This window comes from Phocoena sinus, chromosome 4 (assembly GCF_008692025.1).
Source record: "Phocoena sinus isolate mPhoSin1 chromosome 4, mPhoSin1.pri, whole genome shotgun sequence".
In the NCBI taxonomy this organism is placed as follows: domain Eukaryota; kingdom Metazoa; phylum Chordata; class Mammalia; order Artiodactyla; family Phocoenidae; genus Phocoena; species Phocoena sinus.
The window spans coordinates 76,005,263-76,127,158 of record NC_045766.1 but is presented as its reverse complement, the minus strand read 5'-3'; the positions used below and the strand labels follow the sequence as shown (position 1 = coordinate 76,127,158).

The 121,896-nt window shown below is 49.6% G+C and overlaps 1 protein-coding gene across 1 annotated transcript; it reads left to right on the top strand.

Moving 5' to 3' along the window:
* The first annotated feature begins 24,439 nt into the window (after nt 1–24,439).
* On the top strand, nt 24,440–117,209 carry PDIA5 (protein disulfide isomerase family A member 5). The gene is made up of 17 exons (XM_032631033.1): nt 24,440–24,609; nt 46,258–46,384; nt 49,277–49,364; nt 58,774–58,857; nt 59,112–59,157; nt 63,071–63,163; nt 66,110–66,170; nt 70,998–71,065; nt 77,604–77,695; nt 77,789–77,860; nt 84,175–84,311; nt 100,913–100,983; nt 101,520–101,680; nt 105,776–105,906; nt 110,207–110,277; nt 116,373–116,507; nt 116,980–117,209. Exons 1-17 carry the CDS (start codon nt 24,562–24,564, stop codon nt 117,058–117,060), a joined length of 1,566 nt encoding a protein of 521 aa, XP_032486924.1. The 5' UTR covers nt 24,440–24,561; the 3' UTR covers nt 117,061–117,209.
* Nucleotides 117,210–121,896: the final 4,687 nt, after the last annotated feature.

Sequence of the window (121,896 nt, the reverse complement as noted above, 5' to 3'; positions counted from 1 at the left end):
GCTCATGGGCCCAGCCGCTCCATGGCATTCGGGATCCCTGCGTCCCCTGCATCGGCAGGCGGACTCTCAACCACTGCGCCACCAGGGAAGCCCAATCTTATAGTCTTTTACTTTAGGTACCTCTTGTATCTTTAATTTTTTATTAGCCTTTTGCAACAAATCTTTCAATGAAGGTATTTTGGAATTTTGAAGCCTTTTGGAGCCTTCTGTATACAAATTAAAACATGTATCCCATTCTGTTAGTTTGATTTGCAGGCCCTTGCTTTAAAATGTACTTCTTAAATGATCTTACCTACTTGGAACCTTCCTCATAGTAGTCACTGTAGTTCTAGGTTGTAATTCCCATGAGGGCTGGCAACAATTTGGTAGGACCCTTGGCCACAAATGAAGGTCAACCCACATTTCTGTCAGCCATATCTAGCTGCAAATGGGGTGCAGCCCGCATTTCTTTTTTTAAAAAAATATTTATTTGGTCGTGCTGGGTCTTAGTTGCAGCAGGCGGGCTCCTTGGCTGTGGTGTGTAAACTCTTAGTGGTGGCATGCATGTGAGATCTAGTTCCTTGACCAGGGATCGAACCCAGGCCCCCTGCATTGGGAGTGTGGAGTCTTATCCACTGCGCTACCAGGAAAGTCCCCACAGCCCACATTTCTGCCAGCCATATTTTGGGGACCCCAACCTGACGATTATCAAGCCAAGTTCTCAGGACACAAAATTCTAGGTTGTCTTTAGTAAGATTTTAGCCATTTTCTGTAGTTATTTATAGCTTCCAGGACTGCAGCTCTTAGACATAAAATAAGCAGGTGTGCTGAAAGGTGGCTCACTTAGCTCTTTGGATTTAAAGATTCCATTTCTTAAAAATTATTTATTTATTTATTTAAGCTAAGCCTTTGCATCTCTTGAGCCAAACTAATACCTAAGAGGGGTGTGCTGAGGGGTTGGGGATTATGCTGTGTTTTACAGTGTACTTCTTGCATGGACATTTTCTTGAGATTGGCAGGTGACTTAGCGTCAATCTAACCTGTTCCGTGACCACTTATCCTAACACAGGAGTCTTTGGGCAAGGTGGCAATTGCTCTAACAGCTCTTAAATGCTTGACCTGTGCCCATGAATTTTTGCAGCTTCTTTGACTTCTGAGATTCCCATTAGCAATTAGCCTTTATCTACATAAAACCACAAACAAACATGTGCACCTTAATATATTGGCAGTAACCGAGAGATGTTACTACATCCTAGTCAAGAAAAGGACCTGTGGGTACCACTACCAATTCCCCCCCTTGGAACCTTGGACTGGGGAAAGGACTGAACCAGCGGATTTCAACAAATGGGAACTGCAGACTAGGAGCGCCGCATAAATGGGGAACTGTGCACTGTCATTAACAGTTCTTATGTGGATCTTGGGGCAGAATTAAGCTCTGGGGTTTCTACTCAAAAACCTGGGAACTGTGGTCCGAAATAAATGGTAGGGTCTGAGCTCCAGGTAGAACTGTCTACCAGCTCAAGCTGACCTGCTCTACAAAGGAAAACTAGTTAGTTAGATCAGGAGCTCAGTGCAAAGACAGTGGAGCTCAGAACCGAGAGGAACTTACCCCTGGCTCTCAGAAATGTCAGGGACCTCAAAAAGAGGTTTGAGGGTATCACACCTGTGTTTCTCAGTATCTCTGAACACCGTCAGATGTTCACTTTGCTGCCACCAAATTTTTGCTGAAAAACAAAATTCAACGGAGTAAAATTTAAAAATCTAATTGTCTTTATTCAGTGATTCATGAATCAGGCAGCAGCCCATCTAGCAACAAAAAGGAGCTCCAAAGAGCTACAGAAAAGGAAAAGCATTTAAAGGCAGAGAGGGGATGGGACAAGGAAGTCACAAAGAAAAAAAAAAAGAATTATTTCAGGCAATGTCACCCTTCTTTGGGGGACAAAAGGATCTATTAGGTGCATTGCCTCACTGGTGCTGACAGGGAAATTCCAGGCTGAGCAGTTAAGATTACATTCCTGGAAAAGGTTGAAACTGCGATTAGATTAGGTATTGTCCTGATCTGGTGACATGGGCTTAGCACAGGTGCCTCCATTTTGGACCTGTTTCTTTTTTTTTTTTTTAAACAGTACTAATATCCTTCTGAACCTTATATGAAAGATTACTTGAGAACCACAGAGCTATCTAGGTAAGCAAAGCTACCTTATTACTAGATAATTATAAAGTGCTCTCTGAGGTTATTGTCTGATGATATTTTTACCAGCTTCCCGCCATCTCCATCATCCCCTCCATGTTACTTCCCTGATCTAACCTATGGACCAGGGAAATATTCTGAATATGAAATATTATTACAAAACAAATGTCATGAGCAAGCTGCTCTAACAAGTAGACACTACAGAGGATTTCTGCAGCCTTGTGACAGTATTAAAGATATGGTTTTCATATTGCTTGTGCCTAAGAGTCTGTTGAAAGTCAAACATTAAAAAGAACTTGAGGAGGGCTTCCCTGGTAGTGCAGTGGTTAAGAATCCACCTGCCAGTGCAGGGGACATGGTTCGATCCCTGGTCCGGAAAGATCCCACATGCTGTGGAGCAACTAAGCCCATGCACCACAACTACTGAGCCTGCGCTCTAGACCCCGCGAGCCACAACTACTGAGGCTGCGTGCCACAACTACTGAAGCCCGTGCGCCCAGAGCCTGTGCTCCGCAGCAAGAGAAGCCACCGCAATGAGAAGCCCGCGCACCACAATGAAGAGTAGCCCCCGCTCACAACTAGAGAAAGCCCATGTGCAGCAGTGAAGACCCAACGCAAGCAAAAGTAAATAAATAAAAATAAATAAATAAAGGTACTTTAGCAAAAATAGTATACTTAAAAAAAGTACTTTAGCAGTATTAAAAAAAAAAAAAGAACTTGAGGAAATTGTGACCAATGGCATATTTGGAGAAAAGTGACATCCGATGAAGAGGAGGAGGATAATAGTGATGCTTTGAATAAATTTGTATCAAAACACTTCTGCACAATTTCTTGGCAACGGTGAAAGATAATTTTCCTTCACATCCAAACACAAACCTCCTACATGTGAAGGCACAGTGGGTCCCAATCTAGTTCACGATGGTAGAGATGCAGAAATAACTGATACGGTTGCCACAGCTGCTGAAGGGTTAAAAGACATGGATGGCCACAGTGAAGAGGAAAAAGCTATTCTGGAGGCCAGAGCAATCACTGGGGAGAAGGCGGCTCTGACCTTTGATTCGCTAATTAATTTTGCAGAAAGGCAACTTGCAGTACATTGCCCCCAAGAGCAGGCAGGATACAACCTTCACCTAGCTTTATGAGAGAGAAACAAATAGCCAAAAAGCAAGCTGACTTTGGGGCTTTTCCAAGAGAGCAATTTACAGGGAGTTTCCTGGGGTCAGTGATCATTCACCCCTATGGGCCATCCCATCTGCTACAGTTACCGCAGTGCAGGGTGATGGCCACAGTTTGGGTGGCTGACCAGAGACTGCACGGCATGGAGAGACGCCCAGGCTTGGAAGACACCTAGCTCCTACCACCCTGCCTGCAGTCTCCTCCACCTTTACCTAGTAGTGTGACCTTGGGCAAATTCTGTATCTTTTTTCAACCTTAGTTTTCTCACTTAAAAAGTGCAGATAGGGCTTCCCCTGATGACACAGTGGTTAAGAATCCGCCTGCCAATGCAGGGGACACGGGTTGGAGCCCTGGTCCGGGAAGATCCCACATGCCACGGAGCAACGAAGCCCGTGAGCCACAGCTACTGAGCCTGAGCTCTAGAGCCTGTGATCCACAACTACTGAGCCCACGTGCCACAACCACTGAAGCCCGTGCACCTAGAGCCCATGCTCCGCAACAAGAGAAGCCACCGCAATGAGAAGCCTGCGCACCACAACAAAGAGTAGCTCCCGCTCGCCACAACTAGAGAAAGCCCGCACGCAGCAACGGAGACCCAACGCAGCCAAAACTAAATAAAAGTAAAAATAAATAAATTTATTTTAAAAATAAAGTGCAGATAACAGGCTCACCCACCTTAAAGGTTATTGTAAAGATCAATGGAGATAATGTGAATGTTGTCAGTGCCTACTGTTTCGTGAATCCATACTCCTTTATCTGGGGATCCCTCCAACTCCACCAATAAAGTTTCCAGGGTGGTCATCCTATTGTTCTGAGATCCACACCAACCAAACTGGGCCAAATGGAGCCCTATCCCTGGAAGTTTAGGAACTGAAACAACTGAAAAGAAGGGCTAGTCTCTTTCTGAAGCTGAGGACCTATAAATGAAGAACCACTTCCTGGGGAGGGTGGGAGGGAGGGAGACGCAAGAGGCAAGAGATATGGGAACACATGTATATGTATAACTGATTCACTTTGTTATAAAGCAGAGCAGAAAAAGATGGTCAGCAATGAGGGAGAATATGAAAGGAGGAGCCCAAAGATAAGCAGAGAGAAGAAGGAATTTCCTTGGGTACCCCCCAGCCCCCAGGACTCCAGCCTAGTCCCAGTGAATGCCTGGTGCTCAGACTCCAGTTAGAGACACCGTAAATCCCTCTGACTATCTCCATTTTGCCTAGCTTAGCATGAGTCCTTTTCTGATACTTACGACCAACAGAGTTCTTCATAATACGGTGTATTATACAGCAAGGGTTCTCTCTCATTCAACAAACATGTCTTGAGTGCCTGCTCTGGGCCAGGCATGTCCTAGACAGTCCAGTGGGGAATACAGGCATTCACAGATAATCACCCCCCAAATATATAACTCCTGATTCCATTCCCTTGTGTTATTAGAAAAAGTCTAAATTATGTTCCATACAGACACTTAAGAAGATCGAGAAGCATTCTAATGGGGTTAAGGGTCAAGTCCCGGCACTTGGACAGTTAAACTTCAGTCACGTGGAAAATGTATTAATCCCAGCAGCATATTCCTTCCTACCAGATGAGTCAAGCCTCACTGTGTATCCCTGGGCCTCACATTTCCCATCATCACCTTTATTGCTCTCTTTAAATCCTGGGATTTCAATTTCTCTTCCCCTCAGAGTGATTCTGCTTTTAACAACTCCAGACCTTTCTCCCTGTTATTCTGTAGCCTCAGGCTGGTGCATCCACATCATATAAGAGAGACACCTCTCCCGAGCGGAGGGCTGCGCAGCCCCAGTGAGCCGTGTTGTCACTGATTTATGGCTCCCCGTCCTCTGCCTGTTGAGGAAAATCACTTTATCAAGATGAAAAGTCCGGGTGTGCGTGTGTGTGTGTGTGTGTGTGTGTGTGTGTGTGTGTGGAACAGGGCTTCCTGTTTGGCTTCACGCAATCTCCTGCATATTCCAGAGGCACTTACATTTGCAAGTCATCAGGACTATATGTGAGTGATGTGGAGAGAAACTACCAAATATTGAAGAGAGGTGTGTGATTTGCCTTACATTTATTCAGTTATGCTTTTCAGGATTTAAATGTGGGGCAGGGAAGGGGAGAGATTCTGAATGTGGAAATAAGGAACAGAGGTAGCCTGCCTGCAGAGGTTTTAGGGGAGATACTTTTCTGCCTCTTAGTCTGCCATTTAATGCTGCTGAATGCACTTAGGGTTCATTAACATCGTCTTCATTGTCGTCAATATCATGCTCACCACGTTTCAGAGCCGGAAGGTTCTGAGCACCCTTCTAGTTGAATCTGTTGTTTCACAGATGAAGGAACTGAGGTTCAGAAAGGAGGAATGATTTGCTCAAGATCAAACTGTGAAACTGGGGCAGGGGCTAAAAACCAGATCTTTGTTTGTTTGTTTGTTTTTTCTTTTTTGCGGTATGCGGGCCTCTCACTGTTGTGGCCTCTCCCGTTGCGGAGCACAGGCTCCAGACGCGCAGGCTCAGTGGCCATGCCTCATGCGCGCAGCCACTCCGCGGCATGTGGGATCTTCCCGGACCGGGGCACGAACCCGTGTCCCCTGCACCAGCAGGCAGACGCTCAGCCACTGCGCCACCAGGGAAGCCCCAAAACCAGATCTTCTGACTTCTTATCCACTACTATCAAGCTTTTGTGTTGGGTGAAGTGCTGGCTGAAGCCTGAAGCACTAGATTTTGGCCTCAGCATGGTAGGTGAAGACCTGAACATTAGGATGCCCCAGGTCTCAGACAGACATGAACAAATACACAAGGCAGAATTTTCTTACAATTTGTTTCCATCTAAGTAGCAATGTAAAAACTTCGAAAGTTGTCATCCTAACACAATCTATGTTAGCATTTTGTGCTTTTCCTTTATAATTTTTTCCTTTACATTCAGTTTTCTCTGCATGCAGTTGTGATCAAAGTGTATCCATACACTTGTACCCCCTGTTTTCATTTAACATTATGGCACAAGCAGTTTCCATATCATTGCTTTGTCTTCATAGCAATAATTTTAATGATTACTTAATATTCTAGCAAATAGTTGTACCACAGTTTACTTACCCATACCTGTATCACTGGACATTTAGGTTTCTCCAGTTTTCCATTAATACGAATAATGCTGCAATGAACATCTTATGCATATAGCCTTTCCCCCATATTTATGTTACTTCTCTAGGATGGATTCCGAAAGTGGAATAAGTAGGCCAATGATTTTGAACAGTTTTATGGCTCTTGATACATATTACCAAATTGCCTGCTAAAAGATTCTTACCAGTTTACATAAACGATTTTGAATGAGTCAGTGACCAAATAAATACTCAGCAAGGATTGAATAAGAACCACTTCCTGGGGAGGGTGGGAGGGAGGGAGATGCAAGAGAGAGGAGACATGGGGATATATGTATACGTATAGCTGATTCACTTTGTTATAAAGCAGAAACTAACACACCATTGTAAAGCAATTATACCCCAATAAAGATGTTAAAAAAAAAAAAGAACCACTTCCTGTATGCATCATGCATGCATGCTGGCTAAATGCATTCTAGGTTGTTTGCTGTGGGATAATCCTACCTCTCTCGTAGGGTTGAAATAAGAGGAAGAAAGTAAAGGCCCTCAGGTTTGCCATGCCATTTTTATCTCCAGGCTTCTGGGCTGTGGTTTTTGTGACTGCACAGTAGAATCACTTGAAATAATTATCATACTGGATGTCTTGGGCGAGATCACAGAGATTTTGGTTTAATTAACCTGGGGTGTGGTCCAGCTCTGAGATTGTAAAGTTCCCTAGGTGATTCTAATAAGAGAGTGAGCTTCCCCGCATAGACCCAGAGACAGGCAGGGAGGCTGAGAAGGTCAACAGAGGCAATGACCCTGAGAGATGTCCCCAGACCTACTTCCTTCTCTGCTTCCTGTGCCCTAGGGAGACCTCAACCCACACCACTGCTCCTCCCATCCTGAGGGCGGATGTGCCTGGCTGCATTCAGCTCCCACAAGCCCTGACTTTGGAGGCCCAGGAATTCCGGTGAGGAGGGAACCCAGAGGAACACAATGTTAGGGACAATTGTAGAGTCTCCAATCTGCCAGCCTGAAGGGCCTTAAATGGATGGGAATCTTGAATGTCTAACTTTAAGGGATTGGTAAACATGTCATAGTACGTTCACAGAGTGGAGTATCACACAGCCATTAAAGAGTAGATTTGTGCTAAATGCAAAGATCTGCAAAATACTAAAGGAAAAAGCCAGGTACAGAAGAGATGTACAATATGTTCTGATTTGGAGATAAAAAGAACCTATTGCATGCATATTCACTTGCATGAGCACAGAAGGTGTCTAAGATAGATAAGAAATGAACAGGAGTGGTGGTCTTAGGAGGATGGGATGGGGGCATTGGGAGAGAGAGGATGAAGGGGGATTGAACTGTTCACCTTAGGCCCTTCTCTACTGCTTGGATTGTGTGCTTCAAGCATGTATCACTTTTAATTTTATTTTTTAAAAATATTACAAGGTTTTTGAATAGCAAGGTGGCAAGAAAGAGAGACAATAGTAAAGAATAATAATCTCATACATTCCTCATAGCAAAGTACACTTTTAAAAGTGCTACCACTAACCCTTTTGAGATGAGTTGGGTCAGTATTATTCCCATTTTATAGACAAGGAAACTAAAGCTCAGAGAAGTAAAGAAATAGCAAAAGCATCAGGGCCTGTCAAGAAGTGGACTGATGTCCAGGGCTCTGGACTCCCAGCTTCTGACCCCCCAGCATCCTTTTTACATTTCCATACTTCAGAAATAAATCCCAGAGGAGCAGCATTCTGATGTCCCAGAAACCACTAATTTCCATTGGCCACGGTTTTTCCTGCTCCCACCCTATACATAGTGAAGCCCAGAGTAGGGATCTAAGTGTGCCTGAGGACCCATCTCCCAGAGGAGATGGGAGGTCAAGAAGTGCTGGGGAGCTAACCTTCCAGGAGGCCAATGGCAGAGATGAGGCCTAAGAGGCAAACAGGGCTCTACTCTGGAGGTTTTACTGTTACAGCTCCTCTCCTTCCAAGGGTGTGGGTTGAACAGAGGAGAGAGGCAGTCTGAAGGTGAACTGGCTGGAAGTCACGTGGGGAAAGGAGGAAATACAATAATTGAGAACTGAAAATGCAACACGAACCATGAAGCTTACTGGTAGCCCTTCAGGGAGCCACGACCCAGCTTCCAGCCCAACCCCATCCAAGTACCACCTGAGTCTGGGCCTGGATTCCGCTAGGCCAGGGGTAGAGCCCTTCAGAGCAGGGAAGAGAGACAGAGATACAGAGAGAGAGAGAAAATAGGTCACAAATTCCATCAGAGTCCCATAAAACACCACACCTAAGAGAGAATCTTCTAAGGATCATCTGTGTACCTGGCTTCCACACTGTACCTTCTTCACCTCTCCCCACTATATCTGGAGTGCTTGGGGAGGTGGGAGAGATGCATCTTCCTAACCTCTGTGTCCTCTGCGGCACCTTTCCAGCTGGTTGTATAAAACTCCTCTATAGGGACTTCTCTGGTGGCGCAGTGGTTAAGAATCTGCCTGCCAATGCAGGAGACACTGGTTCGAGCCCTGGTTCAGGAAGATCCCACATGCCGTGGAGCAACTAAGCCCGTGCGCCACAACTACTGAGCCTGTGCTCTAGAGCCTGCGAGCCACAACTACTGAGCCCGCGTGCCACAACTATGGAAGCCTGCGTGCCCTAGAGCCCGTGCTCTGCAACAAGAGAAGCCACTACAATGAGAAGCCCGTGCACCAAAATGAAGAGTAACCCCTGCTCACCGCAACTAGAGAAAGCCCGCATGCAGCAACGCGGCCAAAAAATAAATAAATAAAATATAAATAAATATTAAAAATAATAAAACTCCTCTAAAAATGTATATCAAAGTAAAATGGAATGGACACCAACAAAGATGGTGACGGCCAATATTTACTCCATTTTATTAATCAATTTATTAATTTTATACATTGTATAAATTAGATGTATTATATATAATAATGATATATTGCATCAATTTTATAAATTTCTATAAATTATAGAAATTCTAGAAATTATGAAAGAAGCTAACCATTATTGACTCCATTTACAGATGAAGACTGAGACCAACAGAGGTAAGGGAACCTGCCTAAAGCCACACCAAGAGTAAGGGGAGCCAGGCCCAGCTGGACAGGGTGACTCAGAGTCCTCCAGCTCTGCCACTGCCCATACCACTTTCCAAGAGCAGCGCAATTCTCAGACAACATGTTGAATCATAGTTAAGCAGTAGGAGATTTCCGACTGCAGGATGGGGCAGTTAGAGTGATGGTTTCAGAGGTGGCTTTGATAGGGGAGGATACAGGATCATTAAGTGAAGAATGAACCTAAGGGCTATGTTCATCTGATGAAAAATCAATCAAGCCACACTTCTGAGTTGTGCACTTTTTTGTATGTAGGTTATGCTTCGATAAAAATTAAATTGAAACGAATGAGCCAGCAAACAGTCCCTGGTGCTCCTGGTGCTGTCTTATACAGAAGGATGACTGGTTAATTCTTCTCCCCCGCGGGGTGGGGAGATGGCAGGTGTTGGCTTTTCTGGAACCTCTCCCTGCTTCTCAGCATCCTCCACACTGCCACCGAGCTGTCATCCTGAAATAAAGGCCCAATCAGGTCCTCCTCTGCCTACAGTTCCTCATGAGCTTCTTGTGTCCTCCAGAATAAACCCCAGATTCCTTGGCAAAACCGGCCATGTTTTGTGCCTAACCAGCTCTCCAATCTAATCTTTCAGAGGAGACGAGGCATAAGACCCTGGGTTCTACCATCTCCTGGCTATGTGACTTGGGCAAGTCACTGAACCTTATCTGTAAAACAAGAGTGATGGCAGTGTACAGAGATCATGGTGAAGATAGCAGAGATTATGCACGTGGAATGCATAAAACAGTGTCGGGCTCCCAATTACTACTCGGTAAATGTTTGCTATCACTTCTCATTTTTCACTTGACTACCCAGACACAGTAGGTTATTTCCCCACTATTCTCTGATTCCTTATTGCTCTCTCACCACCCCTAAATTTTCTTTACTTATCCCAGTTCTCCTCTCTGAAGAATAGCTCAGCTGTCACTCCTCCAGTGGAGCTCCTTCCGGCCCCCTCCACCCTACTTCCAATGGGGGACTTCTCAATCCTCTCTCACACTCTCATGATGCTTTTTTTTTTTTTTTTTTTTTTGCGGTACGCGGGCCTCTCACTGTTGTGACCTCTCCCGCTGTGGAGCACAGGCTCCGGACGCGCAGGCTCAGCGGCCATGGTTCACGGGCCCAGCCGCTCCACGGCACGTGGGATCCTCCCGGACCGGGGCACGAACCCGTGTCCCCTGCATCGGCAGGCGGACTCTCAACCACTGCGCCACCAGGGAAGCCCTCTCATGATGCTTTGTCTGTGCTTCCACTAGAGCACTAATGCTGTGGTACCTGCCATTAGTGCTTTCATAGGGGCCCTTCTCCCTTGCTCTAGTGTCAACATCTTCTTGCTCATCTCCAGGAACCTCCCAGCGACTGGCACTCTGCGTGTTGGAGATGTTTGTGCAGCAGGTGAGCCAACATCCCAGCCCTTTCTCTGAGGCATGCCCACTGTCCCCAGCAGTTATTTTGGGCAGTGTGACTCCTTGTCCCCACTGTCCCCTCCAGCAGCTGTTGATAGGACCAGGGATGAGCAACTGACCCAAGCTGGGCTGATCAGGATGTTTGGTCCTAGGAGTTAGAAATGGAGGGGACATTTACTGTTGGTCTGCCCCAGTACTGCCCCAAATCTGTTATGAGTTGAATTGTGTGTTCCCACCCCACCCCTACTAAAAAGTAATGTCGAAGACCCAATCCCCAGTACCTGTGAATGTGACCTTATTTGAAAATAGAGTCTACGCAGATGATTAAGATGAGGTCATCGGTGTGAGCCCTAATCTAAAACACTGGTGTCCTGGGACTTTGCTGGTGGTCCGGTGGTTAAGACTGCACGCTTCCAGTGCAGGGGGTGCGGGTTCAATCCCTGGTCGGGGAACTAAGATCCCACATGTCGCGTGGCCAATAAAATAACTAAATAAATAAAGGGAAATTAAAAAAAAAAAAACACTGGTGTCCTTATAAGAAGAGGAAATCAAGACACAGAGACAGATACATACAAAGGAAAGATGTGAAGACACAGGAGAACCTGCATCTACAAGCCAAGGAAGGCCTAAGGCTACCAAAAGTGAGGAGGGAAACGTGGAACAGATTCTCCCTTGCAGCTCACAGAAGAATCCACCCTGCCTACATCTTGACTTCAGACTTCTACACTCCAGAGCCGAGACAATGAACTTCAGTTCTAAGTCACCCAGTCTGCAGGACTTCGTTAAGGCAGCCCTAGAAAACTAACATACACTCCTTTGGTTGAACTTCTGCTCCTGTCTCAAGCATATGGTTCAAGAAGAGGGAATCTCCTCTCGTCTTCCCTTGCTGTGGTGTCGTCATCATCATTACTGCTGACACAGAGCCTACTTTGTGGTAGACACTATTCTAAGCGCTCTAAATTTAATCTTAATAACAATCTCTGAGATGGGTCCTGTTGTTATCCTTATTTTACAGACAAAGAAACTGAGGCACAGAGAGGTTACGTGCCAAGAGTCACACAGCTAATATGTGACAGAGCCAGGCTTTAAGCCCAGGCAGTCTTATTCCAGAGTCTATGCTTTCTGCTCTACCCTTATCTAGTGCCCCTGCCACCTAACCCATGGATGGAGACATGCCCTAAGCTGGATCAGTTAGAGCCCACTCTAAGAATTTTTCTTGAATTAGAATTTGTGGAGAAGAGCCAACCTTCTCAGGTGGCAAGATTAATCAGGTGTCGTTAGTGTCCTTTAACATGTGGAAGGAGCGGGTCTACCTTAAGCAAAGAACACTCACAGGCATACACGGGAAATGGAGAGATAAGTGACATTCAGTCCCTGTAACCTTCTGTCCAGAAGGCCTTGCCCCAGCCTGCCCTTTCCAAGGCTTGTTTATCAGAGCCCATAAATGACACTTTTGCCCAAGCTAGTTGTGTTGGGTGTCCATTATTTGCAAGCAGACGATTCCTGACTGGCACACCGGCAAACTGGAAACGGGGACTGAAAGACTCCATTTCCACTGAGGACTGGTCTCTTTAGTGCCTTGGCTCCTGTGAGGCAGGCATCTTCTGCAAGGGGCTGAATACCCGGGAGAGCTGGGGTCTGCAGGGGAGGTAGAGGAGCAGATGCTGAGAAAGGCAGAGTTCGGATGGAGAGAGAGCACATGGAGTCCTAAGAGTTTTTCAGGTCTGAGGCTTGGCTGCATTCCTGCCTGTGGGTTCTGCGAGATCTCCCCGTAGCCATGTCATCAGCTCCCATTTTCAGTTTAAACCGACACATGTTGGTTTCAGTAGGTTGTATGCAAAGAATCATAAATAATTCACCTGCAGCTGGTACTTAATACTGTTGAATATAATAGAAGGTTTCTAAATGAAATGATAGGATAAGGACTGTTCCTTAGGAATACTGCTCTGGAGGCTGTATGTAGGAACAATTCCTTTTGGGGAACATGGATGGGAAGCAGAGATAATAATAGAGAGGTGCCCGCAGAGGCCAGTCTGAGAGGTGAGTAGAGCCTGAGTGACTGGAGAGAGATGTGGGGAATACCAAGGGAAGGGATGTGGTGGACTCAGCCTCTGAGGGGATGGGGCAGTAAAGGAGAAGGACCTGTCAAAGGGGATGGGAGTTTAAGCCTGGTTTCCGGAAGGAAGGATGGTACCATTAATAGAAGGAGGGCAGTCAGGAGAGAAGATGAGTGGCTCTGAAACATTGACATTGAGCTGAGGTGCCAGTGACAGAAATAATAATTAGGTTCAGGAGAGGAGTCGGCTGTAGAAGCAGAGGCTGGGGGTGGGTCACTCTCAGCTGAGGGCTGGAGCCGCCAGCGATGCCAAGGCAGCTGGAGGAGAGCACAGAGGAAGAGAAGGCAGCAGGCTCCTTACTCAGCAAGTGAGAGAATGAAAACCAGAGAAGGAGCAGTCAGGAGGTAGGGCAGAAACACAGCATGGGCAAAGTTGAGGAAACTGAGGAAGGAGATGGTTTCCACAAAAGAGGACGAGCTCACAGGAAACCTATAAGGGAGCAGGGAGTGGGTGATGAGGGGAGAAGGCGGACGGCAAGGCTTGCAGGAGAGGTGGGCTGGAAGTAATTGAGTGCCACTATGGTCTGCAGCTGCGTTTGCCTTCTCAGGGAGTGGTGAGAGTGATTTTGCAGCTAGGAAGATGTTTGGACAGCCTGCTTGAGTGAGGAAGGTGAAAGGTCCAGGAAATAAACTGGGTAGGCTGGTGAGATCATGAGAAACCCAAATCTGAACTACCCTGCCTGATAAAGGGGGAGGGTGAGAGGCTGGGGCTGTGGATTGGGGTTGAGGGCGAAGATGTGAAGAAGTGGTTCCAGTCATGGCTCTTGGTTGTAAACAACAGAAACTGGCTAATTTATGTAGAAATAGAAATTACTGGAAGGCTTTTCGGTGGCTCACAGAATCTGGAAGTATAATAGCTATTTATGCTCCATAACAAATTATGCCCCCAAAAAGCAATGCACATTTATTATCTCCTACTTTCTATGGATCAGGCATTTGGGAGCAGCTCAGGTGGGGCTTCCGTTAGCTGAAGTTTGACTGGGGCTGGGGAGCTGCTTTCAAGACGGCTCACTTGCTTGGGTGTTGGCAGGAAAACTCAGTACTTCGCTGGCTATTGGTAGGAAGCTTTTTTCCCTTATATATGGGCTTTCCCACGAGACTGCCTGAATGTCCTTATGGCATTGGAGCTGGCCTCCCCCAGAGTGAGGGATCCAAGCAAGAGTGTAAGGAGGAAGCTGCGATGCCTTTCATGACCCAGTCTTGCAAGTCACACACTGTCACTTCTACCATATTCTATTCATGAAAAGACTAAGTCTAGCCCATCCTCAGGGGAAGGGGAATTAAGTCCCAGCTCTTGAAGAGCAGAGTATCCAAAAATTTGTGGATGTATTTTTAAATGAAAACCATTATAGGACAGTTGGAGGATTAGACTTGAAAAACAGGCTAGAAGCTGGATATCCAGGACCCCAGCCAAGGTCACACCAAGGAACACCTGGTTAGGGGTGGATACTGTGGGACCTGCTGCCCAAGCATGGGTCCTCCTCTTCTAAATATTCCCTGCTTTTTTGTAGCACTTGCTCCAAAGACAAAGTCACTGGCTTAAGCAGCTGATTGGCTGATTTGGATCACAGAGCCCACACCCTGCCTGCAATACGGCCTTTGGGGCTTCTGTAATATGATGCAGGACCTGACTCTCACCAAGACCTACATAGTTGCAGATCCCCCAAACACACACACCCCATAAGAGCAATGCCCATCACAGAAAGACTCCTGTCTGATTCTCCAACGGGGGTCCAATAATTCAATTCTGACACCAACTCTCAGAGTTGGCATAAACCCCATAGGTTAAGGGCTCAGTCCCATAAGACTGCCCCCATTTCAGATGCCAGCCAAAAATGGAGTCCCCAGGAGACCCACAATTCTGCCTGGCTGACTAAAAATTTGGCGGTTCCCACAATCACCCTCAGGTTTGCTAATTCACTAGAATGCAGGAAAACACGGTACTTACATTTACTAGCTTATTATAAAGGGCACCACTCTGGCACAGCCTAATGGGCACGGTATTTAAGGGGAGGGCACAGAGCTTCCACGTCCTCTCCAGATACACCAAACTCCCAGCACATCAATGTGTTTGCCAATTCGGAAATCTTATTGTTCAAGAGTTTTTATATCTCAGTCTCCAGCTTGCTACCCCTCCCTGGAGCTAATCAGGTGTTTGGTCTTTATACGGACAGGTCCTATTCAGAAGCTTTCTAAGGGTTCCACCCTGAGTCACTCATTAGCATAAACTCAGGTGTAGTCCAAAGAGGCTCTTTGGGAATAAAAAAATGCACTCCCGTCACCACTCAGGAAATTCCAAGAGTTTCAGGAACTCTGTGCCAGAAACCCAAGACAGGTGATGCAACAGATTGGTTGGGCGGGGGGTGGGATGGGGTGGTGGTGGTGGGGGGGTGGGCAGGGACTCTGAGAAGCATTAGCCAGAGGAGTTCCCTGGGATGGAGTGCTGCGGGCTTTTAGTATTTATTCCATTTAGGTCATTTGCCATCTGTGGTGTTGCCTAGTAGTTGCGTGGTGATATAACTGTCCTCTGTAATCAATAAATCCTTCAATAAAACTCTGCTATATTCTTGTGTTTGTGCTCACCTTGGAGAATCAAAGGCAAGGGGGCTGCCTCATGTTCGTGTCAGCACAGGGTGGAGAGAAACCAAAGTGCCAGTGAGATTCAAATGCTTCAGTGGAAACCAGATATTGGAGCTCTTATCCTTGACACTTCCCAGAATCCCATCCTGGATTGTTCCAGGGACTCTTCAGAGGTATCTGGCGGAAGAAGGTGTTGGGTTTCCCATCACATGTGTGACGAGGTTTTGAGTCATTTACGTGTGACTATCAACAGAAGGGTGAGCCCACAAGGTAGAGGATGAGAGGACATCCTGGCTTTTGACACTTGGCTTTAAATACAAACTTGAAGTCGTTAGTAATGTGAATACTATTGTTAAGGGAGAAAATGGTATCATCTAAGGTCAACTCTGGATTTAGTTTTAGCAAGCCAAATTTTTTTTTAATGAGCTCGAGCCTGGGGCCCTGTAGTTGAAGCCATTTAGAGAGCTAAATCCTGAGAAAAAAAGGAGAAGGTGAAAAACATACAGAGACATCAGGGATATGGCCCTCTAGGAGACCTGACCAGAACAAAGAAGTGAAAAGCACAACTTCAGGCCGCCATGGTCTCACTCCGGGGGTCCAGGCCAGGGGGACATGGCTAGGTAGAGTGTTGGAGGCTTAGGGGGAACACAGTCACATGGGGAAGATGACTGTTCTAAGCGAAGGCCAAGGGGTTGGCTTGCGGGGCCTCAGGTTTAAGCATCCTGCTAGCTGGCGCCAGGACAGACAGGTGGAAAGGGGTGTGTGAGACAGGTGGAAGAGCTAAGGATCAATGCCGGAGAGGACAAGCAGGAAGTGCTCTTACTGAGTTGAGGACTGGGCTTTTTAACGTGATGTTTTCTTAATGAAATGTCAGAGGGAGGCCCTGCAATGAGTCTATGATGAATGTTCAATCAATGCCCAATAATGGTTATTAATTATTATTCAATAACCAAGCACACTCTTTCCAGGCCTGCCGTAGAAACAAGGGGCTGACAGAGACACCCTTAAGCTGTCTATTCTATACCCCTGTTTTTATTTTCATTTATTTATTTATTTTTAATAAATTAATTTTATTTATTTATTTTTGGCTGTGTTGGGTCTTCGTTGCTGCACACGGGCTTTCACTAGTTGCTGCGAGCAGGGGCTACTCTTGGTTGCGGTGCGCAGGCTTCTCATTGCAGTGGCTCCTCTTGTTGCGGGGCACAGGCTCTAGGTGCGTGGGCTTCAGTAGCTGTGGCATGTGTATTCAGTAGTTGTGGTGCACGGGCTTAGTTGCTCTGCGGCGTGTGGGATCTTCCCAGACCAGGGCTCGAACCCATGTCCCCTGCATTGGCAGGTGGATTCTTAACCACTGCGCCACCAGGGAAGCCCTATACCCCTGTTTTTAGAAGGATGTACTCTAACCCAGGTCTCTGAGGATTCTCTTTTTGGTCTTAAAATAACTTGGCCTGTTCTGCTGTTTGTCCATATTAATGTCGAGAAGGTTTCCCTTCTTCCTTGTCAAGCCCTCTTGTTAAAGTTTATTTTAAACATTTAAGGAGCCCCTACCATGTGCTGGGCACTGGCCTGACCACTGGGGGACACAAAGAAAAACAAGGTAAACCAGATGCAGTCTTTGTTCTTAAGAGTTCATATGTAGGAACCTAAAAAAATGGTACAAATGAACTTATTTACAGAACAGAAATAGAGTCACATGTAGAAAACAAACTTATGGTTACCAGAGGGGGAAGGGGGGGGATAAACTGGGAGATTTGGACTGACATATACACACTACTATATATAAAATAGATAACTAATTAGGACCTACTGTATAGCACAGGGAACCCTACTCAGTACTGTATATGGGAAAAGAATCTAAAGAAAGAGTGGATATATGTATATGCAAAACTGATTCACTTTTTTGTACAGCAGAAACTAATACAACATTGTAAATCAACTATACTCCAGTAAAAATTAATTAAAAAATAAAAAGAGTTCACATCTAGTGTGTGTGTGTTGAGATGCAGGGGTTAGGGTGGTTGAGGAACTAGACACTAGAGGAAATTATATTATGAACAGGGCTATCAAAGAAGAGAGACATATTTATCCAGTACAAATGCAAGCTAGATATTTTGCATATATAATCTCATTTAATCCTCAGTATAGCCCAATGGGGAAAGTACTATTATTATCCCCATTTTACAGAATGGGGATCTGAAGTCATGTGACCTCTCTAAGGCCACACAGCTAGTAAGTGGCAGAGACAGGACTCAAACCCATGCCTTTCTAAGGTCACAGCTCATATTCTTTTGTGTGTGTGTGTGTGTGTTTGTGTGTGTGTGTGGTAAAATATATACAACATAAAATTTACCATTTTAACCATCTTTTTTTAAAAACTGAAGTCTTTTTTTTACTTTATTTTGAAATTTTCACATTTTCTTTCTTATAATTTAAAATTTTTTTAAATTGTGGTAAAATATACATAACAAAATTTACCATCTTAACTATTTTTAAATGTACATTCTAGAGTGTTAAGTACATTTTCAACCAACTGATTGATTGTTGTGCAACCAATCTCTACAACTCTTTTCATCTTTTAAAACTGAAACTCTGTATCCATTAAATAACAACTCCCCATCCCCACCCTGCAGCCCGACTCCTGGCAACTATCACTCTGCTTTCTGTTTCCATGAATTTGACTACTCTAGGTATCTCATATAAGAGGTCTCATACAGTATTTGTCATCTCGGAGACTGGTTTATTTCACTTATAATGTTCTCAAGATTCATCTATATTGTAGCATGTGTCAGAATTTCCTTATTGTTTAAGGTCGAATGTATGTATATACTGCATTTTATTTATCCATTTATCTGTTGATGGACACTTGGGTGGCTTCCACCTTTGGCTACTGTGCTGCTCTGAACATGAGCGTACAAATATCTCTTTGAGACCCTACTTTCAATTCTTTCGGGTATATACCCAGAAGTGGTATTGCTGGTTCATATGGTAGTTTTATTTTTAATTTTTTGAGGAATCATCATACTGTTTTCCACAGCTGCGGAACCATTTTGCATTCCCACCAAGAGGGCATAAGTGTTCAAGTTTCTCCACATCCTCGCCAACACTTGATTTTTTCTGGGTTGGTTTGTTTGTTCTTTTATAGTAGCCACCCTAATGGATGTGACGAGGTAGCTCATTGTGGTTTTGATTTGCATTTCCCTGATGATTAGTAATGTTGAACATCTTTTCATATGCTTGTTGGCCATTTGCATATCTTCTTTGGAGAAATGTGTATCGAAGTTCTTTGCCCATTTTTAAATCAGGCTGGTTTTTGTTGTTGCTGAGTTGTAGGAGTTCTTTTTATATTCTGGATATTTACCCCTGCCAAAAAAATCCAGAAAGCTTTACTTGATATGAATATTTTATTGAGGGAGAAATAAACTGATCAGGGAGAAATAAACTAAACAGGGAGACTTTAGAAGTTTGCTTTCAGCAGTTATGGCTCAGTTTATAAAGCATGAACGAGGGGTACGTTGTTTTCTGTTGTTGACTGGTTCCTAGAAACTCATGTTCCTTTTCATTGCATTAGCTTGTTTGTTTGTAACTAATTAGCTAGGAAGCCATAAGATCACACTGACATGAAGAAAGTTTAAGCTTTGTTTTTGGGAAAATCAGGACAGTCTTAAGTTTTGGTTATGTGACTGTGAGTGTTGTGTCTCTGAGTATATTCAAACTGTGGTCTCTGTTTTGGTTTTCTTCAGTGCCTCTTATTGGATATATGATTTGCAAATATTTTCTCCTACTGTGTGGGCTGCCTTTTCACTCTGTTAATTGTGTCGTTTGACGTGTAGAAGTTTTTAATTTTGATGTAGTCCAGTTAATCTATTTTTACTTTTGTTGCCTGTGCTTTTGGTTTCATATCCAAGAAATCATTGCCAAATCCAGTGTCATGAAGCTTTCCCTCTATGTTTTCTTCTAAGAGTTTTATACTTTGGGCGCTTACATTTAGGTCTGTGACCGATTTGAGTTAATTTTTGTATATGGTGTGAGGTAAGGGTCCAACTTCAATCTTTTGTGTGTGGATATCTGGTTTGCCCAGCATCATTTGTTGAGAAGACTATCCTCCATCTTAAAACATTTTAAAGTCCACAGTTCAGTGGTACTAAGTACATTCATATGGTAGGGCAACTAACCCCACTCTCCATCTCCAGAACTTTTTCATCATCCTACTGAAATTCTATAACTATTAAACACAAACTCATTTCCCTCTCCCCTCAAGCCCTGGAAACCACTGTTTTACTTTCTGTCTCTATGAATTTGTCATGGTCCATGATCTTAAGGACCACATTCCACACAGGAAAGTGTGGGAGCACAGAGAAGGGACACTTAGCCCTGGACTGCTGGGGGTGGTGGTGGGAAAATGATGAGTATCGGAAGAAGCTTTTGGAGGAGGGGATGCCCAAGCTGGGTGGGTATCAGCCAAGTGGGAGTACGGGTGTAGCGGCATGCCAGCAGACTTGACGAACAGAGGCAAAGGCTTGTGAGCAGCACGGGGTGTTCTGGTGGGACTAGGTGCTCGCCCAGGTGTAGGGATTACTAATGATTTCCCAGCTGTCTCTTCTTTAGTATCCTCCTCTCCTTCCACCTTCCCTACTCAGAGCTGACTTCTCTTTCTCTCCATCTCATTCCTCCTCTTTTTTTTAAAAAAAACTGTGAACTTCCTACTCAAATATAAGTTAAGGACAGCATAACCCATGAATGTGTGTGATGAATTTTTACAGAGTTAACATACCCAGGTACCCTGTACTCGGGTGGAGGAGAAGAACCTCAGCACCACAAGAGACCCCTTCCTGTGAGTACCCACACCCTTCCCTCAAAGGTAACCACGATCCTGACTTCTAACAAAACAGAGACCTTTTGCCCTTTTCGTAGCTTATGTAAGTGGAATTATACAGAACATATTCTTTTGTGTTTGGAAGTAACATTCCTCCCATTTTGTTCTGGCCAATTCTCCTCCATGCTTGAATGTCAGAACACGGTCATTGTGCTGGTCCTCATCTCAGTTCAGATGATGGAGAGGAACTGGCTACACAAATATAAGGTGGCGTCACAATTCACCATAAACCGCAGGACGAGAAGTTCCTCTGGCCGGGCCCCGTGGGGCTGCTGCTGGAGAATGGATGGTTCCCATCGAGGGCTGTAATGGAGGAGGGACAGCACTTGCCCTGTGCTATTCTCCTAATATTTCAAAGAGAGTGAAGCTTAGAATTGTTAAACATTCCCAGAAGGGCCATAAATCTCATTTTAGCTAGTTTCAATTTCAGGATGAAATGGCTTGTTTTCTTGGCAATTTTTATTTTTCCCTCTCAGTCCCCTGCCCTCTGGTTCTCTGGCTCATAGACCCATGGCTTCCTTCCTTCCTTCCTCTCCTGGACTCTTTCCCTTTTGGCAGTTAATTTCTGCAGAGTTCAGCCCTCCTCTGGACCCAGGAGCTTTTAGCCAGTCTTGGACTCAGGAGATACATACAAGAGTTACAAGGGATCCTGAAGATTAGCTGATTCACTCTAACCTTCAGTTTTTGAACTTTAAAAAAATCAAGATATGATTTACATAAAGTGTACAAATCTTAGCATACAGCTCAACTAATTCAGCTCAATTAATAAATTAATTTGTATACATGTAGACTCATGTAACCATCATTTAATCAAGATCTAGAACATTTCTCGCACCCAGGGGTTTGCTCCTATTTCTTCCCAGTTGATCTCTTCTCCTCCCCGTCCCCACCACGGGAACCCCCATTTTCCTTCTATCACCATAGATTACGCTTACCTGTTCTTGAACTTCAGATAAATGGAATCATACAGTATGTGCTTTTTTGTGTCTGGCTACTTTTGTTCAACATCAGGGTTTTGAGATTCATCCATGTTCTTGTATATATCTGTAGTTCATTCTTTTTTGTTGCAGAATAGGATATCATTTACTTATTTACTTTTACAAGGACATTTGGATTGTTTTCAGTTTAGCCACTGTATTAGTTTTCTAGGGCTGTCATCACAAAGTACCATAGAAGGAGTGGTTTAGACAACATAAATTTACTTTCTCACAATTCTGGAGGCTAGAAGTCCAAGATCAAGGTATCATCAGGGTTGATTTCTTCTGAGGACCTCGCTCCTTGACTTGTAGCTGCCCATCTTCTCTTTGTGTCTTCACACAGTCTTTCCTTTTCTTTGTGTGTCCTAATGTCCTCTTTTTATAAGGACACCAGTCATATTGGATTAGGGCTCATCCCAATGGCTTCATTCAACTTAATTACTTCTTAAGGCCTTATCTCCAAATATAGTCACATTCTAAGGTACTGGGGGTTAGGACATCAATATATGAACTTGTGGGGGAGCAGGCACAATTAAGCCCTATTACGAATAAAGCGGCTATGAACATTTTGGTACATATTTTATACATATACTGTTGTCCAAAGTGGACGAACCAATTTACACTCCCATCATCAACGCATGGGAGTACAGGTGCTCTATATCTTTACCAGCCACTTCATTTTACAGATGAGAAACAGAAGGAATTCCCTGGTGGTCCAATGGTTGGGACTCTGCGCTTTCACTGCCGAGGGCCGGGGTTCCATTCCTGGCCTGGCGCAGAGTCACCAAAAAAAACAGAGAGGAGGAGCTGAAAGGCCCACTTTCCCATATGCAGATCATGAGCTTGAGGATGCAGAGCATGCAGAGGAAGCCCTGTCTCCCGCCTGATTCAGGAATTTCTGAAACTCTCCAAGACATCACGTCATTCGATCAGCTAGTTATCAAAAAGAACTCTGAGAACCACCTGAGGCTCAGGTCCTATGCTAGGCTCTGCAGTTAGGTGGCTAACAAGAGAGACATGAACCTACGTTCCACTTGTAGCAGGAGACCGTGGACACACCAACTCAACGAGTAGTGGCAGATTGTGGCAAGCGCTGGCAAGGAATCAGCAGAACCTGAGCTAGAGGATAAGGGGCTTGGGGGTGGAGGTCCTTTAGATGGGTTGCTCCAAGGGCCTTTCTGAGGATGTACATGTAGGAGAGCCCTGAAGGGATTAGAAGGTGGCAGTCAGACCAAGGACCAGGGAGAGTGTTAAGGCAGAGAGGATAGGAAAAGTACTAGCCCTGAAGTTGGAACAGCTCTGATGGTGGGGGATGGGCAGGAAATGATGGTTTGTGTAACTGGAGCCAAGTGGACAGCATAGGGGAGAGGCAGGAGATGAAGTCTAGAGGCCAGGCCCAGACCATGCATGGCTCACAGGTCATGGGGAAGTGTTTGGATTTCATTTTATGGGCAATGGGAAACCATTGGAGGGTTTCAAGGAAATGGCTAACAAAATCCGACTGACATTAACAACTGCATTGTAGGGGGTGCAAGGAGGAAGGAGCAGGCAAATGGAAGGCGCAGTCTTGCCCTTGAGTGGCTGAGACATGTCAGTGACTTAGACTTGGGAGGTGGCAGAAGAGTTATATTTTGGAGGTAGAACTGACAGGATGTGGTGATGGGTTGGATGGGCCTGTTGAGAAGTGAGGATGAATCAAGGATGACTTCTAGGTTTTGAGCTTGGAACCTCCAGACAGTGAGCAAAGGTCTTCCAGCTATAACCTATCAATCCTAGACTGTGCACTTCCTTGTCCATCTCACTACTATATATCTTGAGCCTCAGGATGTAGTAGGTATTTAGTAAAAATTCTTGAATGAATAACTGATTCCACACATGAATGTTTTAGCACAAGGAATGGATTCAATGATGGTTTTTTCTTTTAAAAATTTTTTTATTGAGATAAAGTTCACATAACATAAAAGTAACCATTTTAAAGAGTACAATTCAGTGGCACTTAGTATCTTCACTATGTTGTGCAATCATCGTTTCTGTCTTTTTCCAAAATATTTTCATCCTTCCCAAGGAGATCTTGTACCCACTGAGCAGTCACTCCCCAATTCCTCCTCCCCCCAGCCCCAGGCAATCATTACTCTGCTTTCTGTCACTATGAATTTGCCTATTTCTGGATGGTTCATATAAATGTAATCATACAATATGCATACTTTTGTGTCTGGCTCCATTCTTAGCATAATATTTTCGAGTTTCATCCACATTGCTGCATACATCTGTAGTTCATTCCTTTTAATGACTGAATAATATCCCACTGTATGAATATATCACATTTTGTTTATTCATTTATCTCTCAATAGACACTTGGGTTGTTTCCACCTCTTGGCTATTGTGAATAATGCTGCTATGAACATTTGTGTACAAGTATCTGTTTGAATACCTGTTTTCAAGTCTTTTGCCCAGGAATGGAATTGTTGGGTTATAAGGTCATCTCTGTTCAACTTTTTGAGGAAATGTCAAACTGTTTTCCAACAGCTCAATACAGTTTTCTGAATGAAAAAAAGAAACAGTAGGAGGGAGGCAGGGACGACGGCTTTTCCTATCCTCCACAAGCAGCACCGGACTCTGCCATTTCCAGGCTGTGTGATCTGGGTCATATTAAGTTCTCCGGGCCGCCACCTCATCCTCAAAGTGTGGAAAATAAAACTTACCTGAGCTGAAGGAGATCTTGTTTCTAAAGTTCTAGGCACAGAGCAAGCCCCCCAAATTAACTGCTTTCCCTTACTCTTTGACCCTGACCATGCCGCACTCCACTCAGACTTCTACCTGGCCTGGGGGCCAAGTTCACACCCGCGGACCCCTGCTCAGCCATGCTGCAAACTACAACTCCCAGCACGCACTTCCCCCCGGCAGGCTCTGCCAGCGCGGTGCGCATGCTTTGGCAGACGTGGCACCGGGAACTCGGAGGCGGGGAGCGGCTGGGAAGTGGCGGCGGTGGCTGCCCCCGGCGGAGCTGCGGTCGCGGGAGCCCGAGTGGGGACCAGAACCGGCCGTGGGCAGCTGCGGCGGGGATGGCGCGGGTCGTGCCGGCGTGGTTGCTGCTGCTGCTGGCGGTCTGGGTGAGGCTGTGGCGCTGGGGTCCGGGCCGGGACGGCACGTGCGCCCGGCGAGGGTCCGAGGTCCCTGCTCCCGGCCCTCCCGGGACGTGCGGGGAGATAGATGCCTCCGGGCGCCTGATTGGGGGCGTGCGTGCCGAGCAGGCGGGGACCCGGTGGCTGCGGGGGAGGCAGCGGGGCGGTCGCCGTGCACTCCCAGCGGGGTGCTCCGGGGCTCAAAGGTCGAAAGGAGCCCGGGGTGGGGGACCCCGGGGGCGCTGGGCGATACCTCGCGGGGGTGGGGGGTTTGCGCCGCGGACACAACTTTGCAGGGGCGCAGGTCAGGTGCGGCCGCGGGCTAGGGCCGGACGCCGGCGGCTTGCGGCGGTGCTGTACCCCAGACTCCGGGCCCTGCACCTGTGTGAGTACGGGGTAAGAAGGGGGTGGGTGCTTGCCACCAGCACTGCCGGAAACCTTGTTCTGGAGCCAGCCACCTAGTTCTTGGTTTCGGCTCTGAGCAGCCGCGAACCTCCAGTCACCACGTGGATCTCCGCCAGCCGGCCAGGCTTGGCGGGGCCGGGTGGGGTCACCGCGGGGGAGTTAAGCTCCTTCACCCAACTGAGGCTGGCTGGAACCTCAGCCACTTTCTGGCTTGTGACGCGGCCTATCGTTTAATGTACCTGACTTAATCTTCTCATCCATGAAATGGGGACGCTTTAAATACCACTCTAACAAGGTTGCCAGGAGGGTCGGATGAGAAATCAGAGGACGTAGCTCTAAACTGCAAAACCGTACAGGAGTGGAGAAGGGGTGGGCCAGGGTGATGGGAGTGCAGGCTCTCCGGAGGAGTTTGCTACCCTTGTGGGGTGGGGGAGGAATGCCGCAGGGCATCCCTGAGAGAGGTTGGAATGGGTGTGTCTACAGCACCCAGGGCCCCGGGTTTGGCCTTGGTGTTGCTGTGGGTGTGTGATAGGATAATACGGCCTCCTTCCACACCTCTAGTATAACTTCTGGTCTGCCTTATTTTAGGACAATCTTGGCTCCTTTTTTACCTGAAGTTCCTGAAGGGAACCTCCTGCTGCTGGCACTGTCTCCAACCCAGATTTTACAGGTTTTTTCTTTTGGGTGTGGCGAGGATGCTGGACGAAACGTGAGGAGAAAAAAATGGAGTGTGGCTTGAGTTGCTTTAAATACTTCCATCTCTCAATACCCTGACCTTCTGGGTTCGCCAGTGAGGAGTGGCCCTGTATTTTCTAGTTGTATGAAAATGGGTGGGAAAGGAAGGTCCTTGCCCCTCTAGATCTGACCATTCTCTTGGAGAGAAACGAGGCTGGAGTGGGGCAGTGTCACTTCCCCGAATCTAGGTGTGTTTGATCTGTTTGTATTCTGTTCCTGCTGCCGGTTGGTCTGGGCTGGTTTCTAGGCCAGGCAGGACTGCTGGACTGTGCACAGGGGGCCATCTCCAGTGCCACCCGCTATCACGTCTTTGCACTTGGGCTGTTTTAGGAGGTCCTACTTTCCTCTCTTCTTCCCCTTTCCTCTCCCTCCTGTGAAAATAAAAGGCTTGAGACTCAGACCAGAAAGAAGTTTCATTCAGCAAACATTTATTTATCAACTCCATTGTTTGGCTGGCACTGGGTTGGATTTTGGGCAGGGAGCAAAACACACATTGTTCCTGCCCTCTGGTGTTGCCCTGCGTTGGGCAGGGGAGTCAGTCCTGTGAGCAGATAAAGACAGAACAGTGAGTGCTGATACTTGAAGTTCTGGGAGCACCCCTGAAGGGGAGCCATACATTAATTTAGAGGGAGGTCACCCATGACTTTCCTAAGGGATGGGTTGAGCCCTCAGGAGGGGCTGTGGGAGTCCTCTAGGCAATTGAGGTCTGCTGATGCCCTCCACCTGGAGGTGTGGAGAGTGGGTAGGTTTGCTGAGAGCCCTAGAACCTGGGAGGCCTCAACAAGGAATTGACATCTTCTCCTTTCCCCAAGCCCAAGATTGACTTAGCAGGTGTGAGCCTGAGGTGTAGGGTCAGTGATGAGTGGCGGGTGGACACCAGGGTGGGCCTTTGTAAATATAAACTCTACGTCCATCTGATAAGGGTTCCGAAGCTCCTGGGAGTGGATTGGGTTTCTTTGTCCACTCAGTATTTACTGGGGGCAGATACGCGCAGAGCACTGGGCTGTGACCCAAGAGATACAGAGAAGTGTAAAGGGGTCTACAGAGATTCATGGGCAGGGGTGTACACCCACCACGTTTTTTACAATAGCAAAAATATGGAAGTGGCTTAAATGCTTAACAACGGCAGCATGTTTAAATGATTTCTGGCCCTATCCATACCACGGAAAGTAATGTTTATAAAGAATATTGGTATTTACTACAATGCTGGGTTTATTATCAAAATATGTTATGATGCTATGAAGAATATCTAAGGACATGGAGGAGTATTTGAGTGTGATAACTAGGGGAAAGGCAGGATACAAAACTGAATCCCAGGGTGGCTGAAGATAGCTACAAAAGTGTTTGAGGGATTAGCAGTGCATCAAAATGTTTATAGTGATTGTTCTGGAAGGTGGAGTTGTGGGTGACCTTTGCCTACTTCTTTGCTTATGCTTTTTTGGTACTTACCAGGTTTTCTATATGAATGTGCATTAGTTTTTGATCAGAAAAAGTTAGTAAAGGAACTTTTAAAAAAGTTTCTTTGGGGACTCGCAGCCTTCCACACTCTGGGGTGGAAACAGCGCTAGTCAACACTTGGGACAGGTTAGTTCCAGCCCTTCCAGGCTGGGTGTCTCTGCCCTGGGCCTGCGGCTGGGGAGGCCAGGCTGTCCTGTCCCTACCCCTGTAGCCGACTGCCCCTTCCTGCTGTCCCACTCAGCTCCTTCCTGCAGCTGACCCTTCCCCAGGGCCATCCATGCTGATTGTTGTATAGTCTCCATCCAGAGCTCGCTCAGAGTGGAGTAATGTCAGAGCTGGAGAGGACTCAGCCTCACCCAGCTCAAGGGTTCCATCGTCAGGCTGAGGCCTGGAGCTGGGCTGTGATGAAGTTTGCACTGGTTCATGGACAAATTGGAAAAATAACAATGGTGAATGGCTTTTTTTTTTTCATGATTCCAAATATTTCCGGTTTAAAAACTTCATTTCTCTGACACGGTGTCCATATTGAGGGAGTGCATGTGGGGGGTGGGGTGGGGTGGAGGAGTGGTTTATAATGTCCTTTTGAAAAAAATGAAAGCAGTGATAGTATATTGTGATTTTTTTTAAAAGCCTTTAATTGATAAAATTTATTTTAAAATATATATGTAATACACATTATATATTTTTAAACTTATACTTTAAATACATGTTTAAAAATATATCCTGCCAATCTGTAAGCTTCAGAGGTCTGAGAACTACTGACCTAACTCAGCTCCCTGATTTTAAAAGAGAAAAGTGAGGTTTTGAGAGGGAAGGGACTCACCCACTTGAGGCTGCCTAGTTTGTAAAGACAGAGTGGGGATGGGAGCCAGGCCCCTGAATTACACATCAGCGTTCTTCCCCCTCCATCTCTGTCGTGCCAGCTCCCACCTGCTTCCCTCCTCCCAAGCCACTGCTCAGGCCTCTGCCCCAGAGGGTGGCGTGAAGCTCAGAACTTGATGGCACAGTGGGTAGGGGTGCAGGAAGCAGCAGATGTTTGCCCTGTTCTCTCCTGCAGAGCTTTTAATGTACACGTATTTAGGCTCTACACCTCTATATATTTAATAGGCTTTTGTGGGCTGGCATGAGAGCCTAATTGCCATTGATAATGCTGCTTGGAACCTGGAGTGCACTTTTCCCACAGAAGTAAACACATTACAGAGGAAGTTTTAAAACAGAACTAGCACATGAGTTGGAATGACTGAGTGCCGTAGGAGTGGCAAACACAGTGCTGTGGATTCGGACAAGGGTCATGCTCTGGGGCACCAAGGGGCCAGAGAAGGGCCGCAGCTCATGCCTCACAAGGAAGGCAGACTCTGAGCTCTGTGACAGCGGGGATCCTCCCTGTCCCAGCACCTCGCCCAGACCTGGCGTGCAGTTACCCCCAGTCTGTGTTTGGTTGAAGGAATTAGTGTTGCAGGCAGGGAAGGCAAGACAGAAACGTGGGCAATGAGGAGTGATGGGCTGGGCTGGATGGAAGGGAGGATTTGAGTGTGGGGTTGGGGAAACGAGGCTGGAAAAGTGAATTGGAAAGAATCTTAAATGCCTGACAAAGCTTTTGGGACTTGATTCTTAAGGCAATGGAGAGATATGATGAAAACGGCCCTTTTAATAACAAGAGCAGTTACGCCACAGTGGAGGGTTGGGTTGGAGCGGGAGAGACTGGATTAATTTTCCCAAAACAACACTTTCTTCCTCTTACTTCCTTCTCTGTTATCTACGAGATGTAGTCCAGTGCGATGGTATAGAAAGAACATGGGCTTTTAGCCAGCTAGACACTCAGGAGCTATGTGACCTTAGGCCCTGACTGTTTTCTTGTTGTCAGTGGTGGTAATGATATCCATCTTGCAAAGCTGAAAGGATCAGAAATAATACAGGAAGCACCCAGCACACTGTGTGGCACGTGGACGTGCCCAATAAATAGGAGCCACAGCAGTCACCTCAGATCGTTGGAGAAGGGGCGCCCGGAAGCCAGTGAAGGGCCAGAGCGGGTGTGAGCGGAGGCTGCGAGACACGGCTGGGGGGCCCGTGCAGCCAGGACTCTCCCCGTCACAGTCCCATGGAGCTGAGCTCCTGATGGCTCCTTGCCCCTCTGCACTGGGCCGCTGCAGAGCCTCTGGATGGGTGTGTGTGTGTGTGTGTGTGTGTGTGTGTGTGTGCGCGCGCGCACGCACGCACAGGCACGCGTGCATGCGGACAGAGGAACTGAGGATTCAAGTGCTCTGTGTTTCCCCTTTCTTCTGAAAGTGGATCCTCTCTTGAGAATGGAGATACCAACCACACCGCCTCCCTGGAAGGTATGCCCCAGCTTTGTGGTTTTGTTCTGTGGGGCTCTTGTGTCTCCCTTGGTGATTGTGGTAGGTTTTGGAGGCTAAATGACAGTGGACCAGAGAGTGCGCATGGGGTGTAGGAGAGCCTAAGTTCTCCTACGTTGCGGGACTTCCATGGTTTACTTGCCCCCCACTTCCTTTTCCCCCTAGGGAAACCTGGTGTCCTAGGTTTCAGTGGGAGAGGGAAGGAGCTCTGTTCCTCCTGCCTGGCCCATCCTGTGGCCCTGACCCAGGCCTCTGGCTACCCATTTGACCTGGCAACGAGAATTAGAAGACCCCTGGTACATTTGTAGAGGGCTTTAGAGTTTGCAAAGCATTTCCACATATTTCACACCTGTGTAGTTTTGAGTCCCACATGAACTGGGTGAAGTAAGCTGGTTGAGTACTGTTACCCCAAAAGAGGGATGAGTAGGCTGACAGAGCAGGAAGAGAGAGACCATTGATGGTCATGGCCTGGAAGGGGAGGACATAGGCAGATGAGTGGGTCGCCTGAATGTTTGAGCAGCCTCCTTGGCAGGTGCTATTTTCTGAAATCGCAGCACCAGCCATTTACCTGGGGAGTCCGTGAACCTTGCCCTTTAGCTCCCTGATGGCCTGAGTAGGGGCCATAGCCAGGCCCTCACTGACCATCCTTCCTGCCCTTCTCATTACCCTCCTGCATGGCTCTAGATAGCTGTCCCCTCTGACCACCTACGTCCAACAGGGCCTCTTTCCACACACCAGTTTATGACCACTTCTAAATGATTAGCTTTGCAGTCATGCAGTGCTGGGGAGTCGGGGTTAAACACTCAGGAGTATGGGATTAGAATAGCCTTTTTGCGTCTTTTTATCCCCCAAGGTCATACTGAGCCCCCAGGTGGATGTGTGCTCTGTTCCCAGATGGCCTGATGGTGAGCTTGTGCCCCGCTTCAGAGTTCCCCACTCCTCACAGCTGGCTGGGGCAGGGGTAGAGAATCCATCGCCCCAAAGAATCCCACCATTTGTCTAACCCCTTGGCTCGAGCAGATGTCTTTAATTTGTGAGCAGATCCTTTAATCCTTCGCGTGGAAACTATTAATGGAGATCTAGGTCGACGGCCTTACATTGGGGCTTAAAACATTAGGGTGATCTAGCTTCTGAGCCAAGATGTGGGCTTGGCTGGAAAGCTCTGTTATAGGGCCAAGTAGGGCAGGCTCCCGAGGAACAAGCAGGTTTGTTGTCATCAAGGGGTCTGACCCGCTGGGTCCTGGGCAGAGTGTTGTACATGCTCCTCATTTCAAAGAAGCATGGACCACTGTCTGCATGTTGCACGTGTCACAGATGTTCATTTATTCCACAGATCTTTCTTTTTTGTTGGTGTTTTGTTTGTTTTTAATTATTTATTTATTTATTTTTGGCTGCGTTGGGTCCTCGTTGCTGCATGCAGGCTTTCTCTAGGTGCGGCGAGTGGGGGCTACTCTTCCTTGCGGTGCGCAGGCTTCTCATTGCGTTGACTTCTCTTATCGCGGAGCATGGGTTCTAGACACGCTGGCTTCAGTAGTTGTGGCACGTGGGCTCAGTAGTTGTGGCTCACGGGCTCAACGGCACAGGCTCAGTAGCTGTGCTGCACGGGCTTAGTTGCTCCACTGCATGTGGCATCTTCCCGGACCAGGGCTCCAACCCGTGTCCCCTGCATTGGCAGGTGGATTCTTAACCACTGTGCCAACAGGGAAGCCCCCTTTTTTTTGTTTTTAACAGATACTTCTTGAGAGTATTTTATGAGCCAGACATACTATACCAAAGCATTTGGGACAAAATATAACTAAGATGGACACCATCCCTTCCTCCCATTGCCTAGTGAGAGAGCCACTAATTTATTATTTAATTCAGGTAGTAAGTGCTGGAAGGAGGAAGATAAGGTGGTAAGAGAATGTGTAACAGGGGTCCCTATCCTACTGCAGGGAGTCAGGAAAGGCCTCTCTGAAGACTTATGGACCCTTTCTTAGAAAAATGTTTTTAAATGTATAAAACAGAATGCATAGGATTACGAAAGAAACCAGTGATATTGAAATATAGTTATTAAAATATAATAAATTGTGACAAAATAGTATGTATTTTTTAAATGCATCATATAAGAAGATCTAGCGGCAAGTTTGATAATTTCTGTAATTTTAAGTAGTGATAAGCATAGACAGTGTTTCAGGATATCTGCAGCAAACCTCTTGTGATGAGAAAATGTGACTTCTGTTGATGGTAAAGTCACAGACACTGCAAGTGCTACTGTAATTAGTTACCTACATTTATAATAAAGGGAAGGCTAAATTTCAGTGAAATTAGTGAAAATAGAGATGTGATATTTCCCCATCCAAATTCATAGACCCCAGCGTAAGGAAAATTATCGCCAAACTTGGAAATAAAAGATGATCTAGTGACTTTCTAATGTCACACTGGAGCATTGTCTAGGAAGCCCACCTCAGCGGCATCCAGTACTTTAGGGAATGTCACTTTGTTTATTATTCCTGAGGACCCATACTCTGTAAAGTTAGAAAGGATGCAAATGATTTCTGTTTGGTAGAGAAGAGAGATCCTTCAGGACATTAACCGGCTTGGTATCTCATTTAGCAATCATATCATACCTGTTTTTCATCCACCACTTGTAAGTTTCTTATAACTACTTCTTTTTTTGGGGGGGGGGCCGTGCTGCACGGCTTGCGGGATCTTAGTTCCCCGACTAGGGATTGAACCCAGGCCCCCGGCAGTGGAAGCATGGAGTCTTAACCACTGGGCCGCCAGGGAATTCCCTATAACCTCTTTTTAAAATCTTTTTATTAACCTTTTTCTTCTTATATCCTCTTTTGACCAAGCTTTGTCATTTTAGTGGGTCCCTTATTAATGAGTTAATAACCCTTTGAAATGTGCTCAGTCTTTCTTTGTATGAGAACTGGGTTTTTAACATTTGAGAATTACACTTGACCCCGGTTTAGAGCCGCTGAGTGAGCAGGATGTGAGGGTGTGGCGCTCAGAAAGGAGGTCTGGGCTGAGGATGTTAATTTAGGGGTGCTGCTCAGGTGGGGGACCCCAGGGGAGGGTGTGGGGCAGGAAGAGAAGATGGACTGAGTGAGTGAGCCCTGAAGAACTCCCGCATTTGCAGGATGGTGGAGGTGGATTTACAAAGAAGATAGGAAGGGTGGCTGGAGAGGTAGAAGGGAGACCAAGCGAGTTCTGCCTGGGTTCAAGAGGCTGAGCGAAACGAGAAATGGAGGTGCCCGTTGGGTTATCCATGTGGAGGTCATTGCTGGACCTCCACCAAGAGCCTCTTTGATGGTGGGGGGCTGACAGCTCTGACAATGCTGAGGAGTGGGTAGAAGGCGGGGAGGGAGATGGAACATTCTGGCTGTGAGGGAGAGGGGAGTGGTATGGAGTCCAGGGAGGGGTTTTTAAAAAGATGGAATAATGGCCTTCCAACCTGGCTGTGAATCCAACCGCCTTAAGGAGGTATGCGTAAAAATGGATTCCTGGGCTCTCCAGATCCACGAGGTGATTTTCTTGAAGGGGAAGGCCCAGGGATCTGTATTTCCAAAGAGCTTATACTTATTGCTGTTGTCCAACTACAAACTGGAGACATTTACAAGTTAACATTAATTTTACGTGGTGGACAGTATTTTGCCAGCCAAGGTTGCAGCTTTGGGCCGAGTGGTGTGGCACAACTTCTGCCCATGTTACAAGCCACATACACTAGTGACACTGTGAGGCATCACTTGGCTGAAGCATGTGCCGTTTTTGCGTTTCTCTGCAGGCGTTTAGGGAAGTGTGCACAAGCGGGTAGCAGAGAAGATGGCTCAGGCAGTCATCGAAGCTCTTTCTCGTTGGTTGTGCTCAGTAGCTAGATCGGAAGGGAAAGCAGACTTGCTGGCCTTTCGGGTCTTGTTCTGGGTGGAGCTCTGGGGAGTGGAGAGACCTCGAGGGATACCAGTGGGAAGTGTGCACATTGATGGGCAAAGAGAAGAGCTTCTAATCTGTGCCCAGAAGACCTCTGAGTCCCGGCTCTGCCCTTTTAGACTTCACCCAAGTTGAATTCCTTAAGTTCTTTTTTTTTTTTTGCGGTATGTGGGCCTCTCACCATTGTGGCCTCTCCCATTACGGAGCACAGGCTCCGGACGCGCAGGCTCAGCGGCCATGGCTCACGGGCCCAGCCGCTCCGCGGCATGTGGGATCTTCCCGGACCGGGGCACGAACCCACGTCCCCTGCATTGGCAGGCAGACTCTCAACCACTGTGCCACCAGGGAAGCCCTCCTTAAGTTCTTTGAACCTCAGTTTTCACATCTGTAAAGTGGGGATGGTACCACCTCCCACACAGATTGTTTATAGCAGTTTTTCAAACGTTTTTACTGCAACTCCTGGAAGAACAATTTTGCATTTTACATTATAATCAAGTACATATATGTCTATATGAATATAACAGATGCAGATTTTTCACCCAAAACAGTCTTGCTGCTTATGGTACAGACTGATGTTTCCTTTTCTCTTTAATTTTTAAAAATTAATTAATTTTTGGCTGTGTTGGGTCTTCGTTGCTGAATGCGGGCTTTCTCTAGTTGCGGCGAAGAGGGGCTACTCTTCGTTGCGGGGCGCAGGCTTCTCGTTGCAGTGGCTTCTCTTGTTGCAGAGCACGGACTCTAGGCACGCGGGCTTCAGTAGTTGTGGCTCGTGGGCTCTAGAGCGCAGGCTCAGTATTTGTGGTGCACGGGCTTAGTTGCTCCGTGGCATGTGGGATCTTCCCAGACCAGGGCTCAAACCCATGTCCCTTGCATTCTTAGCCACTGTGCCACCAGGGAAGCATGGATGTTTCCTTTTTAATGTTATTTTTAAAAATGCTGGTGGTAACCCACCGAGGTGATTTTATGACTTGGCTCTTGGGTTAAGGCCAGAGGGGTAGAAAATGCCGGTTTAGACCCTCAGCTTTAGGGGACTGAATGATATACTGTATGTCAAAGCACAGATGTACCTCATGAGTCATGAGCACTTGAATTGTTATTTTCTTTTCAATTAATGGAGCTTTGAGGCAGGGTTGGGTTTCCGGAGTGGGAATTCACCTGCTCTTCCTTCGTCCCTGCTACCTAATTCTCTGCTCCCTCCACCAGCTCTTCCTCGTTAGCAGGCCTGGCACACCAGGCTGGCAGCAACCCAGAGCCCTCTTGGCTCTAGAAGAGGTTTTCCACAACATTAAAAGCTTTAGGACTTAAGTCCTGGTTAAATGCACTGCAGTTGCAATTTCAGGATAAGAAAACCTGTTTTCATAAGCTCTCAGATCAGTTGTCCTGCCTCTGAACTCTCCCTTGTTGACAGCCACATTTGTGCTGTGGAAACAGGTGGGAAAACTGTGTAGCCCATGTATAAGGTGTGGCTTTTAAAGGAAGCAAAATATAAGACGTGCAGCTGGCTGTGCATTTATAGGAGCAAGCAGTGAGACGTGTGTGGCTCTAGGAATCGGTCTTTCCACTTCATCTTGGGTCTGAGTCACAGCTCTCTTACCTACTTGCCAGTGACGTTGAGCAAGTTTCTAACTGTTCTTTGTCTCCACTTCCTTATCTATAGAATAGGTATAATGAAATTACCTACTTAATTCACTTGCCAAGAGAATGAACTAGATAGTCATATGAGCAGCTTAGCTGGCTCCTGGTCACGCAACAAACACTCTGTACTTGCAGCTCTTATCATTATCATGGCCGCATCCCTAGGCCCTCGATGTAGGGATTAAAGAATCCTCTCTTGGGTTCTGTGCCAGCCAAGCGCTTTCCTACTTCTCTCTTTCTTAAGCACATTTAGCTCCTCAGCTGTAGCTAGCCAGGGGTCCACATCCCAGGGCCAGGCTTCTGTCTTTCTGTCACTCTCACACATACACAGACACACACACACACACACACACACACACACGCACACGCACACACACACACACACACGCCATCCAGGCGGTGCTCATTTTTATTTCAAAGCCTGCTGGGTGGTGGACATTTATTTGAACATTGGGAAATATCAGTGGCGAAATCTTCAAACTAGGTTTGAGGTTAGGCCTTATTAGCTCCTTGTGAAGGGGGTATTTAGCCGTAGTGCTCGGTGACAGATGCTTAAAATTTGCCCATTTAAGGGGCATAAATTACCTATATTTAAAAATTAGCATTTCTCCCCCGCACCCTCACTCATCAAAGCCATTCTAGGTATGTGTTGCATGCAAAGTTCTTTGCAGATTCTGTATAATAGTTCTTATTAAAAAAACTACACCATGTCAGGTGAGCAGAGGAGAGCAGTCAGTCAGCTGGAAGTGAAGAAGGGCAGATAAGCACTGCTCTTACATGGGAAAGTGCCAGTGACACTGGATAGATGGCCGAGGATTTCAGGAAGCCTGTGGAAGAGGTGGGGGCAGTATTTGGTTGTATTCTAGGCATCTCTTTTTTTTCTGTCTTATTTTAGGTGTTTTCCCCCTAACTCTAAGTTTGAAATAGCCTTAGAGAAGAGCTGCAAGAAGAATATAAAAGATTTCCATCTGCCCTTCGGCCAGATTAACATTTTATCACATTTGTTTTATCATATTCTCCCTCTGCATATATAAAGTTTACAGACATGACTCTCCTTTGCCCCCATAAACACTTCAGTGTTTCCATTCTCTTACATAACCAGAGTACAATGATCAAAGTCAGGAATGTAGTGCTTGGCTCGGGACTTAATCCAGAATCACATGTTGAACTTAATTGTCATATCTCTTTAGTCTCCTTTAATCTGGGCCAGTTTCTCAGTCTTTGTCTTTCGGGACCTTGACATTTTTGTTTGTTTGTTTTTGTTTTTTTGTTTTTTTCCCTGGGTGCGCGGGCCTCTCACTGTTGTGGCCTCTCCCGTTGCGGAGCACAGGCTCCGGACGCGCAGGCTCAGCGGCCATGGCTCACGGGCCCAGCCGCTCCGCGGCATGTGGGATCTTCCCGGACTGGGGCACAAACGCGTGTCCCCCTGCATCGGCAGGCGGACTCTCAACCACTGCGCCACCAGGGAAGCCCGGGACCTTGACATTTTTGAAGAATGTCCCTCAATTTGGTTTTGGATGTTTCCCTTCAGTGCATTGTATCAGGAGACATAAGTTGATTTGACCCATTACTGGTGGTGTTATTGTTGGTTCCTTAGTTGAGGAGGTTTCTGCCAGGTTTCGCAACTGTAAAGTTATATTTTCTTGCGTGGGGAAATACTTTGAGATTGTTAATTATTTCCGTGACGGTAATCAAATGATGGTAAATTTTTTTTCTTTAAGTATTTCTATTGGACATGCCTATTATGGTAAGTTAGAAAAATACGCACAAGGACGAAGCCTTACTTTGGTGCATTTCTTCTTCCAGTTATTTTCTGAGCATAATTTTGTGTATAGTTGTAATCATACCATGTACATTTTGAATTCTATTTTTAAAAACTTAACATTAAGAAAATATCTTTTCATTGCACAATCTTTGAAAACATCGTGTAAATGCACGTTTTATTCTGTTGAGTGGTTTACTCTAAGTAATCACTCCCCCGCTGTTGAATATTTAGGTCGTTTACAATTTTTGACTCTTATGAGTAGGACCGAGCAAGTCATGTATGTGTCAGAATCTCTGCTAATTTCCTCGGGACACATTCCCAAAAGTGGAGTTACAAAGTCGAGGAGCGTAAATACTTTTAAGATACTTGATTAATTGTGCCAAATAGCTTTCCAAAAGAATTGTACTGGTTTAGGCTTTTGCCAGCACTGTATGACAGTTGGGTGCCGTATTTTAAGAGATTCACTAATGGTGTTTCTCAGTTTTTTTAAGAAAACCATGATCCAAAAATCAAGATTTGTGTTGAGATTAATTTCCTGTATTTTGAATTATGAAAGCATAGGTATTTATTTCCAAAAGTAAATTATAGTGTAATATGGCACGTTACCCTCTTCAGGCTCTGCCACCGTGCTCCCAGCCTTGGGGTCAGTCACATTGGGAACCAGGAACATGGCGGTGTCTAGGGCAGATCATTCAGGACAGTGAGGGGCTTGGGGGCACATGAGGAGTCGGGGAATTTCACCGACAGAATCCTAAGAGGGAATGTGTTTGCTGTCTTCAGAGTGTGATAGGCTGGCAGAATGGCTTGGGAGGGGGAGGAATTTGACTTTCTAATGATTGGAGCCATCCAAAATGAAATGGTAGGACACCGATTTCTATGTATTAACATGTTTAGTTTCCACAGCCTTCCGGGCTCCTCTGTACTGCGCAGCCTCAGGAGATTTTGAGGCCTTGGCTCTGGAGGGCCACCTGGAGGCTGGAGAATGGCATGTGAGGAATGTTGAGAGGAGTCTTGTATCTGGGAAACCAACCAGCCCAGCTCAAGCCTGTGAACCACAAGGAATGTCCTGGCCTTCTGGTAGCCTGCAGTGGTCCCCTTACTAGTAAAGGGCTGAGGTTGTGGGGAAACTGGAGAGTTACTAGCTAATTTTCCCTTCACTTGTGGGTTGCTGCCACCAGGTGACCAAGATACTGTTAGGAACAGGCATAGTGCAACTCGGGTAATTAGGAGGAACACAGTAAATCAGATCCTTGATAGTCTCGCTGTCTCCTTCCTTGTAACAGTTTATCTAAAGTATAATGCACGATTCAATGATTTGAAATATCCCAAGTGGAGCAGATGTTAGTATTTCTTTCTAGTTAAAGCTTTTGTTTCAGTAGGCACACAAGATCTATTTGCATGTGTGCCAGAAAACCCAGAATGATAGTGCCTTAAAGCGACTGTTTATTTCACTCGCATAGAAGCTGGAAAGGGGTGTTCTAGGGCCAGTATATCCATCTGTGGTATCAGGGTCCCGGGTACCTTCTATCTTGATAACTCCACATTTTTAGCAAGTCCTTCTACCTCATTGTCTCAAGGTGGCTGCTTGAGTTCCAGCCATCTTTCCAAATTCTAGCAAGCAGGAAGGGGGAAGAGGCTAAGAAGACTTATACCAGGTGTCTATGAGGGACAGTTCCTAAAAGTTGCCACATAACACTTCTGTTTACATGCCAGGGGCACTTGCTGCAAGGAGGACTGAGAGGTTTGACTTTTAATGTGGGTGGCCACATGCCCAGGGCAACTCAGCAGTTCCTTCATGAGGTGTAATTACCTCACCGTACTTCTCTGGTAGTGGTCATGAAACTAGGTTTGCAGAATATCACAATTGGAAGGGACTTTGGAAATCACTTTCAACCCCTTCATTTTACAGAGAAAGGAGAGAGGAGACATGGCTTGTCCAAGGTCACATAGTCAGTAAGTATCAAAGCCAGCACAAAACTTGGGTCTCTGACTCTTTCTAACAAACCTCTAGCTCTCAAATACTCAGCCAGCTGGATTCTCTGACCTTGGGTTCAAGTCATCTGTTTTTAACCTTATTCCTGGATCCCTTTACCACTAGCTTCCTAAGAGTCTAGACTTAGATTCTGACATTTCAAAACTATTTTGAGCAAAATGTGGGCTACACTAAATTAAACCAGTTTCTTCACAGCTCCCAACATTAGAAGGGTATCTTTTTTCAGGTGACAGAGCAAAAAAGGTCAAGTCCCACCTCCACCCTTTTTCCGTAATGTTAACCTTCTGTCTTCAACTCTTTTTCCTTTAGCAAGTTGCTTTGACATAATAGAATACCTCTGGCTTCATGATCTGCATTGAATAGTGAATCTATAATGACAGACAGCCTCCCGGGCTATAGAGAATGTGAGGGTGCTGGCATGCGCCCCAGAGATCTGGAGCTTTTTAAAGCTGAGGGTGTAATGTGGCAAGGACTGTTCTCCCTGTTATTTTCCAGAATTGTATGACTCTTTATGTCTAGGCTGGTGGTGATGGTGGGTGAGGTTAAGTGAAGAGAGGAGCTTGTGAGTGTGGTGTGTTAGAGGGACAGCGAGGCAGAAGGGAGCCCGGACCCCTGTACACACCTCTGATTAATGGCAGATCTGGGCTGACTGCCCCAGGGTCCCGAGAAGGGTGGTCGACAACAGGGTGCTCTAGGCTTGCGGGAAGCAGAGGGTTAGTGCAAATCCCTGCTGGGACTCTCCTTGCCAGGGGATTCTGGAAGATTTGGGCTTTTCCTGGCTGCTTTGATGGGCCTGGCTGGGGAAGGAGGTGCTCCTGGGAAGGAGGTACTTCTGGGAAGGTGGTCCACTTGGGTCGCTGCGAGTCCAAGGAGCTTGTGGGGTGGAGGGAAGCAAACACCTCTGGCCAGGACCCGAGAGGCCCGAGCTCTAGTCCGAGCTCTGCAACTTGACCTACTGTGTGTGACCTTGGTAAGTAAGCTAACCTCTCTGAGCCTCAGTTTCCTCATCTGTAGGATGAGGCTAGTGCCCGCTCATCAGGTTATTGTGAGGGGCAAATGGGCACAAAACCTGGAAGGACCGTCCTCCATGTGCTGTGTGGCCCGTTGGTTGCTGTGCTGACGGGTGATCCTTTGAGGTTTTGATGCTGCATGTGTGTACGTGCGCATTTCTTCCTGCCTGGATGTGCTGTTTTGCCTGATTGCTGGCAGGGCCCTGGAGAGGAAAAGGTGGTGCCGTTTCTCCTCTTGCCCTTGCTCTGTGATTTGTCTCACTAATGGTACTAATACAGATAATTACCATGATTGTGTACTGTGTGCCAAGCATTATGTTAGGTTCTCTATGTACTTTTCTCCCCCTCCTTTAATCCTCAGCCAACCCTGCAACCGCGCAGATATCAGTATTATCTTCACTTTATAGGCAGGGAAATGACACTCGTAACATCTGAGATCATTTAGCTATAAGTGATAGTGCCTGGCTTTGACCCCAGGTCTGTCTGACTCCAGAAGCAGTGCTCTTTCTGTGGTGTCTAAGGGGTGTGGGGAAACCACAAAGGGAGGAGAGGAGCGTGAGCCTCCAGGCTGGAGGACCATTTGTCTGGTGGGCCCTGAACAGGGCAGACACCTGTTAGGAGAGCACTGCAGGGAGTCTGGAAGGTGAGGGGGAGAAGTCAGTGTCCTCAACCTCATTGCCTGCAGCCGTGGTGGAGGGTGGAGGTGAGGACTTCGTGCCAGGCACCCTGAGTGGGCTCTGCAGAGCACCTTGCACTCTGATGGGGGAAGGGGCTCAGGGTGGAGGGGGCTGCTTCTCTGATGGAGGGGCCCAGTGTTCTGAGGCGGGTGTAGTACTATGACAGGGGTTGGAGGCTGGGGGGACCGGTACTTTGATGGCGGGGTGGGGGGGCGGGCACTGACTCTGATGCAAGCAGGACCTGGCTTTGGGGGCCTGTATTCCCTAGCAGTAGCGGAAGGGAGCTGTTCTTCCTGGCAGTGTTCTGCCCTGCACCCAGGCAAAGGTTTTATGGATCTCAGCCCAGCCCATGGGGTAGCTCAGCCCTGATGTAAATACTGTTAAGGCTGGGGCAGAAAGAAAACAATTATTGGGGGAAAGAAGAAGTTTGCATAGGGCACAAAGGGGATTTTTTTCCTCTCCTCTACCTCCAAAGGGAAAGACTTAGAATGTAATGAGCCTGCGGAACCCAGGAACAGTTCCATGGCTGGCTCCGAAGGTGGCTGGCTTCCTTCTCAAACATTGCCCCATCCCCTCTGAGGACTTGACAAAGCAGAGAGTTTGTGCATCATTAACGTTGTTATAGTTGCCTTAGTTGTTGTTGTTAGCAAGGTTTGTGGGTTGTGCCTTATGAAGTCTGCAGGAAGGCTCTTGGCAAGGAGACCCAAGGCTTACTGGAGCTGTATCTTAAGGAAAGGAAGGAGCGTGCACACTGGAAAGGTTAAAATCGACTGAAGTGGAGGAGAAAGGAGAATGTTAAGTGGCCGGAGGAGAGTCCCCTTGGGGTTAGGGGAGGGAGGAAAGGGCCTCGCTCCCTTTGCCCCTGTGGTTGCTTGCTAAGGTGAGGGTCTGTCTAAGGCCAGACACAAGGGCCTTTCCCCCTCCTCTCTCAGGGATCTTACACTGAGCATCTTAGCTCTTTGCACACCAAAGTCCCCTGGTTCCCCCTAGTTCCCCCTGGACCTACCTATCCTATTTTCCTCTTGTTCCCAAATTTTCAAATCCTCTCCAGTGCCCACAAACGTCCATGCAGCTCCCTGTCTTAGGTGGAGACAGCCCATCCTTCTCCCGACCCTGCGGCCGCCTGTGCTCCCCGCTGCGTGGGGTGTGCTTCTCTCTGCAGCCTGGCTTCCGGCCGGCCTCCCATCACCAGAATGCTCTCAGAACATCCCTGGGGACTTGGCCCTGACCTTCACCTGCAAATCACACCTGATTTCCTGTGTGTCTCCTCCCTGGTCTGTGTTGACCAGGTACCAGGTCTGTGGTACCTCCTACCTTCTTCCCACCTTTCTCCTGGTCCTTCCTCCTCCTCCTCAGCTGAGGGTTTTCCTGACTTCTTCCCCTGGACCCTGACCCCTGAGACTTCATTGACCTTGAGGCTCACTCTCCAGCCTGGAGGACACCTGCATTGGGGCGTCTTGTCCACATGTCTGTACCCAAGCTTATTATCACCTTCCTCAACATAAGACAGAAGCCTCTTCTGCTGCTGCTGCTTCCCAGTTCTTCCAGTTTTGGTTCTTGTTCCATTTCTGAGCACAGAATCCTTGGGTCATTTTAGCCTCTACTCTCTTTCTTCCTCGCTTACATATGAATAATCATTGAGTTCTGTTGTTTTTCCCTTGAGGCTCTTGGATTAACCCATTTCGCTCCACTTGGGCAGCCACCCAGCAGGTCCCTTCACTCCAGCCTTCTGACGACTGTCCAGTCTGAGATGGGGCCAGAAGGGGCTCTTGAGCCAGGCTTTGAAGACCCCACCCTCCACCCCAGCCTGGCCCCATCTGCCTTCTCCCACCACTCTCCAGCCCAGACCCTCTCGGACTGCCCTAGGTCTGTCTGGTTTCCGTGGTCCCTCTGGGTCTCCTGAGAGCTGTCATGGACTTACCTTGTAACATGCTCCCAGCAGGGCACCTCTGCAAAGCTCAAGAGTGTGGCGGCCAGTGTGTTTGTCATGTTTATTATGCTGGACAAACAGGGCTTTCAAGGGGCCAGGTGCTCCTAGTCTAGGGGGTGGAATAGGGATGGGACGAGATGAAGAGGAGATGGACCCTCCATAAAGGGTTCTTTTTTTTTTTTTTTTTTTTTTTATTTATTTTTGGCTGTGTTGGGTCTTCGTTTCTGTGCGAAGGCTTTCTCCAGTTGTGGCGAGTGGGGGCCACTCTTCATCGCGGTGCTGTTGTGGCCTCTCCCGTTGCGGAGCACAGGCTCCGGACGCGCAGGACCAGTGGCCACAGCTCACGGGCCCAGCCGCTCTGCAGCATGTGGGATCCTCCCGGACCGGGGCACGAACCCATGCCCCCGGCATCGGCAGGCGGACTCTCAACCACTGCGCCACCAGGGAAGCCCTCCATAAAGGGTTCTTAACCAGGCCGGCCGCAGACCGTGAGTTTAAGCCCCCAGCATCATTGTATTTCTGGCAGAGCTGAAGTTCTCTGCTGTGTGAGGGTGAACACTGGCTCAGAGGCTTTGGTGGCTGGCTGAAAAGTGGTTTGTTTACTCTGAGAGTGGCTGTTGGTTAGATGACCTGAGGGACTCGCTGGGCTTTCTAGGAAGGAAGCTGTGGATAAGCCTTGAAACTTGGTGCTCTTGTGGTTTTTGCTGTAGACACTTTGCTGTCGCTTGGCCCAGCTCTACCCTGCCGTGCTACCCAGGCAGGTGGGCACTGGGCCTGCCCTCCCTTCCCCTTTCCTGCTCCCCTGTCCAGAAGTGCAGGTGCCGGCCAGCCTCAGGAGAGCTGCTCTTCGGGTCAGAGTCCTGAGGCACTGGGCAAGGGTAATTGTTTTTCTGACTGACCAGGTTATTTGAGGATTTAAAACAGCAGTGTCCAACAGATTCTTTTATTTTTTTCCTTTAACCATGTGCACTGTGCTATGGACCTTTTAGTCTAAAGTGCGTTAGCTCCCTGGGAGCAATGGAATAACGTTATAATAAGGTGGAATGAGCTTTTTGGTGAGCTCTCAAGGTCGCCGCATGAGGGCAGGGGGTCCTCAGGCATCATGCACTGCCCTGCTGGGGCAGAATAAGGGAGAAATCATTCTTGGACAGCTCCTCCTGATGGTTTTACCCTGGAGAGAAGGGTAAAGTTGCATCCAATGGCAGATTATATTTAGAAACACTAAAATATGGCCACATTTCCATCTCCTACTCTGCTGAGATGGAAATTTGTATTATATATTACGGTAACTGATCCTATTAGAGTGCTTTATGATTTATAAAGCATTTTCGATAAGTTACCCCATTTCATCCTCACAGCTGTCCCATGAGGGAGGTATCATTTTCTCCACATCAGATGCGAAGCACTAAGCGTCTGAAAGATTGAGTGATGTTGCCCAGGCATCTTAGCTATTGAGTGGTAGAGCTCAGACTCAATGCGAGACTTCTGGCTACAAAGAGGCAGTGGCATGAGAGGGCCTGGGGTCAAATAGAGAGACTGGGGTTCAGATGCTGGACCTGCTTCTTATTAGCTGTGTGACTTTCGTCAGATTATTTAACTGATCTATAAGATCAAGCATATAGGATAATCTGTGGTTGCCTCTTCTTATTGACCACGTTCCTCTGTCCTCTGTCCTTGTTCCATTCTGGGCTGGTTGCTCCATGGGGCCAGGATGTTTGTTCTGGGACTTCTCTTCACCATCAACATGGTACTTCTTGCCTCTCTCCTCTGTTCGATCCTTTGTTTCCTAGGTTCCATGTCTTTCTCATTTTTTATTTATTTCTTGTTTTGGTAGAGCATGAGTTGCAATTGCTTCCTGAGAATGGGAGATTTGGTGGTAAATTTTTCACATCTGAGACCTTAAGTCTGTCTGAGTCAATCTCTACTCACAATTGACAGGTAGTTTGGCTGGTTATAGAATTCCAGTTGGAAATCATGTTACTTGGGGAATTGTGGAGGCAGTGCTTCATTGTCTTTTGGTGTGCTGATGAAATGTCCTATGCCAGTTCTGACCCCGATCTTTTGCGTGTGGTGGTTTTCTTGTTTTGTTTTTTTTCCCTTTGGAACTTTCAGAATCTCCTCTTTGTCAGCAGTGTTCTGAAAATTTTCAGTGATGTACTTGGTGAGAGTCTTTTTTTTATTGGTGATGTTGGGCCCTCTCACCTGGAACTCAACATCCTTCAGTTCTGGGATATTTTCTTGAATTATTTCCTTGATAATTTCTTTTCCTGTTTTCTTCTTTTTTTTCTTTAGTTCCTTTAATTTGGCTCTTGCACTTAGTGAATACCTATTATTTGTCTTATCTTGTTCTTCTGCTTTTTATTTCTTGATCTTTTTGTTTTTTAGGAGTTTTTTCAGTTCTACCTTCAGCCCTATTGAAATTTTTTATTTCTGCAAGGATTTTACTTTCTAAGAGGTTTTCATCATTCTCTTTGACTATTCCTTTTTCATAGCATTCTATTCTTGTCTTATGGATGCACCATTTTATTTCTCTGAGGATAATAATTTTAGTTGTTTTCTTCTGTTCTTTTTAAGTTTCATCTTTCCATTGTTTTGTTCTCATCTCTGTCTTTGTGTTGAGGGCTTCCCTCAGACGTCTGGTGAATCTTGGTTATCTGTGTGTAATGAAGATCAAGACATGGGCTGTGGGTTGCAGACTCTTGAGTGTGGTGAGGGGGTGGAGGGCACTTGTTTACTGGGAGGGCCTCACAGTGGGTATTTGAATGGGAAGTCAGCTGTTTCATTGGAAGAGTCTCCAAATCACTGTCTTTTGGTTGTTTTTCTTATGCTCCTCAGTTAACCTAGAGAAAAATTCTCTAACCTGCTTGGGGGGGATCAGATTGGCAACATTCTGGAAAAGGGAAGGGAGATGCTGGGGGGTAGGGGCTTAGGGGAGATGGGTGATCTCTAGGTTCAATTTGTCCATACTCCCTCCCACCTTTGCCTGGTGTCTCCTGGCAGAGCTTTTCTTATTCAGTCTTTGTAGATGGTAACCCCTGTGTTTTCTGCCGGCTAGGCAGGGGGCTGTGTGGATTGGGTGAGGGGATCTGCTGTGTGACAGCTCTTTGTTCAAACATTTAACAACCTCCCCTTCCCTGCCGCTGCTTTTCAGCCCACCTCTCTTCATGCCTGCGGAGGTGCCTGGTACTTCTAGGGCCCAAGGTTTTTTAGGGTTTTCTCTGGGAGAATTGGCTTGTTTCTTGTTGGCTGATCTCCTGAGATCATTGGCTCAGTGGGGAAAGTGGAAAACCCCTCACCCATCCATTCCCACCCTAAACGGGATCACATTAAGAGGTGATCATACTTCTCTGTGGACTTGGGGCTTTGGTGCTGCTAGGTGGGATGGAGTTTTCACATTGCTCCAGTGTGTGGTGTTTGGGTGCAGTGTAGGGTACAGACATTGACCTCCCAGAGAGGTCTTGATTGAAAGGATGGCAAGAATGTCCATGCAGCATGCTTATGTACCTGTGCAGTCCATACGGCTTCATAAAAAAGATGAAGGGTGAGCTGGCGACTGGAAGTGGTCCGGAAGAGTCCCTGTGGGAGGGGGGGCGATTTGGAGAGGGGATGAGGCGAAAGGCAGGTGTAGAGTTGAGAGAAGGAGGGGTGAGCCTTATCCCTCCCAAGGCAACTGTGCCTAGAGGCAGCACATCTGGGGCACCCCTTCTTGCGCAGCCTCAGCCGGGACCTGAGACTCATGGTCCTTGGCTCCTTGATCCCCAGGTGGTCCTGCCGACGTGGCTGTCCTCTACAAAGTTCTCCTCACTCATCGAGAGAATCTCTGACCCCAAGGACTTGAAAAAACTTCTCAGGACCCGGAATAACGTACTGGTGCTTTACTCCAAATCTGGTGAGTGCCCCTCCTGGCCTTGGGGCCATCGTCAGGGATGCGGCGGGATGGAAAGGAAGGAACGGGGACAGAAGTGGGAGGCAGAGACCCCGGGACTAAAAACCTCTCAGGGAAGGTCCGTCAGAAGATGCAGGGGTGTCAGTTCTGCTGCTTTTGGATCCCTAAGAGGGCGTTTCAGTTCCCTTTTACCAGTGTTTCTTAGGAAAAGCCCTCTGGAGTCCCTCAGTACCTCAGGAGGGAGAGGATGTGTGTGTGAAGGAGGACAGAGGACAGTGACCACCTGGCATGGACGCTCTGGCTCTCTGGACAGCACGGCCGGCCCTGCCAGGGCGTGCTTCCCCAGAGCTGTTGATTAATTGACTGGGCCAACCTGTCGCCAGCTGAATTGGTCCCAGGCTTGGGGGAACGCACCCAGGCTGGCAGCCCTGGCCCTGCCTGGCCCCAGTCTGTCCCGCTCTGGGGTCAGAACAAGAGACTGAGTTTGGAGTGGGCTTCACGCTCAGGACAGGGTGGCTTCAGTGGGGGTAGGACTAGTGGTTTGCCTCTTCTGACCTTGAAGCTGGCGAGGGCATCACGGATGGAGAGAGGTTTGCTCAGCTCTTGGCCGCGACTTTGAACGTCTGACTGTTGATGCTGTTCCAGTAGAGTTAAGTGTTTTCGCTGCTCCTAAGGATACCAAGTATTCTGTGCCCTGAAGGAGCAGTAGCCAGTGGCTGGGCTGGTTCCGGGCACAGCTCTCCCTGGCAGCTCATCCTCGACTCCCATTGGCATGGGGGACCGATGGATGTTTTGGATGTGTGTCCCTCCTGAAGCCTGCATCCTCCAAGCACCCGGGCACGTGCTTGCCCTTCCCAGGGCCTGGCACACACTCCCCGGGGTTGTTGTTGGGAGCCCAGCGTGTGACTAGCATTCCTTTCCTGTCGAGAATAGGGGGAAACCGAGGCAAGGGGAAAGCAGAGTTGCTCCTGAGGCCTGGGGTCTAGGGCCCTGGACAAGCGTGGCTCAGCCCCCTTGGCTGCTTCCGGAGCTGGGGGGGTCGTCAGTGCCCTCCAGGGACTCGCTCAGGTCCTTTCCTGGGTGGGTCCTCTCACATAAGCTCATCTTCTTAGAAGGACTCTGACAGGAACTTGTGTGACACGCTCTCACTTGCTGCTTTGCTGTGAGGTTGCGGGTAATGTCCAGTTGAGGGAGGAATTAGAGTTCAGGGAGAACAGCTGCCTGATCTGAGGTCCACCAGCCGGTGGGCGGTAGAGCTGGTCCCGCTGCTGCCTCCGTCTCGCTTCCTCTGCTGGAGCGCGCGGAGAGATGTTCTGAGTCTGCAGCGACAGGAGGCTCGCCACCAGGAAAGGATTCAGAAAGAAGAGAGTGGGAAGGCGAGGTGTCCAGACCAGGGCTTGCAGGGGCCGGAGGCAGGGCTGGGAGCACTCTTGTTTTCTCTCCGGCCGTCGCCCAGCCTCTGTCTCTGCCTCTTGGTAGTGGAACTCTCAGTGCTGCCCGTGTGCCCGGCTCCTGCCTGCTTTGGACCGCTGGTCGCGGGCCGGGTGATTTTGCCTCCTTGCCTCTTGCCCAGCCCTGCTCCTGAGACTTGGGGACCTCCAGGGGCTTTGGGAGCAGCGCTGGGAACTGGCTTCTCTCCCCCCCGCCACCCCTTCCAGCCAGTGCCTCCCCTTCCACGGCTGAAAGGCAGTGTTGGGAGGGCCTTCACATGGCTCTACATTCCCTCCCCTGCCTCCCAGAGCCCAGCTGGAAGGGTGGGGGGCGGCCTTTCCCACCTCGGCTACGCCCCCTCCTCCTGTGGGCCTAGGGGGGTTCCTGGGAGGGCCTCCTGCAGGTGGCTCCGTGCACGGCTCTTGCGGGATGCTTTCCGTTCGCTGCGTGAAAGGCTCAGCATGCTTTGTGTTCACAGACAGCTTCCGTTAGCCGCACTAGAAGAGGAGATCTGAGGAGACAGCTAGTTCGCATATCACTTCTGCTTGGCTGTGGAGTGTGTCCTGTGGTTTCTGCTGGGGGAAGGCGGCAGGCAGCCTGCGCTCTCCTTAGTGTCTGCGTGGAGGCCTTTGCCAGGGAGCTCACAGGGGTGACGGGGCAAGGTGACAGCCTGGCCACAGCCGCCCAGCAGTGGACCGCTGCAGGCTGGCAGCGTGGAAATCCTGGCCACAGAGGCCCCGTTTCTAAGCACCCGCCCTCCTAGTTTCCAGGGGCTTTGCCCAAAGCCTCTTCCTTTCTCATGTTCATCCGCCCGGCCCCGAGGCGCAGTCCACGGTCCTGCGGTTGTCCCCCAAGGTACTGCCAGTGCTGGGAAAGAGGGCCGTGAAAGTGACTCAGGTACATTTAGTATCAGTCCATCAGAGACTAGTGTCACACGTAAACCTCATTAAATCACCACGTTGTACCGAGTCCCTAGGTGAGTGTGTGACGCACAAGTGAAGGAAGGGTCTGGTCCCTCCCTTGTCAGCTCCCAGGTTGGGCACCAGGGCAGACCAGTGTGGAATCAGCAGACTCGGTCCCCCTTAGTTATAGAATTGTAATTGTTCGGTTATAGAATTTTCAAAATGTGTCCCAGAATGGTAATGAGTCAGAGATTCTACTGGAAGTTGAGGATCCGGCCGAGAGATTCTGGGAAGAGTGAGGCGTGAGGTGTGGCTTGAAGGCGGGTTAGGGTTAGGGTTAGGGTTAGGGTTAGGGTTCTGCGTCTGTGAGGATGGCGGGAGCAGAGCTTTCTGAGAAGAGCTGGGCTGTTCTTACAGAACCGTTGCCACAGGGACGGCGTTCTAACTGGTGCTCAGGACCTCACCTCTAGGACTGGTCTCTGTCCTTCCCTGCCCCTGAGGGAAGATGGCAGGGGAGGCCGTGGTGCACTTGGGCACAGATGTTTTTTTTGTTTTTTCACAGAGGCTGCAGCTGAAAGTCATCTCAGGTTATTGTCTACTGTGGCCCAGGCAGTGAAAGGACAAGGCACCATCTGCTGGGTGGACTGTGGGTATGTCCTGGGGATGTGGGGTATGGTGGCTGGAGGGCCGGGCGTGGGCTCTGGTGGGTGGGGTGGGAATTGTTCCTGATTGATACTCTGGGAGAGGGGATGTGATGGAGAGATGGCTGCAGAAGGACCGCCCCCCTTCCCCGGCCCAGCAATGCTGCAGGACCGCCGTGGGCTGGAGGAGGAGCAGGTGTGGCTCCCGCTCCTGTCTTTCCGGCCCCACCCCTCTTCTTCCCTCTTCCGTAGTGCTTTTACTTTTTTCTGTTGTCATGTGTCACTTGATTTTGCCTTCTCAGTGGGTGGCAGAGGGGGCCTTGGTGCCCAAAGAGGCAAGATGATTTCCAGGGCCACTCGGGGGGCTTGCTTATTGGGTGGGGGGGTCTGCAGCAAGAACTGTGGGCTTTGCCTGTAGCCCGGGCCCTTAATAGAGGTCTCCAGTGCCCACGGTGCAAAAGCGGTGGAGCCAGCTGACGACCTGTCTGTTGCCTTGGCTCCAAGGTGGCTCCATTAGATGTGTCAGTCCTGAACAGGTGGCTCAGTCCTTCCGGCTCTCTCCTCTGGCCTGCGTCCCTACCCCCACGCGTCCTGATGATGATGCTGTGAGCTACTTCTCCTCCTGCCTCGCCTGCCCCTCCCGGAGACTTCCTTGTCGGTGTTGCGGTGGCAGAATCGAGCGCCGGCCCGTGGGAGGGAGAGCTGCTCCTGAGTGTGGCGAAGGGGGCTCTTGCTCGAATTCTTCTGATGCTTTTGAGTTTGGGAGTTTTGAGTCCACGGTGTGCTCAGCTTCCCTTTCCTTTCAGTCATTAGGAGTAATTGCCACATCTCCCTGTGTTCAGTGCTTTTGCTGCTGGGATTTCCATACACACACCTTTTGTCACATAATTAACTCCCAGTTGGGCATAGATCGGCAAAAACAGAGCAAAGACACACAGACCGTGAAACATATGGAAAAGGTCGGGAAGAATAGGTTTATTCTTTGCACGTTTGTTGAGCACTGGCTGCACGCAAGGCACTGCGCTGCACTTGGTGGATGCCAGCATTTACATGTCCTTTTGACAAGGACAGGAGGTGTTTCCAGAGCCGCTGAGTGCAGCCACTCCTCACCTGGACTTGGGGTTTATCGGGAGTGTGGGCTTGGGAAGAGGAGAGGAGAGGAGCATAGGCGGTATGTCAGTCTTGTTAGTACGGGGATGAGGTGGGCTCTCCTGGGAAAAGAGGCAGTTCTTTTCCTGCATGGCCCATAAAGATCTTTGTAACCTTTACTGTCTCTGTCTTTGCCCGAGTCACAAGCCCTGCTACTACCCTGTGGGGTTCAGTGAGCTTTTATGGGCTCCACTCCAGTGCAATCTTCTTCGTCTTTATTCTGAGTTCTAAGTGGCTATTTTGCAAATGAACTTCTGGGACACAACAGTTTTATAAGTTGATAGCCTCAAGCTGGTCCTGCCCATCGTTGGAGAGAATTGAAGGAGATTCATATTTTGACAAAGCACTGAATGAGACCAGGAGAAGTCTTAGCCAGTCGGTGTTTGCTGTAGGGTGTGTGAGTGTGTGTGTGTGTGTGTGTGTGTGTGTGTTTGTGTTTGTGTATGTGCGCGCATGTACACACACACGTGCCTGTCTGGCCTCACGCCTCCCAGTTGATTCAAACACCAGCGAAATGGAACAGACGGCTCACTAGACAGTTAGCGAGATTGTAGCTGTTGGTTACTTCTAGTTCATAGTTGGTCTGGAAGTGTGCTTATTTTCCAGGTGTGTCTCTGTCTCCCATATTTTACCAGGCGTGATCTGTGTGACTGGCAAAGTACTAAAGCCTATTAGAGGGGACAGGGTGCTTGGGAATCTCCATACCCGAAGATGACATCAGTCCTGCCAAGCTGACAGAGCCTCATCACAGGGAGTTCTCATCAGGCTTGTAGGTGGCAGAAGTGGGCGGAAGAGCTTCGTTTAGCTGCGCCATCCATCTGGGTCCATTCAGCAGACGTTCCCGAGCACTTACTCTGTGCTTTGAGGGACACACATGGCTAACAGTGTCCTCGAGGAGCGCTGTGTGCAAGGAGGAGAGGAAGCAGACACCCGGCCAGGTGATTAGTCACTTCGTTCTGCCTGGAACGAAGGTTGGAAAGGTTGAGGAAAACTTCACAGAGGAGGTCGAATTCAAATCTGGGGCAAAGACCTCCGAGTAGCAGGTCTTTAAAGTGCCCTGGCTTTCCCTGCAGGCAGCTCCCTGTGGTGTGGGCCCCTCGGGTCATCTGGCCCTGGACAGGCAGGACTTTATGGGGCCGGGGTTAGTGTGTGAACACAGACCAAGAATAGAATTCAGGACTCATTTGGAGACATGCTGTCTGGAATCAATAAAAGTGCAAGTGGGAGAAATAATCCTGTGACTTTTGATGTTCTAAAATGAAAATCTGGGGACCTTGGAGCTTAAAAGAGGCAAAACCTTAAGACAGAAGGATTGACTGTGCGCATAATTGCTACTCCATTTATGCCTCCAAGAGGAAGTATAAACCGCAATATTAAATAGCTTTCAAAACTTTAGATGGGTAGGTGGATTATGGAGCTATAATGGATGATGTTGGAAGCAGGAATACCTCGGTTCGAGTTTGAAGTCAGAGGCAGGATACAGCTACATCTTCCCAGAACAGTCAAAGGGATAGAACTCAGAGCTCTGGTCTGTGCAGGCCACCCTGGGTGGCAGTTCACGGATCACCGTTACACAGAGAGATCCCCAAGGACATGAGCTGGTTCTGCCCGTCTGCTCAGCCACTCCTGCTCTGAGACTTCTGAATGTGCCCCGTTAATTAAGGGAACCCACCGTGTGCACTCCGGGCCCTGTGATGACAGCCCTCAGCTGTTGTCCTAAACGCACTCAGTCTGTGTTTGTGAGTCTGAATGAGACGCCCTGGGATGGGCAGAAGCGCTCCGGTGGGTGCTCTCTGCGGGAGAGCGGGCAGGGGAACAGCAGGTGGGCAGCCAGAGCACAGCTGCCCTCGAGTAGGCCCTGCTGTGTGTGGTTCCCCACCTCTGCTTCCTGCCCTGCCAGGGAAGGGTCGGAGCTGGGAATGGGGATTCCAGGGCTTGGGGTGGGCGATGGCCCCTCTGCTTTCCCCCCTTAAAAGGCAGGTGAGGGGGGCAGAGGGCATCCTAGGGGGAGAGAAGACAGTGCTCCGGGGTGAGGCGTCTGTAGAGGTGTGTGCAGTAAACACAGGCCCCGGTTGAGGGGTCAGCTCCACTACTTACTAGCCCCGTGACCCTGGACAGGTCGGTTACCCTGAGTCTGTTTCCTCATCTGTGAAATGGAACAATAATACATATTCTGCCTTCTTACCGGGTCTGTGTTGAAGATCTTCGTAGAATCGAATTTAATGTGAGATCCCATTCTACTCTCGTTGTTTTTCATCTGGGCCAGATTGTCAGGACATTCCAAGAAGCTGGAGGGAGGGAAACGGTGTGTTTGTCTTCAAGAGCTTTTCCTTGAGTGAGGACCCCTTGGCCATTGTGAGGATGCTCCTCACAACTTTCGGGTGTGAGAGTCAGCCCCAGCGGACAGGGGGTTTTGCTTTGGCCCTTAAGAACTGTGCGGTGCTGTGGAACTTGTAGGACTGCAGGTCAGGAGGCCTGGCTCTGAGTCTAGGCTCTGACAGCAAATAGCTGTGGGACCTTTGGCAAGTCACTGCCCCTCTCTGGGCTTCAGTTTGCTCTTGTGTGAAATATGGAGTTGAATCTTCCAAGTTGCTCCCATCCCTGCATAGACTGGTTCAGAGCGTTCCAGAAGCTGCCAGGCTCGTACGTGTGTACACGTACGTGCTCACGTGTATGCATGTGTGTACAGACCCATGTATTCATGGAAATGTGTGGGAGGGTGTGTCTTCTAGGCTTCGTGTCTCTCCCCACCCTGGGTGTCTGCCTCGTACGTCTCTCCGGTCCCTCCCTCACAGCATCTCTCCTCTCTCCCGCTTTGTTCCCTCTCCCTTGATAGTTTCTGTTGCTCCTTCCCTTCTGGGGTCCCTGCCTTCCCCATTCTTTTGGTCTTTTTCCTCCTCTCTTCTGTGTGTGGATATTTCTTCTCTTTTTCTTGCTTTTCTGGTGCTTTCCTCCCCGCTCCTGCCTGCGTGCCGGCAGGCACACATACCCCTCTCCGTTGGGCCCCGGGCCCCCGTAACCTGTTGCTCTGAAGTGTCCGTAGGGTTTCTGGCTTCTGTCCAGGGATTTGTCAGCTCTCCCTTCCCCTCACTCCACCTCCTGGCTCAGATCTTAGCAGCCATGCTCGGGTTGGCTGGTGGTAGTTGTCCAGCTCTTAAGTGGGTTGAGTGTGAGGGAGTTGGTATTCCCCACGTGCCCTGCAGCCTGGCATCGGGGCTCGGCCTTGGCACGGAGGGCTGCTTTCTGGGCGGCGGAGCTGGAGCCAGCAGGCGGGAGCCGTGCCCGGGGTGCTAATTCCTGGGGCTGGTTCTCACGGGGCTGAGGCTGCCCGATGGGCGCCTGCTGCCTTCCTTTCCTGAGGGTTTAAGGTCATTACCTTACTACCCGCTCTCATTCTCCCATCTGCTTTCTTTCCCCTGGAGCAGTGCTGGCTTCCCAGATCCAAGACGTGGGGCCTGCCAGGGCAGGCATAACATATTTTGAAGCCCATGTTTTCTTCCAAAAATTATTCGAACTTAGCATTTGCTCCTTTACATGTGAGCATGTTGAAATTACCATGGGATAAAGCAGGCTTCCAGAAGAGGCGCCATGTTTTGTGTCGTGGCTTCAGACACCTTGTGGCACACTGCTGTATCCTGGTGGGGGCGACGTGTCCCCCCTAGAACTGCTGGGCTGGGGAGGCAGGTGGAGGATGAGAAGGCACGCTCTTCTTTCTCGTATTCCCATCACGTTCATGAACTCTGCTACGTGATTCATGTGCCTTCTTGAGGTTGGCATCAAGGAGGACAGCCAGACTCCTGTTGTGGGAGTCCCTTCGTCATCAGGGCTAGTGACCAGCCACCCAGGTCCGGGCAAGTTGAAGGCCCAGCTGTTCTAGGCTGTTCTCTGTCTCCTGCCTTTGCCCTCCGGCTACCTCTTTCCACATTGTCCTCTGCATGGGGCACCTTGCAGGCATGCTGACGGTGTTGTTTTGCTCACTCGCTCCTTATCTTGCATTTTCTTCATGTCTCTGAAGTGGGGGCACGTCCCACCTCTCCTCTGCTACCCACCCTCTGGGGTCACAGGTCCATCCACTCAGAATCCCATGTTAGACCCAAGCAGATGGAAGAAAGGGATTTACCCCTTCTTTGATGGGGAAAGGGACCCCAGGAAGGCTGAGTTGGCCAAGGCACACAGTGTCCAAGACAGGCTGGGGGCCTCGCCTCTGGTCCTCAGTGTAGTGGTCCTCACCCGCTGCCGGAGGCGACCCAGTCTCCACCATCTGTCCTGGCTTCTGGCTCCTGGTCCATCCGTCAGGATACAGGCAGCCTGCCTTGATGCTTTAGTAATACTTGACCCTGTAGGGGAATAGAAAGCTCCATCCAGCTCATATGGACAACTCCTGCATTTTGCAGCTCGGGAAACCAAGGGCCCTGCCAGAGGTCACAGGCTGGCTAGCGGCAGAGCCAGATCTAGAAGCCATCAGCCACTCCAATTGACAGTGGCTCCGGGGAGGGTCTGATACTTAGGCTGCGACTTCTCAAAGTCGAGTACCTCCCCTTCCCGAGCCTCCAGCACCTTATTTCTTCTCTTTCTTCCTACTCTTACCCCCCACCTTTCATCCCTGGGTCTGACTCCCAGGAGTGTGAGCTACCAGGCTCTTGAATGATCGCCACTGCACGAGTACATCTGGTAAACACAACAGCACGTACCTGCAGCCACTCTGCACTGCTGGCCAGCAACCCACATCAAAGTCAAACGAAAACGCCCGTGTGTATGTGTCTGTCTGGGCCAGGGATGGGGAGGGAAGTGTGAAAAGGCCTCGGTGACCTTTCACATTCTCTGTAGAGGAGAGCCCAGAGAGGTGGGGGAGGAGGGGATGTAGCAGGTCATGGGTGAGTAAACGGGCAGAGGGTGTTGAGGCTCCAGCCTCCCCAGCAGAAAAGGCTGGTTCCTGCAGGACAGTCAGGGGTGGCAGACGAGGGCCTCTGCATGGCCAGTCCACTCTCTGTGGTTGTCCCCTCCCTCTCCATCCCCGGCAGAACAGCTCATTTTCCTGCTCACTGCCTTTGTCCTTTCCCCCCAGAGCCTTGGTCACTGGCTAGAGAAGGGCGGCAGCACAATTAATTGTGCATAAACTATCAACCCAGATCCTTTTAAGTCCCTGAGCTTGGGTAATTTCTCCCCTTCCTGAACTCTTATGACTTTTATTGTCCTGTGCAATTAGTTCTCTCTCTCTCTCTCTCTCTCTCTCTCTCTCTCTCTCTGACAGAATCATAGGAGGGAGGGGAGCCAATCTGAGAGCGCACTGGCAGGATTCCTGGAGCTCAGTAGGCAGAGCCCAGAGAGCCAGCAGTGAGTGCCTCATCCCAGCGCAACAGCCGGCATCATTCACTCACTCACTCACTCAGGCTATTTATAGAGCGCCTGCTATGTGCCAGCAGCTGTTGTAACCCTGGGGAACCAGCTGTGAACAAAATAGAGCCCTCGGCTTGGTGGAGCAAACCTCTCTGATGGGGGGTGACAGTGGACATGCTGGTCAGGTGTGGAGACAGCGGGGAAGGGCATGTGACAGTGCTGGATGAGGGGGGCTGAGGCTCTGGGGTCTGTGCCAGAGATGCTCGGAGAGGACGGGAGGCTGGCTCCCCACCTACCCCTCTGAGAATGTGTGCGTGTGCGTGCATGCGCGCGTGTGTGTGTGTGTGCGTGTGTGTGTGTGTGTGTGTGTAGGGGGCAGGGAGGAGGAGAGAATCCTCGGGGAGTGTCCTATAACTTAAGGGGGGAGAGGGTTGCACAGAGTCTGCCACAAGGAATCCTGTGGCAGTGACAGAGCTGTGGTCACTGGACAGCCGTGGGGGCCGTAGGCTGCGGGCTGGGCTGGATGTGCTCTCGGGGAACCTTCGTGCCCCTCCAGCTTTACCCAGTGTCTTTGGAATGTTGCTTCTAAGCCTGGCCTGGGCTCACCGGGATAGCGACACTTTTCCATGGAGTGGGTTCCCACACAGCCGGCAGGGATTGGGGTTGCAATGATGGGCCCCATCACTTCTCTCTCTGCTTTGTAAAGTCATAGGCAGAGGCTGCCAGCCAGGCTCAACGGAGGAGAGAGCTGACATGGGGCTGCCTTGCAGTCTGGGTGCCCCTGCTGGATGCCAGCATGGGGCGAGGGGAGCCGTGGGCACCTGGACCTGGTTCCTGCTGCAGCCACTATTTGATGTCACATTTGGGTGGACGGTGGGTGGTCACAGAAACAGTTGCACGCAACAGAACAAAGCCGGACAGGGAAAGTGCCAAGGGAACAGTTATAAACATCTAAGTCGAGCCCTCCTGTCTCCCCTGGGGCAGGGGAACGGCGCCTCAGACGCAGTTGTCACACACAGACCCTCTGCCTGTCAGGGTGGCTTCTCCACAGAGTGCCCTCAGGACAGGGCAGACCGAACTGTAGTCGCCACCGTCAGTGGAGGTGAGCCCAGCAACCCCACAGGGCTCTAGGGTAAGAGTTCAGCCACTGGCTGCGTGGGCTGCCCTTATAGGGCCTCCTGATGCACGCTCTCAGCCCTTCTGGGTCCCCTCCGCAGCCCAGCTTATCCCTTGTCTCTGGACTCCCTATCTCAGAAGGCCCTTTCCAGCCTGAGGGAGAGGCCACAGCCTTTCCTTTCTAAGTTCTTCGTGTGTTTCTTTAGTCCCCTGTTTGCTGGGGGTGCCGATGGGGGGTGCTGGAAGCTGCAGCGGCTGCAGTGATGGCCACCACAGGTAGGACTAGGCAGGAAGGGAAGGCTCTGGGCCTGGGCTGGGCTGGGGGGCCCCTGGGAGTGCCTGACACTCTCCCTCTCTGACCCACACACCTGTCCCGCAAGACATTCTTCTTGAACTGCAAATTGCACGTTTACACTTAAAATGAGGTCCCATAATTTTGCTTGTCCGTCGATGAGTGTGGCTTTTAGAATTGAGCTGAATGGTGTAATTAGTCCATCTGCTGTGGGGCTGGTGCTCAGCTGTGTGAAGCTGGTGGCCGTCGAAGGTGCTGAGGTAGGTAAACAGGTGGGAGCGGACAGGACTTCCCTCAGGTGGCTGTCATCCCTGGCAGAACAAGTTTTCTCATGTGGTGTAGACACCGGGGACCAGTGGGGGTGGGTGTGGGCGGAGGTGCCCTCGCTGAGTCCATTGAGATGTGGGGAAGGGTCCTGCAGTGAGGAGCACGGCCCTGCGGGCACGGTAGCTGGCTGCCTTTGGCTGGCTGGCTGTCGGGCAGACCTGGCTGAATGTGGTGAGGTGGTGGGGAGGCCGTGAGAACAGGTGAGGTCTCTGGGGGCGCCGGCGTAGGGCACACAGGAAGCCGAACCTCGTGGTGGGGCCAGAGATGTCGGGGAGAGGAGGAAGAGCAGAGCAGGGCAGGGGCAGGTGTCAGAATCACCTGGGAGGCTCCTTAAAACACAGTCGCTCGAGGACCCGCCGGGAGTTTGGACTGAGCAGGTGTGGCATGGGGCTGAGAATTTGCACTTCTGACAGGTTCCTGGGTGGTGGTGATGCTGCTGGTCTAGGGACCACATCTTGAGATCCCTGGTCTAACGGAAAGGGAGCCAAGATTAGAGGAGGTCGTGCATAGCTCGCGGTAGACGGTGAATGGCGCCCGGCAGACTCTTCTCATGAGAAGAGTTGCAGGAGTGTGATATTGTAGACGCTGGCACTTCACCAAACCTTTCCCCTTTGTCATTTCGGCTTTTGTCAATACCTGGTCAGATTTCATAACTCCTTCAACATCGCAGAACATTTCCCTCCTACTCTGGTTTGATGGTATATAGCAGGTGGCATATGGCACACATCAGAGGTGTAAAAACAAAAACTTGCTGGGGCTGCAGGTAGAGCTTCTGAAGTCATGATCTGCGGGAGGGTCAGGGAATCAGTATGCTTAAAAACTTCCCCAGGTGATTCTAATGAGCAGCCAGGACTGGGGACCACTGTCCTGAGCTTATTTTCCTTCTTAGAATGGACCATCTGCCTTCTAAGCTTCTGGGGCGCTTCCTTTGTCTGGATCCATCACGTTGCCCCTTACAAGTAGTGATGTGTCCTCCCCATCTGCTTGCCCCTGTCTTTCCAAATCAGTCCAGATCCTGTTGGTTTCTCTACTTCCTCCTGTTCTCTGAGAGCCCATGCGTAGTGAGGGCCTCACTTGCTACTGAGAATTCCAAGCCAACTGCCTTACTCTTGGGCCACCAGCAAATTTTACTCCGTTAGCACCTTCGTGAGGGCTTCAGGTAACAAGTGTCTTTTTCCTGACATTTGTGTCTTTCAGTGACGCAGAGAGTAGAAAATTGTGCAAGAAGATGAAAGTTGACCTAAGCGCAAAGGACAAAAAGGTCGAATTATTCCATTACCAGTAAGTACATGTGGGCATTTCCAAGTAAATGCTGAAAGCTTTCATTGGTATTCTCAGCAAACCGCGATTTTTAGTGAGATTAATTTTATTTCAGAATGGTTCTTTTTCTGTGTTTACAATTATTTCCTAAAAAAAAAAACACTTGACCTGTGTTCAGTAACTGGATCTTATTAAGATGCTGCAGGAAACCACAGGTAAGTAAGTGTCTTCACAACCATTCCTAAAGTTAACACGTTTTTCTCCTCATTTGACAGGGATGGTGCGTTTCATACTGAATATAACCGAGCTGTGACATTTAAGGTAAATTTCCCTCCCTCATTCTCAGCAGAGGAGGAAGGGCAGAGTGTACAAATGCCTTTCCAAATGACCTGAGGGATTCTCATCTCTAGAACATAGATCAGCAGAATACCTGGAAAAGTTTGTAACTGTTAAACGAGTGGGGATAACCGACCTTGTAGACAGTTTGTGACTCTATCAGCAGTTGTCCAGTGATACGTATGACATCATGCCCTCCCCTGCAAAGGCCTGAGTCTCCCTTCGCTGTGGCTTCAGAGCCCTCCCTCACCTCTGCAGTGGTGTCCACAGGGGCCGCCCACAGGCTGGAGGGGGCCAGCTGTGCCCAGGTGAGCACAGTGTTGTAGAACCCTGGCAAAGCAGCACCTTTGGGGCTGATGCAGCTCATTGCAGATGAGATGCCCATGTCAGTGAGATCGTTCCCTGCTACAAATGCAATTCGGAAGGAGATGAAAACGCATCAGTGAAAATAAATATGGAGATCCTCTGACCTGCAGGTGCTGTCCTGTTAATCACAAAGCAGCTCCCCCAGCCCTGAGTCCTTGCACTGCCCTTGGATTCTCCTCCTTCAACATGTGCATTCCCTTCCTCAAATCAGTCTTCTTTTGCCTCTGGTCCAGGCAGCATCCGCCTGCCCTGGCTGGGGCCATGTGTTTCTTCTGTTCCAGCGTATGCTGAACCCACCCTCTCTGACTCTCCTGCTTCTCAGACTGTGTTAGACCCTGGGCTCCTCTCTCATTGTCTCTCTCTTTCCATCTGTTTCCTTCCGTTCTTTTCTGTCTGTCCATCTGTCTGTGCAGCTGTGCCCCTCTCCCTCTGCCTCTCTCCCCCCACCTCCCTGGTCATTTCTTGTTTATCCACTAACACTTGTTCTTTTTTAAGTTGCTGCAGCTTTTACTGTACACAGGCTCAGCCTGATTACTCATCATCTTAACACCCACTTAGCCACTTAGAGAAAATTCTCCCAACTAGAATTACTTAACCCCTCTTATTCTGTGTTAAGACGTCAGCTGAAGTCCTTGGAGGGAACACGTGCTCCGCAGGAGTCAGACTTCGCTGGGTGGGGTGGGGGAGGTGCTGATGGAGAGAGGGGGCGGGGGCTTTCCGTTTTGTGTTTGGAGGTTGTGTTCAGTTTATATTTAGCTGGCCCTCTGAGGAGTCTGTCCTGGGCTTGTGGAGCAGAGAGCAGCAGCTGCTCAGAACTGCAGTAGCAGGAGAGGAGCCCAGGTGGTCTGGACTTGCCTGGGTGAGGGAGGCCAAGTCCTGGCCTCTGTCTACCTCCTTACAAAGACCAGGTGTGTGGGACCCGCTTGCTCCCGTCCTTCCTGTGATTTCAGCATCAAGAAGCTGGAGAAGTGGGCTGAGCATTGTACGGGGTCAGGGCCTTGGGCAGAGAGAGGGCATCCTTGGTCCCAGGGTCCCCGAAGTGCGTGGGACCATCGAGGACTGGAGTAGAGTCCCTGGGGTTCTCCAGGGTGCGGGGCGATGGCGGAGCTCCCCGTGACTGCCTGATGGCTCCTGCTTCTTACAGGGAGCAGCCACGAACAGAGCCCTCCTTGGTCACGGATCAGTTTTCCTTTCAGGGTTTCTCCTGAGCCTTTAACTCCGGAAAGATGAAGGAGGCCCCCAGCAGGGTGGGTGCACAGGCTCAGGCTCATGGTCTGGCTGTTGTTGCTGTCACCCTGTACGGTCCTGTGGGGGCCAGGTCACAGGGACTAGGCCAGGGTCCCTAGAGTCCAGAGGCCAGATAAGTGAGAGTGTAAAGAGCGGGGAACTCAAAGAGGGGGCCTTCCTGTATAAGCGGGCTTTTGCTTGTCAGCCGACTGTCCAGCAAAATCCTTACTGTATATGAGTGGTGAGGACCAGAGGTGCCTGGAAGGCGAAATTCGGGGGGCCCTCGGGTGACCTTCTCCCAAGGCCTGTGGCCGTGGGTGTGGTTTCCCAGCCATGCAGACCAAGGTGCGGAGTGTTGGGCAATCTTCCTGGGATTCAGAGCACCCAGAATAGGACAGCTGATGGCAGTGTCCCGGGTGCCCCTCCCTGCAGACCTTTCTACCCAAGGTCTTGTTGGTTAGACTGATTTGGAGACTAAGAACCTGTGGATGGAATTATTCAACTTCAATTAAAGAAGAATAATCACCTGAAAAGCAAAAGATTGGTAGTATGAACGTTTCAATTATTACATTAAAAGAAGTGATTTTTTTTCCTTTTTCCATCCACATTCGTCTTTTTTCCTTGATGCTGTGGCAGCGGTGGGGGTGGTAGCCCTTTAACTTAGCTCGTGCTGGGATGGGACAGGAGCCTCCCAGAGCAGTAGGTCCTACCTATTTTGGGTTCCTAACCCCACTGAGAATCTCCTGAAAGCCGTGGACCTTCTCCCTAGAAACAGTGTGCATGCGTACATTGAAGGAAGTGTTTTCCTGTGAGTCTGGGGCTTCACAGACTCTTGAAGTCCACTGTGTACCCCAAATTGAGAGCACCGGCACTGGATCTTCTGGAACAGCGGGCGGGTGGGCACTTATAAGCGTCTTTCTCACATGGCTCGTGGCTGTGAGTATGGGTTTCGGGACAGCCCTGCTGCTTCCACTTTGGCTTGTATTGTCACGGTGAAGCTCTCACTAGGGACTGAGAGAAGGCGATCTGCCTTTGCCTGGTGGAAATGGCCCACTTTTCTTACCAGCAGGCATTTCACAGCTCTGTTTGGACAGAGAGCGTTACCTGAATGAAATTCTGCGAAGTCCTAACTGTCTCCCACTCTCCCACAGTGCTCTTTCCAAATAGGAATTTCCAGAAATAACAAGCCTCCCAGGTTCTCTGTGTGTGACCGGTGGGTGGGCTGCATGCACAGGCTCACTACGGGGGTGTTTCCTTTCTCACTGCAGACCTCCTCCCTTCTCCACCCCAGCACACCCAGTTCCTCATCTGCTCCCTGGAGCTTGGTCAGAGTGGGCAGAAGTAACAGAATCTTGCATCAAACTGGGGGACACTGAGGGGTCATCTGTTGACATGGATGGCCAGCCACTCCCTTCCAGGGTTGGAGGGATGGAGCCTCGGCTGGTTTCTGTTACCCGTTTCTGGCTCTCACAGGCTTTGAGCAGCATTTCCCACATGACTGTCTGAGAGGGAAGGGAATGCAGCTTCTGTCCTGGATCAGTGAACTGTGGCAAGTGGGGAGGGGAGCAGAGGGATGTGCCCCCTGTTCCCTGCTGCATGTGTGTCCTGCCTGAGGGGAGCAGAGATTTGCATGTGCTCACTTGTCCACATGACAAAGGCTAAGTAAGCCCTTTATCCTGAAGGTCTTGGTCTGTCTAGAAGGGGGTCCTTAAGGAGAGAAATCCAGCAACCAGGGGGCCACAGCGATGAGCACCCTGCCCTGGGGGCTTCCCACCTGAGCCTCACAGGATGATCAGGATTTAACACACTCCCAAACCAGTTTAGATCATGAAATACCAAGCCGGTTACAAGCAGCTGTGATTACTTGCTTATGCGATTGACAGTTTTAGTGGCTGCCTGATGTGTAAGTATCTTACTTTGCACAGGATTGAAGACCTCTATTCAAATTGATCAGGGAGACTTTCTGGAGGAGGTGAGATTTATTAGAAGCACGTGCCTTTGTTTTGAATAAGCCAACTAATTGTCTCAAATTTCCTCTCTTGTCCATGAAGAAGCATTGTAGGTGTCAGTGGACCAGAGTTAGGTGTCATGTGGCTGAAAAATCCTGGTGGGGTGCATTTTTAGGGCCCTTAGTAAGCTGTCAGTGGGTGATAGTATGGCACACCCCCAGTCGTTTGCCCATAGGGCACAATGCATCCCGTTCCAGGCACTTGGGTCTCCAGGTAGGGAACAGGGCAGGTTCCTGATTCCCCCACCTCCCTCTTTTCCTGGCTAAAACGAGTTTTCCCTTCTCTCTTTTCGTCAGTCCATAGTGGCATTTCTGAAGGATCCAAAAGGGCCCCCACTGTGGGAAGAAGATCCTGGAGCCAAAGATGTTGTCCACATTGATAATGAAAAGGTAATTTTTCCGTATCAGTTCTGATGGGCTCTGGAAGCTCCCCCCCTAACCAGGGTCTCCCAGGAGAGATGCCCAAGGAACTGAGAAGTGGGAGTATTTGGGGGCCTCCAAGGGGGCTGGGCCAGGGCCCTAACATTTGGTTCCCCTTCCCAGCTCTGTGATGGAACGAACAGGAGATTACAGGCTGACTGCCTGAGCCCTTCCCCTGTTTTTTGCTGCCGTATATAATGTATTTTAACGTGTTTAGACTTTCCTTATAGGGATGTTGTTTAAATGTTTTCTCCTCATTAGGTTATTCGGTTGTTGGGACTGCCTTTGTGTTTTTTGGGTTTTATTTTAAAGTGGGTTTTGGTTTTTTGTTTGTTTAAGAATAATCTGTGAGGTTTGGGTTGGATTGCCAGAGACTTGGGTCAGGTCTTCACAATTCTGGGTCACTGTGTTAACTTTGAACAAGTTATTTACTTCAGTTTCTGGATTTGGCTGGTGTGGGGGGCTGGGGTCAGAAGGATGGTTCCAATGTACGGTCTCCATACTACCCTGACCCTCCTCCTTTCAAAGCCTGCCCCGCCTGACCTGCATGTGCCTCTTATGCACACATGTGTGCCTTACTTGCTTGGCTGTGCCTTTACATTAGGATGGGCAAGAACTTCTCTGTCACATTTCAAATGGCCTGTGAGACAAGCAGGGCTTTTTTGTAGATGGAAGGAGAATGTTCGTTTTTCTCTTGATAACATAAAATGTGCCTTTTATCTTCCTCTGCCTCCCCTTTTCATTTAAAATTATTGACTCTTGATGCTTGTTAGCTCAGAAGAAAATGATGCCATTTATACTTTCTGCAGGAGAGATCATGTGTGATCATCGTGGGCTAACCCAGTGGGCCTTTCAGCTGAGGGGTGATTCGGTTTAGGGGATGGGCATCAACGTTTCTGGGATAGAAAGTGCCAGTGTCCTCAGCTTGAAGATGAAGCCTTTTTAATAGGCATGTTGGGGGAAAGGAGGAGGGGCAGGTGTTGAGAGGTGGCGGCACCTGTGCCTACAGCCAAGAAAAGACAAACAGCCTGAACTGCTGGTTTCTCCCGGGTAGATTTTGTGGTAATTCGTGCTTTCAGCCTCTCTGGAAAGTGGTTGCCTGCCGCCTCCCTCCCCCAAAATGTTCATGTCCTGAAACTCCTGAAATTGCTCTTCTGTAACTAGAAATATTAAGCAGAAATATTTTTTCTACACCTGTAGGCAATCCTCTTGTTATACTGTGTGCTGCTGCTTTTCTGCTAATAGAATCCCCGTAAAATACCAAGTTCCAAATTCAAGTTTGAATTGCCAATTTCTGTTTGTAAGCTTAGAGTTCCACACTTACTTTGAAGGTAATTAAGCATCTATGAACGTAATGGGATATTGTTACTGTTCAGGGTGTGAAACCAAATTGCTACAGGCTTAGAAAAACCTTTTCTTCTCAGATCTTTTACCGGTTTTAGCTCCAGGGATTCCAGAAGATCATTTTCAAAGCATTCTCCACCCCTAGTCAGGGTCAAAGATCTTCGTTACTAATTCTGTCTTAAAATGAGTGCCTTAACCCACTAGTTATGTAAATAAGAGTAAACATTTTCAGAATTTGTTATGCAGTGTTATAAATTCCCACAAAATATTTGTAATCTTTTTTATCTAACTGAAAAATTATAAGTACTATATGTTTATTGTTGAAAATTTAGAAAATTCAGCTTAAGCATAGAAGAAAAGAAAAATCATCCCATCCCTCCCCATTGAGAGATACCCACTGCCAGTATTTTCTGTAGCCTTCCAGGCTTTCTGCTTAATGCACACATAAATACTGTTACTCACAAAAGTGTCATCACATTTTACATGCTGTTTTGTAACTTGCTTTTCACCCTTACTTAATGTAACATGCACATCTTATTGTGACATTAAATATTCCTCTTCATCATTTTTAATAATGCAGTCGTATTCCATTGTGCAGGATGTACCATCATCTATTTACCTAATGCCTTGTTGCTGCCAGAAAGCTGCATTCTGAAATTTCCTCTTATTTTCCTTATTATTCAAGAGAGAAAAACCTCTAATTTTCTTCCATGGAAACTGGTTAGAGGAGCTTATTTTAATCAAAATATGCTCTGTCATGGTGCTACTCCGCAGTCCTTAACAGATTTGCTTTTTCCCAAACATCATTGATGTTTGGGAAAAAGTTGGAAGAAAATTCTCCTACCCTGCTTTACACTGAAGTATCTCCATTAGCACTGTTGTGACCATTTGTCTTTTTACATTTATTATATTCATTTAACAAATGATTATATATTGTCTGATAACGAGCCAGGCGCTGTTCTAAGGATACAAACACAAATGATCCATTTAGCTTGTAGCCTCCTGGGAATGGGGGCGCATCTCATCCTTATGCTCCTGTGTGCACCATGGTCTCCTCGGGCCCTGGATGGTGGCTGTAGGGCTGGGCTGGGGAAGATTCATAGCCGTGGGTTAACCCTGTGTTATGTGATGAGCAGATCCGCACCTGGCCAAGTTGGGCCTCCATGAATACAAGCACCACCACAACAGAGCCACTTCATAGATCGCATAAGAAGAGACAGCCTCACGGGACCCAGTTAGCTCCTTGCCATATTCATTGTTCAGTGGGAGCTGAAAGTAACGCTGGTAACCTGGTACCGACTACTTCATCCCACCAGGTGGCCTTTGGAAAGCCATCTGTCCCCTCGGGCGCTCAGTTTCCCCATCTGTAACATGTGAGGTGGCTAGAATAGATGGTCTCTGAGGGTCTTTCAGCCCCTGACGTGCCAGGACTCTGCACTGCACCCCCAGCCCCCAAGTCAGACGATGGGATTTCCAAACGCACGCCGCACTCCTCCTGCCACTGTGGTTCCCCCGGGAATGTCGTCTCCATTCCTGCGTTGTCTGTAACCTGCAGTGTTCTCTGTGCCTCAGGACTTCCGACGGCTCCTGAAGAAGGAAGAGAAGCCGATCTTGATGATGTTTTATGCTTCCTGTGAGTGACTTTCTCCTTTGGGTTCAAGTCAGACATTCAGACTCTGGGTGGGGCCGCTGGGGGCGCAAGGGGGACTGGGAACTAGTCCCGGGCCTCCACTTAGAACGCCCAGTCACGGTGCTCACACCGTCTCTCCGCCAGCACCTCTTTTCCTTTGTCTTTGCCTTTTCATCTGGCTCCGCCTCTCCTGTGGTCCACATCAGTTTTTCTCACACTGGCTTCCGCATCCTTCTGCCCTCTTCCCCCAGCAGCAACATGGGTCTCTGCTCCAGGTCCCTCCGCCTTCCCCGCCCTCTGCCTCCTGCGGGCCTGTGGCCCTTTGCTGGCAACCGTGTGCCCGGTGGAGCCGCACCTCGGCCCTGGCTCGCTCTCCTTGGCAGCTGCTGCTGACCGCCCGGAGCCTGGCCGGCCTCGGGGCGGCTGCACGTCCAGCTCTGGTTCCTGCAGAGCCACCTGGGAGGGCCAAGGGATCAGGACCAGGGAGAAAGGGGCCCACTGTTGGGGCTCAGTCTCTATATGAGGCAAGAGGTCGTGGGAACAGCAGTAGGATCATTGAGATGACGACCAGGAGACGTGGGTTCTGATTCCAGCTGTGCCACCCAGCAGGCTGGGTGACCTTGGTCAAGTCCTTCACTGCTGTGTGCCTCAGTTCCCATTTCTGTAAGGGAAGGAAGGGGTTGGATCAGTGCAGTGGCTTTCAAACTTTTTGACTGTATTTGTAGTATTAAACATATTTTACATTGCAGCCCAGTATATAAGTAAGCTGAAAAGTTTCACTAAACCATTCTTACCCTTACTATTTGCCGTCCACTCCACCAGATACAGAGCACGTTGATATTTTCTTTTTCATTGTTTTATTTAAACATTAATTGGTTTTTCCTACTACTTCGTAACCCTCTAATAAACAGTCAGCAAGTCATGGCCTGTGGGCCGGCTGCCTTTTTTGTAAGTTAATTTTTGTTGGAACACAGCCGCCTCTGCATTTGCATGTTGTCTGTGGCTGCTTTCAAGCTACACCCGTGGAGTAGAGTAGTTGACAGTATGTCCTCAAAGCCACAGATACTCCCCCATCTGGGCCACCTCTGAGGTCTAACTGGTCCCCCCCACAGACTGAAAAACCTCGGATTAGAGCCTGTGTGTGGCCTTAGAGCTCGATCTCTGTGAGCTACATGCGCCTTCAGGAAGCCAAAGGACTAAAGGCCGGAGCGAGGTGGGGGGTTGTATGTGATGGGAAGTGGGTGTGCCCAGGCAGGTCTGTGGCTCGAGTGGGTACCACAGGCTGTGGCACAGGGTTCTGTTTCCTCTTAAAAGCCTGCCTCCAATCCCCCTTCCTGAGAAGTTCTCCCAGCACAGGTTCCTCCCATCTCAACCCTGCTGACCATGCCTCCCCAGGCTGGATGCCCTTCTGTGGGTTCTGCCTGACTTGGGCCTGTGGCTTGTTCACTATGGCAACAGCCTCTCCCCAGCCCATGTTGATTGCTGGGTGCCCCCCACCCAGCCTCCCCCACCCCTCCCTGCCCCAGGGGTGTGCCTGCCTATGGAAAGAGGCCCTGGAGTCCCACTTCCTATTAGAGCCGGCTCTGCCCAGGCGGTCTGCTCTTTAACCCCGGGTCAGTCTCTCTATTAATATTCACTTGTTGGTTTCACCCCTTTTTGTTTCTCCTTGGAGGGATCTTACTACCTGCCCAGCTGTGAATTGCTTCAGGAATTATCCTGCCTGCGTAGTCCCTTGAGGACGGGCCTCCCTTCGTTTATCTTAGAACTCTTCAGGTCTCAACACGTTGGTTAAATGAGACTAAAACAGTGATGTCAGTATACAGTACGTGTCACAAGGCAGGGTCATGGTATAACCGTGCAGGTTTCAGCGTAACGACAGTAGGTAATCACGGGGAGAGGTCCACTAGCAATGTGCACCGAAGTGTGTGTGCCAGTCCCCCTGCCTCACCCCGACTCTCCAGGCTGTCAGGAAGGGCGACCATCCTCCTCATCACAGCAGGCAGAGCTGCGAGCAGGCTTATTATCTTTGTAGAATAGGAAGCTGGGGCAGAAGAAGCTAGGATCCTAGTAGGTGTCATAGAACAATGAGTAGTGGAGAGGGAGGGAGAAAACTCGGGGCTGTTAAGTTTACACTTGTGTGGGATCAGATTGGTTGGCCTCCTGGGTCCCAGGTATCCCCAGATTGTGTTGTTGCTGTTGTTTTTAATGAAACAAGCTTGTGCTTTTAGTCCAACGAAGCAGTCATGGCCTCATAATTCAGCTTATTCCTGGGAAACACCAATTCCCTAACTGGGAAGTCCTTTAGGATTCTTTGATCCTAACAGATCGAAGATTGGGATGAAGGAGCCTAAAGGCAGTGGAAGCCTTTAGTTGTGACAAATCTGGGTCCCAAGGACCTACGGATTATTCAGTGAATGTTCGTTGGCTGAATTAATGAGAAAATAAAAGGGCTGGTGCTCTCACTTTTGGGGTTTGAGAGTGATAATTAGTCTTCTGTCTTCCCCTTCCTCCCGAATGAATCAGTTGAAAGATAAACTCAAATAGGGATCACAGTACGAGCTCTATTTTTGGTAAAGCTCAAGTGGCAACTGGCTTGGCCCAGAGCTTCCTGTTACTCTTCATCTCTTCTTCCCCTCAATAACTTCTTCACCCGGTACTCCACCCATGGGGACAGCTGGCTGACTGACACTTGTTTAGGAGTCACGGGGGATACTGTTGTTGCAGGCTGTAGACCGGCAGAGCTGGGGGAGAGAGGCCAGGCAGTAAACTCCTGAGTGTGACCCAGTGGGTGTCCAACTTCCCCCATCTCATCAAGTCACTGACTAAAGCGGGGCGGGGGGGGGGGTGAAGGGCTTGATGTGTGCCCCCTTCATCCTCTCTCCTGGGGAGTGGAGTGACATCCTCATTCCCGGTGGAAGTGTCACCCCACCATGGACGGGGAGGCAGGCTCTCAGGCCTTGTGCTGGTAGAGGCCCCCCTGCTGGTGCCTAGTTCTGCCCGCCCTCCCAGGTGTTGGCTCTACCCTCAGCCTGCAGGGCAGGTGTTGTCTCCACCTTACAGATGGGGAGGCTGAGGCTCAGACCGCTTCCATTGCTAGCCCGGGGTCACACAGGCAGCAGTGGTCAAGGGGTGATGTACACCTGGGTCTCATTCTCCCCAGAGCTGAGCTCCTTCCTCTGCCGTGCGGCGTCCCATCCCTACCACGTGGCATCCACCTGGTGGAGCTTGGGCACCCCAGGGAGTTGGCATTGCTGTCTCTGGTTCCATTCTTCTCTCCGAATCCCCACAGAGGGAACAAGGCCCCCTGACAAGTGTCATATTCCTCCCTTCCAGTGCTTGTGGGGACCATGCTGTGGTGGCAGCTGCTGGGGAGAGGTGCCTCTTGTCTTCTGAGGGCAGATGCTATGGGATTGCGCTGCAGGCTGACCTCACAGCAGCTCCTGTGTCTCCTTGAGTCTGAGCCTGAACTAACAGCATGTACTTAAGCCGAGGCGTAATGCACTGATGTGTGTGTGTGTGTGTGTGTGTCCATCTGTTTGCCAGGCAGGAACGTCAAGGAGGGGGCTGTGGGCATTTTGAGAGTTCTATGTCAAAATATCCTGCATTGCATCTTGTCTAGTAGACTTGGTGCTGGGAGGTTCAGGTGGTCTCCGGGGAGTTTTGACCTGCTCACTGTTCTCCAGTGTCTGTATCTGGCCCAGTGGCTGAGAGCAGCTTTCTACCTGCGTTACTCTGCCCACAGCCTGCCAAGGCATTAGCTAAATGTGGGTTAGAGCTTGTTAGTCTGCTGCTGCGTGGCCCTGTCCCCACTGTGCCGTGTCGAGATGACATCCAGACTGACGTGGGTTCCAGGCAGCTTTGGTGTCTGTGGCCTTCAGAAGCATCTCAGAGCCTGTTTTGCAGCAGGGCGGCTGTCAGAAAGAGTAACAGCCTTGTGTGTCAGAATTCCTCCTGTCTGAGGAAACTGGGGCTCGTGTCCTGCGGTGTCGGTGCCCATGTGTGGCTTGTTCTGGTTGAAGGGAAGGGGTGGGTTTAAATCAGAGTCTCTCTGAAGTAGGAGTGGGTGTTTGGGGCCTGGCTCTCTTGGCCCTGAGCCCCCCAAATTTGGAGGTTTCACCACCCAGGAGAGGAGTGTGACCGTGGTGGACCAGAGAGGGTTGAGTCAAAGACATCACAGACTTCCCCAGTGTCAGTGCTGGAAGGGGCCTGAGGCCATCTGGTCCAACACCCCTCATTTGCCGGAAGGGGCAGCAGCCCAAAGAGGTGACCTGTCGGGGCCATCCAGCAGGTCGAAGGAAGATGAGAACTTGAGTGTCTGATTCTGGCCAGCGCTCGGCTGCCTCTAGCCATGGTGTGATTCATTGTTAATGAAGGAAAAGAGGCAGAAAATCCTCAAAGCCGTTGTTATGTATGGATGCACATTTTTCCTCCTGATAGCGTTCGCTTCAGGTTCATCTGCAGGCCCTGGCTGCACAGCGAGGGGAGGCTTTTAGTTGCGCACAAAGGGGGTGCTTTCCTGGCACCTGCTCCGGCTCCCTGAATTCCCGTTGAACTCATCCTCAGCTCTAAATTATTCAGTGCTTTGCCCTCCCCCAGCTGCGTCACATTTGCTTGTCAGTCCCGCGTTTATTGAGTGACTGCTGGGCTGGGGTTGTCAGCTCTTGGGGGTCAGGGGCCTCTGCCTCTGGCCCCATGTGCTCCCAGAGCCTGGGGCAGTCCTGGCTTCTGGAGGTGGGATAAGTGCTTGTTGGTGGAGGTTGGCCTGAGGGGAGAGAGGGTGGAGCATGGGGCCAGTTGTAACCGTTTGGTTTTTCTCCTGCCGGTGACTAGGGTGCAGCGTGTGCAAGAGGATAATGCCGCATTTCCAGAAGGCTGCGACCCAGCTGCGGGGCCAGTTCGTAAGTGAGGCGCCATGGGCCAGGCGGGGCTGCCTGCCAGCTCCCTACTTCTCCCTCTCTCCCTGCGAGATGGCGGAGGACGGGTGCAGGGCGAGGGGAGAGGGCAGGTTTTGAAATCACGGGAAGGACTTATTCTATTACTGCTGCCCCTGCTGCCCCAGGCGTGTGGTTCAGAGACCTGTCCTCAGTGGATGCTGAGAACTGGCCAGAATTGCTGGAACCAGGAGAATTTGGCGCCTGTCAAAGACCAGTAATGAAATAACCAGGAAACCAGCAAAGCACGTTCAGTGTCGCTGAGAGGCCAGGGGCCAACAGCAGACCGTCAGGGGCCTAGAATGACGGGGGCTGGGCTCCAAAGCAGGCCGAGGCTCTCTCGGTGCTCGGGAAGCCCAGTGGCAAAGAGAGGGGGGCACAGTGACACCAAGGTGGGCCCAAAGCACAAGAGGGTCCATGAGGCAGCCTCCTGCCCAGGCTTGCGGGGCTCTGTGGTTCCTGTGGGGCAGGAAGAACGTTGGAACCACAGCGGGGAGAGGCGGTGGGGAGCTGGAAACCTGAGCCCACGGGTTCTCGGAAGGAGAGTGTGCTGGGGAGCAGGCGGGAGACAGGGTTGTCTCAGGGATGCCCACCTTTAGGAGACAGGAGGGGAAGGGGAGCCACTGAGGAAACGGGCCTTCAGAGAAGTAGGAGCAACCGGGATGGTCAGTGAGGGAGGAGGGGAGGCCAGGGCAGTCAGACCTCACCCAGGGCTGAGCCTCAGTCGCTGACGGGCCTGGTCGTCTCTGTGTGTCCTTCACCTTGCCAGGCTTGTCTCTTCTGTGCCATAGGTCTGTCCATTTTTGCACTTACCCCGAGCCACAGAGGTTTGGGGGTTTTTGTGTCGTTAGTTTTGGGTGTTTGTTCTTTTTTTTTCTTCTTGGTGGCAACAGAAAAATAACTGCTAGCTCCTCTGAGAGCATGGCAAAATCCATATGCCTTTCATGAAAGGTCATCAGGTGCCATCTCAGTGGGGTGGGCCAGAGTCCCACCAAGGGAGTCCTGAGATCTTAAAACTGCACCATGATCTTTATGGATCAAACTAAGTTGATTAGTTCAGAGTCAATTAAAAAAGGTTTAAAGGGCAGCCCCTGAGCACCGTGACAGCTAGCAGCTGGCCCCAGGACTGGGTTGCAAAGAACCAGGTGCTTTCTCTTTTGACCTCATTTCTGGGGAGACACCAATGTCCTGCTTGTTTCTCACTAATAAACTTTTAGCAACTTGCCTGGAGACGTTTGGCCCCGGGGCACACATATATCACTCTGGCGAAGTTTCACTTCACATTTTGTGGCCTCAATAGATACCATATTTTAAGATTATTTCGCCTGGAGAAGAGACTTAATTACCCACAGAGTTCTTTCTGCTGCACCCGTATACACTTAGACAGACGTTCAGCTCACCCTCCGAACTCTGTAGTGCAGTGGAGGGTAAAGAAGTCCAACCCCATTCAGATGACAAATAAGCTGGCCAGCTCCGTCAAAGCAGGTGAGGTCTTGGTGCCAGTCTCGTGCACTTTCTGGAAGATTCTCAGCCAATGCTGCCTCTCCCTGCCGAACTCAGCATTCCTCCAGGCCCCTCCTGTGCTCCCCCAGAGCCTGTCCCTGCCTTGCATGGTCGTGTCTGCTCATCTTTGCTTCTGTTCTGGATCGCTTTGCCCACCAGTTGCTACTAATTATAATAAGGTTTTCTCACTGAGATGTGAGTTCCTGAGCATTTCTTCAGCACAGAGCACAGGCCAAGCTCAGAGGAGGTGCTCAACACATGCTGATGAATGAATGAATGAGCATCTGGCTTGCTGGATACATTTTATTTTAAGCTCTATATTTACATTAAAAGCGATATTCTCCTTTTTGAAAGGAATTCAGAGCATCGGTTCCTAAGGACAGAGGCAAAGTGGGAAGGATGTTTGTGGGACAAGGGCCCTGGGTTCTTTTCTGGCCCTGGGTTCACAATAGGCTCACTTGCAAGGTTAGCCCTGAAGATTACTTGTTAAGGGTACCTGCTTCCAAAAATGGAAAAAAAAAAAACACCCAGTACCTGCTTCTCCTGCTTGGGCCCAGGTCAAGAAATAGAAAAAGGTGACCCTCCCAGTTCCCTAGACAACGTTATAGAAAAGTCAGTGGGATTGTTCAGGTACCCAATGAGGCTGGCCGATTCAAGCCCAGCTTTGGCCAGGTGTTAGTTACCTCTGTGTTATGTGAACTCATCCGTTACTTTGCTTCTGTATTTTCTTACTTGGGGTTTGTTTTGTTCTGCTTTCCCGTTAGTTTCTTAGGAAAGCACCTTTTGAAAAGTTCTCACCCTTTCCCAGCTCCATAAAGGAGGAAGGGTCCGAGCCACCGGGACCATCACCTACTTCAGGAGGCCTCTAGAGGCCAGGGCTCATGGTGTAGCCACAGCTTCCCAGGAACGGGGCAGCCAGAGGTGTGGATTCCTTTTTGTCCTTGCACACGGGGCAGAGATGGGCTGCTGGTCCCCTGAAATCAAAAGCTTGCTCCTCACCACCCTGCTGAAATCCAGCTGGGTTAGCACCTCCTGTTTCCTCTTCATCTCTGTCATCTTTGGGCCCTTTTTGGCTGGCCGTGTCTGTGGCAGGGGTTAGAAACCTTCCTCCTCTACAGATTTCTTGGGAGGTGTCCAACCTAATGATGTCATTAAGTTGGAAGCGAGGCTGGGTCAGGGATGCACAGCCTTTGCCATTTTCCAGACTCAGATCTGCCTCTTTTTTTTTGCTGTCACTGACGGCTGGTGAGTCATCGGCATCTGTCCCACCTACTCCTGCTAATGGACATCCTCGTCAGCAGCCACTCCCCGTCTCAGAGCAGAGCCCATCCTTGTCTGTCTCCTCTTCCCAGCCTTGCCAGTTATTGATGTTCACACTGAGTCTTTTGTTAACCTTGGCCATGATGGGCCATCTGGGTGTAAACAGTGAAATGTGTCGGTCTTGGTGACAGATGTGTGCAGATCAGACTGTGGTGCTGGCTGTTACTAACCACTGGGAGATCTTGGGCAAGTTGCCTTGGAGCCTTTACTTCCCCCATCCTTAAAATGAGGATGATAACACCAACCCTGCCCACCTCACTGGGCTGTTGGATGCGTGAATGGGCTGGTGCGTGGAGACAGCTCTATAGCCTGCAGACACTTCACGGGTACAGATGACTGACACCTCCACGCGGCTCCCACTGCTCTGTGCTTACTGTTCCTTCCACTCACCGAACGGGGTGCTGCCAAGGGTCTGCTTTACACCCTCCTTCCTTTATTATTAACACATTGGAACAAGGGCCTGGCCCTGTACTCTCCTTGTCTCCTATGGACTGTCCCTCAGTGATTTTTATCTACATCTGTAGCTCAACAAAATGTAGCTCCATGGAGCCTGAGTCTCTAAGCTCCAGTACCACGTGGCAGACTGCTTGCTTCCCATCTTGGGCTGCATTCTTCTCCCTGGGTCCCAGATGCAGGATGTCTAAAATAAAATTCAGTGTCTTTCCATCGGGCAGGTGGCCAGCTTTCCTTCACGGCTCCTCCCGAGCGCCGCAGGCTCCTCTGCCAATGTGCCTTTTTGCCAGGCCATTGTCATCCACCTGTCCCCCTCACGTGCTCCATCCTCTCCCTGCCCACCAGCCCAGGTCAGACCCTGGTGAGCCCATACAGGGTGGTTGCCAAAGACTGCCGACTTGTCTCCCTGACCTGTGACTTTCCCCTTACAACCCCCGATAGCTCTCCGGCACTTCCTGAATAAAGTCCTGGTTTCTTAGACCTTAAAGCCTGGTCCACAGCGACCTCAGTGAACTCCCCCTACTCCCTTCTATGTGTCCTACAGTTAAGCCAACATGGTCTCGGTTCTTGAGCCACGTCTTGTTTTGTCTTGTCTCCATTTTCTCTTCCTGAAACGTCTGTGGAAATCTTACCCTCCTTGACCACTAGCTCACACGCTCCTGCTTTGTGGAGTTTCCTTGATGGTTCCTGTCACAGCATGGGCTGGACACGAGGAAGATGATGTTGTGTCAGCCGACTGGCCCCAAGCCCACATGGCTCGGTGTCAGGCACGGTGACCCTAACTTCTCCTTAGGTTGAGACCAGTTTTGCCTCATTTGGATTCACAGACTCCAAAAAGTGTTTGTAAGTAGTCGTTCAAAAAACAGTTATCTCATTAACTAATAAATGACCCCAAAGTAGTCAGAAGTGCTACAGAAACTCAGAGAATTAAGAGTTCATCCCAAGCAAAGGTGGTTTAGAAAGGCCACCTAGGGGACTGGGATGTGATTTGCCTTAAAAGATGGATGAGTCTTCGGTGGTAGCCGAGAGAGGGGGAGTGGGCAACATGGGCAAAGGGGGTAGAATACTCGAAGTCAGGGCCAGGAGAATACAGCATGTGTTCTGGGAGCGTGAGCACATCTGCAGAGCTTCTTAGTGGTATTAGTGAAGACGGCTAACAGATTTTGAGTGTTGTCGATACTTGTACCATCTCATTTAGTCTTCACAGCAACCAGAGGAGGGGCTGCAGATGCGGAGACTGGGGCACAGAGGTAACTGTGACTTGCTCAAGGAAAACATCTACTGAGAGAGGAGTTAGGATTTAGACCCAGCATCCTAACCCCTGAGCCCAGGCTCCTAGCCACTGTGGTATATTCCCATCTGCAAGGGGCCCCAGACGGCAAACAGTCCAACTTCCTCTCTGTGCAGAAATCTCAGACTGTCTCATTCCTGGGAGAATTAAAAACCTAGACCCTAGCAGGTGCACAATTAAGGCTTTTGTAGGAAAGAAGAGTTAAAAAACAAGGCAGGGACCATGTGGTCTTTGAGTGTGGAGTTAGACTTTAGCCTGCATTCAGTGGAGTTGAAAGGTTTTGCACCGGGAAGTGATGTAATGAAAGAGGAGGATGTGGAAGATTAACCTTGTGGTGAATGTGCACTGACACTGGGGAGACCAATTAGACATTAAAAAAGAACTCTAAAGTAGACAGTTATTACTGGAACAGGCTGCTGAATCAGTCTGGGGAAGTGAACAGACGGGCTTTTAGAGTGTTCCAGGGCTTCTAGTAAGTTCTGTCTCAGGCTTATTTTCCCTGTATTCCTTGTAGCATCCCACAAGGGGGCGGGAGGAAAAAAAAACAGATTTAGCAAGCATTTATTGTGTGTTTGCTGTATGCCAGGCACTGTGCTAGGTACTTAAAATGGTTCATAAGATAACGTTTAGATGCCTCTAGAGATGGAGCTGCCAGAGGCACAGGTAGCTCCCATCACCCAGGATTTGGTAGGAAATAAAGAACTTGAGCACCAGTTTTGTGCTAAAACCTCTGACTTGGGTCATCCCATTCAGTTCTCTCAAGAGCCCTGTGATAGTCTCCTCACCCACATCTTCCAAACAGGGAACCTCAGGGAGGGTGAGAGACTTGTCCAAGGTCACGCGACTGCCAAGTGGAAACAGTCCTCTGAATCAAGTTCATTGTCCACTGAGACTGCTCTTTCCCGTTTTCTCTCCCTGTACCTCCTTACGTATTATTCAGCAAAATTCCGCTTCCTGGTTTCTTCTGTCTGCCTTTGTAACTGCTGCTGACTTTTTTGAACTTCCTCTGCCTGCCCCTCTATGCCACCCGGCGTTGTGGAACAGCCCTCTTACATCTGGCCACACTGTGTTCTCTCGTGAGAACAGATTCAAAGTCCTTTGTCCAGGCACCTGATCCTGCCATACAGAAAAAAGTTCCTGCTTCAGGAAAGGAGTTCTAGGGGACTCATTCTGGGTTGTTCTCAGTACATAGGCTTGTCATCAGTAATACAAGCTACTACAGTTTTCCTTTCCCATTCAGGGGTGTTGGATATGTGGACCCCTGCCACCAGAACATGTTCAGACTTCAGAGATGATGCTTAAATGATGCTGTAGGTGATGGTCACCCACAGGAGGCCTAACAGGGTTTGGAGGGAGGAGAGTTAGGCAGGTGGATGGTCATGAGAACCGTGCAACCTCCTTGGCCACATTAACTGTGAGGTCTGAGAATGTTGCACATGAAGCCAGGGCGGACAGACTGAGGTATCCAGGAAGGTGTCCAAGGGTGCCTTAGAGTGGCAGAGTGGCTCAGTGGTGATTCTATAACTTGGGAGAAGAGTACAACCTTAGTTGACATGGGCAGAGAAAAGGCATAATATGTACTTGGGTGGCAGTGAACCCACTCTAGGACCTGGTTGACCTTGGTAACAAGGCCAGGTTTCTTCTTCAACCCTCAGAACTTCGTTTTGCTCTGGGATGGTTTTTCCCACAGGGCAGGCAGGAGGGAATGCCTGTATGGGGGGCAGCCCTCGGGCCCAGATGACTGCTTCTTCCAGAGCACGCGGGCATCGTTCCCAGCTGGCTTGGCTATCCTTGATCCCCTGCTGCCCTGGGCTGTGCGTCAGACTGTGAGGCTTTGTCCCCATCATCTGTTTCTGGTGGGACGGCTGGGCAGGCATGGACAAGGTGAGGGCGTCTGTGGGCGGAAAGTGGACAGGTCTGTTCTCCCTTTGCTCCCAGGTGCTGGCCGGAATGAATGTCTACTCCTCAGAATTTGAAAACATCAAGGAGGAGTACAGTGTGCGCGGCTACCCCACCATCTGCTATTTCGAGTAAGTCCCCTGCTTCCCTGCTGACGCTCGCTCCCCTCCATGATGGCGTTTGCCTCCCTGGCTGAGCCCACGGTGTCTCCTCATGTTTCACAGGAAAGGACGGTTTCTGTTCCAGTACGACAGCTATGGGTCCACAGCTGAGGACATTGTGGAGTGGCTGAAGAAGTAAGTTGGCGTTTGCCTTGGTGGGGCGGGGGAGGGTACCCAGAGGGGGAGGGGCATCTGCCGGGCCCCAGGGTGTCCCTGGGCACAGGGCTCCGTCTGGTGGTTGGGAAGAGAATGAGGAAAGAAAGGACCATTGTGTGCTGCCCACGCAACTGTCTATGGGCTGCATCTAGGTGAGGGTGGGGATCTGTGCGTGCAGAATGTGCGAGTCGGGAGGATTTTGTGTGACTGGCCGTGACGACTGCATTTCAGATGGGTTTCTTCCCCTTAGTCTACCTGATGGCTAGAAGTATTTCTCACCCAGGACGGCAGGTTTGAGACAGGTTCCGCTGCACGTCTCTCTGAAAATAGAGTTGTCAGTCAGGCACTCGTTTCAAACATAACACTTTGTATTATGTGCCATGAAGCTAAGAAGTGTCCTCATGCCTTAGATTTGCGGACTGCTTTGCTGTTCACCACGCAGCCCCGCGGAGCTGCTTCATAGCAACCTGTGGTCCTGCTTATAATGTGATTAGATCCTTATAACCCAAACCGCCCGTGCACCTGGAGTCCCCCGCCCCCCATGCTAGGTGTGTGACTTTTGCGTGACGCTTGGACCCTGACTGGTGTGTTGGATGGTGAGTCTGTCTCCCCAGCACCTTCTCCGTGGCCGGAGCTCTCCTGAAGCCCACCCCAGAACACTCACCTGCTCTGGGCTCTGCCTGTCACTGGCCTGGCACTTACCAGTCACTGCCAGTGTGTGGTTATTTGTGCACGGTGCTTAGAATAAGAACAGCATTTTGGAGCATTTTGGGAGCTTCACTTTGTGGCTGACCCTGTTCTAAGCACCTTATGTCTCATGGAATCCTCAGGACAGCCCCATAAGGAAGATATTATTATGACCCTTATTTCCTGAATGAGGTAACTGAGCAGAGAGATGGAGTAGCTCGTCCAAGCTCCTGCAGTGCCAAGCAGAAGGGCTGGGGTCGGCCCCCGGCAGCAGCTCCCCCGCGTTCTGGCCAGAGCCTCTGCCCTTTCCCCAGCTGCCAGCACGGTGGCTGTTTATTGACATCGTTACCGCAGGGGCACAGGGTTAAAGGATTAGTTATCCAAAGCAATGAGGTTGAAAATGTGTATTTTCAGAATGGGAAAGGAAGATAAATTTTGTACTAAAAAAAAAAAAAAAAATTACCCCCAAACCCACAACAAACTGTTTGATTCTGAAGGTTGAAACTCTCAATCTTCTGTTCCGTGGGTTCCCGGGGGCCCAGGAGATAAAACACCGTGGCAGAACCATGTTTGCATGGTGTCCTTTATTTCTTGGAAGCATTTTCACATCTCTGTCTCCATCTATTACCTCATTTCCAGCCCCTGCCCAGGAAGGCAGCTCCCCATTACCCTGTAGTCATTGTCTTAACCTGGGCCTTCACACCCCTGTTTTCATTTTTCACTTGATAATAAGCATGTCCTCTCCTCCAGCCAGACATATCTCGCTCTGCTTTGGGAGAAGGTTTCAACAAATGGCAGTCTCATTTGTCACCAGAGCATAAAATCTGCTTCCCTCCCCCTTCTGTAACCTTTTCTGGCTTCAAAATACACTCGTATCTTCTTGGAAGGATAATGTTTATTATTTTTTTTAGAAAGTGTTCAGAATTGCTTGCTAGCCCTGGACCAGGGGAGCACGTCAGTGGCTTTTCTGAGACGGGGTATTATCTCCCCGCTGGACTCTGCCACTCCGTCCCCCACCCCACCCAGGCCCACCGCAGCTCCTCCACCAGACCCTGTCCCGGGCCCCACTCCTATCCCCAGGGCTGCCTCCTGATCCCTGTCCTGGACTGGCCCTCCCCACTTCCCACCTCTGCCTTCCTCTCCTCACCCCCATGGGCAGGAGATCTTGTTAACAGCTGTTGGTTCACCCTGGGTCTCCAGTCGGCTGAGGTTGGTGGGGTAACTCCGGGGAAGGGAAGACAGCATCCGGGTCCCGCTGGGTAGCAACTCCGGAGCCGCCCAACCACCTGTGGTCCCTGTGCTGGAGGTGCACACATGGGGGCAGCTTCTCCAAAGGCATGACCATAGTGCACTCCCCCAGCGCAGCCGAGGGCAGGGAGGACCCCCAGTGAGCTGCCTCAGCAAGATCCAGCGATGTCACTGTGCTGCCAGCCAGCTTCATTTTTTAAAAGTCTTTTCTGATTTTAAGGCTATCAGTGAGCTATATCATTACTGAAAAGCGTAAATATTTAAACAAGGGGAAAAGTGGCCCCCTTACTCCACTACCCAAGGATAATGTGTGGTGATATTTGGCAAATTTCCTTCTAGATTCCCCCCAACATATACCCAGCTGTGTGCGTGCGTGTGTGTGTGTGTGTGTGTGTGTGTGTGTGTGTGTGTGTGTTCCTGGTGCCAGGTGTTTTAAGTCTTCACCAGGTTTCCACCAAATCCTGGTGGGTGGCTAGCAGTGATCCTACCTTTCCTGCTGCCCTGCACTTCTTCCTTGGGCCTCTCCATTGGCTGCTCATGGCTTATGGTCACCAAATGTAGAAGGATGAGGGTGGATCCAGCCTTGCTAATTCTCTAGATCAGGGGTCCCCAACTCCCGGGCTGTGGATCGGTAGTGGTCCACGGCCTGTTAGGAACCGGGCCACACAGCAGGAGGTGAGCGGCGGGCCAGCGAGCGAAGCTTCATCTGGGGCTCCCCATCGCTTGCGTTACTGCCTGAACCATCCCCCACCCCCACCCCACCCCCATCGTGGAAAAATTGTCTTCCACAAAACCGCTCCCTGGTGCCAAAAAGGTTGGGGCCGCTGCTCTAGATGACTTTCAGAAGCCCAGGAGAGAAGAGCCAAATCCTGCCGTCTGACATGTGACTGGCGAGTGGGCCAGGCAGGGCATCCCTGGTGTCGGAGTGCCCCAGGGCTCTGGGGTAGATGCGATGATCCTGGCAGTGTGCCCCTTTGTGCTTCTGGCAGCTGCGTTTCTTATTCCACTCTCTGCAGATTTCCTGCTACTCCGTTGGGCTTGGCAGGTAGAGGGTGCAGAAGTGGCAATCCATTTTGACCTAGCTACCTGTTTCTGCCTGTGTATTTTTGTACTAACCAGAAGTGGACTGAAAACAAGCACAAAGCATTCTTGACTTGTCATATTTTGAGTTGCATCTTCTTATCAATGGCATGTGCACCTCCCTCAGGCAAGGACGTGCTTTGTGTGAACTTCCCAGTCCTGGAGAACCTGCAGAAGTCAGAGTTGCAGGATTGGAAGGGAACGTGAAAGTCAGCGAATCTGCCCCCAGCAATTCCCTTTCAGTGTCGTGTTACCACTAGGACAGATGTAGTTCCTCCGTCCCGCTTAAACACCTCAGAGGTCAGGGCCTCGACTCATTTTGAGGGTGTCCACTCATGTTTGAATGATTCTTATTGAGGTTATGAATGATATCTAGGAACATTTGGGTAGGACTTCGTACATTCACGTCCATTATCTGTCTAGATGTACCTACAAGGCAGATGAAGAAGGGCCTACAAATATACTGCCTTGTAGATGTTTTAAGTCAGGCTGGTTGCCTCAGCCCCTAGAGCCGGAAGGTGGAGGAAACAGGACTCAAAACCAGGTCTTCTGACTCCCAGTCCGGCTCTTTCTCTCTTATCTGTTGTAGATAGAACATTCTTAGTTCTGTTGAGCTAAAGTTTCTTTCTCTGGAGCTTCCACTTGGTGTTGGTTCTCCTTTATGGAGCCATAGAAAATAAATCTTAGTTTCTCTTCCCGGTGCAGTCTGAAATGTTCGAAGACAACTATTGTGTTCCCCATGTCTCCTCTTCTCCTGGTTAGACACCTCCAGTTCCTTCAACTTTTCTTCTCTCATTCCCTTGTTGATTCAAAAAGAGTTTATTTGGTATCTGCTTTGTGTTAGGCGTAGGAGGTAGAGAGATAATCTAGAGGGAGCCCCATTCTTTAAGGAGAGAGACAGTAAAAAGCATAGTTCATAGTGCCTCTTACTGCTGTGCCCAGCTCTGCAGGCCTCTCCAGAAAGCAAACTTCCTGCTGTCCACTGAGTGAGAGAGGGGCACCCACCTGGCTGCTGGGGAGATGGACAGGATCTGAGGGCCTCCCATTCAGCCCCAGGCCACAGCCTTGCTTTAAGGGGGTCCTCCTGGTCCTTCGGAGCCTTTGCATATTAGGGTGGTTCTTGGGCCCCTGCCCCCTCTGAGCACCCAGCACCTCAAGTTTCCACCCTCTAAGGAAGGCAGAAGTTTTTTGCTAAGTCGGTTTTCTAGCTTCTAAATTTGCACTGACCTCTTTTTCTCTCTTTGCTGCTGTCTTCCTGTTCTTTTTGCTCTTGTGGGTTCATACTTTTTTTTTTTTAACTCTTGTACTGTCACTTTAGTGGTTTTGGAGTATGTCCTCCATGTTTAACTAGAAATTTCTCAGGTACTTTCATATCTTGTACTTCTGCTGAGGCATGGCTTCACCATTCTGGGTGTATAATCGTGCTGGATTTTTAAAAATTATTTTAATTTTAGAATAGATTCCTTTCACATAATTAAAATAATTTTTTAAAAGATACTTAAAAATTATACATTGAAGGTTTCCTTTTATCTGGTTCCTCCATCCTATTCTCCCTCCTACCCCTTAGAGGTAACAACTTTAATTAGTCCTTATGCAGATAACACGCAAACATGAATAAGTATTTTTTATCTCTCTCTATTTTATGCAGAAGTTAGCACATTATGGCCTGTTGTGTATATCCCAGCAGTCTACCCACATCAGAGTGTAGGGGAGCTTCTTTGTCCTCCTTTACCACGCTCAGCCCTCCATCTTGCAGAAGGACTGCAGTTTACCTACCAAGGGACACTGGGTTCTTCTAGTCTTTGCTATGACAAATCATCTACAATGAATACCTTGGAATGTACGTAATTTTGCATGTGTCCAGGTGTATTGGAAAGATAGATTCCCTGAAGTGGAGTTGGTGATGTTTTCAGGGATTGGTGTTTTGAGCCCAGGTTTTGGAACCTAGGTTTCTTGGTGTTGGTCTGGGACTGTTGTCTGGCTGGTGACTCGTTCTAAAGCTTCCTTTTACCATCAGCGCTACCTGCCATTGGATGTGCATGGGCTCAGAGTGGTTTGCCCTCTCCCTGCCACTTCCCATTGCTTCACACCAGGGTGGCTGAAGCCACCGGTGGGGCCTCGTCCAAAGCACCGGAGAGGGCTTCTGAAGGTGCCGTCAGACCCAGGCTCTGCCGTAGGGTGGGGCTGGCAGGTTCCACCGTGTCAGCTGAGTGGGAGGGCTGCAGATTCCATCGCGTGGGCAGCATTGGTCTCACGAATTCTCAGCCCTGGCTGCTGGAGCTTTACACTTCTTTTCTACTGTAAGCTCTCAAAGGCAGGAAACAGTGGTTGTCTTTTCACATTTATCATCCTAAAGCGTTTTTTCAAAGTAGCGATTAAGGTGCTCTGGCAAAGGTGTTCATAAAGCATCAGGGAGTTTGTGTCACTAGCAGCCTTATCCTCAACTTTGGAGCAAGAGAGGGTGGCTGTGAGCCTCCCCCGTCACAACAGCTGGTGACATGGATGTCAGCACATGGCTGTCCCAGGTGGAGGCAGGCTCCAGGGAGGTTAAGCACCAGCCCGAGGTTTTGCAGCTCGTGGTGGCAGAGCGCGGATTTGGACTGACTTCTGAGCCTGGCCCTTTCTGCTCCAGCATTCTGCCTCTGGAGAACCAGATAACTTTGTTCCAGTCTCTAGGAAGGGTTCGTGATGTAGCCTGGATGCTGTCATAGTTGGGGTGCCTTGTTCCCCTGGGCCCCACCCTTCCTCATTACGACCCTCCTCCCACCCTGGTCGGTGAACGCCCTGCACCCGCCTCCCCCGCCCCCAGCCCTTCCCCGGTATTTGGTCTTTCTCAGACACCTGGCCTCTGCCTTTCCTCCTCACCACCACCCCTCCCCTCTAACTCCCTCTCCCCACTCCCCGCCCTGTGGGCACCAGGCAGCACAACAGTTAACCTTGCCAAAGGTCACTCTTTGCTGTTGCTGTTTATTCTTGCCAGTTGGCTGAGAGCTTGAAAGAGCTTGAGATGCTAACGAACGCCCCCGATTCTAGGGAGGAAGTGAGGTTTCTTGATCTGCCCAGAGGGCTGCAGCTGAAGCGACTGTTTGCCACAGGCTATCAGCTGAGCACCTCTGGGCTCTGAGGGGACGGTGGAGGTGGGCAGGGCCGAGGAGACCTGCTCCGCTCCTCCGGGGGGTCGTGGTGCGCCCCTGAAGCAGGCCGTGCGAGCCGCTGGGGGTAAGGGCTGCGCGGGCCCCCGCGCGTGCTCTGAGCTCTGCCTGTTTTTGGTCTTCCAGTCCACAGCCGCCACAGCCCCAGGTCCCCGAGACTCCCTGGGCAGATGAGGGCGGCTCCGTTTATCACCTGACCGATGAAGACTTTGACCAGTTTGTGAAGGAACACTCCTCTGTGCTCGTCCTGTTCCATGCCCCATGTGAGTGGAACCTTGCTCCTCTCTGCCACCGCCTCCCTCCCTCGGCCGCTGCAGGGCGGGCGCCGCTCTGAGCCTTTAGATATTACCTAGGACGGCAGTCATCCCTCAGCTTACAGGTGGGGAAACTGAGGCCCCAAGAGGGCCCGAATCTTGCACAGTAGTTGCAAGGGCACAGTGAGGCCAGGGCTGGAGCCTCAGACCCCGCAGCGTCTAGAACAGCTGCTTTCTGCTTCAGCTGGCGTCCGTCACAGCCTGAAGCAGCCTTTGTGCATCAAGGAAGGAAAACGTGAATGCTGTAAAATGTGTTGGCCGTATTGGCTGAAAAGCCCTGTAGCTCGGGAGTTTTCTAGGCCAGTGTCCTCCCTGTTCCCGTGGAGAATGGAAAATTGATTGTAATTCGTTTCTCAGAGGGAGAAGGCTGCTTCTGGAAAGGTGAGCAAGGGGATGACAGCCCCTGGGCACAGAGTTCCAGGGAGCAGCTCCTGGGAAAGGTGGGCCCATCCTGATGGGTGAAGAAGGTGGGTCCCCAGCACCCTGGGACAGAGTGCATGTGTGTGGGGTGCTCCTCTCTCATAGCTTCTTGCCAGCTCTTGGGCCCAGTGATGGTGGGTAAGAGGAAAAAAAAAAGCAAAAAGAACTACTTCATGGATCAGTGTCATAATTGCCCAGTCCACAGAGGCATCTCTAGTGAGAGAATACTTTATTAATCATCTTTGTCATAGAGACCCTTACGCTATTCATTGTGTATTGCCTTACGGTGGCCAAGTGGCTGCCCGCAGGGTCATCTCCTTTTATCTTACCCACAGTGCTGCAAAGCGAGCATGATTAGCCCCACTATACAGACAAGGAGACTATTGCACGGAGAAATGGCACTGCTCTGTGAGTCCTGCACTCCTGAGCCCTGGCCTTCCCGTCTTCCGCTTCCCCTGTAGTATCACATGGGTTTGGTTAATCAGGAATTGTTCATATACAGACCACTACTGGGGATTTCCCCAAGTCCTCCTTTCTTATAAGTGCCAAATTCTTAAGAGAATCCAAAGGAAAATTATTTTTGGCCTTTCTTCTTCTGACTATCTAGAAAAACGACTGCAGAAAACCTAAAAAAACCCCCAAAACACGAAATTTCAAAGGGCCTCCTTATTAGGGGCAATGACACAGAGGGCCTTAGGAGCACATCACGCCCAGCCCTGCAAGGGCTCAGTGAGGGCATCCCTGTGGTTGAAGGTACCTGATGAATGCCCGCCAGGCAGCACTGCAGTGCTCTCCCCGCTGAGGTGTGCTCTCCCGGCCAGTCTCAGCGTTGCTGATGGAAGCGCAGGGAGTCATGCTGCATCCAGAGCTGAACTCACCCTACCTGCGTCCCTGTCCCAGCAATAGAAGCAGATACCAGCTCACTGTTTTCAGTTCCCGCCTGGGAACTTCCCCCCCTGTGTGTCAGTGCTTCCAGTCTGTGTTGAGAGAGCCGCCTGGCTCCTGGAAGAGCGCAGAGTGGTTTGAGCAGTGCTTTGTGGTTTATGCATCACAGCGTGGAGAGTGCGTATCCCCGTTGATGAATCCTAACAGCATGTACCTGATAGATTGGAATTGTTTAATAATTGTTTATTAAGCCCTTTCTTTATAGAACCCCGGTTGCAGACCCGCAAAAATTTTGGTCTGTGTTCTTTCTTGTACTCTTAGGTTGTAAGCAATCCATTGTAGTACCTGATGCTTGCAGGGTCTGGACCCCAGAGCCTGGCTATAGAGTTCTTCCCTGCCCCCTCCCCTTATAATGCACCCTCCTCACTCTCTGAACCAGAATGATCATCACTCCCCCAATCCAAGTCACCTATGCGTATAGAGTAAGGGCTTAATGAATGAGAAAACGAACAAATGAGGTTGTTGAGAGCTAAATTAGAGAATGAGAACTAGAAACCAGATAGCAGCTTTTGTTTTCCCCATTAGTCTTTGTTACTGAGCGCACTACCCTTGTTGAGAGGGTTCCGATTCAAATTTAGGAAATGGAAATATCTGAGGCTTCTATTGGTGGGTGTCTGCCTGTTAGGGACCCTGCACTCTCTGATGAGGTGTCTGTCGGCCCCCCGGCTTTGCCTGTGTGTGTGTGTGTGTGTGTGTGTGTGTGTGTGTGTGTGTGTGTGTGTATTTCTGCTGGACTGGCAGAGTGAGAGGGATCAGGGCAAAAGCCCGAAGTGAAGCTCCCTGAAGAACTGCCTGTTTAAATTCCCATCCGATGGGAGTGGCTTTGCATTAAATAATCTCTCTACACAGTCCTCCTCCTTTATCTGGGAGTGTGGGCTTTAGAAGGGATGGACTGTACATGGTTTAGAGAGGAATCTGAGCCCAGGAGGGGTGAACTGACAGCAGGGCCCTCTTAGCTGCCTAGCTGGGCATCTCGTGCCGGAGTGTTCCCGAGAGCAAACACTGATCAGAAAACCACTTTTGTGGTGTTTGAGGGACCTAGAGAAAAGGACAAATGTCAGGAGGCCAGAGACTGGCAGTGTTGGCTCATGTTTCCCAAGCTAATAAAATGTGAATTCCAGAAATTACAGTGTTACAGGTGCCGATCCCAGACCAAATAGGGAGTGGTTAAGAAACAGACCATTTTGGAGACCTAGGAAAACACGTTGGGATCTATCAACATAGAAGACCATAGATTGTACTAAGGATTGCCACATGTGCTTGGTTTGTTTCTTGGGATAGGATTGCTAAGTTGATGAATTAGTGTGTCTTTCTTTTATCAAAAATGAGTTGTTGTTTTCCTAAGTGCAGTAGGGAGAACCGGGCAGGATGCGGCCACCATGAGGGGACCATCCCCTTGGTGCTCTGTGACTGTGAGTCTGGCCTGGTTCTGTCTGGTACTTGTTTTTTTATAAGCAGTTTTGTTGAAACTATAAAAAGCAAGGCAAGCTTTCAAATCTGCAAGGGTTAGAGTTGGAAAAAGGAAGCTAGTTAAAATATCAAACAATGGTATTAAGATTTTAAAAGATCCCCACAGACTGAAATAGTGGAGCTCAAACTAAAAAGCTGAATTTATCTTGATGACTTTTTGATAATTAAAAAGGAGTGTGTGTATGTTTTTTGTTTTTTTTTGCGGTACGCGGGCCTCTCACTGTTGTGGCCTCTCCCGTTGCGGAGCACAGGCTCCGGACACGCAGGCTCAGCGGCCATGGCTCACGGGCCCAGCCGCTCCGTGGCATGTGGGATCTTCCCGCACCGGGGCACGAACCCGTGTCCTCTGCATCGGCAGGCAGACTCTCAACCACTGCGCCACCAGGGAAGCCCCATGTATGTTTTATAAAGGGATAATATAGGAAAATATAGAGAAGAGGATTAACATTATTCCTGATACAGACTCCCAGAAAGAGCCATGGTCTCTCTTTGCAGTGTTATTTCTGTACAGAGGAAGTGCTCAGTGTTCGTTTCTTTCCGGGTCCCACTTGCCTGGAACCTTGTTTGGGTGCCTTCGGAGGAGCCGTACTCCTCGGTTCTTGGCAGGAAAGGCACCTGGGCCGCTGGTTGTTGCATATTAGTAAACATCTCCGTGGGCCCCCTGCTTCTTTGCCCTCTTTTCCAGCTTTCCTGCCACTTTAATTCCCATCTCAGCCTTTCCTCCCTTCCCCTCCCAGCTGGAGTCCCTTAGAAACCCCACACAGATTCTTCTGCAGCCTGTACTCCTGGTGCCTGAGTTGTCATTGAACAGATAAGCTCAGCCCCCCAGCACAGTGCGGGGCCCTCCACGTACGTGAGCTCTAGTCCCGGCCCCGCTCACACCAAGGGAGCAGGGAGAGCCAAGATTCGCAGGCAGGTGTGCCCTCCAGAGCCCACTGTCCAGGGTCCTGGGCCTCCTGGGAAGGACAGTGTGATGCGATGGGAGCAGTGGCCTCCTAGAGGGCCGTGGGCACCATGCGGTGCGAGGACAGCCTGGGCCCCTCTGCCGTCCATCTGGCCCTCGGCGCGGGGCCCGGAGTGGGTGGGGGAGGCCACGGCACCAGGCCTGGCCTCCTGATCCCACAGAGCACTGAGTGGTGTCCGAAGAGGGCGAGGCAGCAGGACACCAGTGGCCACCGCCCCGTGGTGACTTTTGTTTCTTTCCGCAGCGTTCTGAACGAGAAGAGTCACTGTACATTGTTACTCGTCTTCTCTTATCACTGTCCGTTTTGCTGCAGTAATGTTTACCTGCTTCTCCCTCTCCCTGTACCTGCAGCCCTGCGTTAGGCCCGGAAGGACATGGTGCTGTAATGACCCCCCCCTCCCCCGAGTGAGTGTCACTCGCGTGGGGAGGTAGAAGGGACAAAGTGGGGCTTCCAGGAAGGGGGACCCTGAGGAGCAGCCTGTCTCTCCCATGTGGGTGCTGACGGGGCAGACAGGGGCCTAAGAAGAAGCTGCTGGGGCACCAGGGCACCCCTGCTGCCCCTTCCCCAGGGCTACGGCGGCCCGTCCACAGCTCTGCCCCTTTCCTTGGCAACGGGCCGCCTGGGATGAGATGTTTCCTTTGCCATAACTCCCAGCAGCAGGTGTGTGCTGGAGGCCACAGGGCCTGACCTGCCTTCCAGGGCTGGGCTGCCTCTCTGGATTCGGCAGCAGGTCCCTGTCATACTCCAGAATTTCTGCTTCTTACTTCATTTATGTCTTATTCCCAAGTAATAATGTGATCTCTGTAGACAACGTAGACGGTACAGAGAAATATAAATGATTAAGGAAAAAAACTACCTATAATCCCATAGGTAGGAACCACTTTCCATTTTTTGTCATCATTCTTCCTAGTTGCATTTTTCTTTTATCATTCCCTCATTTTTAACTTCTATTTTTTTAAATTACCATAAAGTTAAATTGATTTGTTTTCCTAACATGTGGAGATCTGTGTAACCATCTGGCTGTAAAACTCTTTTGTGCTACCACTTTTATTTTTTAATTACGCAAATAATTTAAGAACAATATTAACAACATTCCTGTTACTGGCAGTGCAAGGTTCAAGGGATGCATGAGAATATGGTGCAAACAGTGGAAGTCCCCTCTGCGTCCGGCCTCCCTTCCAGGTTTGACCAGTGCTGCCAGTTGGTTATCCTTCTCCTCCTGTGCCTCTACCTAAACAACAGGGATCACTTCTTCTCCATTTTTCTGTGCTTTGCATTTTTTTTCACTTACCAGTAAGTAGGTCTTAAAGATAATTTTGTGTAAATGTAGATGTTAGCATATAAATCTACCTCAATCTTTTAAACGAACAAATAGTATTTTATAATTTACATATGCCATAGATTTTAAACCATCCCCGTCATAGACCTCTATTTCCAGTCTTTGTTCAAACAATGCAGTGAACATTTGTAAACATGTATTTGGGAGCGTGTCTACACGTTTAGGCACGTTAGCCTCCCAGAAGGGAAGGTGCTGTGCCCTGGGGTAAGTGTGCTTGAGCCTTGATAGATACCTGCCGACTTCCCTCCAGAAAGGGCTCACCACACCTGGCAGTGCATGGCAGAGCCTGCATCCCCGCCAGTCGTGGATGCTATCAGCTGTCTACATTCCTGCTAAAAAGGGCAAAGGGGCAACTTGTCCACAGCTCCCTGGCTTCCAGGGGTGGTGAGCATCTCTTCATGTGGTAATCAGCCTTCCATGTTTCTTCTGTAAACCACCGGTTCATTCCCTTTGCCCATTTTTCTACTGGGTTGTCTTTTTCTTCTTGACCTAGAGCTCCATACTTATGGATATTAATCTTTATCTATTTTCTGTGTTCCAGATGTTCTCTGTTAGTCTGTTGCTTACTTTAACTTTCTTTATGCTGCCTTTCAGTGTACAAAAGCATTACATTTTCGGGACTTCCCTGGCGGTCCAGTGGTTGAGACTTCACCTTCCAACGCAGGGGTGTGCGGGTTCGAGCCCTGGTCGGGGAGCTAAGGTCCCGTGTGCCTCATGGCCAAAAAACCAAAAACATAAAACAGAAACAATATTATAACAAATTCAATAAAGACTTTAAAAATGGTCCACATCAAAAAAAAAAAACTTGAAAAAAAGAGCACTACATTTTTGTAGTCAGATAAAAGCTAGAATGTTTATTGAGCACTTGCTGTGGATCAGACATGGTTTGAAGCACTTTCCATATATTAACTCGTTTAATCTTCACAGCAAATCCTGTGAAGTGGATATCGTGATTATCCCCATTTTACAGGTTAGGAAAGGGAGGCACCAAGAGGTTGAGAAGGTTGCGAAAGGTCACATAGCCAAAAAGGTAGAGCCAGGATTAAACCCAAGTTCTAGAGGCCACAGCCCCATCACCAAGCCCTCTGTGAGCCTGCCTTTTCCCATCCTGACATCCAGGATATAAAAATAGTGCCCTGCATTTTGTGATAATATTTTTGTTTTTCTCATTTTGTTTAATTCATCTGGATTTTTTTTTTTTTTTTTTTTTTGCGGTACGCGGGCCTCTCAGTGCTGTGGCCTCTCCCGTTGCGGAGCACAGGCTCCGGATGCGCAGGCTCAGCGGCCATGGCCCACGGGCCCAGCCGCTCTGTGGCATGTGGGATCTTCCCAGACCGGGGCAGGAACCCATGTCCCCTGCATCGGCAGGCGGACTCTCAATCACTGCGCCACCAGGGAAGCCCCAATTCATCTGGATTTTTCATTTGTTGTGCCACGTGGGAGGAAGGGATTTCATTTCATTCGTTAAGTTCTTTTTTCCTTGCTTTTTCCTTTACGTTTTTCTTAACATTATCTTGTAAGTATTTTCTTATGTTATTAAAAATGCTTATTTGTACATACTTTTTGTGGTCACATAATATTCCATTATATAATGGCACCGTAAATTACCTAACCAGCACCATAATGTTGAAGGTTTGAGTTGTTTACTGTATTTCCCCACTATAAATCAGGCTGCAGAGAGCATTTTCATGCATAATTATTTGTCCACATGTCAGATTATTTCCTTAGGGTAGAATCCTGGAAGAAAACATTTTAAAGCTTGTTATCTACATTTTACACTAACGTAAAGGAAGAAAAAAAAATCCCAACTTTCTCTTTGTGCAAGAAGAGGGCTGCGTGGTAGATGAGGCATTCATCAGTGTGTGTCTGCCCGAGTGTCTGAGTGTCTACAAGTTAGCTTTGGTGCATATACAGCGGGAAGCCTCGAAAGAGCCCAGAGGTTTCTGGGGGGCCCATCACAATGTTACAGCATCATTGTTTCTGCTAGCATCTGTAGGAGCCCCACCTCCCTGGCACACCCAAGCCAAGGTCCAGGCAAGGCAGCAGGAATGTGGGTAGGAAAATCCAGGCTCCTCTTGAGAACCAGGTACTAGGGAGCTTTCCAAAGTAATCTGGTCTCCTGGAAAATTCTGGTTACAGGAGCCAGGAGAGTCTCCATAGCTGGCCTGCAATAAAATCATAGGTGTAACTGAAGTTAACGGAATCCAGAGGGATCTGAAGATTTGGAATTGACGGGAAGCCAACATTCCCACAGCCAGAAAAGAGTGTGGTCAAGGAACTGACGGGCAGCCTCTTTGCCAGGTCGTGAAAGTCAGTGTAAGTGCACTTACAAGCTGATAAAAACCCAACAAGGAAGTTTGGCAGTAAAACTTAATGGCCCATCAAATCACAATCAGGACAGTAAAACGCAGTGGGCTGGAGTCCTGCTCCGCTTCTGACCGTCCTTCTCTGGCTCTCCTGAAGCCCACACTGCCAGGACAGCCTGAAGGCCAGGCCCGGAGGCTGGGGTCAAGGCAGTCACTGCTCGTGACCCACGGTTCCCCAGGCCAGGCGGGTGCCAGCGAGGGAGACGTTTGCTCCGCCAGACCTCTCTCCTTCTTGGGGCCTGGCTGGTCTCATCGTCACAAACTCTGTTTACAGAGGTTTGTTGCTTAGCCTTAGTATCTTGTCTCAGGAGCAGAGGGAATTGATGTTAGTAGTGAAAACCATAATGCTATCAAGAGAACTCTTGGGAATATATGGTAACTTCAGAACACCATCCAGAGATGTTGGAGATTTCCAAAGATGTTTTCCAGACCTAGTAAGGATCAGGGGAAGTGTATGTAAATGGTGGTGTGGAGAGGAGCGTACGCACATAGTAACTGGTTTGGCTCCTGGTTTTACTGAGTAGAGGTGTTTAGTTAAACTAGCAACTACTTGGTGTGACTTTTGCCCCAAAAGGATTTAGTTCAGTTAAACCTTGTGAGCACAGGTATAACCTGAACAACACAGCCGTGAGGTTCGTTCATTCACAAAGTGTGTGGGATGCCATCCTCAGTGGTGAGTGAGACGGACGTCCAAGCCTGTAGAGAGCTTACATCCACTTGGGGGATTGGAAGTTTCAAGTAAGCACATTACTCCAGCTGTTTTGAGTACAGTCAAGGAAATAAGCAGGCTGTTGGAAGTGAGTGTGATGGGTTGAGGCTTCTTGGGGTTAGGTGGTCAGGTGGTCAGGGAATTTCTCTGAAGAAGTGAAATTTGAACTAAAGCCTGCGTGATGTGAAGTGATCAGCCATGCAGAGTCCTGAGGGAAGATCGTGTTCCAGGCAAACAGCCCGATAAGAGCCATGGGGGTAGAAATGAGCTTGGTGAGATAGGAAAGCAGAAGGAGGCCACAGGCTGCAGACTAGAGGACAGGAGGGAGATGGCCTGAGTTGAGGTTGGAGGGTAGGAAAGTCCGACAGTGTGGGACTTGTGGCTGTGAGAAGGAGTTTGGATTTCGATCCACTTGTGATGGGAGCCATTGGAAAGTTTTTTTGTTTTTTTTTTTTTTTAATTTTATTTATTTATTTTTGGCAGCATTGGGTCTTCGTTGCTGTGTGCAGGCTTTCTCTAGTTGTGGCGAGCGGGAGCTACTCTTCGTTGCGATGCGGGGGCTTCTCATTGCAGTGGCTTCTCTCATTGTGGAGCATGGGCTCTAGGCTCATGGGCTTCAGTAGTTGCGGCTCGCGGGCTCAGTAGTTGTGGCTCACGGGCTCTAGAGCACAGGCTCAGTAGTTGTGGCACATGAGCTTAGTTGCTCCGCAGCATGTGGGATCTTCCCGGGCCAGGGATTGAACCCTTGTCCCCTGCATTGGCAGGTGGATTCTCAATCACTGTGCCACCGGGGAAGCCCCATTAGAAAGTTCTGACCAAGGGAATTTGATATGATTTATGATTTGAAAAGATGCCCTGGCCGCCCCTGAATACCAAGAGACAGCAATATAATAGTCACAGGGCACTACAAAATGAAATGCTATAGGAGGATATGAATAAGATGTCTTTTGTGAGTAGAAGAGAAATAGGTAGTTCGGTGGGGCTGGAGTGAACTGGAGACTCAAAGTAGGGGCCAGGGCCCAGGTGGACACTCCGCATGGAGAGGTCTCATCCATCAGGGCAGGGGCTGTGATGAAGTGAGCTGGGTGCTGGGGGACAGAACTTCAGGGAAAAGGTCAGCTCATGTGGTCACAGCTCCAGCCAGAAGATCCACCTTCTAATCCCATCTTGCTTAACGGTGCCTCTGGGATCTCCAGTTTATCACTATCTCCCAGAGCCGTCATTTCTGATGATCCCTGCCCTGTGTCTCGTGGGGCTGCTGAGATAGTGTGTGGAAGGCCAGTGCAGAGAGCAAGCGCTTTTATTACTTGGCAGAGTCCTGGGAGATGGGGCCAGAGGTTCAGGAGAGAGCTGTGAGTACAAGCCAAAGAATCTGGCACCTCCTGGCATGTCCTCCAGCCACCCCTCCTGTGTCCAGTGCAGACATCATGGGTCGATCACAGCTCTTCTTCCCAGTGAGCCAATTCTCTGTCTTAAGAGGCCATCTCCCGCCCACCACTAATAGAAGTTGGCAGGCGATGTGGAGTCAATTTGCTTCCCCAGTGGGCAGTGGCATCCAAGGGCTGAGCCTGGCAAAGGTATGAAGGTGAACTCCCTCATCTTCAGGGGTCCTGCCTCATTGACTGGGACATTTTGGAAAGAAACAGTGGTTTTCTATGAGTGGGTTTGTCTTCTTTCCCCCCATTCCCACCCAGTCCCACCACCCACCTTGACCGTGGGGCCTGCTAGCACTGGCCTGACAGCACCAATCATAACGTGGTAGAGGAAAGGGTGCTCAGGGGAGCATCCCCTTCCTGCCCCTCCCGCCTGCCATGGAGACCACTTGGAGCCCGAAGCCCGGGTCTCCTGAGGCCTGCCCGGGCATCCTCCCTTGTGCTCTGATGGGCTGAGCGGCTCTCACTCAGGCCGCTCACTTCCTACTCTCCAGGGGAGACCGAACTCTTGGGTGACAGACCCTCCATCAGCAGGAGAGCCTCTGAGCTTCCTTTTCTCCGTGTCTCTTCATGCAGGGTGAGCTCCCTCTGCCCCTGTCAGGGGAGGTCACCTCGGGGCAGGGTGCAGGGAGCGGTCAGCCCGGAGGCAGGCCTGGGGGTTCCTTTGAGAGTTGTAGAGCCTCCTGACTGTAAGCCCCAAAGAGTGATTTATTCTTTTTATTTTAGTGAGAATCAAAAAAAAAAAAAAGTTTAAGTCTTAATATATATGTTAAGTCAGTAGAATCCTCCTTAGGATATCCAGTTTACTCCAGACATGCAGATGTTCGTGGAAGGATACCTGAGCCTGGACACCTGTGGGGACAGCTCGTTGTTCTTCTACGGCCCCCCGCCGGGAAAGTGACTGCCTTGCAGTCAGCCCTTCGTTGCCGTGGCCTCTTAACCAGGAGTCTATGAGCGGGTCAGGGCATTCGGAGCCCTCTGAAGTTATTCATCAGTATGGAACATATATGCATCAGTACGGGAGAAGTGGGGGAGAAGCTTAAATTCTCAACAATGTCAGTGACCCAGAAAAGCCCAGAGTCTGCCCTGAGCTGAGGAGGATGCTCTCCCTTTTGCTGTTGTGGGCGGCTGCTGCCTGCAGGGAGAGAGACCCGCTGGGAGTCCCGAGCTGGACCACGGTCTGTGTGCTTTCCATCTGGGGCACGGCTCAGTGAAACAGAAATAGCACTGCATGCTCTACATGCTTCAGGTACATCCTGTTAAATGGACTTTTGTGGTCACTCTCGAGACTCTGCATAGCATCTGTGTATAAGATTGGTTCTGTGGGGAAATCACATTTTCAGTTCCAAACAAACAATTTACCAAAACAAAACAAAAAATGCTTTTGTAACTCAGTTGTTTAGAAAGTGCAAATGGGTTGTGATAACACTAAGTGTTCATTTCTGGAAAATAATGTTCTTACATTTTAATATCATGATGACTTTGATACCTGTATGGTTCATGGGGGTCCCAAGTGGGCTCTAGTCAGACCATGAGCCCACAGGTGTCCCTCCCCCTTGCTTGGGCCCATTTGAGAAAGACCAACATGTTGGTACAGCTGAGAATTGTAGCCACTCCCTGGGCTGCATTCCATCAGTGAGTTTCCTCCACCGAGTCATCTCACGGCTCCCCCAGAGCACTCTGTCCAGAGGAGGGCTTGACAACACTGGCCAGGGTTTTCTGTTATCAGCGTGTGTGTGTGTGTTGAGGGGGGCAGTTAGGGTAGCCACTGTGAGGCCCCCTGTCTCTGGGAGGAACAAGTTGAGAATGGACTAAGGAAGTTGGAACAGGCAGGAATGGAACGGACCTGTTTGTGTCTCAGTGCCATGTGGAGCTGAGCTCTGCAGGAATGACCTTGGAGGAGAGAGGAATTTTTGTCCCAGCCAAGTGCTCAGATGGAGGCAGGAAAGCTGTTTACATGGCCCAGTGGCTCCTGGAGGGTGTGGGAGGTCTTCTCTGATAATACTGGTGTGTGTCTGTCTGCCTTCCTTTGTTTCTTTCTCTTTTCGGTCCAGATTCTTTTTTTTTTAATTAAAGTATAGTTGATTTACAATATTATATTAGTTTCAGGTATACAACATAGTGATTCAATATTTTTATAGATTGTACTCCATTTAAAGCTATTACAAAACAATGGCTATATTTCCCTGTGCTGTATCCTTTTTGCTTATTTATTATATACATAGTAGTTTGTATCTCTTCATCCCATACCCCTGTCTGGCTCCTTCCCCCTTCGCTCTCCCCACTGGTAACCACCAGTTTGTGCTCTATATCTGTGAGTCTGTTACTGTATCATTATATACATTTGCTTCTTTTATTCTTTTAGATTCCACATGTAAGTGATAACGTAGAGTATTTGTCTGTCTCTGTCTGACTTATTTCACTAAGCTTAATACCCTCCAGGTCCATCCACGTTGTTACAAATGGCAGAATTATTTTTATGGCGGGGTAATATACCACTGTATATATGTATCTATCTTCTTTATCCATTCATCTGTTCATGGACACTTAGGCTACTTCTGTATCTTGGCAATTGTAAATAATGCTTCTGTGAACATTGGGGTGCATGTATCCTTTCAAATTAGTGTTTTTGTTTCTTTCAAATACATACCCAGGAGTGGAATTTCTGGGTCATATGGTAACTCTATTTTTAGTTTTTTGAGGCACCTCCATACTGTTTTCCATAGTGGCTGCACCAATTTACATTCCCACCAACAGTGTACCAGGTTTCCCTTTTCTCCACATCCTTGTCAACTTTGTTATTTGTAGACTTTGATGAGGGCCATTCTGAAAGGTGTGAGGTGATAACTCATTGTGGGTTTGATTTGCATTTCTCTGATGATTAGCGATGTCTTTGGGAAAATGTCTGTTCAGGTCTTTTGCCCATTTTTTAATCAGGTTGTTTTTTTTGTTAGGGTTTTTTTTGGGGGGGGTTGTTTTTTGGGTTTTTTTTTTTGATATTCAGTTGTATGAACTGTTTATGTATTTTGGATATTAACCCCTTACCAGTCATATCATTTGCAAATATTTTCTCCCATTCAGTAGGATGCCTTTTCATTTTGTCAGTGGTTTCCTTTACTGTACAAAAGCTTTTAAGTTTACTTAGGTCCCATTTGATTATTTTTGCTTTTGTTTCTTTTGCCTTAGGAGACAGATCCAAGCAAATTTTGCTACAATTTGTCAGTGTTCTGCTTGTGTTCGCTTCGAGGAGTTTTACAGTTTCAGGTTTTACATTTAGGTCTTGAATCTGTTTTGAGTTTATTTTCATATATGGTGCGAGAAAATGTAATTTTAATTGCATTCTTTTACATTTAGCTGTTCAGCTTTCCTTGCACCACTGCTTGAAGAGACTATCTTTTCTTCTTTGTATATTTTGCCTCCTTTGTCATAGATTAATTGACCATAAATGTGTGGGTTTATTTCTGGGATCTCTATTCTGTTCCATTGATTCATTGTGTCTGTTTTTGTGCCAATACCATACTGTTTTGATTACTGTAGCTTTGTAGTATACTCTGAAGTCAGAGAGAGTGATACCTCCAGCTGCTTTGTTCTTTTTTCTCAAGATTAGTTTGGCAATTCAGGGTCTTTTGTGGTTCCGTATAAATTTTATGATTATTTATTCTAGCTCTGTGAAAAATGTCATGGGTATTTTGATAAGGATTGTATTAAATCTGTGTAGATTGCTTTGGGTAGTATGGACTTTTTAAAAATTTTTTATTTATTTATTTATCTTTGGCTGCATTGGGTCTTCGTTGTTAGGTGCAGGCTTTCTCTAGTTGCGGCGCGTGGGGGCTACTCTTCATTACGGTGAGGAGGGCTTCTCACTGCGGTGGCTTCTCTTGTTCTGAAGCATGGGCTCTAGGCGCACAGACCTCAGTAGTTGTGGCACACAGGCTCAGTAGTTGTGGCTCGCGGGCTCTAGAGTGTAGGCTCAGTAGTTGTGGCGCATGGGCTTAGTTGCTCCACGGCATGTGGGATCTTCCCGGACCAGGGCTCGAACCCGTGTCCCCTGCATTGGCAGGCAGATTCTTAACTTCTGCGCCACCAGGGAAGTCCCAGTATGGACATTTTAACAATATTAATTCTTCCAATCCATGAGCACAGGTTATCTTTCCATTTCTCTGTATCATCTTCGGTTTCCTTTATCATTGTTTTATAGTTTTCAGAATATAGGTCTTTCGCCTCCTTTGTTAAGTTTATTCCTAGGTATTCTTTCCTTTTTGATGCAGTTTTTAAACAGGGTTGTTTTCTTGCTTTCTTTTTCTAAGAGTTCATTATTAGTGTAAAGAAAACAACAGATTTCTGTATATTAAGCTTCTATCCTGCAACTTTACTGAATTCATTTATTAGCTCTAATAGTTTTTTGGTGGAGGTGTTAGTGTTTTCTATATATAGTATCATGTCATCTGAAAATAGTGACAATTTTGTTTCCTTTCCAGTTTGGATGCAATGCCTTTTATTTCTTTTTCTTGTCTGATTGCTGTGGCTAGGACTTTCAATACTATGTTGAATGAAAAGGGCAAGAGGTGGGCATCCTTGTCTTGTTCCTGATTTTAGAAGAAAGGCTTTCAGGGCTTCCCTGGTGGTGCAGTGGTGAAGAATCCGCCTGCCAAGGCAGGGGACACGGGTTCAAGCCCTGGCCCAGGAAGATCCCACATACCGCGGAGCAGCTAAGCCCGTGCGCCACAACTACTGAGCCTGAGCTCTAGAGCCCTCAGTCCACAACTACTAAGCCCGTGTGCCACAACTACTGAAGCCTGCGCACCTAGAGCCCGTGCTCCGCAACAAGAGAAGCCACAACAATGAGAAGCCCGTGCTCCGCAACGAAGAGTAGCCCCCGCTCACCACAACTAGAGAAAGCCCATGCACAGCAACGAAGACCCAACACAGCCAAAAATAAATAAATAATTAAATAAATTTATAGAAGAAAGGCTTTCAGCATTTCACCATTGAGTACGATGTTAGCTGTGGGTTTGTCATGAATGGCCTTTGTTATGTTGAGCTGTGTTCCCTCTATACCAACTTTGATGAGAGTCTTTGTCATGAATGTATGTTGAATTTTGTCAAATGCTTTTTCTACATCTATTGAGATGATCATGTGATTTTTATCCTTCCTTCTGTTAATGTGTTATATCATGTTGATTGATTTGTGGATACTGAACCATCCTTGTATCCCTGGAATATATTCCACTTGATCATGGTGTATGATTCTATTACAAATTCAACTTCACTACTGGTGATCAGTCTGTTCAGATAGGCTGTGTCTTCCTGATTCAGTCTTGGAAGGTTGTATGTTTCTAGAAATTTGTCCATTTCTTGTAGGTTGTCCAGTTTGTTGGTATATGATTGTAGTATTCTCTTATGATTTTTTGTATCTCTGATATCAGTTGTTATTTCTCCTCTTTCATTTATTTGGGTCCTCTTTTTTCCTTGATGAGCCTGGCTAAACGTTTATCAATTCTGTTTATCTTTGCAAAAAACCAGCTCTTGGTTTCACTGATCTTTTGTATTGTTTTCTTGGTCTCTGTTTTATTTATTTCCTCTCTGATCTTCATTATTTCCTTCATTCTGCTGATCGTGGGGTTTGCTTGTTCTTCTTTTTCTAACTCCTTTAGATGGTAGATTAGGTTGTTTATTTGAGATTTTTCTTATATTTCTTGAAGAAGACCTGTATCACTATAAACCTACCTCTTAGCTGCATCCCATAGATTTTGGAAAGTTGTGTTTCCGTTGTCATTTATCTCGAGGTATTTTCTGATAGCCTCTTTGATTTCTTCATTGATCTGTTGGTTTTTTAGTAGCACGTTGCTTGGTCTCCACGTGTCTTCCTTTCTTGTCTTTCTTTTTCCCAATAATCAGTAGTAGAACTGTGATGCTCTAAGCTCCCAAGCAGTAGCACACCCCATGAGAAGGCCAAGTCACATGTCCACCGTCCATTTAGCCTTGTCTGTGCCGCCCTACCCCCCGCTCCCAGCCAGGTTTCCCTTTAGAGTCATCTCCAGCCTGAGCCAGTCTGGTCCTACTCGCCTCACAGCCCCTTCAGCGTAGATGCCAGAGAGTACTCTTTCTACTAAAATGAAAGCAATTTACAAATGTCCTGTCATCACTGACACAAAGTGCTTGCTTCCTTTTTAATGTATCAGATGTCATTATTCATAACATATTACTGCATTCAAGTGTTGTAAGGAGAGGAGGGCAAAGCAGTCTTTGTCCCAAGAAAATACCATTTATTTGGGAATGACAAGTCAGATCACTGTGCCTGTCATATCGTACCTCTTCCCTTATTGGGACAATTGGAACTTGACGTTTTCCCATACTCTTGCTTATGTGAATTCTTATTCCCAGTTCGAGGCCCCGAATCCCTTCTGCCTGGAGAAGATGATAGTGGTGACAGTAGCATAGTGCTGGGAAGCACACGCTGCCAGTGGCTGTGGCCTCCAACCAGATTGCTTGGGTTTTCAGCCCAGCTCTGTGACCTGTGGCTGTGTATGTAGCCTTGGGCAGTCATCCACCCTCTCAGTGCCTCAGTTTTCTCATCTGTAAAATGGAGATAATGTAGTTCATACCTTGTAGGGCTGTTGTGAGGGTATAAAGCACTTAGAGCCACGCCTGGCACACAGGACCTGTATGCATATCACCAGTATTGTTGATGTAATTATTTCATTTTTGCCTCTTGTGCCCCTCCCACCCCCCCACCCCCAGTGGATCAGGCAAAAGATTTCTTTTCTCTGAGCTGGTGCTGTTCTTCTTTTCTCCTGGGTACCCCTGGTATCTGGGACTAGGACCCAGCTCTCTTACGGAGGCAGGGGACATCCCTGGAGCCTCTGTGCCATGGACATGGTTTCTCTTGATTTCTTCCTGCAGGGTGTGGACACTGTAAGAAAATGAAACCAGAGTTTGAGAATGCAGCAGAAGTCCTCCACGGAGAAGCAGATGTAAGCTTCCTTTCCTTAACTCCTCCACCGCTCTCTCCTAAAGAGTCAGTGATAGGAATCATTACAGTGACTTTCCCCTGCAAGCTCTGTAGCAGCTCTCCTGGCCCCTGGAGGCCTGCAGAACTTCTGTGTCCCCGAGTAGATGTGTCTTAGTCAGACAGGTGGGGCCCCTACCAGGGATGGAGGGGTGCAGAGAGATTGGGGTCACATTCCCATACCCTTCCAGGTGACCTCTGCCAGGTCATGGCTCTGGGGTGAAGCCCCAGGTTTCTCCCTCTTTTCTGTGGGAGCCTGCCGATTGGGAACAGCCACAGTCTACACAGCCTGGTTGGTGGGGGAGATTAAAAGGCTTCATCTCAGCCCACAAATGAGAATGATGGACGTGCCCGTGTCCAGTTGTTCCCGGGATGTATGAAGTTCCCGCCCTGTGAGGTTTCGGCAGGCCCTCGGTGGGTTGGTGGCTGGTGTCCGGGCTCCTCTTCTGCCAGCACCGCATCTGAGGCTGTCATGCATGGTTGGCCTCTCCCCCGTCCCAGAGCTCTGGTGTCCTTGCAGCTGTTGATGCCACCGTCAACAAGGCCCTGGCAGAAAGATTCCACATCTCCGAGTTTCCTACACTCAAGTATTTTAAGAATGGAGAGAAGTATGCAGTGCCTGCGCTCAGAACAAAGAAGAGCTTTATTGAGTGGATGCAAAAGTAAGTCTGCTGGTCTTGATAGCACATCTTGGTCCCTGGCTGTCGGCCACTGGAGAGGGCCTTGAGGAGATGAAGTAAACCTTAGGAGCCACTGACCTTGGCTCAGGGCCTGAACGCCAAGACAGCTATGACTTCCCAATCCTGACGCCACCTCTGGTGTGCTGATCACGTGTACTCGTCCAGCAGGTCACGGGTAGCCTTTCTGGGTGTGGTTTCATCAGCTCCAGTAAACCGTGTATTTCTATTTTTAGGACTCCTTCCCCAGTGTCCTGGCCCCAGGTTTCATCATCTACATTTTATTCCATTCCCTTTGAGTGAATGAAGGAAACACACAGCTCTTCACATCCAGAGCTGAACTCACAGGGACCCAGGTCTGGGCCTTCAGTAGTGTCCACAGTGTAGCCTGTGGTGGTTTGGGGTTGAAAATAAAGGTTTGAAGAGCTCCCTCAGCCTGGGTATTAGTTTGCTAGGGCTGCCACAACAGGGAACACAGAACCGGTGGCTTAACAGCAGAAGTTAATTTTTTTCACAATTCTGGAGACCAGAAGTCCAAGATAAGATGTCAGGAGGGTTGCTTTCTCTGAGGCCTCTCCATGTCCATCTTCTCCCTGTGTTTTCACACGGTCTTCCCTCAGTGTCTGTGTCCTGATCTCCTCTTCTTAAAAGGACACCAGTGTGAAGTTGGGTTAGGGTCTACCCTAATGACTTAATTTTAACTTAATTACCTCTCTAAAGACTCTATCTCCAAATACAGTCACATTCTAGGGTAGTTGGCATTAGGACTTCAACATATGAATTTGGGGCGGGGGACACAGTTCAGCCCACAACAGCCTGCAAGTCCAGAGAACACGAGGAGCCTTGCAATTGCTCATCCAAGGACCGTGGAACCCGCAGTTCTTAGCATTTCCCCCTCCTGTGAGGGGACTAACTGGGCCACCACACAGGTGCTTTCTCCTGTCCACACCCCTCCCCCGAGACAGACAGACAGACACACACGCACACACACACACATATAACTTGAATATTTGAGAATACTGCCTTATTTCAGCACTGGGGGGAACATGAAGTAAAAGAAGACAGACTCCAGCCTTTGCAGAGGCCCCGGTACATGGCATAATGATGTCCACGTGAGAACCAAGACTTTAGGGTCACAAAGTGACGCGAGAACTGTGCAGAACAGCAGCATCCAGAAGGAGTTACTTTGTTAGGACATCGGTCCTCGAACCTGGGTGGACGCCAGCGTTACAGGTGTTGAGGTGCTGCTTAAAGTACAGATGGTAGGGCTGCCGTCCCTGCAGCTTTGATTCAGGAGGTGTGAGTGAAACCCTCAGCCATGGGGTTTTGAGAAACGCCAGCTTATGGAATGGGATGAGCCACTAGGTTCAGGAGAGGCCCTGGCAAGAGGTGAGTGGGCTGGCCAGGTCCAGGTCTCAGCTTGCTCCTGATCACTGCGGGTAGATTCTAAGAGTAGCCAGCCCTTGTCTTAGGGACCAGAACGGAGCAGTGGTTCATCTCCAAGAGGGGCGAGGTGCTCTCTCCTCCGGGCCTTTGGTGCAGGAGGCAGGTTGCTCTTTACACCCGCCTCTGGCCTTGCTCTGGTGCCAGTGCTGGTTTACTGGGAAGGAGGAAGGACTGAGCAGGGTGGGGCCTGAGGTGAGGTCCCTGGTGCTTGCACTGTGGTTAGAGAGCTGGGGAATCAGAGCATTTATCGTTGCTAATCCCCGCTCCAGAAGCCTGGACACAAATAGCGAGCATGGAGGGTCTCTGTCCTTCCTGTTCATAGTCACCACTGCTGAGCGCCTGAAAAGCACTAGGGTAAGGGCATGGACTTTTTTTGTTTTTTTTTTTTTTGCAGTACGCAGGCCTCTCACTGTTGTGGCCTCTCCCGTTGCGGAGCACAGGCTCCGGACACGCAGGCTCAGCGGCCATGGCTCACAGGCCCAGCCGCTCCGTGGCATGTGGGATCTTCCCAGACCGGGGCATGAACCCATGTCCCCTGCATCGGCAGGCAGACTCCCAACCACTGCGCCACCAGGGAAGCCCAAGAGCATGGACTTTGGAGTCTAAGAGCCCTGCACTCAGATCGTAACCCCAAGCCATTTACGTGACCCTGCTAAGCCCCAGTTTCCCATCTGTGACGTGGAGACTGTACTTTTCCCATAGACTTGTCCGGAGAGTTAAATTGGGTTATTGTGCTTTAGCACAGTGCATGGTGTGTGGAAATACTCAAAGAGAGGAAGCTGTGGGGACGCGGGTTCATGCCCCGGTCCGGGAAGATCCCACGTGCCGCGGAGTGGCTGGGCCCGTGGGCCACGGCCTCTGAGCCAGCTCTCATACAGCACTGTAACTGCCAGCACCAACCCCTAAGTGCTAGAACCTTCCCAGCTTTTGCAGCGTGCTTTGATAGCTGTTGCCCCATTTCGTACTCAGATCCTACTGAGGCCAGAGTTTTTATTCCTATTTCCTTGGTGAAGAAACTTAGGTTCAGAGAGGTGAAGGGCCTTGCCTAGGGACAAATAGTGGTTCTTTGGGGAGCTTGGAAGGAATCCTCCAGGCAGAGCATAAACAGCAGATGCTCTGAGATGAAGGGTTGAGGTCACCAGCAGGAGGGCAAACAGACAGTGTCGGGGGAGGCTGATGGCACTTCCAGGCTTGTGCACAAGTGGCCGCACTTGGGTGACTGAGATGTGCCCACCAGCAGGCCAGCCCGGGGAGGCAGGATGCAGGGACAGGGCAGAGCAGAAGGTTGGTGTCAGCCGAAGAGTCCAGGGTGTTTGACAGGGCACCTGGAGGGCAAAGAAGTGGGGAAGACAGGAAGGGTGGGAGGGGCCGGTCTTGGTCACGAGAGCAGGGGTGCCATTAACCAAAACGAAGAAGTTGGGGAAGAAAGCTGTTTTTGGGAAGTGTGGACGAGAGGGAAGAGTTCTAAGTCTTGTTGGGATTGGGGTGACAGTGGGACCTCCAGGTGGAAATACCTGAAAAACACCTGGAAATAGGGGGCTTGGGTGAGAGGCCAGGGCTCGAGTCACCCTCAGCCTAGGGGATTATGGAAGCCGCGCAGAGGGATGAGATCTTGTGGGAATTGCAGGGGCACAGAGATAGAACCAGAAGAGAGAAGGCTGTCGGGAAGGTAGGGAAGGGGTCTCTGGTAGGAGGGCTTCTGAAAGGTGAGAGAGGCCGTGGGGTGCCTGGTGCTGCACTCATGCTGCCCTCGCTGGATACAAGGCCTGAGGCCTGGTGGTCAGAAGCGAGGTGGTGCTGGCATGAAGGAGGGAGTGCAGGGGGTGCATGTGGCAGCGTGGGGTCCAGACCGCTCCCCAGAGACACTTCTCAGAGAAGGGAGGGAGAAGTGTGGTTGTAGGGAGGGGGACAAGGGCAGCAAAGGCTTTAAAAGACCCTGGAGATCTGTACTTTTGTGAGGCAGAGTGGAGGGAACTAGTGAACAGGAGACTGAAAAATTATAAACCCTTATCGAATGCCTGTCATTTATGAGAGCATATAGGCTCTTAGCAACTGTTAGTTGCCTGACTGACTAGGTGCTTCATATACACTGTCTCTGCTCTTCATAAGGAGCCCAGGAAGTAGGTCTCAACTGTACTCATTTAGCAGAAAAGAAAATGGAAGCTCAGTGGGGTTTGGTAACTTACCTAAGGTCACACAGGTGATCAGTAATCTGGATTCGAACCCAGACCCACCTCACTCCATGGCGCATGCTCTGTCCACCAGAACAAAGGCTCAGGAGCAGAAGATAATGGAGAGTGCTTCAGGGTCCCAGGAGAGGCAGGAGGGAGGGGAAGGGAGCCCAGGTGCAGGGGCTTCTCCCCATGGCAAGGAGATGACTGGAGAGGTCCTAAAAGCGACTCGGGTCTTCCACACCGTCACAGGATGGCTTCTTAATACGCTCCTTAGAGGGGATCTTCGCAGATGGTTCACAGTTCTTCATGTTTAAACTGAGGTTTTAAATTCAGTTTTAGAAAGGATGCAAAGTGATTTTTTTTCTCACGTGCTCCCCGAGTGGTTGGGGGCGGCGGAAGCGCTTGCCTGTACACGAGCTTCTCCTAATGACTGTCTCCCCTCCACCCCCGGTTCTTGCAGTCCTGAGTCCCCTCCACCCCCAGAGCCTGCCTGGGAAGAGCAGCAGACCAGCGTGGTGCATCTGGCTGGGGACAGCTTCCGGGACACCCTGAAGAGGAAAAAGCACGCCTTGGTCATGTTCTACGCCCCTTGTAAGTAGCTGGGGCGCTCGCTGAGGGGCGAGGGAGAGGGGTGGGCCTGACTGAACTGAGAAGATCCCCCCAGGGACCAGGGCAGCCGCAGGCCGACTCTGGGCTGTCTGCTGTGAGCAGGTTTCATTCCAGGCCGAGGTCCTTCAGGATCCAGGTCCAGCTCTGTCAGGTTCTGTCTGCACATCAGTCCTGAAGCCCGCTGCTTCTGTCTGTGCCAGGGGCCTGCCTTGTAATTGTTCAGTCCCCTCAACTGCCTGGAAACTCCCACCCAGCCGCCTCCTCCCTCCTGTCTGCTCCCTCCATCCCTGCAGGCACTGACTTCACCTTTGAACCCTGCAACTTAGCAGCTGGGAATTCAGCCAGCCCGGTTAGGCCTCTGCTTCCCTCATCTTGCTGAGCACTCCCAGCCCAGCCTCCTTTCCCTGACCTTCCCAAGTGGCTCTGAAGCCATGGATTTGAAACGGGGGTAAAAGTACCATCATAGTCACTCAGAGGTCCTCACCGTGATCCCCACTTTAATCCAAGCCTAAGTGGAAGGAATGACACGTCTGCTAATGTTGGTGTTTGTGGTTTCAAATTTTGTGTATTCCCATTTTAAAGTTGTTCATTGATACCTAAAGGAAAGGCTCTTGGTTTTCTCACTCTTCTGTTGCCCTCTCTCTCCCCAAGGTTACAGCTCCGTATAATGGAATGGGGATAATAAAGCTGGGCTCCACAGAGAAGCAGGCAGCTCAGTCGTGTCCTAACCTCCTGCCCCTACCTCTCCAGTGTCAATAATCTGTAAAGTCTCTCCTCAGTTCTCACTGTCTGGGCAGGTCGCCTCCTGGCCCAGCCTCAGACCCCGCCCTCAGGCAGCTGACACTTCCCTCTGTTTTTGCCTTTTCTTCCGCATGTGGGCCTTGTGCCCTGTCGGTTCCTTATAGAGCTTCTTCCTGTCCTCCTCTGTCCTTAGAGTAATCCTGGAAGACTGAGTGGATTTTAAGAAGTTGTCTTCCTTCTGGGCAGAGTTGGGGGTGCAGGACTGAGACTCGGGGGATGCCTGACTTGCCCAAGCCATGGCAGCAAGTCAGTGACAGAGCCCTTCCTGCAGCCTGGGCTGGTGCTCTCCTTTAGTCACAGTCCCAATTCAGAGGGTGATTACTTTCCCGGCAGCCGGCGGGAACCTGGCCAGAGAAGTAGGAGTCCTTGACCAGCCACTGGGTGGATTTGAGAAAGTCCAGACTAAATACTTTCCCTAGAAATGCTCCCCGGGCTTCCCTGGTGGCGCAGTGGTTGGGAGTCTGCCGGCCGATGCAGGGGACGCAGGTTCGTGCCCCGGTCCGGGAGGATCCCACATGCCGCGGAGCGGCTGGGCCCGTGAGCTATGGCCGCTGAGCTTGCGCGTCCGGAGCCTGTGCTCCGCAACAGGAGAGGCCACAGCAGTGAGAGGCCCGCGTACTGCAAAAAAAAAAAAAGAAAAAGAAATGCTCCCCGCTTCCCCCCCAGACCTCAGGGGATGCTTACCCTGCTGGGGTGCTAATGACCTGCCTCAAGTAACCGCTGTGTGCTGGATGTTTTTGGGGACCCAGGATACAAGGGAAGGAGGCCTGGTCCCTGCCGGCTTCAAGGGCCTCACAGACTGCCCTGACAAAAATAACTAAACACGGTCCACACAGGGCCCCGTCACTGAGCGACTCACCTGTTGGCAGAGGGCTTGGTGCCTGGAGTCTCCCATCTCCCCTGCTGTACTTTCCTGTCCTGAGCTCTGCTCCAGGCTCCTGAGACGTGTGTGTTCATCAGTGGACAGAGGCAGGGAAAGAGGGAACTAGCTAAAGACAAAAAAAATCTTTAAAATGTTTTCAGTGATAAAAATAATATATCCTTATTTATAATTTATGTAGTATATAACATATACTTTTATATAAAGAACCTAAATACTACAGATAAAGGTAGGTATAAAGTAAAAAAGCAAACACCAACCCCCATTTCTCCTCTCCCCCCACTTCCTACCTGCCCAGTTTCTCCACAGCTCTTCCTCCTGCTGTTTCATTGTTCTCTTCTGTTCCAAGCCCCCCACATTGCTCTGAATCATGGTCTGGTCGTGGTGACTGCCCTTTTTAGGCCAGCTTGGCTGAGTCTCTAGAATTGGAATTTTCTGTCCTGTCCTTGGTCTTTGTTCCTCTTTCCCCACTCTGGGAGGCTGCTTTCATTTCCAGTTACACAGAGGTGGTACCTTTTTAAAGAGCCCAAATTAAAAAATCATGCCTGTTCTGGCCCAACTGACACATCTGGGAAACATCTTCATGCCCTTTCTAAAACAGCCTCCCCTCTAGTTATTCATCTGCCATCCTCTTTCTTTTGGATAATGAGAAAATGAGATGTACCAGAAGGCCATTAATCTGAGACCTAGATGCTTTAAATTGATGGCAGCAGGAATTTGCACTAGGCTGACAGTGACCTTTATACTTTCAGTAAGCAGAGAGGTTAGAAAGGAGAAATGAGTAGTGACACCAGATTTGGGGGGAGGGAGTAGCTTATTTCCGGCCAGCCTGATGTCTTAATGGGTGTCCGTGTGCCGCTCACAGGGGACCTCTAGGTGCCACAGGGCGCGCTTTGACGCGCTCTCAGCCAGCACGTTGTGCTCTTCACACGTTTTGAAAGCTGTATACCATCACTCCTTTGTAGTATGCTGTTTTCATGAACTTGAGCCATTCTTCCCTCTGTTGGGCCAGTGTTCTTGTAATTGCCAGTAGCACCTGCCGTGCGTTCGGCTCTGCGAGGTACTTTATCTCAGTTCTGGTATAACACGTAACCAGCCTAACTGTCTTCTCTACTCCTGTGATGGATGCTGGGAAAATCCCCTGAAGCCGCCTCCCCATCACCATCCACGCTGCTCTGGGGCCAGCTGGCCACTCTGCCAGCCAGGCCACATGGGTGGTCCCGCCCATCTCAGGAAAAGGCTCAGGTGCTAAATTCACATGTAGCTCAGCCTTAATTTGGATTCACAAAGCCCTCTGAAACGCCAGTCATTATTACCTTATTTTGAAAAGGGAAAGAGCAGATGAGCCAGGCTGTCTCGGTTCCCTCCCTGCCTGGGTTTCCCCAAGGCCATGGGAGGGCTGTTTGTCAGGAAGCTGGCTAGAGCCAGGTCTGCCCATGGGGCATCTGGCCTCTCCCACCTGTGTTTTGATCAGAATTAATCACCACAGTCAGGGAACTCCTTCCCTCAAAGCAGTGCTGTTCTCTTGGCAGTTGGGTTCAGTGTCTGGAGGGTGGTTGGGAGGGGTGGGCTTGGGGTTTAATTGGCGAGCACTGAGGGAGGGGCCAGGGAAGCGGGTCTGGGACAGAGTGACCTGCAGCTTCCTGGGCTTTCTGCTCAGTGGACGCTGCCCTGGGCTTGCTGAAACAGGAGGAGAAAGTGGTCCCACACAGGTCCCAGCCCCGGGCCTGAGACCTGTCACTGGAGCTGAAGGGGCTCAGGGCACCACATACACCTCTGTCCCGTCCAGGGTCTCCAAAACTACGGATCCTCGTCCCTGGGTTGGGAACCCAGGCCCTGAGAAACGTCAGGGACTCCTGGCAGCTTATCCTCCTCTTAGCCTGACCTTGAGTCTCCCTTTCCTGGATCTGGGGTTCGGGTGGATTGTGGAGCAGGGAGGAAGGACAGCATGAGGACCAGGGGCCTGGTTTGGCTGCTCAGTCTGGGGTGAGGGCTGCTGGGAATGTGGGAAACAGCGGCAAAGCATGAGTTGCCGGGGTCAGGCAGAGGGCCTGCTCCCAGCCCCCTACTTCCCCAACCCACTTTCTCAGTCATGAAGTGGAGAGATTTGCTACTGTCCCTGGGGCGAGAGAAGGGACCTTGTGACAGGCTCAGAGAATCCCGAGCATGCGTCCTTCTTTCTAAGCCCAAAGCTCCCACTGCACCCTGGACCAGGCTCTTATGGACCCTGAGGGCAGCCCTGTGTGGAAGGAGCTTGCAGGGAAAGACCACAGTGTCTGTCTCCCTGACCCCCAGCCTCGTGGGTGTGTGTGTGATGGGAGAGTGTGGGGTGGGAGGTCCTGGGCAGGAATGGACCTGGCGCTGGCACAGGCCTCCTGCAGAGCCCTCTTGCCAACAGCAGACGCGCAGTGGAGGGTCTGAGTGGTGGAGTTGATACGTGAACCCTGACAGTGGGGTGCGCAGGGGGTGGGAATCAGATGAACCCCAAAGTCTGTTGGGTGGAGAGAAACTCCTGGAAATGCTTCTCTGGAGGTTCCAGGCAGGGCCCCTGGCTCTGCAGCCTCCCCCACGTGTGTAACTCTCTCCTCCCTTCTCACGCAGGGTGCCCGCATTGTAAGAAGGTCATTCCACACTTTACTGCCACTGCTGATGCCTTCAAAGATGACCGAAAGGTAAGGACCCCCTTCCTCTTCATCTCTCGTCCCACCTCCAGCTTCCCCCTGCCACCAGTGCCCACACCTTCCTCCCTTCTGTTCAGGTGCCCTCCCTCCCCAGACAGGTTCTGCTGAGACCCGGGGATTCCTGGCAACCAGGACATCCTTTTCACAAGGCAGGATAGAGCAGGCTGCATTTATGCTGCAAAATCAACTAAAAGGGATACACTGAACTGTTACAGCCCTTCCTTGGAGGAGAGGGTGGTAAAGGGGTCATTTTGTTTATTCTTTAGTGTTCAAATCTTTTTATGGTAGGATTTGTAGTCATGCATTACTTGTATAATTAAAAGTACAAATAAAAAAAAATCCAACAAAAGTCAACTGGAGGCGGCCAAGGTGGAGGAGAGCACGGCCGTGTGTGCAGAGCCTCATCCCACCTAAGTGAAAGGCTCCTGCAGCTGCTGATGGATGAAGCATAAAATTAACAAGCTAGAGCTACAGATTGGATTAGAGAGCGGGGAGGGGGCCCCGGGCACATTCCCTCAGGCCGCCCCAGCAGCCAGGGCAGACTCCAAGGCTGAGGGAGTGTATGGCAGGGAGAAGACCCCGGAACTCAGACTGGTGCATCGGGGCTGCTGTTAAACTACGTGAGCTGGAAGACTCTCCAGGCCTCGAGTTCCCTTCTTCTAAAGTCAGGGTGCTGGTCTAGATGGTTTCAAAGGCTCTTCCCAGCCTGGGGCTCCATCATAGGAACCTGTCCCCTGAAAGACCCCCAAAATGCGCTCACGCACACCCAAGGCCAAAGTCCGGTGCATCTCTGCCTGCTGCCCTATTTTCCCAGGTGGAATTGTTAGGTGCAGCCAGGGCAGGTGGGATACAGATGATGAGATCACCTTGCATCAACCCTACGGTGGTGGAGATGGGATGGTGAGAGCTGTACAGGGACAGTGAGTCAGAGGAAGCCAGGGTAGGCCACGGGCATGTATGTGAAGACTTAGACTCCGAGCCCCTTCCCTGAACTTGGGGAGTCCCGTTGTCACCCAGAAGTCCTGCCTGTGCCCTTGAGGCACCCTTCACCATCAGGAGGGAATACAAGAACCAGAAAAATTTTTCTCCTTTCCCTGCCACTTGGCCTGCATTGAGAGGGGCACGGCAAGAAGGGACTTCCTGTCTTCCGTCTCCCTCACCACTCCAGCCGATTCTGCCAGCCGGGGCCTGAGCACAGTGGCTGCCTCCAGTCTGAGAGCTCCGGCACAGCCCAGGCTGCTCGTCCCTGCGGGGCTGGGTGTTGGTTGGTGTGGGGAGGCCTTTACTCCCCGGGGCCAGGACTAGACTGGCAGTCTCTCCATATCAACTCCCATCATTCTTCACCCAGAACACTTGGTGCTCTGGACACACAGGAGAGTGACAGGTGTGGGGGCTTCCTGCCCCACGAGATGCTCAGGTCTCCGCGCTCCAGGGTCTGTGAAGGGAACACATCAGTCCCAACGAGGCCAGGCTGGCCGTGCCCACGGTAGGCAGCTGAGGGCCATTCCTCCTCTTCCCTGTCCCCTCTGCTGATGCAAAGGGGTCCCATTTCCATGGTGACCCCCTCCTTCTCTGAGATACTGATATGCCTTTGCTTCATTGTCTTAACTTGGGCCAGTAATGTTGCTGACCTTTTCCTGGAGTCATTCCCCCTGTTATTCCCTCTGTCCCTCCTTCCAGCTTCCTTTATTCCAAGCCAGGCATCACTCTCACTCATTTTCAGGAACACACTTTAACTTTTCTGTCCCAGGCAGCCGGCAGGCCTGGGGTTCCTAGAGGCGGCTCTCAGTAATAGCAGGGAAGCCTTCTCTCTCTGGTCTGGGGTACTGGTGCCATGATGGCTGGGTGCTATCCTAGAACTGTCAGCTCAGAGCCTCTGGGGGATGGTTCCAGGAATGTGTCATTTTTAAGAGCTGGCTTCTGCTGGCCACAGGCTGGTGTTTGGGGACCACTGGCCTGTCCAGCCCTCTCCTTCTCCTCAAGCAGGTCAAGGCCCAGAGAGGAGCTGCGTCTCTTGCCCAGGGGCGCGCAGTGGGTCACCGGCAGCCGGAACTGGGTCTCCTGACTCCTTCCTGACACCCCGTGCTGGCACTTCTGAGCCAGAACTGCATTTTTTTTTTCCCACCCAGAATTTGGTCCCTGTTCCTTCCCCAATCAATATGCAGTTGGTTGTTCACTTCCATTTTCATAGCCAAAGTCAATATTAGCTCCTGCAGAGATTTATTTTACTGAATCAATAAAGCTGTGTGAGGCAGCCCATATTTTAACTGGGGAGCCTCCCCTTCCCAGGAGGTTACTGGGGACTTTAGCAGTTGACATGCTGCGGGGGAGAAAGGGCTGCACACTGTTAGTGTTGGAACAGAAGCATTCTGGACGTGGCCGTGGAGGACAAGGGTCTCAGGTGGAAGGCTGGTGGGTGCAGGCGGGGGTCGGGATCACCGGGCTGGCAAAGTGGGGCCTGTCTCTCCCTGTACCTCAGGGTGTCCCAGCCTGGGGGTAGGGGCTGAGGGAACAGCAATGCAGCACAGCTCCCGGCCAGGTGCAAGGTCGTCCCGGGAATGGGCTCTGGGGCAGCAGGAGCCCCTCTGTGATTGGCTGACAAGGCTCTGGCCGTGTTGCGTGTGCTGTGTATGGTCCCCCGAGTTCCATCAGAAGGGAAAGCTCCCTGAAGACAGGGACCTCATTTGTCCTTGAATCCCCCACAGTCTTGACGCCTGAAACCTCTGTAAACGTTGGCTAGATGAAGGAACCAGATGATGTATTTGATGTTTCCTGTGAGCGCCTCTTCTGCTAGTACTTTTAAAGCCTTACGTTGTGTTGTCCTCACAGTCGTTTAGTCAGCTAGGTATTATTACTCATTTTACCGATGAGGAGATTGACTCTCAGAGATGTTAAATGATTAGCCCAAAGTTACCCAGCTGGAAAGGGGCAGCATCAGAACTGAAAGAATAGGCATCGTCAGAGGTCTCCCAGATGTGGACTCAGGGCCTGGGACTCTTATGCAGGGGATTTGGGGGGAGGTGGTCTTAGGAAGCAGTTGAGGGGATGGAGGAAGGGAAGCCAGAGCAGGTGTGTTAATGAGCAAATTACCGCATGGGTAACTAGGCTCAGTCCCTGGAGACCTCAGCAGGGACAGAGCCATCCCCCTCAGAGGCGAGAAAGCCAGGGGACATGTCTGCAAGCCCCGTCCATTGTGGGCCTTACTTCTAGCTCCCTTCAGCCAAGAGTTGCAGGTGCCAGTGGCAAGTCAAGTGCTGGGCAAAGGGGACATTGCAGGGCACGACAGCCACCTACCATGGAACGAATCTAGAAGTCAGTGTACGTTTGGTGCCGTAGGTGAGTCATTGCAGGTCTTGAGTGGGTACAAAGGGGGGCAGGCGCTTCGACAGGTGAAATTGGGATAGATGCGAAGAGGTTTATTTGCTGCCTTCTTTCCAAAGAGTCTCAGTCACTTCCTGTAGAGGGGCCTGTGCTTGTCTCCCCTCTTCCTACAGAGACTGAGAGCAAGGGAGCCTTTGCAGCCAGAAGAAGCATATTGTATATGTGGCTGGCAGCTAATTCGAGGGGATTCAGAATGAGGACCCATTTTTATTTCAGTCGATTTGTAAAACTGTACACGACATTTCCCACTGCTTCCCACATTTCCCCATTTTAATGTATACAAATTAAATTCATAATTTAAACCAGATGCAGGGAGAGCAGCGGCCCGGAGCAGCGCTCATCAAACGCTTTCACAGCCTAGCAGGGGAGTGACAGCCCCTAGCCGAGGGCTGGACACAGAGGCTGCTCCATGTGCATGGTCCCCCACCCTGGAACGGCCGCTCAGCACCTGCCCCGAGAAACAACCCTGAGGACGGCCAGAGGAGGCTCTGCCTCACGTTTCTGAATAATTCAGGAGGGTCTTTGGAGGGCAAGCTGGGGTTCTCAGAAGCCTGCAGGGGCGCAGGCAAACAGCAAGTTGACCCTGCCTGAAGGAGACAGCCGCCCTTCTTTTCCAGCCACACGTTGCCTATGGGAAGGCAGGGCAAGTGCCCTCAGATTTGGCTTTTAAAGAGAAGCTGGAGAGCCAAACTTTACATAAAATCTTCTGGCTGTTTTTCTAGGTTGGCAGCTAATTCAGATTTATGTTTTTAAAATATTCTGCGTGGGCCAAATAGAACAGGACTGAGAGCCAGATAGGGACTGTGTGCAGAGTTTGCAGACTCTGCTCTAAGAAGTCTCATCATGTAGAACGTAACGTAGCCGAAGAGGTAGAAGGGGGGGCGTGAGGGCGGGTGAGGGAGGATGAGTGACTGGTAACCAGAGTGCAGGCCACAGCTCACTCTTCACTGCCTGTCAGCGCTGGAACGGTAGCCCCGCTCACCTGGGTACAGGTAAGAGACCGGTAAGCGTTGACTGTTGGCGGCCTGCAGGGCTCTCCTACCTGGAAAGGGGGCCTCCATCCAAATGGAAATAACCAGCAGCCAGAGAACTCTGTGAGACACGGCTGTTCAGTAGTTTTAAACCTCCAGCGTGGTAGTAGTTCTGCCAGGGCTCCTGCGTGGGTTCCAGCCCTCGGAGGCACCGCGCCCATTCCTCTCCCAGGCAGGTCCCAGCATGAGCTGGTCCTAGCTGGGTGCTCTTTCCTCGGGCCTTCACGCAGCTGGCTGCCTCCTCATCACTCAGGTCTCAGATCAAATGTTATCTCCTTGGAAAGGCCTCCTTGGCCATCGTGGCGAAAGCAACCCCTCTGGCCATGGTCTTATCCAAGCACCCTCTTTTGATTTCTTCAGAGCGTCCCTTGGACTTTGCAGTGATCTCACTTGTTATGTGTCTGTTAACTGCCTTCCTGCAGTAAGAATGTCAGTCGCTTGATGATGGACTTTGTCAAGGTCACCACTGTCCTCATAGCATCTAGAACAGGCTTGGCCCATGGCAGGACTTCCATCAATGCCTCCTCTCATCAGAAGCTGCTGGCCCCTCTTCTGTACTGCTTGTGGATTGCTGTTGCCTTTAATTGACCCTCTCCCCTCCTTCCCTGCTCTGTGACCCTCAACAGGAGAAAAGTTTCCCATGTCTGCTTTTTACCCTCTTTTTGGGAAAGAACAATAAATAAGGAAAAACTACCCTGCATGTGGAATTTGTTCAATGGGCAAGAATAGGCCAACGGCCAGTTAACCTCCTTCTGACCAAAAACTGTTTGCTCTACTCATGCTGAACTCTGTCCCGGTTTCTGGAATGTGCTCCCCTGGCTGGAACCTGCTTCTCCTCCGCCATCAGGCCTTGGCCCACGTGGCAAACTTTGCAGAGCGCCTCTGTGCCACTCCCTGGGCCGTCTTGGCACCCTGGACCACCTTCACACACCTCCTGTCATGCCTTGGATTCACCTCTTTATCCAACTCCCTGACCAGATGCTGAGCTCCTACTGGGGACAGAGCTTGTGTCCGGGGCCAGTAGGAGTCATTATAACAGCAGCTAACGTGTACTGACCATTAACCATGTGCCAGGTCCTGTGCCCTTTCACCTCACCTGACTTCTCTCACTCAGTCTTCATAATGTCCTGATAGTCTAGGTACTGTTATCTCCATTTTACAGACGAGACATTGAGGCACCAAGAGGCTAGGTAATTTTCCTTAAGTCTTAATATGCAGCCAAGCCAAGAGTTGCACATGGGAAACTTGACTTCAAAGCTCTTATTCTTAACCTTGGTACCACCCTGCCTCCCCCAAAAGATGTTCAGGAAATATTAGTTGATGAACGAATGAGTCCCACAGTGCCTCACAGAAAGCATCACAAAACTTGTGGTGTTTACAGATGCTTTCAAGTCATAATTTCCTTTACAGTCATCATACTCCTGATTTTAAAGGGTAGTCTGAGGCCATTCCAAGCTAAGTCCCCTAACCTCACCTGTCTGCCTGGGGAATTGAAAACAGGCACTGTCAGTCTCGGTGGAGCTCTGGGCTGGGGATGCTTTGCTTCAGCGTATCCCTGCTTTTGGGGAGGAGATCAAAAAGCAAATGATGTGGGTCTCAAGTACAGCCTGGTCCAGGCCTCAGCTCTCAGACTGGAGACCCCCGTGCTGACCCTCCCTTTCTTCGGCCCCACAGATTGCCTGCGCCGCTGTTGACTGCATCAAAGAGAAGAACCAGGACCTGTGTCAGCAGGAGGCCATCAAGGCCTACCCCACTTTCCACTACTACCACTACGGGAAGTTTGCAGAAAAGTACGACACCAATCCGACGGTGAGTTGCAGGGAGGCACCTGCCCCAAGCTCTGTCTGCTGACGGGCAGGGAAACAGCCACTGAGGAGGCTTCCTGGACAGCACAGAGGTCAGCTGCAATGCTCAGAGCTGAGAAGGCAAGGCTCTGGCCGGGTTGAAAGAAAATCTCAAGGGGTTTTCGCACAAGTCTTGGCCCCAGAACCGGGGGGTGCGGGGGTGTGGTGCGGATTCCAGGGTGCGGGACAGTTTCCTCACCCACTTTTCAGGGCTTCTCTGTAGCCAAGCAGACCCTCCCCACGTGGCCAGCCGCCACCCCCCCCATTGGCTCCCCCCTGCCCCCACCTCCACCCACTCCCCCACCCCCCGGCCTCCTCTCTGTGTCCCGAGGAGTGAGCACGCCGCAGTGTCGGTCAGGAAAGGGGAGTGAGGAGGCGGGGGGCACACGTCCGCATCAGGTTAAAGTTCCTTTTGTTTCTCTTTCCCTCCGCTACAGGAGTTGGGATTTACTAGTTTTATTCGAACACTCCGGGAGGGAGACCATGAGAGACTAGGAAAGAAGAAGGAGGAGTTGTAATTTCTGCCTCAGAGAAAGCTTTTCCATTACACTGTGAAGGATACCTGTTTTGCTGTTGTTTCTGAATTTCAACGTGTTCTGAAGATGAAGTTTTTTATAGCCGCTTACGGCCGTTTTGTACAATTTTGAAATAAAATTAAACCAGTTGTTTGGTGGTGTGGCTTATTTCCAGGGAGCCTGTTCTAACAGATAGATACCCGTGTTCTCCCTCCTTCCACGTCCTCTCCTGGGAGGTGGAGAGCCCCACGCCAGCCCAGAAGGGACTGGGGGGCAGAGGGATGAGGAGGGAGGCATGGGCTACGGGCCCCTGTCAGCCACTGGAGAGCAGGACAGCGGAATCAGACCACAAAATATCCTGTTGGAAAATGACTGATTTTGAGGGGAAACACGTTAAGATGATCAGGGAAAATGGGATTGTGAAGCTGACGGGAACCATTAGCTTTTTCTGGATCATTGCGGTTTCAGTTTTGGCGTTTTCCTGGAATGCATTTACATATTTCTCTTTCTTCGGCTATTTCTGTCTTCTCGTGCTCTCTCCATTCCCTCCCAGCTCTCCCTTTAAAGAAAAGTAAGTCTCCACTTAGGGCTGAGTGCAGCTGTCAAGCCCAGGCTGGAAGGGGCATCTCAGGTGGACTGGGGGAGGGGCCTTTGTGCAGCTGCTTGCTCGGCACTGGCTGGAAGGGACGTGTGTGGGACGTGGTGGCCTCTTCTCCGTGTGCAGATGCCGGTCTGTAAACCAGCTCCCCTCGCCCCGCCACAGGAACCTGCACATCTTCGCACTGCATTCTCATGGATAGGCGCCACCGAGGCCTCGCTCTGTCTCTGCCACGTCTCTCTCCTGACTCTTTCCCACTAGGTCTGCTTTCTGCATCCCTGCATGACTAACACCGGGCCTGTGCCCAGTGATGCTGCCAGAGCCGTGGTCCTCCTCCATAGGGAGAAGAAGGGAGTAGAACAGCTTCACTCCCCTGTCTTGACTTCGTGGTAAGCGGCAGTCCTAGCCTTGGGCTCCTCGGGGAAGTTCAGAGGTGGCATTGCCAGAGCTGCAACACTGGGCAGCACACTTTGGTGGCCTTACAGGGGAGTTGGCCTGTGGGCACAGCCCTATTTCCTGGACCGGCCCGTCCCTTGCAGCCCCTGCCTTCTTTCTGATGTGTCCCCCAGGTGGGGGGTGAGAGCCGCAGAGTTCCCCATGGCGCCCTTGATGAAGTGCCACTGCACACAGAGCTGTTAAGTGAGATCAAAGGTTTTGAAAGCCCGTGTCCCAGCTTCCCTAAGGTCAGCCTTTTCTTTTCCCTAAGCACCCACTTTTTTAAGTGGCCCCTGGTCTCCCCCCAGGTGCATGGGTATGAAAGGAGCACACGTTTAAATTCACATTTACTGAGCTCAGCTGGTGCCGTACGCTGTCAGAGCCATTTGATCCTGACGCTGAGTATCACGTACCCTCTCCCGCAAGGGGCTCATGAGGGAGTGTGTGTGCATGTAGGCACACTTAGTGGACACTTGGAGTATTTCTGGAGGAACATATTTGTGCCTCCAAACACGTTGCTGTTTTTTAACTGCATCTTTAATACCTGACAAAATCCACTTCCTGGCAGAGGACCATGGGCTCTCACATTCAAGGCACAGGGCTTTCTTTCCATCTGTTCCATAGCCTGGGTTGGCTTCTCTGTGAGGACTTGAAAGCATCCGGAAATGGCATCCTTTTCACTGTTTATATGCAGAATTTGTTAATTACGGGACCTTTGTCGGAAGGGCTAGTGTTTACCATGACTTTGGGCATGACCTGAGCGAGTTCTTCCCAGCTCTGGGCAGCTGCCTCTGCAGACAGAGCTCCCCTCCTCCACTCCCCCCGACCCCCACCCCTCAACCCTGTGCCCCAATTCTGGAGCTCTGCAGATTGGTTAGATCATGGCCCTTGGTTAGTCCCATTCCCAGTGACCTCGCTTGGTTCATTTGGGGTTCACTGATCTTCAGTGCAGACCCCGCCCTAGCCCTCACTCGAGGACCTGCCATTATCCCCTCGGTTCCCCTAGATCTTACCTCTGCAGGCTGATTTCTCTGCAAGAAGCAAGTGTAGAGTTAGGAGAGAACTGATTCCCAGTCTTCGTTCTGGTGGCTTTGGCATAACCTCAGTTTCCCCGCTTTGGGTCGTTGCTTCTGTTTCCATTCCCCATGGGTCTCCCTTACTCTGCGTCCCGCATGCCTCTCGCCCACCAGTGATTCCCCATCACCACTAACCAGAGCTCCCACAGCTGGCCCCCCAACCCTTCTCCTCTTCCCCACATGGTGCCCTCCCTTTCTAGAGACGTTTGGTTCCAGAAGCTGCTCTGTGCCAGGCACAGAAAGGTGATGCTCTGGGTTCAGGAACTGATTTGCTCCACCAGTGTAAAAAGATGTGGAATCGCATCTGGAAAGCACTGGGCCCTCTTATGTATCAGAGGTGAAGCTTGTGGCTCACGTGACTTGCCCAAATCACACAGAATGGAGGAGGGGCCAGTCCTGTTCCCAGTTAGAGTGACTGGGCATTGCTGGTCACAACTGAGCTCCCTGCCAGTATGCTCTTACTGTTTACCATTACTGTATTATGTTAAGCCTGGAAAGATGAAACTGATATCCTTGGGCTACATGTGAAAATCAAATTACTGTTACGAGCCCACCAAATATACGCCTCCCCCCAAATCCTTTATCTTAGGCCTAGAATATCCAGCACAGTGGCCATTAGCCACAGGTGGTTATTAAGTATTTGAAATGTAGCTGCTGCCACTGAGGAGTGTGTGTGTGTGTGTGTGTGTGTGTGTGTGTGCGCGCGTGTGTGTGTGCGCGCGCGCGCACGTGTGCCTTTTTGTGTTGTAAAACACACATAACATAAAATGTACCATTTTCAAGTGTATACAGTTCAGTGGCACTAAGTACGTTCATATTATTATACAACCATCATTAATATCCACCTCCAGGACTTTTTCGTCATCCCAAATTGAAACTCTGTATGCATTAAACAACAACTCCCCATACCCCCGTCCTCCCTGCCTCTGGTAACCACCATTCTACTTGCTGTCTCTATAAATTTGCCTATCCTAGGTGCCTCATATAAGTGAAAGCATGTATTTACCCTTTTGTGTCTGGTTTATTTCACTTAGCATGATGAACAAGGTTCACGTTATAGCATGTGTCAGAATTTCCTTCCTTTTAAGACTGAATAATATTCCATTCGGATACACCACATTTTGTTTATCCTTTCATCCGTCAGTGGACATTTGGGCTGTTTTTGCCTTTTGGCTATTGTGAATAATGCAGCTGTGAACAAAATTGTGCAAATCATCTGTTCGAGTCCCTGCTTTCAATTCTTTTGAAAGTGGAATTGCTGGATCATATGATAATTCTATGTCTAGTTTTTTGAGGAATCATAATACTGGCTGCACCATTTTACATTCCTACCAGTAATGCACATGGGTTCTGATTTCTCTACATCCTTGCCAAAAGTTGTTTTCTGGGTGTGTGTGTGTGTTTTAATAATAGCCATCCTAATGGATGTGAAGTGGTATCTCATTGTGGTTTTGATTTGCATTTCCTTAATGATTAATGATGAGCATATTTTCATGTGCTTTTTAGCCATATGTATATCTCCTTTGGAGAAATGTGTATTCAAGTCCTTTGTCCATTTTTGAAATGGATTGTGTGGTTCTTTTGTTGTTGTTATTGGTCCCATGTAGGAGTTCTTTATGCGTTCTGGATATCAATCCCTTATCAGATATATGATATGCAAATATTTCCTTCCATTCTGTGGGTTGTCTTTTCACTTCCTTGATAGTGTCTTTTGACGCACAAAAGTTTTTAATTTTGATGAACTCTGATATTTCTATTTTTTTCTTTTGTCTCCCGTGCTTTGGGTGTGATTTCTAACAAATCATTGCTAAATCCAATGTTGGAAGTTTTTCTCCTATGTTTTCTTCTAAGAGTTTTATAGTTTTAGGTCTTACATTTAGGGCTGTGATCCAGTTTGAGTTAAGTATAAGGTAAGGGTTCAGCTTCATTGTTTTGCATGTGGATATCCAGTTTCCCCAACACCAATTGTAGAAAAGACTGTCTTTTCTTCATTGAACAGTCTTGGCACGCTAGTCAAAAATCATCAAGCTCAGTTCCCAAAGATTTTCTTCTGTTTTTTTCCTAAAGTTTTACATTTAAATATATCCGTTTTGAATTAATTTTTATATAAGATGTGAGACTCAAGTCAGGGTTCATATTTTGACCTGTCAATGTCCAATAGCTCCAGACCATTTGTTGAAGACTGTCTTTCCTCCACTGCATTGCTTTTATATTTTTGTCAAAAATCAGTTGGCTGTACTTACAGAGGTCTATTTTGGGGTTCTCTGTTCTATTCCATTGATCTATATCTATCCCTCCACCAACACCATACAATCTTAATTACTTGTATCTATATAGTAAGCCTTGAAATCAAGTAGACTGATTTCTCCCACTACCTTTCTTTTTCAGAATTGTTTTAGCTATTGGAGTTCCTTTGCCTTTCCACATAAATTTTAGAATACTCTTATCTATATATGAATTTTTCCTGGGATTTTAACATCCTTTCAAATGATTCAGAAAAAAATATATATGTGCAAACACACACATAGATAAGGCTAAAGAGACAAAATGTAAATAACTGGTGAATCTAGGTAAAGGGCATATGTGACTTTTTACATGGGAAATTACATCAAAATAAAAAGTGCTTCTCCCCAAACCCCCACACCCCCCCAAAAATTACACGTGCCCTAAAAAGAGCATGCCCTAAATATATAAACTAAGTGACCCAATTTAGCAAAGTGGGCCTGACTT

Coding starts and splice junctions, on each gene's coding strand:
- PDIA5 (XM_032631033.1), top strand. CDS start 24,562: ATGGCGCGGGTCGTGCCGGCGTGGTTGCTGCTGCTGCTGGCGGTCTGG. Junction 58,858..59,111: donor GTCGAATTATTCCATTACCA/GTAAGTACATGT, acceptor CTCATTTGACAG/GGATGGTGCGTTTCATACTG. Junction 101,681..105,775: donor TTTATTGAGTGGATGCAAAA/GTAAGTCTGCTG, acceptor CGGTTCTTGCAG/TCCTGAGTCCCCTCCACCCC.